This window comes from Mercenaria mercenaria, chromosome 2 (genome assembly GCF_021730395.1).
Source record: "Mercenaria mercenaria strain notata chromosome 2, MADL_Memer_1, whole genome shotgun sequence".
In the NCBI taxonomy this organism is placed as follows: Eukaryota; Metazoa; Mollusca; class Bivalvia; order Venerida; family Veneridae; genus Mercenaria; species Mercenaria mercenaria.
In genome coordinates this window covers 97,799,202-97,943,380 of record NC_069362.1, presented here as the reverse complement: position 1 = coordinate 97,943,380, position 144,179 = coordinate 97,799,202, and the positions used below count along the sequence as shown (strand labels likewise).

The window sequence follows — 144,179 nt, the reverse complement described above, 5'->3', positions numbered from 1 at the left end:
ACCAGTTTGCAGTTCGCAATTCGAAATGCGAACTGCGAACTGCAGACCAGTTTGCAGTTCGCAATTGGAAACACAACCTGCGAACTATAGACCAACTGTGAAATGCATTCTTGTCTGCAATGCGCAAAAAAGTGCTGATCAGACTGCACTTTGAAATTTTTATTATAATCAGCAGACAAGATTGCAGTTTGCAATTCGGAACGCGAACTGCGGACCAGTTTGCAGTTCGCAGTTGGAAACGCGAAATGCAAACTGCAGACTAATCATGAAATGCATTCTTGTTTGCAATGCGCTGGACAATGCTGATCAGTCTGCACTTTGAAATTTGAATTGTAAACAGCAGCCCAGTTTACAGTTCGCAATATGAATCTCAAACTGCAGACCAGTTTGCAGTTCGAATTCGAATCGCGAACTGCAGACCAGTTTGCAGTTCGCAATTCGAAACGCGAACTGCAGACCAACTGTAAAATGCATTCTTGTCTGCAATGCACAGGACAGTGTTGATCAGACTGCACGTTGACATTTGAATCGTAAAGCGTAGACCAGTTTACAGTTTGCAATTCGAATCGCGAAGTGCAGACCAGTTTGCAGTTTGCAATTCGAAACGCGAACTGCTAACTTCAGACCAAATGTGAAATGCATTCTTGTCTACAATTTGCCGGGCAGTGCTGATCAGACTGCACACTTTGAAATTTGAATCGTAAACTGCAGACTAGTTTGCAGTTCGCAACACGAATCGCAAACTGCAGACCAGTTTGCAGTTCTCAATTCGAAACGAGAACTGCAGACCAACTGTGAAATGCATTCTTGTCTGCAATGTGCAGGACATTGTTGATCAGACTGCACGTTGACATTTGAATCGTAAAGTGCAGACCAGTTTACAGTTCGCAATTCGAATCGCGAACTGCAGACCAGTTTGCAGTTCGCAATTCGAATCGCGAACTGCGAACTGCGAACTGCAGACCAGTTTGCAGTTCGCAATTCGAAACGCGAACTGCGAACTGCAGACCAACTTAACTAAAATATTATGCTGATCAAACTCTCTTTTTTCTGCTTACTTACTTACGCTTTAGTTCATTTCACATTTACAAAAGCGGCTCTCTATACTTGTTTATTGAGCGTATGTCGGGTAAAAGGAATAACACATTTAAATACTAATGAACAGTATCGTGACGAAACAAAATGATTGATTGTGATGTTGTTGTTGTTGCATGAGGACTTAACGGATGTATGTTCGCACGTCAATTTTAAGTTTAATTTGTAGGTTTTATGCTTGGCTTCAGCCATATTGTTCGAGATTACAAAATGATAAACTGATTACTTTCACTTGTTACTATCTATTTTGCCAAGTAATTGAATATATTTTATTTAGCTATTTCAAGTTCGATTTTGTTTTGACTACTGGTTTATGTCTTAAAACGTATCAAGCTATTTCAAGATCTCTTTTGACTACTGATTTATGTCTTTAAGAATAATGTTATTTCATGATCTGTTTTGACTACTGACCTATGTCTTTTAAGATATTAACTTAATTTAGGGAATTATCCCTCCAGCTTTCTTTTCTACATAGAAATACCGTTGCTGTTGTTCCAAGTGTCTTTCATAGTACGTACTAAAATGATATCTGATAAGATAATAATGCAAAATGTTGGTAAGAAGGAAAAAAAAAACAGTAACACAAGTTGTTGTCTAATTATACAGAAATAACAACGAGATGTATCTAAAGGCAACTCTAAGCTCCTTTCATGGGATTGGTATTGTTGTTTTTTTTTAATTTTTTTCATGATCACACTGACAACAATGCAGTGAAATAATTATTAAAGTGTTAAGTTCATTTAGGTCTGTGTTGATAATATTGGACTGGTGCCATGGGTCTATGACAGATTTAACAAAAAAGCATTTTTTGCACACGATAAATGAAGAACGTCGATAGAATATTGTACTGTGCAGTCGTTCTCTACAAACCAATACCAAAAACAGTGCTTAGGTACGTCAAAAGCCTTACACTTTCCGTCAACAGAATAGACTGAATTTTTTTTTTCAGAAGGATATTTTTACAGATTTGAACCTTATTACATGTTGGCGAAAGAAATAAATACTTTAAGCTATATTTCCACTTTGATGTTTTTACTTTCCTTCTGCGTGTTTGTATATAATTGATTGCTTTAATGACAGTGCTACAATTGTCTTTGTATTATCCATAAATTTACTGTATGATTGTGTGTATGTGTGAATGTATATCAGTTGAAGGCCATACTGGAAATAAGTTGTAAAATATCTGTATTTGTACACTTAGTATGTCACCTTCAGAAAATAAAGTTATTATTATTATTATTATTATTATCCATACTGCACAGTCTGATTAATGCTAATTGTCATAGACGTTTATAGTTCCTTGTATTGTTTGATATAAAAATGATCTAGACGACGTGCCACAGACAGAAATATTAAGATATTTGGAAGATAATGCTAAGAATAAAGCGGAGACTAATTGAGTAATTGACTGCTCGTGCTTTATATGACAAGACAAAAGTTATTATTTGAGCCGCGCCATGAGAAAGTCAACATAGCGGCCTTGCGACCAGCATGGATCCAGACCAGCCTGCGCGGTCATCCGGTTTCTCTAATTGCAATAGGCTTTGAAAGCGAATAGCATGGATCCTGACCAGACTGCGCGGATGCGCAGGCTGGTCTGGATCAATGCTGGTCGCAAAGCCACTATGTTGGTTTTCTCATGGCGCGGCTCATTTGCTGTCTTTAGTTTCTACTTTTAATTATCACACTACGACTATAGGAAAAGACTTACATTGTTTTATGGTCGTGACTGAAAAATGTTACAGTTATAGTAAATATTCATAAAGAAAAACAATGCAAGGTAAACTCAAAACAAGGTCATATCACAATCAGAAAAGGATAAAATGCCCAGCCCGCCAAAGCTGTTTTAAATACACAAGTAGGGTTTGTAAAGTTCATTATCGTATATGGGTGACTCATAGAACCTTAAAAATAAATTATTCTGGTTTGTTTATGAATTTTATCTCAAAAATCATGATTAAATTTGACCATCAAATCATCAGTATCATTACTGAATTTTTAGTAGAATTAATATCTATGTTCACATAAAAATTCTGATATTTGAAATCAGTCTCCATTGGTTCATTTCAAAATTGGGTACAAAATCAGCCACTAGAATTTTGAAAATGTATTAGCTTAAAGTCATGGTTAATCATGTCAACTTGTCTTATCATACAGTTTTTAGTGATTAAAAATTTGATTTTGATAATAAAAGCAAATATTTCAAATCTTAAAAAAGTTTACAATGATACTCGTGGCAGAAGCAACAACTTGATAATTTCAAATTTTGTTACAATTAATGATGTACGAGCACAGATTACTACCGAGATTTCCGTCCTGTATTTGCGCCTTAAATTCTCGATCTTGGAAGGTTCTTCGCAAGAATTAATGTTCGCTCTCTTAATGTTAGAAATTCACACTAAAATGATATCATATAAACAGCTGAAACTCAATAATTTATGAAACATGAATGACCCATTGTCCATTTCTTGTGGCTCAAGATTCTAAATTAAATTGATTATATCCCTTCCCATAAAAATACATGACATGTTAGGTAATCTTTAATTGTTTCTTTATTCATCAGTAGTTTACGGATTTTCTAGAACAAAAAAAATAATATTATTGTCACAGAAATTAAATATATTCGAACCATGTTTGCAGCCTCTCTTCGACAAAATCTCATAGGATCAGATGCAGCGCCAATACTCTCATATTAGGCAATAAAGTTAAAGTCGTATACTTACCACACTAGCGACGGTGCTTCTTCAAAGTTGAAGCGAACCAAATGTGGAGCCAGACTGGTAACTCTATACAGATTGTACTGATAATTTGTGAACAGTTAAAACAAAACGTTCTTTCAACCGCTATTAACTAATTAAGGCAAATTATTTGCCCTTATTTTTATGATGCCAACAGTCAGTGTTGTGTTGGGGAGGGAAAGCGGTCAGAAAAAGCATATGGTGGAGTCCCTCACTTCCATAACTGGGTGACCGCAGCCATGTCCTCCTCTGACTCTTAATCCCCTTGCTCAAACGCATATGAACCGGGGCTTACCTGTAGATTTCTATAGTCGTGGAGTAACATAACCTTTGAACGAACGTTCTGATTTGTTTTCAAGCAAGTCGGATTGCGAAATAACAAAACGTTCAACATATTTTACTCCTAACGTGTCCATGTTAAAATGTTTTGTATTGTTGGAAAGCAACGGATTGTAGTTAACCGAATTTGTCAAATAAAAGTGCCATCTATAAATTAGTTATTTTCATATGTAGGTCACATCTTGATAAATTGTTACTAACGTTAAAACGAAGTCGTTGTTTGATCTACATTTACACGATGTTTTCATAATCTGAAAAATTGTTATATATTGCGAAAACCAATAACATTCTTTTGATGTATGACATGACATATCATGAAAATTCAAAGCATTAAAAGCAGATTGTTATGTAATGGTTGTGTTTGTGACAAATCAACGCTTGATAATTAAATCCTAATCTGTTAAAAAAAATAAGTACGCTGGTATGAATATCAAACTCAACGTCTTTAAAAATTTTCATAAATGTAAATTTCTACAGGGAACAATTTGGATGTATTAGTTGGTGCAATTTATCACTTATGATAACGTGAGCAGATCAATACACGTGAACCAATGATCTTTCATCAAATAACATATAATTTCCAAATATCAAACAACCTCTATACAACAACAACAACAACAACAATAAATTTATTGCATTAAACATTTTACAATGTCTATAGCAAACTGACAACTCCAACACGAACATAGCTTTTCGGAAGATCTTACAATTACTTAGTTTCTGATTTTACTTGCATGGTATAAAAATTTGGACAAATTTATTAACACATTTCTGCCAAAAAAATCCACAAAAACACTTTTAAACTAAAAATTTTATCCAGTCCATAAAACCATGCCGTGTTGGAAAGGGACATAACTACTAAACATCTAATATACAATCTATAGTTATGACAGATGGAAGGCATGGCTGCGACTGAATTGGTATTTCACGTTTGTCACCATCTTTTGCCAACGATTTATTTCAATATTTTCATTCTGATCTATTAGAGGTTCGTCAAAATCCCAACTAGGAAACCATGGTTGACCTCTGGTATGCCAGAATGACTATTTTAGAATCGATCAAGTCTGACACTTGGGTGTAACGTAAAGGTTTTTAGTAAGGAGTTTTATTAGCAAATAATGAATAGGAAAACATATAAAAGTTAAAACCGGCTTAAACAGTTACATTTTGATTTTGTACTTGTTTGTTTCTAATAGTAATAAGATGACACTATATGAAGGCATTTTGTATAAAAATGCGGACTGATATGAAAAGCATTTTCCTTCTTACCGTCACCGTTCGACAATGGATTTTTCTAAAATCAATTGATAAAGTTTGATAAAGATAGCCGAAACTTTTTCTGCATCATTGTGTGTGCATGAAAAACAACAAATTCCATGTAAAATCCGTGATAGAAAGGAATACTGTGAAGGCAGATACCCTAGCAACCTTATTTAACTTGAAAAGAAATGGGAACATTGGTGATATGCTGATTCAAATCAATTAGAAAGTTTTAAGCGTAGTGTGAATTATTTTTAATCATATGCGAATGCCAAAGCCTGTATGGACTAGATGAGCAGAGTATTGTATTTGATATACATATTAGTTTAAAAACACACACACAATCATATTCAACTGAAAATTTAATTCTATGATATCATCTCCCTTTTAAAAATAGGATATACACGCTAAATAAAAACATATATCATAATATGTTTTGATTATTTAAAAAATCATATGATTTAAAATGTACAACATATTGATCGAAGAATGCACCGAAATTCAAATATATATTCTCATTCTTTAAGATAATTACTCAATAGTCAAGTGGTGCGTGCGAAATTTTGATAAGTGTATAACGAAAGTCAATATGATAAAGATTCCCTATGAAATCATCAAAAATGAGTTTCATTTTGTAAATGTTTCAAAAGCACAACCCTTTCCCTGATATTATTAACGAAAATAATAATGAGAATATAATATATCTGTTGGTCTCGCTTAATATCTAGAGAATACCCGATGAAAAGGAAATATGAAATATTACAAACAAACAGCAACATTACTTTCTCTTAATCAATCAGATATAAGCATTGCAATTGTAATGAAATGTCGTTATTGTTTCTATTATCGTTATTGTTTTTGTCGTTTACCCATTGCAATATAAAGGGGTGATCAACATGTAAATTTTATTTTGAGATATGATTGCAAAATACGTGAAATGTGAGATATTCAGTCAGTTTACCTTTTACAATTTGTTTTCTGTAGGCGAGTGGTTTATCAAAATGGTTCCATTATAAAAGACACTGCGTCTTTTCAAATCAGCCCAGCAGAAATCACACTGCATTTAACTCAGAAGAATATAAACACTTAGAATCGGTTATTTAACTGTAAAACGAATGTTTACAAGCTTTACATTAATTACGTGTGCTTCGATATTATTAGTTAAGAGTTTGTTTTCAATCCGCATTTTCAAAATTATACTGTCCCAATGATACCGAATGAGTGATTGTTTGCCACATTTTACAGAACCAAATGAAAGCCTGCGGGTTCATTTAGTGATAGAAAGACTTTCGGCATTGTAGTCAACTTCTGATTATTCTGATTGTTGAGGTCCTTTTGTTGCCGTCGAGATATATTAAGCAGATTCACCTCAACTTCCGTACTCTAACGAGAAGTTTCTTTCATACAGTACAATTAAGTGATGCATTAGTTTATAAAATCAATAGGAAACAGCTCCTCGGAATACTTAAAGCTCGTAACTATTTTCTCCAAACAGGACAATGAAATGACGGTGATTAAAAACTAACAAGCTTTCAACGAAACGAAACGAAACGTAGGGCAAGATCTTATGAGAGTTCAAATTACTTACAAAAAAATCAAAGATATTTGTAATAGTTAATTAACTTTAGATATTCATAGTGTAGTGGTCAAATCATATAGTTAGATTTAAACACTACAATTCAACTGCAATAGAAGGGATTGTACTTGCTTAAAATCTGATGCAAGTTTTTCTACAGAATATGTCAGCTATGAGAGATATCTTTTTAAGTTAATATTTCATCACTATATAGGTCACTGTTTATCAAAATGATGATATGGAATCTTTTTTAAGGCCAACAAATCACTTAAGAAAAATCACGCTGCTTGACCTTTATTTTAATTCAGATTCTACATTGTATCTTACCAAATTCCGCTGTTATGTTTATGCTGCTTACGTTAATGCTTAAATCCAAGAGTTAAGTGCATAACATTACTCGTCATTAAGTATTACTTCTTTTCATTGACTTAACGTTTATTTAAGCCCAAAGATTTCTTAAAATATGCGTATACGCTATTATAGGTGTGTCACATTTAATCTAAATAAAAGATATTCAAAATATTACTAACTTTTATGAAAGGACAGATGAATGGCGTTGTAAAAAGAAGGAAATAATAGAACCGATAGGTGCTTTACTGCAGAAGATGACCCGTTGTACAATACACAATGCATCGTGTACATCGGAAGTCACCGACTCTTTATAATTTAATTCTGCAACATATTTGCCAGTGCAGTGATTATTGTCATTGTAGAAATTCCAATTCTTCATAATTAGAAGTGGCATTCAAGATACGAAGCCGATTCAGAAAATGAAGTCTCCGAGATTGTTGCCTTACGTAATATTTTTCTTTTTATTACAACTGAACACTCCCGACACAGACATATAAGATAAGGATGGGTCTTCAGATAGCACAGAATTTAAGAGGATTTTGAAATAAATAATTAACGTTAGAATGTTCGCAGTGCAGTCATTTACTAATCAGCTATAACGTCTGGTGATGTCTGTAGTTAAAGATAATAAGCTAAGGCCACAAGCATCAGTTCAATGACAAAATCTGTAACACTATTTTTTTTCTCAAAATAGAACCTAATTTCATTTGTAGTCTACTGTAAATTGTTAACGCGACTTTTGGACGCGACTGCCTTTAGCTGTTTATACACGTATCAGCAGCTGAAACAGTGATTACAAGTAAGTTTGTATTGATTTTAATAAACAATACCGTGTTTACTCGACGACTGCATCAAAGACACAACTTATAATTTCACACAGGACGGAAAGCCCTTTACTAATTGCTTGAATGTTTGTCGTAAAGTAACTAAACGTGAACTGTGTAAGGTTTAGCTTTGCAGCATCAGTTGACGTCAGGTAGCCTTGCACATCTGCTTTCCGTTTCCAAGGGGGCCGAAATAGCTGAAATACGACTTCCATGATCGTTGATCTGCTTACAAGAACAAAACGCTGTGTTTTTCAAAGCTTCTCTAAAAGCGCTGTTGAATATGACGTACAGTATGACGTTATAAGCGGTGCTAAATACCATCAGAAACGTTAGAATTAGTGTTGCCTTGCCATCTGCGTATACACTAGCGTCTTTCCCAGCCAGCTTCTGAAGCAAAAATAAGTTAAATGATCAGTAGTCTAAAGGGTATATGCCTGGAAGATAATGTTTTCCATTAGATAATATAAAACGCTTTTAAATCCGCGTGAATTTTATTTCGCGAATTGGCTTTGACTTGTCTTCATATTTTAAATTTATTTGCGAAATGTTAAATAGAATAAATGTCCAGTTGTTCGAAACTATTCCGGCTGCTGAGCTTATCGCCGGTTAAATTATGGCGTTGTGGGGTTTGATTTAAATGTGAAGAGACTTTAGTGTTCATAATCCTTAATTCTTACACATTTTATTTACAAACGTAAAGAAAATATTACCCTAAAATTGCATCGTCCGTTAGCTTAATAACCGCTTAATATTTCTAACAACAGGGTCCCTCATGTATCATGTATACTGGTTGGGAACCATTTTCCGGACACATTTTCATATTTCGGCTATATTATTCCCTAAAAATTGTTTTGACATAAATGAAGCCCATACTGCACAAACTTCAGCTCCTTTCACATCCGATGTTGTAATCAGCATCGCGTTGTGATGTAAAATATGGGTTCCATGGAGCCTCAAATGGGGTCACTAAAATGATTTATTTTTCCCGTCAGGTAAACCAGTTTCCGGACAAATATTTTGACAGTGTTTTGTTGTTAATTTGATATCAAAATAAGTAATTAAACTATTTCTACACATTTCTTTATCATTCATCTCTTCAAAATTGCACATGAAACATAACGCGACTTTCAATAGCAGCTACGAAAGCAAAGCGAGGTTGACTATAAAAAACTCAAATTTCGTCTTATACGAATTCTTGATAATTCCAATAGATATAGAATGAAATTAGTGCAAAAATCGACAGCCCTGCATCTTACGTAACTTTTAGCGTGAAATTAAAAGTAGAACATGTTATCAGCAGACAATCATTATGTAGTTTGATTATTTCTTCCCCACTTGATACCTCGGCATGTGTGAACTACTGCGCATGCGCAATGCTATCTTCATGCCCCGTTAAGACAGAAAGTTGTTTTGTAAACGCAGGTGAGTTATCATCAAAAACCCAAACATTACACAGCCTTATAAAATAGTGGTTTGTTGTAGACATGAAGAACAAACATTTAAATGATCTAGATGAAACAATTACATGAATAACAACGAAATAAAGCGGATATTACACGTGTCCGGAAACTGGTCCTGTCCGGAAAATGAGTCCCAACCAGTACACTTAATTTTTCGCGAAAAGATTTGAATTGGGGAATTGAGAAAATACGGTATTATAGCGGAAATAAATCGTGTGCAAACAAGGCAATTCACGTGCTGTAAATACATGAAATGCTTTGCCATGGACGTATATGTATTTCTGCGAAGATTGAAATCAGGTATCATCGTCTTGTATCTTTCATGTAGCATAAAGATGCAATCTAATCCATAGAATGTTTTGCTGTATCAGTTACCAATGCCAAATGCACTGCCACAACAATGTTCGTAGTCACTTCTCCCCTTGTTTAGAAGTCAGCGTCGATTCAGTTTTTGTAGATAACCGTGAATGTTCAAGAATCGCATGTAACTTGTACGATTGTTTGTTTCTAGGAATCTTATTAATGATTTTGGTAAGTATCAGTCGGTATGTTTTAATCTAATTTCCCGAAGAATTTAAGTGGCACGGGCCAGTTGGCCCGGGTACGTTTTTTAAATAAAATAGATAGATGTACTTTACAGGCATATGTATTCAACTGTTATTTATGATGTTTATAGAACTAAGGATTCCTGCGTACGAGTAATTACTGTGTAAAATAAATATGTGCTTGAATCGATTTTCCTAGCTCCGTGTAGACGGTCGGGTCTAAAATCTTACCTAAGGTAACGGGAGTCAGACGAAATGGAAACGGTCATCCATCCATCCAGATTCAGCTCAAAGCGGAAAAAGTAAACGGTTAAGAGACACTTTTCTTCCCACCATTATTGTCGTCTGGTCACATGCTTTAAAAATATACATGTGTTTTAGGTCAGTCATTTGCAGATAATACGGTACAGGTCGCGCAAGGTGTGCATTTTGAGCCATTTTTACCTCAAAATTTAGTGTCCTGAAACCGGCGTTTTACTCTTTTTTTTTTATCACAAAAGCAACAGAATCGGCAGGCTGAAAATGTCACATAATGAAGTGCTAAGTATATGCAATACATCCGCTCAACACTTGCCTTGAATTAATCAAAATTGGAATTTTTTTTCGCACTGTAACAAGCGCAGATATGTGGAATTTTCAAATCTACTGTCCCTTTCCCCCATAATATAAAAAGCTTGAAAGCTTGTCACTACGTTCGTACTCATCCGTACTCGAAGTGTGTTCGTACACAAAATGACTCGAATGTAAAGTTATTATTCTTGAAATTGTGCTCCTGTTTACCAAATTTTTAAGTAATATGCAAAATTATTGGTAATGACATCTTTCTAATAACGAGAGATAAAAAGATCGTTAAGAAACCTTCATTACGTGTTTTTTGTAGTGTTATTGATTTCTTGGCCCTGGTTATGGATATTTAAAACATGTTTACCGTTTCCAAGATCACCAGAACGGTAATTAAAAATGTACCGAAATCATAAAGTCATCACATATGAAAACAATACATTTAGTCGTCGTGTTATGTTTTTATGCAAGAATAGCGACAATACACGTTATTTTTTTGTTTTGTTTATTAACGTCTGCAGAAAGCCCTTGGGATATGTTTGTGACCTCGGTGGGCTTCTGCAGACGTTAATAAACAAAACAAAATCGTGTGTTATTCCTACAATATAACAGAACCAAGTAAATTACTTACCGTGTACACGTAAAGTAAAAAGAAAGGTAACCAACAGATCACAAAGGTCACTGCCATTACAACCAACATTTTTACAATTTTCACCCTGTTTTTGTTTAAATGGAAACCAACGAAGGGAATGTTTCCAGAGCCAATGCCAGTTGTCATTTGATCGTTTTGGTTTGTTTTGTTTCCTGCAATTGCTGCAACTCTTGAACACCTTCTGTTAACAAACAGTATAAGTTTAATGTAACTGTTGAACATGAGAATCAAAGGTATAACAAAACTAACCATAACAACAAACAAACAGTTTACAACTGTCCACACCGGAGAAACGGATTGGTGTCCACAAACCGCAGTTGAATTCTCCGCCGAGTTTGGAGGAGCTATGTTGTAAACGGAATATTCGAATATTGTGGGAAATGCTACTAAAATGCTGCTGATCCAAATAACCGGAATAAGTTTTAACAGGTGGACCAATTTCATTTGAACTCTGTTGGATTCCATTATGGCACGACGTCGTTCAAAGGAAATAAAAACTAGTGTGTAGCACGAGATGGTGATGACGAATATTGGGAAAGCGTGGATAAATTTACACAACCCAGTTCCTGAAATAATAAGAAGTAAATTTGTTGGAAAAGAATAGATATATAAAATATCATGGAGACAAATATACAACGCTGTACAAACTACCGTTCTTACGCATTTTCAAAAATATGTGGTTAATTATACTTTTTACACATGAAATTAGATCACGAGGAACTGTGGCTATTTGTCCTTTACGTCACATATAAATTATTTTGAGACGGATGCCGATGGTAAAAATAACCTTGAAAATATGATATTAAAAATATGTTTAGATTTTTATTTATTATTTCCTCGATTTATTCAAAATCTAATGTTGTGTATTGAGAAAATTTGACAAATGTATTAATATGTGCTATTAATATTGTCACAATAATTCGGAAAATTACACAAAAAAGTATTTTTTCTTCGTAACTGAATATATTTAACTGAATACTATTTTAACTGTTTTGATTGAAGTTACAGTTAAGTCATAACTGTTGCAAACATTTGGCAATAAAGCGTGTCTCTAAGATAGCGCAAGAAATATAATCGTGTAAAATCGATGTCGATGCAAATCAAACGATGTCAGTTTCAGAATATATATATTATTATATGCAATGGCGGGGTTTGATGAAATTGCATAATATGACTTATCATCTAGTCAGTTGTATTTATCTTGTAATTATTAAATCGTTTTATCATTTCAATGATATGTATACATTTATTCGTTCGAAATGAAAAAAAGGAACTTTAAACTTTACTTTAATGTCCTTTAGTGACAAACATTTACATATCCTCTTCCATATATTCCAAATCAGTATGATTATACGTAATTTGTCTCTTTATTGTAAATCTCATTATTAAAGGCCTAGATTTGGGCAGTGGGCCATGGGATTTCTGTCTTCACCAGCACAGTTGGGGGCTAATGACCATCACAGTATGGTTCCAATAAACAAGGGTCATTGTTTATTGGAAAGTCAGTCTACCTTACAAGTGTATCAATTAGTGAGAAGGGGAAACAAAGTAATTCATTTTAAATTAATGAATAATTAATAACATTTAAAGTTATACTAGGGTGGGGTTTTTCTGGCATTTCTATGTAAAAAAAAATATTGTTGATCAAACACAATAATAAAATAATCAGAAACTTATTTTCACAATAATAAAATAATGAGAAACTTTCTTAAAGAAATATGCAAGTTTATATTTTTTTCAAATTCTGTCTGGAGAATTGTGATATTTCAGAAAAATGTGACTTTCACTCATCGAAAGCTGGCAGAATATACTGTAGATAACATTTGTCTGAAATTGAAAACAGTATCTGCATTTCAAAGTTACAAAGCAAAGCATGAAAAAAGTCACTTTTGGCAACAAACTGAAAATGAAAATTTAAAACACAATTTTATATTAATTTTTTTTTTCTCTTTTATTTTTCAATCATAAATACAAACATACAAATCGTTTATATTTCAAATTACACTCAAACACAATAATACAACTAGATTTACATGTTTATATCTAAGAGATTTAAATAAAAGTTAACGAGTTTAGAAGTGAAAGGACAGTGGGAAAGATAATAATCATTCAGACAAGAATGGAAGGATGTGAAGGGAGAGTGAGAAGAGTAAGAGTTGAGTTATGTCACTTGGAATCATGATCCTAAAAGGCATAAGGAAGGATATTTTTAAAGGATAGTGTTGTTCGTTTCCTGTTTTTCATAATTGATAATTTGGTACTGTATTGTATAGCTGAAAGGCTTGGCTTATTTCAATATTAGTCCACTTCAGTAAAATTTAACCATTTTTCTTCATATTTATGGAGCCTGTCATTAATCATTGCTATTTCTTTTTCAATTCTAATTCTCTGCTTGAAAAATGTAAAAAAGTTATCAAAAGAAGGAACATTTTTTGTATATTTCATTTTAAAGATAAAAAATTTACCAAGAATAATGATAAAGTTTAGGATATCTTCTTTATCTGTGTTACCTATGTAACCAAAACAAACATTCTTTATATTTAGTTTTAACTCATTGTATCCCTTATTTTCCAGAAAGACTTGTAGTCTGTTCCAGAAAATTTGTACCTTTGGACATTCCCAAATTAAATGTTCTATACTCTCATTACTCATGCAACAGAAATCACATAAATAACTTTGAGACAATTTACATTTATAAAGATATTTGTTTGTTGGGAGCAGGCGCATTAACAGTTTATATTGAAAACTTCTAAGATTGTTATCTATTGTGGCTTTGAATGGGTTAACTAAAAACTTTTTCCAATCAATTTCCTTATCATCAAGAATGTTTTCCCATTTGAATATAGCTGTTGGTTTTTCATATGTTTTCTTACTCATTAAAAGGTTATAAAGAAACTTGTTTGGGGTTAATTTTTTTGTCAGCACAAAGAACTCATGAAGTTTTCACTATACTTGTGTTTTATTATCATTATTATTTTCAATATTATTACTGTATCTTTTATCATCCTATATGTAATATAATAATAATAATAATAAAATTATTATTATTATTATTTTTATTATTATTATTATATTATCATTAATATTATTATAACATTAAAGTAATAGTTATTATAATCTATATAATATCAAAAAAATAATAATTTTCTTTGTAGTTCGTCATATCTGCTACAAAATTAGAAACAGTTACGTGATTATGTAGATTACATAAAATTTTGACGAGCACTTACTATACGCAATATAATTGTAACATGCTAAAAACACTTCTTTTTAATAATCAAAGGGATATATCATACATAAACTTACCTTCATTATAAAACTGAGGATGCGTCATGTCATGCAGTTTTTGTGGCATATACACCACTGCCAAAAGTATGTCACTTACGGCTAGATTACATATAAGCACGTGCGTTACCGTGCGCAACTTCCGGTAATAAGCAACAATTCCTATCACTAGAAAGTTGCTAATGACGGCAAACAGTAGAATAAAAGAAACAAATATCAGGTAAATTAATAATCCAGGTGACATTATTTCCAATTATAATGTAAAAAAAAACTTATCAGTAGCATTCACTTCTTTTTTTTTAACTGTTGAAATTAAGAATATTTTATTGAACATTCAAAACAAAATGTAGATTTATATATATCTATCGTTGTGAGAATAAACAAAACATTATTATCAGTAATATTTCCATGCTTTTCTCACGTATACCTTTTAGAATTGTCATTAAATATAAATATAGCTATGTTTCTCGTGTTCACATTATCTTTTATAACACTATATATTAAGAGCGCCATCTTCTGTTCCTATTGTTTCTATTATATTCCTTAAGTCGTGGGCCTTTTATGTGTTTCGCTTAAATATGAAATCCCATTGGAAATGTGATAACGTCTCTCTACCGATGTATCTTCCAGCCTACAGGAAATGCTAATGAAAACGATACATCATTATTGAGTAAGACATTGTATAAAATATACTACCATTGTAATCAGATATTTTCTATAATGTCTAGATTTTTTCGTTTTTAATTATAATCTGTTGATAAATATGACGCTTTCATTTGGAAATTGTTATCCAAGAACGCTATATGTTGAATAATGATCGAATTGCACGGAATATAGAGCATAATTATGAAGTATTTCGCTGAATTAATCGGCATTTACAAATAAAATGTTGATTGTCTAAGACGATGTGCAAAGCGCATGTACAAGGTCGGTATTCAAAGCTCAAGGTCAAAAATGGAGCTCAAAGGTCAGATTTGTACGTCGTATTTCTTGTCCGGAGCATAACTTGATAACCATTCAGGAAATTGACTTAAATCTTGGCAAATAGGTAGGTAGCAATGAGGCGATATGCAGAGTTTATGAATCAGGTATGTAGGTTTCAGGTAAATGTCAACGCAAGGTCAAATCTGTCCATCATTTTGTGCCCAGAGCATAACTTGATAACCATAAAGGTATTGACTTCAAGGCTGATCACTACCAAATAGAATGTAAGCCTCCGCAGGTCTATCACAAGTAGTCCAAATATAAATAGTACTAATCTTTTTTCCTTTCCTAGTGCATTTTCTCGGCAGCAACGTGCTTACTTTTACCCTACCGCGTTTCAGCATGTATCACTTTGCATTCTAATGAAATCGGCATGTTCCTATCGCATGCTAGATAAAAATGGCGGCGTAAGAATTTAATGTCACGAAAAGAGAAATTGAAAGAAGCGAAAAGTAGTAAATTCAGCGGGTTGTATTTAACGAACTGTAGTTTTCTTATATAAAAGTTAACACCCCCTTTCCTTTTTGTTTTTCTAAAGTAGCGATCTAGTTCTTTATGGGAATATAAGTGTCTGAAAATCTGATATGCTAGAAAATGTCGAAACACCGTTATGAAGTGAGTGGATTTTATATGAAATAAAGAACAGCTGGATTTAGTGGTGTTCAGCCTATAAGGGACAATACATGTTATTTTCTGAAACCCCTCGAAAATGAATGGAAATGCCATTAATCTATTCTTTATGATGTAAAACGGTAACAAATGGCTGAAAACGCTTAAATTTCTTGTGTTTTTGGAATTTAGATCGAATTTTCGACCAGGTGGCACTATTTTGGTTCGTTTTAGGACCTAGTAAATGTCTTTTCTCGCATTTTAGCACTTCAGATGTCTAAATAATATTGAAATTAGCATGTTTCTGAATGAAAATGACAAACATCGTAACAATTAAATGGATGTTAAATGTAAATTCCACGAATAAGGTAAAATTAATTGAAATATTGCTTGCACAGGGCTAAATTTTGCATATTTTTGGGGATGAGGGTGACCTGTAATGAATTGTCATTTCTCTATATTTTCTCAATATTTTGCACTAAAACAAAGCAGAATCATTGTGAAATAGGTGTACCTTGAGAATGAACGCAAATTCATGGAAAAATCAAACAAAAATTTTCTCTTATAGGCTGATCACTACCAAATAGAATGTAAGCCTCCGCAGGTCTAGTCACAAGTAGTCCAAATATAAATAGTACTAATCTTTTTTCCTTTCCTAGTGCATTTTCTCGGCAGCAACGTGCTTACTTTTACCCTACCGCGTTTCAGTATGTATCACTTTGCATTCTAATGAAATCGGCATGTTCCTATCGCATGCTAGATAAAAATGGCGGCGTAAGAATTTAATGTCACGAAAAGAGAAATTGAAAGAAGCGAAAAGTAGTAAATTCAGCGGGTTGTATTTAACGAACTGTAGTTTTCTTATATAAAAGTTAACACCCCCTTTCCTTTTTGTTTTTCTAAAGTAGCGATCTAGTTCTTTATCGGAATATAAGTGTCTGAAAATCTGATATGCTAGAAAATGTCGAAACACCGTTATGAAGTGAGTGGATTTTATATAAAATAAAGAACAGCTGGATTTAGTGGTGTTCAGCCTTCAAACATGGCTTATAGGTAGGTGGCGACGAGACGATGTGATTGGTCTGTAGGCCACAGGTCAAGGTCACAAATTAAGTTCAGATTCTGCCCTTTGTATTTTGTGTACAGCGCACGACTTCACTTTCAGTTTCTTCTGCCTTAGTTTTCCATTACAGCTACCGCACGAAATCCAACCACTGCCGCATTACCATTTTACATTCCTCCACTGGCAAACACACCCCCAAATGGCGTATATTACCCCGCTTTGCGGAGCTCTTGTTTTATTCAGCTCGTTTAATAAATTATATTTTCGATTAATTCTGCCACTATGAATTTGTCAAACGAATATCTACTTCCGTATAAACTTCAGGTTTACACGGCACTAGAAGTTCATCCAGTCAACACAACTGACGAGCTATTTTTGAAGTACTTGCACATTAGGTAGTGTAAACTTAGTCAAAAATTTGAAATGATTTGATGATCGTTCAATCATTTTATCAATTTATGAAAACAGTCACAGTAAAAATTAAAAAGTATTCTACCATTTTCTGTTCTACCCTAGTGTGGAATAGTACTGTTTAAGTACTTGAAAAAAGCAGTGCGTTAGTTGTATTAACTGGATAAATCTCTAGACCATGTAAACCTAACCATATTGGCCTCATAAATGAATCAGTAGTGGAAGAATAAAATTATATCTCTTACGGCAGTTAGTTCCAAATATGTGTTTGTTGTAGATCTACATTTCTTCATGTAAATTTTATAATATTTACGATTCTTCCGAAGGATTCCTTCATAGAATGTATTAACTATCACACCAATAGTCTTTAAAGGTCCATTGCTAAGGGAAAGTGAGTTGGCAATTTTTTTCATAGCCAGTGCATAGACTTCTGCAAGACACTAAATAATGAAGATTGGCAGGTCAAAATTTACAGAAGGTCTTTTGAACTCAAAGAAATGTATGTGTATTATGTTGAAATTTCAATGAATCGACAGAATGACCCCCCAGGTCTTTTTAACTTTCTTAATACTTCATAGAAAAATAATTGTACATATACTGCGATTTATTTCGAATTTCTACATACCAACTTTCATTTTCCAATAAAATGAAATAGTTTCTGTGCTTTTTAAAAGAAATTAAAATGTTCACTTTCCTTATTATTGGACCTTTAAGTGCCGTGTGGTGGCTGTGGAATATATCCCCGTACTTTGGCTCTGTGTTGTTTTATTTTTGGTCCTTTGGGATCATGGAAAACATTTTTAATGTAATAGAAAACCGCTTAAGCAGGTGCTAGGTGACGTGAGGGGTGTTGCACATTTCATTACATCTCATGGACAGACTCAGTCAGAGGCTGCTATCGTGTTGCTCGGTTGCGTTCTATGCTTCCAAATGATCTTTTTCCTAGATGTTATTATTAGCATACCACGATTTGGTACAGCTGAAAGGCATATATAGAAACATGGACAGTTTTTTTAACCGTAACTTTTCAGTTAATAGTACATTATGATATGTATCGCGATACGGTGTTGCAGTATCATAATATACCGCAATACAAAATTTCTGATAAAACTCATCTATAAATTCAATATGAAAAGACATTTTATGTAACATTGAAGTGATGTGCACTTTCTTGTCAAAGAGAAGTACTGTCAACTTTAGCCTTAGGGCTAAAATTAGAAAACTCTTAACCACATTTTTCATGAACAGCTTAATGTATCTTCACCAAACACAGCCACATTGTATCACTTGCTCTCAAGTGTGTCAAAGGGTTCTATTTTCCCTTTCTAGGGGCCGATAGAGATAAAAATAGAAAAAAAAACTGTAAATGACTTTCTCATAATCTACTTGATGTATCTTTGTCAGAGAAAGTCTCATACTTGTTTATGCCACTGGTTTAAACTGGGTGTTATGCAGTGACATCTGTCCATCAGACTTTCTTCTATACTCAGTTCCTACAGTTTCTTTCTTATTGAACATGAAATGGAGATGTGGATTTTTTTTGTACTTTCATGTGTGATTATTTTTTTCTGGAGTTATAGCCCTTTTTTGGACTTCAAAATATTACAGTTACATTAAAACATTTTATACTCAACTACTATTGTTTTCATCCAGCTGAAAAGAAACTTGATATGTCATGATCAGCTTGAAGTGAACAGGAGAATATTATTGGGAGTTTCAGGCCTGTAATTATGGTGCTGTTGAGAATTTTATTTTTCTGTGCTGGCCATAATCTCAAGAAGAATGAAATTACTCATAGGCTTTTTGAATAATTGAAAAATTGTTTTACCATAGCAACATACGTTTTCATTGACTGTTAAAATACACACATTTTAAATGACACCACAACATGTGATAAAGCAACTTCATAACCCTTGAGATGCTTCTGTCTTAATGGCCCAAAGAGCTCATAGCATTGATGCTGACTGGTATAAAAGGAAATTAAGTTGCAATGTAAATAATGCTTTATATTCTTTGTATTTATATACTAATCTTTATGTACCACATTATATATTATAATAAGTGCTTCTTTTTTGTAGAGCCCCTTTTAGGGGATGTAGAGCTTTAAATAGAAAATCCTTTTTAGGATTTTGTCTCATGAACCGCTTGATGGATCCTCATCAAACTTGGTCTGTACCATCATTAATTATTAGGTCCTTTCCCAAATGTGTTCAAATGGGGGTGGTGGGGGGGGGGGGGGGGGGGCTTGCCCTCTTTAAGGGCCACTAGAGCTAAAATTATATTAAAACATTTTAACAACTCCTTCTCATTACCTGTTAGATGGATCTTCATCAAACTTGATCTGTAGCATCATTGTAAGGTTCTTTGCAAGTGTATTCAAATAAGGATCTTTGTCCCTTTTTAGGCCCCGCTATGAGTTTAAAATAGAAAAAAATTAAACCACTGCCTGATAGGTCTTCATCAAACTTGTTCTTTAGCATCATTATTTATAAGTTCCTATCCTGAATTTGTTAAAATGGGACTTTTTACTCCTTTTAGTGGCCACTAGAGCTAAAAGTAAAGAAATCTCTTCAATGACTTCTTTTCATGAACCTCTTGATGGATCTACATCAAACTTAGTCTGTAATATCATTGTAAGGCCCTCTCTGAAGTTTGTTCAAATGAGGGTGTTTGGGGCTACAACTCAAAACAGAAAACCTTTTAATGACGCCTTACGAATTGCTTGATGGATCTTCATCAAAATTGGTTAACGCATCATTAAAGAGTCCTCTCCTAAATTTGTTGAAATGGGGGCGCTTGGTGCCTTTTAGGGGCCACTTTAGCTAAAAATAGAAACACTTCAGAACAACTTCCCACGAACGTCTTGATGGATCTGTAGATTAGATAACTAGAAATCATCGGTAGTTTCATTCCAATACATGCATTGGTTTCTTAGATATGAACTTGCACGCGAAACTTTAACAACGATGTTTCACCCAACACATGGGTGTGTAGAATAGCTCTCACTTTTATTTCGAATAATTAAGCTAAACTACAGACAAAAATGTGAAAGTCTATTTGTTGCTGAACAAGTTACATTTGAATATGATAGAAATAAATGTATATATTTTGTTGTAACGCATTTATTTTAACACCCGTTAAAGCACTCTTGTGAAGGGTGCAGACGGAAAAGACTGTTAAGACAGCCAGTTTATTTCGTCAGCTAGTGACAGATTCTTTTTCTTGCATACGGTATTCTTCTGTTAATAAGAAGAAATAAAATAAAACGAATGATTACTAAGGACGTGAATATCTACGTCCTTGAATTGCTACCCTCGCGCCGGATATTTTTTCATCTGCGCCTTGAACCAGTGAAAGATTCTTTTTCTTGCATGCCATATTTTTTTTCTTTTAGGCACTATTCTACTATAGTAGCGTATGAATTTACGCATTCATTCATAAATTACAGCACGTGAATCATCTTACACCCAGGGTCGAGATTTTAACAAGTGAAAATCCTGTCCGGCATGCAATAATAAGTCATCTTACAACCCTGGGTGAAAGACATGTATTTTTTTTTCAGTACCGACAAAAACACGGGAAAATCATGTATGGTATGCAAGAAAAGTCTGATATGTCATCGTGGTTTAGTGCATATTATTGTCATATTTAAGATATCGGGTAGACTCATTCATTCGGCTTCTGGGGATGGCTTTTTATTACCATTCCTCTAAGAACTGCGACCAGTAAAAATGTCACACTGTTCTAAACACCCTATAGTTTGGACAAAACGAACCAAGACTGTATAGAATTCTCACAGAATATCAAATTTCCTCCATAAAATACTCCATACAGTCGGGACGATTTGTTTCTAAACGTTTTAAAACATTAGACTTCAAAAAAGTGATTGACTAAACAATATACCTGCTCGATTGTTGAAGGATACTGTTCATTATCTTAAAAGACATAACACTTTAAAGAAAAATAGCAGGTAACATGTGTGCAGTTACATGCCTGTTTGTATTTTGACCATTGTATTCCCTTTGTAAATTAATAACAAAGTTTCATTGGAGAGAAACACACAGTTGAAATGAAATGAAGGTTGATATTTTTCACTACAACTCACAAAGTTCTTATATACAGATTAGTAAAATTATCACTTAGAAACGTAACTTGTAGAATATATTTCGTTCTCTTATTTCTTAAATTCATAGTAGCTCTTCCCTTCTTTAAATTCTTTGGTCCTCAATAAGTGCTACACAGCATGAACACATGCAAACAACTGAGCTGTATAAGAGAATTTCCAATATTCACACAGTTTGATATAATCTCAATGTTCCGTTATAACATGTATTTCATAAACTTTTTTTTTGCAATATTCACGTTATTTCATGAAAAATTGACAGAATAGTTTGTTGAGAAATATCGGATCTCTCTTTTTGAATTCTGGAATATGTTTTCTACTTTTTTAAACTTTGTCGTGGAGTGCTTTATTAGAATTTTCCAATTGGATACTTCTTCACACAGTGTTTTCATGGTCGCAGTTATTTGAGAGATCCTTTAGCTTCGTTACCTCGTTCTTCAAAACATCTATAGCGGCTAGAACTTCGTTGTTTTCCTGTTGTAGAACGTTTAATATAGGTTTGAACTTGTGTGCGTTGTCTAAAGCAGTTTTGCGAGGACCTATTTTGAAATGTTTGTCATTACTTAGACTGCCAAACTGCAGTAAATTACACGCGGATGTTTTACCTTCACAGTGATGGTCCTTTGAGTCAGATGATTTCTCTGATTCGTTTTTCTGTATTTTTCACTGAATTATTAACAAGCTTTGTGTCACATATGTATTGTTTAGAGGAAGATCTTATCTTTTATCGGTTGTTATCCTGGTGTCCTTGGAGTAAGTGACCATATCGTCTGCAGATGTTACATAGCCTGGTGATTGGTTTGTATGACTTATAGGGGCCTTCAATATCGGCGCACCGTCGGCATTTAAGTGGAGTATGTTGAATGTATGATGTACTGTAGTAATGTCCGATGATCGGTTTCTAGAAACGGAGAATAAATCACTTCATGCTTTTCTTTGGGAGTTCCGTAGGTCGTTACCACTGAGTTCTCCTCCAGTTTAAAGGTTAGTAGAGGACTTCATTGTCACCTGTTATGATCATACTATGAAGGCACAAATTCATTAGATACCTTGGGTATGTTCTTGATCATTTGTAATATTGTGAACAGTTAATTCTAGAGACACATTCTTGTACATGCAAAGATCTTCAAAGCTTCCTGAATAAATCAATGCATGCAACACTGCAAACCATTTGTTCAATGCAATTTTGATTATGCTTGTTCATTATAGTACAGCGGCCTACCTAGCAGCTTTAATGCATTGGCCTCCCGAGAACACACGACAACGAAAAAGAGAAACTTTTTGGATATCAGGATATTAATGCTATATTTCTTAAGAAAGTTTTGAAACATAATTACTGACAGACTATATGTTATGGAAGTACGTATTCCTCAGTGGTGTACTGGTAAAGGCCGCTGGATAATAGTTACTGGCGCGGCGACCCGGGTTCGATTCCTGACTCGGGCATGTTTTAAATTGTGTTCTTGATTTGGCATTTCTAAGATAGTTTAGAAACAAAAACTCATGTTCTAATGTTCATAATATCACAAGACTTCAATTTTAAAGAAAGATCATTTTTAGCAAAATTCTGGAGGTCAATGCTTGTAAAAATTTCTTCATTATTGGAAGATCTAGGACCAGTTATCCTGTGCTAACATATGATATGTATATGTTTAAACTATAAGCATAATATTATAAATTCATTGATCTCTTAGCTTCAGTACTCAGTCTACCACTATTGATTTTGTTGTTTTTCTTTCACAAAGTATTATGTGAGTGCTCATGACTTATAATTTGTTGATATATTGCACGAATAAAATCTTATCTTATCTTATCTTATCTCTTATCTTAATCTATTATCTTATGTACAGACACGAACCGGACATGACGGACAATAGACATTCAGTTGTCCGAAACGTTGCGAATGGACGATTATTTTGTAAAGGTTTCAAGCGATATTTATCTAATTTTAGTAACTTTGCTGGGGGCACGTATATAAATCAAACTGCACCTCCATTTTGAACCAGTTATAAATACATGTTGCTATCTAAATTTACCTCATAAACACTCTTGTAATCGTTCAGAACACTTCACAATTATTCAGGGATTTAATTTAAACAATAAACATGCAAGCGATCAAGTGTGTGGTAGTTGGAGATGGGTAAGAAACGTTCAACGTTTTACTTTTTTACCGAGGCACAAGTTCCTGAAGTTTTTTTCGTTCTGCTTCACTGATTTATATCAATTTTGTATTTTTTAAAGTCATATATTCATTTATTTAATGATGTTATTTCAAATCTACTTGTATTATTTGATTTTTGTAACCCTGCATTATGAAATATTCTGTTCATTTGTGCTGTTGTGTATCCTGATGGTCAACATACCAGGAAATGATGTGACTAAGAAGGTGATCTCATCTAAGCCCCCATCTAAGTAGCCTTGCAAAGATATCCCGCATTAATGTGGCCTGTTGAAAAGACATGTTGGCATGACTTTAGGTAGTCCAAATAATTGTACTCGAGAGTTGAATATTGTTATATTTTTTTGACTTGTCGGTATCCGCCTCTGAGTACAAACCAGAAAAGGTAAAGAATGTGATAGCACTGTCCTCTTCTTTGCGTAAGTAACACCCAATTGAATTCGTTGGGTGGGAATTATGTTATAATAATACAACGGATAAAAAAAAGAAATACATACATAGAAAGCCTGTAATTTTTCCTTTTCAATGATGTATATATTACTGAGATTTCTTGAGAAAAATTCAAACTATGGCAGTTAAAAAATGCCAAGGTTTAACACGAGTGTACTACATATTGGAAAACGGCCAATCACCGGTAAACACAGTACTACACGAAGCATTTCCATTGGTCACGCCTCCGACCGCCATTACATGAAGACGATTGAAACGTTAGAGGTTTAAATTTTTTACAACAGAAATTCTTGATAAATAATTAAATATGTCCTGTTTTTATGTTTTTTATTTACTATTTATGATTTAAAACAACAGGCAAGTTGTTAGGGCTAAAGAAAAATCGTGACTTCTGATAAATCGTAATTTCAGTCGACCACAGTCTACCCGAGGTCTCATTATTTAGACTAGACTTTAGGTATAATTCGATGTCGGAACTGATTCTGAGTTATTTTCGTGATTGAGCAGAATCCGTAAATAGATTGAGCAGAATCCATCTATTTACGTCAAATTTTCAAAACCAGTAAGGCCAGTATTTTTTAATTATTAGTTTTACCGATTTTTTCGGAAAAAAGATAGGGTCGGCGGCGGGAAAAAAATTTTAAAAAAAATCCTCGATTGTAAAGTATTTTTGCAAAATCTCGACCTAAACTGAAACTACTAATAAGACAACACTCTTACCAAATTATTTGACGATTATTGAATCAAACTTGTGAAACAAGTTGGCGGATAAAAGTTAAAGACAGTCGTTATAGTTTTATTTTTCTCACTTTTAATTTTCTTTGATTTACAGTACGTCCAAAATGAAAAGTCACAATGGACACCCAGCGTGTCCAGACACGGTGCTCGCCAACCACGCTGTTTCGCCGTGAAATCGCGGTGAATCGCAGTTTTCAAGATTGTTTTAAAATATGCTATTTTCCATTTTATTTTATCCAAAAATGAAAGGAAATATATATATGTATGATAACATTAAATAACATCGTAATTTTTCAGTTTCAATGTTCGTCTGCTAGTTGATTTTGGAGACTTTTCGTATTTTGCAGGTAGAGCACTTGACAAGAAGCGTACACGATGAGACTGTGCTTAATAAACAATAAAACCTGTGAATTCAGTTGTTTTATTTAGAGTTCACTTTTCAGTTTTGTATGTTCGTTGCAAACTTCTTTTGTTATACTAACAAAAATTTTAATACGATAACGTTATTTAACACTCTAACAATTAATCTTCGTTCACAGTTTGCATGGAATTTGATAATTATTTAAGAGGTAAGTTACCAGTTAAAATCAATAATTTTTAAATAACTTGTTAATTTGTTACGAATTTATTTGCTAATGTAACTATCAAAAAGAATTTTGAAATATAATTTTAGTACAATATAGAATATCAGAATTAAAAGTTTTTGCTCAGGAAACAGTGGTATACACTTTTATATCAACAAAGCAATCATCCATTTAAACATTTTGATGCATGTCTACATGTCTGAAATATTCATTAATAAACATTAATCGAATTCTATCACATGACATGTCGAATTTCAAGAAACTATTAATGTGTAACATACATCTGTATTAAAAATATAAATTTTATCTTTTTTTCAGGGCAAGAAAAAAGCTGTACACGAGCCTTGGAAGCAAGAACTTACAATTTAATGTTTGTTTTGTTAATAACATAATTTTATTAGCATTAAATGTCATAATATATCTATAGCATCATATAATACAAAGACCTGTTTATTGATAGTGCTAACAGATTATTTTGTGTTCATCATATAAATTATATAATTCATATATGGCAAAAATTGTTTATTCTCCATTCTGTATTATTTTCGGCAAAATTAAGATATTTGCATATTTGTAAAAAAAACATATCAAGGGTTCAACGCAACAAGGGCGTATCTACATATAATTATTATATGTAGATACGCCCTTATTGCGTTGAACCCTCGATATGTGATCTTTTTCATAAAGTTTGGTCTGTGTAATAGGCTAAGGGAACAGCAGCAAAATATAAATACAATACACTGTTTTGTTTTAACAACTGAAGGTATATTTGTCACATAATATCTGTGATTATCACATGACGGTTTATAGAATATGTATGCCTGTCTGTCTGTATTTTATATAAATAAACTTCAATTGTTGGTATCGTTTAAATCTATGTACATCTTCTGAATAAGAAATAAAGAAATAAAATTAAATGGAAGCATTATATTTTTTATGAGAACGCAACATAACAAATGTTTTTCTGTCTATTGCAAAGCATTCTTGGCTTTTTTTTGTTTAAATTGTTTGTGCATCCTAATAAATGTTATATTCCGTTAAATTTTGTATAGAATAAAAGGGAAATAAAAAAGATATAGAAGGCCGATTTTTGTTTTCTGCTCCTTCCCTCCTCTGGTGTTCTGCTGTAATTTTCACTCTTGTTGAAAGTTTCTTCCCGTAAGCATAGATAACAACTATTTTACGCTTTCATTATTTATTATACACCATGTGGAAATAATACATATTTATAAGTGGCTTTAAAACATCCTTTAGTGAACGGTCCCGCACGACGGCCAAAAATCTAGAAGTATGTGATTATCACTGTTTGAAAATAAACTTCTTTTTATACAGTTATTTGAAATCAAAAGCATTATCAAAACTACTCATATAGTCCAAACACGACGGTCTAGCTGAACGTGCCTCACGTATGACTAGCTTAAGTACCGTGCGGGACCGTATTACTAGCCACTAACTCGTCATGCTCCGAAACTTTACTTCTTGTTTCTTTCTAATTTTATGTACTAGTAGTTTGTGACTGTACCTGAAATAGAAAACAATAATTGCTTCGTTACATTTCATTTATCCCTTAATTCATTGTAAACATTCCGTTAATAATAATACGGTACCGTAATCGTAGCCACTGCCTTACGATAATAAATCAGTGCAAAATAAAAATAAACGGGGCTACAAGTAAAAATGAAATTGATTTAAATATCGAACAACTTTTACGAGTTGAAGTTAATATTAACTGTTTTGAAACTGCAAATAAGTTTTTGCTCGAAAACAGTCAAAAATTTAATTACTCTTTATTGATAACAAACGTATGGGCCGTATTGAACGGGCACCGACAAATTATTATCTAATTAGCACTTATTAACTAACATGAACTTATTAATTATAAGTAACTTACCAAATAGTTTTGCAACATGTGAAAATGGGCAAACATGCTAAACGAAAGAAAGAATTAGGCAGTTTAATTGCAACGGAGGTGAGTAAAACATTTATTCCAACATGTAATGTTAGTAGTAATTGTTAGTGGACGTTTCAACAATTTTACATAGAATTATAAACATAAACAAAAGGAAACTAAAAGGTTTATAATTACACATCTTATAAGCTTAAATTGGTATTTACCTGAAAACAGAAAACAAAATATGGGAGCAAAAATTATCTTTCTACAATGAAAAACGGGGTTAATTTAATTAGACGTTATATAGACAGAGAATCACCGCGATTGCACACCGCGACACAACGTGTCCGCCGATCGCTGGGCGCGGATAAACGGACACGGTGTTCATATCGATGTGCTTTTTGTTGCATGAAAATTTGACATCTCATTTTGGACGTACTGTTGGTATAAAAGCCGCACGTTTAACGTTCAGGTACCGTTTTAATTATGGTCAGTTGGCGGATCACTCGTGTGTGCATCATATTTTGACACTTCGATTTTTTTCTGAAATCTTTTTTTTTTTTTTTTCACTTTCCCAAATTTTAGGGTCGGCGGGTCGGTAAAACTAAAGATAAAAAAATACTGGCCTAAAGACCTTTTCTGTGGTGAATATAGTTTTAGGTAAAAACACAATTAGGCAATATACTTAAACAGTGAAATTGTAAATTTATGTAAACTTAAGGGTGCGCTGTTTAAAACAGTGAAAACTCGTATTTTGCTGTTTATTCAAATAAAATTATTCACATAAACATCATTTGAATGAAAGGAAAAAATGGATATTCTTTCCAGGTATCTTAAAATTTAACTAATATTTTTGTTTTTTACTAATAAAAATGCGATTTAAAAATCACACGTAGAATCGTCGCGGAAGGTTCACCACAGAAAAGGTCCTATGTTGTACACGGAGGATAGATTGACCTATGCAAAAATTATCACAATATCACGAGTCGTGAACATTTAGTTGGACTAGACTGTAGACTGGTCGTGATGCTCTAGATAACACACAGACCCATTGACTGTCAAAATTTCAAAGGACCAAAATAATGGAGGGTAAATTTTCACAATCATGTAAAGTTACTGGTTTCATCGCTTGGGCATTTTGCTGTGTAGACACGGTTAACGTTAATTGTGTCAAGTACATACATAAGTTTAAATCACCAGAAAACTTGTAATTTTGGAAATTACATGTGTATTTGTTAATTTTTACTTAAAATTAATGAGGAATTAAATCCCCTTTTGTTACATGTAAGTTTTATTTGAATTTATCTAAAAAAATTCATTAGACATTTCATCCACTATTTTGGTCTTTCGAGTGTTTGACGCAAGTGAAGATATTGCCCATTTATAAGAAATATAACTCAATATTTCCAAGGACCGCGTCAAATTAGTTGGACTAGGACAGCGTGATAACTTTTGACTGTCACTGTCCTGTCTGTGTCACGTCTAAGCTTATTCAGTCTGCATATATCTGTTAGGAAACACCCAATGGAATCCGTTGGGAACATTTTCTGGTGCTTGTACAATGTATCTGATGATGAATTTATGTTGACATTAAAGCATACAATTGCCTCGCTGACATTTTGAAAGTCTATTTTGTGTTTTGGCTGGAGTGTCTCAAATTATGAGCAGACACCTAAATGACTGCTAGAGGATATGCTAGGCTTTCTGTTAGTTACCTGATGTCTGGAGTGGCTAAGACATCAGGGTATCAGACAATAGGCCACTGCCTTTCTTCATTATAAATATGATATTTCAAAACATTATGGCACTTGCTTGTTTTTAGTTATTATCCATTTAATACAGGAAATGGTCATACATGTTCAAACTTGACATGGACCTCAATGTGAATGGATTATAGTCTTGGTATAATAATAATAATAATAATAATAATAATAATAATAATAATAATTTCTTTATTTTACGAAGGTAAACTCTTTATGCAATCACATAAGCAGATACAAATGAAATCACATATTTACAATGAGGCCTTCAACAAGGTACAAAGTATTTAAAAAAAAAATGCATATTAAAACAATACAATATAAAAAACAACAAAAGGTAAAAACACATTTGATCTGAGCACCTGTAGCATTATGATTATGCAGTGCAGACTTCATCAAATAAAAGTTTTTTGTAACTGTATTGACAGAGTTCACATTCGCTGCATTATGGATAATAACTGGTATAGAATTCCACACTTTCATCGATAAAAATTTGAAAGATTGTTTCATATAATTTAAATCTGAATTGAGTCTGAAATGAGTAATTAAACCTTGGGAATTAGATCTTAGGTTGTATGACTTGTTGTCGGAAACAATAATCAACTGAGTAATATATTCCGGGGTTGAACCATGTAGAGCTTTAAACGTCATTACAGCTATATGTAATTTATGTCTGTTTTCGACAGGAAGCCATTTCAGTTCTTTAAACATAGCAACAGAAGAAGATAACAAAGGTTTTGTTAATTATCAATCTAGCAATACTTTTCTGAAACACAGATACTCTTGAAAAGTATGTTTTGGGAGCATTACACCAAATTATCGCACCGTAGTCAATAATCGGAATGATGTAGGCATTATAAAACATTTGTTTCATTAATTTTCTAGTGTAAGAAATTTTGAGATCTGTCGTAGAAGTGTAAATTTGTTAGATAATTTTTTGCAGACATTTTCTATGTGAACATCCCACTTTAAATGCTGATCGATATGAATACCTAAAACTTTTTGATTTGTGACAAAATTTATACGACTGTTATTTACTGTTAGATTCAGAGAGGCAGAATGTCTTATTTTATACTGGGAACCTATCAGTATCGAAGTAGTTTTTACAGGATTAAGTACCATATTGTTTGCAGCGCACCATTTATCTATGAAAATTATGTAAGTCAGACTGTAAATTTGTCTCAATAAGGGAAACTGACCGATCAGCCACATATAAAGTTGAATCATCAGCATACATGTCAAGGTTAGAATTTTTCAAATGTAAAGGCAAATCGTTAACGTATAAGAGAAACAATAAGACAGCTATATAAATCTGGTATAATAATAATAAAGGGCCTAAAATTGAACCTTGAGGCACTCCTGTTTTTATGAATGATTCATTAGAAACACTAGTATTTAATTTAACAGACTGCGTTCTTTTTGAAAGATAAGATCGAAACCAGCCAACAGAGGAGGGAGAAAAATGGTACAATTTCAATTTTTGAAGCAAAATTTCGTGATCAACCAAACAAATGCTTTGCGGAAGTCAAGAAAAAGACTGCCGATTACATTGCCCGAATCTATTTCTTTCAAACATTTATTTACAAGGTGAATTAAGGCAGTGTGACACACGTTCAAATTTATTTACCTTCCCTTGGTAGTCAGGTCGGGTTTTAGTCTCTGTCAGTCTGTGTATCAAGCTGCTACTGCTGCATATGGTAAATCTGAATATATGGGTAAATATACTACTTACTAATGCAGACTTAAGTTGTTACCACAGAGGTCATCGATGGGTGAATATGAACTAAATCCAGCGTATATATAATATGTCAGCTGTTGGCATCCTGGCTGACAGTAATTGAGAGTTTCTAGACAGGAAAAAATGTTTTGCTTTTGCTGACATCCTGCTGGATACATAATGCCGCGCACTAACAGAGTTACTTTCAGCAGTGACTACTGCATTGTCAAGGACTGCAAAAGTACTGGTCTGAGCAATAACTTTACAAATTTGGTTAGGGCTGTCATTGATTGGGTCTTAGGCATATCGGCGATACCGATATATCAGAAGACAAATATGGATGATACATCGATATATCGATTATTAAGTTAGATTAACAAACTATTTGTCCGTAGGGGTGACTATTGAGGCCAATTTTGACTATTGCAATACTATTGATATTGCTTAAAAACTATTGCGATACTATTCTATTGCAGGTTACTATTGCGATACTATTGCAATAGTTATCGGCCATCATAATTTATATAGTAAAGCTACCAACTGGCATTGTTACACAGTGTAAGAGACGGCACTGTTTAGAATTGCTGTTAACACACATTGAGATGTTTGTATAAATGAAATGGACAGAAATAATTCTAACATTAAATATTTCTTGCCTTCTTTGGCTTTGGAACAATAAGTAAAACAATAAACCGATGCAAGGTATACTCAAACGAATCGGCCATTTTGTTGCGAATGTCAACATGTTTAATAACCCAAAGCATCGAAAAAGACGAAAATTAACGGATCGGATTAAGGTGTACCAGCACTAAAAGAAGGGCCCTACCGAACAGTTTGCTGTATAATACAAGTAGCCTTCTTTCTAAGAAACTAAATTTATTAATTATCTCCCAGACTTCTCAGTCCTTTATGGTAGTTAAATTCCGTGAGGGTAATTATTGTAATGGAGACGTAAACATTTTCCGAGGCGCAAATGAAAGCTGGCTCTGTTTCTTGGTTTATAAATTATAAATTATTTCTGTATTTACTAAAATTTCAAAACTATCGAAACTATCGATTGTTGAAGGAACTATCGGCGATTGTTATTGGATCGTGACTTTTCTATCGATACATGCTATCGGGACACTTAGTATCGCAATGCATCGATAGTTCGATGTATCGTTACACCCCTATTTGTCCGTATGCATACTATATACCTTCCTGTAAATGCTATTTTTAGTTTTATTGCCTACTTTTCATATTACTGTTTGATTGTGTTGTATTTGTATTTATGAAATAAAAGAAATAAATAAAAATTAATAAAATCTTTCATTTTTATTTTGCCTTCACTTCTCTTTTGGATTTATCCAAATTTACAACTTTGTGAACTTTATAGTTTTTGAGGGTCTGAGTGTTTATCTGGATAGTTTTTTCTCTCTGTAAAATATCGATTTTTGAAAATAGGAATCGATAATCGATCGACAAAAAAATATCGTTGATATATCGATATCGTTTCTATCGATGACAGCCCTAAATTTGGTAGCCTAGAACCTCTTAGCCAGAAGGTCAAGTTAAATGATTGGTACAAGTAGATAAAAATAAATATGCATGTACATGAATTATTAGGATTCAATGCAGAACTCTTCAGTTATATAAATACTGCCCAAAAGCAGCAACAGTCAGTTGTCTCTTCAACAATTTCCTAATTTGAATGTGGTGCTTAAAGTTGAGTCTGCTGAAGTTTAACATTGTCTATTTCAGTGCTGTTGGTAAGACATGCCTGCTGATCAGTTACACAACGAATGCCTTCCCTGGGGAATATATCCCAACTGTGTAAGTATTTTGCTGTAAGTTTTCAGCTAACCTTGTCAGTATAGTATTATAGAGTGCTTTTTCAGATAGAAATTAGAATCTTAACATGCTTAAGTTGAAAGAGATAAGATAGTACCTTTAAAGCTGTGAGAGTACTGAAATGTAAAAAGTGCTTAAAATGACAGTAATTTGAAGCAATTTTGAAGTACTTGCTGCAGTCTGAGAGTGTAATGTACTTTTAACTTGTAATTACATAAATTTATTGGCTGGACTATTCGAAGAATGTGTAGAGCTGTTGCACTCACTGTTGTGTCTGTGGTGGTATATCGATTTGGTTAAAATTTGGACATATGCTGGTTTCTTAAGTATCCACAAATAGGAATGGATCGAAACGTCACACACTTGTTCACTTTGGTGACGGGACATGCAGTGCACAGGTTCCATAACGTTGTTTTGCAAACTGGTATTTACAAAGTTTTCCCTAGGATACAACATCTTATTTGAAACACTGTTGAAAAAACAACAACATGTAACCTAGATGCAGTATATATTATATAAATGAATTTTGTAGGTTTGACAATTACTCAGCAAATGTGATGGTAGATGGAAAACCTATTAATCTAGGATTATGGGATACTGCTGGACAGGAAGATTATGACAGGTTACGACCTCTATCATATCCACAGACGGTAAGGGTTTATTTTTTTAGCTCACTGGAGCAGACATGCTCAAGGTGATTTATTTTGATCATTCACCATCCATCCATCGGCTTCAACAATTTCTTTAGATAACTTCTCTGCTAATTTCTAAAACCTTTTGGTGAAAGTTGGTGGAATTTGGGCTGGATGTTCCTTGTTTAGACCTCTTTCAAAGCTGTTCACAGAAATGTTTCTTGAGAGGCCCTCTACCAAGATTGTTCAAATTATTTTGATTTGAGTACCTTTCCCTGTATGTATATACATGTAATAGGAACTGCAAAAAATCTTCTTTTCAACTGATTGCCAAAATTTAGAATAATTCACGCAATTATTGTTCTTTTGGAGACCCCCTACCAAGATTGTTCAAATTAATCTTATTTATTAAAATAACTTGGCTGCTATAGGGCAGGGTCAGTTTTGCATAAATGTATATAGACGAAACTAAGAATTTTCTTGTCTGAAACTACCTGTCTGGTTTTTAAATACTTTCACACAGAAAAATGACACGTTTCTTGTGCGGCCATTCACATAGATACCTATTTGTCAAAAATGGCAACCAGAGCTAAAATTAGAAAAAAATTCAAGTAACTTATACACTACTGATTCGATTTCGAAATAATTTCACACTAACGTTTGGCCGATGACCATTTACCCAAATTATTCAACTTTTGTTGTTTAGTTTAAGAAAAGATGTTGGCTAGAGGGTGAGGTCAGTTTTCCAGATCTTTGAAACTTGTCAGAAACTGCTACCCCAAATCTGAAATAATTTCACTCATTATACCCCCACCAAACATGTTTGAGGGGGGTATATAGGAGTCAGTTTTGTCGCGTCCCGTCCCGTCCCGTCGCGTCCCGAAATCTATTATCTCAGTTATTACCAAAAGGATTTGATTCAAACTTAAAATACATGTTCCACCTTATCACCCACATCATGTGACACAAGGTGCATAACTCTTGACACCAAGTTTTCATGAATTATGTCCCCTTTTACTTAGAATTTAAGGTTAATTTTGTTGTATTTTCACTATATCTCAGTTATTACTAAATAGATTTGATTCAAACTTAAAATAGATGTTCCACCTCATCACCCACATCATGTGACATAAGGTGCATAACTCTGACACCATTTTTTTTATGAATTATGCCCCTTTTTACTAAGAATTTAAGGTTGATTTTGATGTATTTTCACTTTATCTCAGTTACTACTAAAAGGATTTGATTCAAACTTAAAATAGATGTTCCACCTCATCACCCACATCATGTGCCCACATCATGTGACACAAGGTGCATAACTCTGACACCAAGTTTTCATGAATTATGTCCCCTTTTACTTAGAATTTAAGGTTAATTTTGTTGTATTTTCACTATATCTCAGTTATTATTAAATGGATTTGATTCAAACTTAAAATAGTTGTTCCACCTCATCACCCAGATGATGTGACATAAGGTGCTTAACTCTGACATAAATTTTTTATGAATTATGTCCCCTTTTACTTTAAATTTAAGGTTGATTTTGATGTATTTTCACTATATCTCAATTATTACTAAAAGGATTTGATTCAAACTTAAAATAGATGTTCCATCTCATCAGCCACATCATGTGACACAAGGTGCATAACTCTGACACCAATTTTTCATGAATTATGCCCCTTTTTACTTAGAATTTAAGGTTGATTTTGATGTATTTTCACTATATCTCAATTACTACTGAATGGATTTGATTCAGACTTAAAATAGATGTTCCACCTCATCACCCACATCATGTGACACAAGGTGCATAACTCTGACACTATTTTTCTTGAATTGTGTCCCCTTTTACCTAGAATTTAAGGTTAATTTTGATGTATTTTCACTATATCTCATTCTGATTGGCTTAGAGCCAAAGGGAAGTAACCTTTTTTTAACCTTTGTACTAAGTTTCTTCCCCTTAAATTCCAGGAATTAGTCTATTTTTAGAAATCCTATTTTTAGATTTTCAATATTTCAGGTATTTTTCTAACTTTTTTATTATTCATAATTTTAACATGTCCAAAACATTGTGGAATGATACTTATTTCACTTGGGTATTGATTACATTTTACTCGGACTTTATCATAGACTCCCTGTGTAAAATCTCAAACTTTTAACTAAAATAAAGCTATTAAATCGATATGATATTTCAATGAAACTTCAAAGTTTTGTCATTTGTAGCATCATCTGGGACATGAGCAGTGAAAAATCTTAATTTGATTTCTAAAATGCTGTGATATTTGTTTCTAAAGTCACTATATGTTCATTGTAAATATACTTTGTTATACCCAAGTGGAAACTGGCAGGTACTTGAAAATGCAGCTCTCTGATTGGTCAGTTAGAACCCCTAATGTACTGTGATGTCATGATAAAGTTATGAATAAGTCCTATGTAAAAAGTAAAAACATTTTTCCGTGGTAACATGGGTCGGTAAGACACTTTTTAGCTCATCTGATTTTTTGAAAAAAAATGATGAGTTATTGTCATCACTTGAGCGGTTGTCGGCGTCGGCGTCGGTGTCGGTGTCGGCGTCGGCGTCGGCGTCTGCGTCGGCGTTGCCTGGTTAAGTTTTATGTTTAGGTCAGCTTTTCTCCTAAACTATCAAAGCTATTGCTTTGAAACTTGGAATACTTGTTCACCATCATAAGCTGACCCTGTATAGCAAGAAACATAACTCTATCTTGCTTTTTGCAAGATTTATGGCCCCTTTTGTACTTAGAAAATATCAGATTTCTTGGTTAAGTTTTATGTTTAGGTCAACTTTTCTCCTAAACTATCAAAGCTATTGCTTTGAAACTTGGAATACTTATTCACCATCATAAGCTGACCCTGTACAGCAAGAAACATAACTCCATCCTGCTTTTTGCAAGATTTATGGCCCCTTTTGGACTTAGAAAATATCAGATTTCTTGGTTAAGTTTTATGTTTAGGTCAACTTTTTCTCTTAAACTATCAAAGCTATTGCTTTGAAACTTGCAACACTTGTTCACCATCATAAGCTGACCCTGTATAGCAAGCAACATAACTCCATCCTGCTTTTTGCAATAATTATTGCCCCTTTTGGACTTAGAAAATCATTTTCTTGGTTGAGTATTATGTTTAAGTCGACTTTTCTCATAAACTATCAAAGCTATTGCTTTAAAACTTGCAACAGTTTTTCACCATCATAAGTGGACACTGTACATCAAGAAACAATTCTATCCTGCTTTTTGCAAGAATGATGGCCCTTTTTAGACTTAGAAAATCGTGGGTAGGACAATATTTCTATTACACAAAAAAAATCAGATGAGCGTCAGCACCCGCAAGGCGGTGCTCTTGTTTGTATTCACTTTTAGTGTATCTCTAATATTAGAGATTATATATATTTACTAGTATTACTATACTAGTATTATACTAGTATTACTTATATGTGGAAGCCCAGGATGAAGTACTCCAAAGTATTTTTAAGATTCCTTATGGTTGCCCTTCTTCTGTGACAAGACCGTATGGTGGGGGTATGAGTCACTCCTGTGACAGTTCTAGTTTTCTTAGGTGACCACGTTTCAAAATTAATTCGATTAATCTGATTCATTAAAAATCTAGGGAGCATGATCGCATTTACATAATATTTACTAATTAGTTAAAGATATATTAGAAATATTAGATAGTTTCCACTGTAACAGAATCATTATCTTTTTTTTTTGTTGCAGGATGTGTTTTTGATATGTTTCTCGCTGATAAGTCCAGCCAGTTTTGAAAATGTGAGAGCCAAGGTGAGTTGGAATGAATTTGATTTATTTCTTCGTTGTTTAGGATTTGTGTTTTTTGTTCTGCCTTGAATACTACAAGTTGTGGGATATTTTTTGTGGCATTTTGAGCGGGTTTTTTATGCCCCCGGCATCTACTGATGCTGGAGGCATATAGTGATTGTCCTGTCCGTTCGTTCGTCCGAGCACATGATTGGTACCTTAGGTGGTAGGAGGTGTGGCCTAGGACAATAGAAATCCTTTGTATTCATTCTGTAACCACTTAATTCTTTTGTTCCTTAAGTGTTCATTCTATTGTTTTCAAACAATGGAATGACCACCAAATACATGAATCGTATGGGCATCCGTCCGTCCGTACAAGGTTAACCAAATGGGACCGTTTCGTCTAGCATCAATACCGCTTACAAGAATGAATTGATACTAATACAGATGTAACCTGTGACCATTCCTCATCTTCAAACGTCACCTGACCTCAGTTTGACCTTGACCTCATTTTGGACTTAAGTTGCTTTGTATGGGCCACCTCTTGGTTAACCAAATAGAACCATTTCGTCTAGAATCAATACCCCTTACTAGAATGAATTGATACTAATGCAGATGTAACCTGTGACCATTTCTCATCTTCAATCATCACCTGACCTCAGTTTGACCTTGACCTCATTTTAGCCTTAGAGTTACCTGAACCATAAGGTGCAAAATCTTATCGACAAGGATGCCACTGGGGGCATCAAGTGTTTATTGAACGCAGCTCCTTTTTTTTGCTTTTATTTGTACTTGTTTGGTCTATTTTATCCACGTTTTTTCTAATTTTCACTTTCTTTTCTATCTTCTTCTTGTATTGTGAAATTATTTCTATTTACATGGGACTAGTTTGTGCGGATTTGATGTTGGAGAAAATCCACGAAAATTAATCTGAATATAGAAGCAAAATTTGATTTTTTTTATATACCATGAATTTATGTCTCTTGGAGACAGCAAAAATTTAGTGGTATAGGCCAAAATGGCTATTTCGAGGTAAAATATGAATTCATGGATTTAAGATTTTGAATGTAAAATGAGTGGGCATTATACTTGTGCTTTGGGATTTAATTTTCTTGGGTTTCCTCGGCCACGAAAAATTCATTTGATGGATGATATTCATTGAATTTGGCCCTGAACAGCTATTTACAGACATTTCTCAGTTTTATTCAGAGCTGAAATTAAAACATTGGTTAAAACTTGCAATGCTCATTGACAAATATATAAAATTTTGATTCACTTGATAGCTCTCTAGTTTTAGAAGTTATGGCACATTTTATTTTTAAGTTTTAACGTCTTTGTTTGTGAAAACAAACAAGAAAATTCAAATGCTTAGTGTAATCTTTTCTTGTTCAGTTCAATAGATGGCTGATACATTGTAGGAAGTTATTGTTATGAATGTTATTTAACAGATAAAAAGAGGCCTATCACCTGAATGTAATGCTGTATTTTAATTGCTGACCTAATGGCTAACTGTGAAATAATATGTACATGTATGTAAATTTTCAAACAAATATTGATTCAGTATATCTGTTATCCTTTCATCCAAATTTATGGTATTTCAAGCACTTCCTGGTTTTAGTGGTATTCTGAAATTACCCGTGGTAGTCAAGATTTTAAAGCCGAATCCCTTCAGATGTAGGTCAGGATATTTAAAACAAAATAGATATTGATTCAATACATACACTTGATACTTTGGTGCAGATATATTTAAAACACTTCCTGGTTTTAATGGTACAAGATTTTAAAGCTGCATGCCTACATGGATATGACCAATTAACATTATTTATAGTTATACAGCAGTGACTGTGTAATACAGTCTATATCGAATGAGGTAATATTTTGATGCTTTGTAAATTACAGCAGAAATTTTGACTATTTCACATTAATAATATTTTTACCTTGTTTACCAATTAGGTAAACACATTTTCCTATAGATTACTGTACAATCATGGGCATAACATTTCTTGGTTTTGGAAGATATGGTAAATGGAAATTGTGTTTGTTCTTTGGGATAAAATTTCATGGATATACACAACCGCAAAATCCACAAAAATAACGCCACCCCTACCCCCTCCATTCTCTAACAAATATCAGTGATTTAGCAGTATATGCTGGTTAAACAGTAAATACTAACTGGAACTCTCGCATCTCATTTTTGTGGGGGTGGGGTGGTGGGGGCACTTATTTCATGTTTTATTTAAAAGATACTGACACACTTTTGAAACCAGGTTGGCTTTCCTTTGGATAATAATATTGCTTCAACTGTGTTGTTTCAGTGGTACCCAGAAGTAAGTCATCATTGTCCAAACACGCCTATCATCCTCGTCGGAACCAAGCTAGATTTAAGAGAAGACAAAGAAACTGTCGAAAAACTACGGGAAAAGAAGTTATCTCCCATTACCTACCCTCAGAGCTTGGCAATGGCAAAGGAAATAGGGGCGGTGAAGTATCTGGAATGTTCGGCTCTGACACAGAAAGGACTTAAGACGGTGTTTGACGAAGCTATTAGAGCAGTTCTTTGTCCGAAACCCAAACCTAAGAAAAAGAAGTGCAAGCTGTTATGAGGACTTCCAAATTTAGATGTAGAAAAGTATGAACTCATTGTGCATAGTACTTGTTAGACATGCGTTGTTTTTCGATTTCTTTACATCTCTGACTCTGAATCTTATCGTTTTATTCATTCAAAATCATAGGAAAAATAATACATGTGTGGTTGTTGATTCACATCATACAAATTTATCATGACGGCATATTCAGTACTACAACATATTTCCTGGCAACAAACGTTGAATCGAGAATTATTTCTATTGTATTGAATTTGATACCTTTTTAAAGTAAAAATTCTGATAGCAGTTTAATTTATTTATTTCTGTGTTAGATAGACATGGAAATAGTGAATATATTATATGTACTGTTGAATGGAGAAAAAAGTCAAAAATGCAAAGAAATGGATGCACAAGGTTTTTTTCTTTAGTGAACAAAGTTCTGTTAAGTGTTCTATAAGCTTCAGTGTATGTTGACTGAATCTTGTTATAGCGTTATTGTTAACGTGTAAAACATGTATATTGCTGTTTGTATAAACAAATTATTGGTAATAACAAACCATTTGCTAATAATTTGATGGATATATGTAAACTAAGTTCAGCTTTGGAAGTTGCAAGTATATTTTGTTGTATGGATTTGTAGTAAACTCCATTCTTTCTTTTCCCCCAGTCATACTTGCAACCTTGGCCTAAATTTTAACTATCAAGAAAGCTTACCTTCAATATTGCTTTTATTTATTTATTCTTCTGTAAAACTCGGGCTCTGTGATTGGCTATCAGAGTTTGACACAGTTCCATCCAGTGATACCACATAATGACATTTCTTTTGATACAGCAAACCATCTGATCGGACAAAGACAGGTAGCCTTTTTTTCAGCTGTCAATTTTCCACCAATAAGATTTATTATTTGCAGTTTTAAGGGTACATGTAGACTTTAATGTATATTTCAATAAGCATATTTTCAAAATTCAGAACACTGAAAGAAGATTTACACATTCACATTCATAACTCTTAATCTTGCAGTTTAAAACTGTTTATATTTGAGAGTAACAAGCCATTTGATTTGATTTGAAAACAAGACATTATAAACTGGATATCAGAAAATCTTGTAAACAGGCTTTTTTTATAAACATAAACTTTATTTTATCCAAAAAGGTGGTGCAAGGTTTCTTATCCAAAGACTAGTGCTGATGGTGCCTCTAGAAAACTTCTTTGGGTATCTTCAGCTAGCTCTTACATTCTAGATCTGCTGTACAGACTTGTTAGTATGTACTACAGGAATGTCCTGTATATTTCCAAAATGTACATAATAATTGTATTTTCTAGAAAGTTTTATACCTTCATGTTTATAGAGTTAACTTCATAGCATTCATAGTTATGCACATAGATAAAGATTTTATTTTATTTCTTTTCAGTTTCACATGTCAGCCTAATTAAGTCTACATATTACTTTACTTAGAATCTTTTGGTGTTGGTGTAACTATGGCTAAATGATTTATAATATATAAGTACATTTAGCTAACTTTATTAAAGGGAAATTGTGGGTGCCTGGCAATATTGAGTAGATTTTTTTAGACATTTTGGAAACTGATTTTATTGGGGGTAAAATTGCTTTTAGTAGAGAACGTGCATATTATTTCATTAACCCTTATCATGCTGGACACGACTGATTCTTCCTTTGTGACCAGATTAGATCATGATCAGCCTGCACATCCATGCAGTCTGATCATGATCTGCACTGTTCACCATTCAGTTGGTATCTTTTTGGAGAGCACCACTTTTAACAGTTAATGGTGCTGACCAAATTGAATGATGGACCGGTCCATTTTAGAAATTTAGCAGGCTAAAGGTTAATATTTCATGCAGTCCTGTAAGTTTGTGCTTTTATTTTATTTTAAGTGTAACCTTGATTGCTCATTCATTCCTTAATAGCTGTGCATAGAAGCATTATAGCTTTAGCTCAGAATTGGGCATTTTTGTGGTAAAATATGGTTGATTTTCTTGTAACTAATTTGTTTGGAGTTTTCTGTGATTATGTTTCAGTGGTGTGTATGCAGATGTTTATTTGGATGATAAGCTATTGATTTAGTCTGCTTAGAACTTTTCTTATTTGAAGTGCTTATACACCATTCATTCCTTTTTGTCAGTAGTTTATCTGAGCTAAAGGCTCAGTTTAAACTATTAGTGTAGGTGGATTTTTTGGTTGTTTTGCTTTGATATGTCCAAACTGAATGGTTTAAGTGGGTGACTTTGGATCAGTTACCTCACAGCTAGCTCTATGTCTGTATGAACTTGTGCAAGGAATGTAGAATTCTTTCATTTATTAAGGAAGTCAAACAGCTGGCTTATTGACAGCCAATAGTCCTACCCAGGTGCCTAACAGTGGCAGAAATAATGCTTGTAGTGGCCCCTGGGAAAGTTAGAAAGTCACCATATGAGCCGTGCCTTTCTGTATTCCAAAGCAGTCTTTCAGTCAGTGACATCCTTGGGCAGTTTATGAAAACTGTTGAAATGATGACAGATTTCTTATAAATCTCCTTATCATCACACTAGATTTACCGGTATAGTGTTAATCAATTTCTGTGTATTTGTTATTTAACTTACTAACTTAGGTGAGCGACATTTTGCTAGATTGACCCTCTTGTCTGTATATTTCATACAACAGTTTTATGTATATTTGAAATTTATGATTTGTATAGATAACATACATATATAACAGATGCACTATTATTTTTTAAACTGTATTTCACCAAACATACATTAAATTTTACTCCTGAAGTTGAACATCTCTATATACTGAATATTTTGAACAAGCATAATTTTGTAAAATCTTAGTTGGAAAGACTAGACATTGATTGAATGATTGTCAAAAGGTTTAAGAAAAAAGACTAGACATTGATTGAATGATTGTCAAAAGCTTTAAGAAAACTTTCGTGTTGATACCCACCAGGAAAACTTATAATTTGCATTTAGGTTAGCAACTTTTCATTTTAGTGTAATGAATTCATTAAATAGGAATTAAAATGAAGTGCCTCAATTTATGCTTGAAATGACATATTGATGCATTTCATACAAAAAAAAATGTAGCAAAAATTAAAATAAGTATAAACCAGAAAGACTTGCTTATATTCGTGTTTGGTTGAACAGACCAGTTGTTTTCCTGTTAGTGTAAATTTGAGTGTTGATCATCTTAGGGTCGCATATTAATGACAAATATTGACCAATTTGAGGTTGTGTTCAAGGGCATTGGTTGAAAATAATACAAATATTAACAAAGATCTTTTATAAACTTAGAGAGAATAGAACTGTCTTAGTTTTGGGTTATAGCCCTTTATACAGGCATCGGTAATTATTGTATATTGTCGCCAAATTTTAGTATCATCGACCAAACATTTACATGCATGACCAGCCTCAGTATTTACCAATGTGTGCGACTGGGTTTAATACGTGTATGCAAGTCAGATGCTGAGTGGCACTGCCTTACTGAAGATGTTATACGACAGCTAGTTTGGTTATAATGTCGTATACTAGTTGAGATGTTAAGTGTTGTGGACAGTTATTTCAGAGTTGTTGTTTATATACAGGTAGCGAGTTTTCATTAGCAGCATGTATTTCATTAAGGCGCTGTAGAGATGCTTAGTGCATTCTCATGTACTTTGTATATTTTTCAGATTTGTTAACTGTATTCTTTTTTTAATGCTATATCTTTATATATAATTAAAATCATACTTAATAAAGACATCACAATAAATTGCATTTTTTTTAATTCGTTTTTTTTTTTTTCTTTTTTTTTTTTTTTTTTTTTTTTTTTTTTGTAAGATTTCATTAAGGCACAGCCTTCAGAAGAAAGTTACGATACAGTAATCACACCCAGGCCTGCTGTATAAGTGCATAATAATATCACATGTCGAATGTTTGCAAATACATTTGACAGATGTTTCATGTCCAGAAATGTTCCCAAGTAGACAAGTAGTTCTATTGTAATATGTACAAGTTGTAAGACTTGTGTATAAAAGTCCATTAATATTGTTTCTAAAAGTAAACTTTGGAATCACCTCGGATCTAGAGGATTGGCCCCACATTATAAAAGGTTGTGACTATAGTATTATCATTTTCATATGTTTTACTATTTAAATTGAAGACTCGAGTTATATGAAACATCGTTAAACAGTAGACAATATAAAAGATTTATCTATTTATCACCTGTAGTGCTTGGGGATATATGGCAGTTTATTTCTTTGTTCAGTAATGTAATTATCTTATTAAATCCTGGAGGTATTGTATAACTTGATACATCCCTATTTTTACCCATTGTTCACCCAAGTATGTGTGAAAATTCCCAATGCATTATCAGTCTGTGTTTTTAAGGACTTGGTGCACTTACAATTTTTGTAATGTATTTAAGACGCATCATAGACCTAAAAATAGAAAAAAAATAAAATGCCATCTCCTAAATCACTGGTCAGATTTTAAAATAATTCCACAGAGATGTTCCTTGGATGACATCTACTAAATTTGTTAATAGCCATCTTGATTTGTCAAAAAAATCACTGGCTGCAAGGTTTGGTTACTGTTAAAGTGTATTCATCATGGACCACTCCCGGTCAGATGGATGTATTGTGTAATAAAGCTAGTCTTACATCTGTTGGCAATTTAGGTTCTGCTCAATAAGTTACTCGAGAACATGTTTATCAATGATGCTCAAATTTAACTGGCACTTTGGGCATATTTTGCTCTGCACAGCAGCGCTTTTGTCCTATTTATCACATATCACAACACCAGTATGAAATTAAAGTGTCCACAACTCCCCCCTCCCCACCTTCATGGTTAAGGTTAGGGGAGGTCAAAATGTAGTAATATACATGTAGATTTTCCTTGTCCAAGACAAACGTTTTTATAAGGGTTTCAGAATTTAAGACTTTGTTCAAGTATTGTCACAACTTTGTTTTGTGCCATGCAGTCCTATATGCAACATAGGATTAAGAGCAGTGTCTCAAAATCATACTTCCTTGTCCAGGCCAGAAATTATCTTCTATACCCAAATTTTGTTGAAACCAGTAACAAGTTGTACTTTGTATAGATTCACGAAATATCTCAAGAGGGTAAAAATGTTATAAAAGGAGTCGTTGCACTTTCACAGTAAACATTTGGATTTCAATTGAACTTTGTCAAAGTGTTTCAAGTGTCAAAGTTTTGTAAGCATTGATAGATAAGATTTCAAGATTCAACCTTTGTCTTTGACTTCTGAGCAGGACAAAAGTTGTCAGTACTTCATGTCCTTTGGTTTTGAAGGCCTAAGGTCAATAGAATGGTAAGGTTTAGACCAGATACGCATGCGCATCTCTACCTATAGTTACGATGAATATCGGGTTGCTGAGAAATACTCCGAACAATGGATGGAGCCATAGTTCTGAATGTTGAATAATCAAAGAGGATTTACTTAGTGAAAAACTGACTGGAACATGAAGATAATATATGCACATTTTCCTTTTTGATCAAGCTGTGTCCGGCATCTGTCGTCAACAATTGTGTTTAAATGACATCTCCTCCAAAACCACTGAATGGATTTTGATGAAACTTGGCCTGGATGTTCCTTGGGTGGTTCTCTACCAAAATTGTTCAAATGGTTCCGCTTTGTTGCACATAGGGGCCACCAGAGCTATAAATAGAAAAATCTTCAAACGACATCTTTTCCTAAAGCACTGGTCCGATTTTGAAGTAACTTCACACAAATGGTCCTTATGTCACCCTCTACCAAGATTATTAAAATTTTACCGATTTGTCAAAAAACATGGCCGCCAGGGGGCGTGGTCACTCTTCCCTTTATGTATATAGTGGAAACTTTAAAAATCTTCTTGTGTGAAACTACTGGACCTATTTTAAAATAATTTAACACAAATGGTCCTTGTGTGACCCTCTACCAAGATGGTTCAAATTTTTCCGATTCGTCAAAAAACATGTCTGCCAGAGGGTGTGGTTACTTTTTCTTATATGTATATAGTGGAAACTTTAAAAATCTTCTTGTGTGAAACTGCTTGCCTGATTTTAAAATGATTTTACACAAATGGTCCTTGTGTGACCCTCTACCAAGATTATTCAAGTTATTCTGATTCGTCAAAAAACATGGCTGCCAGGTGTGGTCACTTTTCCCTATATGTATATGGTGGAAATTTAAAAAATCTTCTTTTGTGAAACATCTGCCTTGATTTTAAAATAATTTTATACAAATGGTCCTTCTGTGACCCTCTGATTATTTTGATTTGTCAAAAAACATGGCCACCAGAGAGCGTGGTTACTTTCCCTGTATGTATATAGTGGAAAGTTTAAAAATCGTGTGACGTATATAATATAGGCTAACATAGAAGAAACCTAACTCTGTATTTGTACCATTACATAAATACAAATGCACTTGAAGCCTTGTACAGGTGAGCACTTTAGGGTCAATGACCCTCTTGTTGGAGAGAAGCTCTCCATGAATATTCATTAAAATCCAGCTGGTGTTTGCTAAGAACTACTGTAGAAAAGGATCGCATTAGTTTATTAATGCTGAATAATTGATAACAAAGGGCTATAACTAAAAATTATCCGACTGGAATAAAAAGTGATATGCCTATCTCCTCTTGGGAGTGAAGCTACCAATGAAGTTTCACTGAATTCCTGCCAGTGGATGCAGAGGAATAATCCAGACAAGAAATGGTGCTTTAGTATACTAATGCTGAAAAATCAAAGGGCGATAACTCAGTTGAAAATCGTCTGACCAGAACAAGAAGACAATATGCACATCTCCTTTTGGGGATGAAGCTCCCTATAAAGTTTTGCTGATTTCCAGCAAGGTTGCAGAGGAATACTATACACAAGAAATGATGCTGTAGTGTACTATTAAATGTTGGATAATCAAAATGCAATTCAGTGAGTTGGGTTTTATGGCGAATCAACACAAAAAGGTATATATATCGCTGAGCAATAATTCAGTGGAAAAACATCAGCTGGGAACATGACAATAACAAGCACATCTCTTGGGAGTGAAGCTTCCTATAAGTTTTGCTGGTTTCTAAGCAATAATCCAGACAAGAAATGGTGCTTGTATAGTGTACTTATGTTGAATAACCAAAAGGCATCAACTGAGTGAAAAATTATATGACCAGAACATGAAGACAATATGTTCATCTTTTCTTGGGTGTAAAGTTTCCTATGAAGCTTTGCTAAATTCCAGCCAGTGGTTGCTGAGAAATAATCCAGGCAGACAGACAAAGCTGTGACACATGACTTTTACGGGGAGCATAATAATTCTTACCATTCTGATGGATTTATACTCGCCTAGACAAAGTCTTAAGACCTTTAACTTTGGCAAGCAGAAACAAGAGGACCATGATGGTCCTGAATCGCTCACCTCTTCCCACATGACCCAGTTTTGAGTATGACATCGTTTTTTCTATTATTTGACATAGTGACCTAGTTTTTGAGCTCATGTGACCCAGTTTTGGACTTGACCTAGATATTATCAAGATAAAAATTCTGACCAATTTTCATGAAGATCTATTGAAAAATATGGTCTCTAGAGAGGTCACAAGGTTTTTCTATTATTTGACCTATTGACCTAGTTTTCGAATGTACGTGACCCTGTTTTGAACTTGACCTAGATATCATCAAGGTGAACATTCTCCCTAATTTTCATTAAGATCTTATGAAAAAAATGGCCTCTAGAGAGGTCACAAGGTTTTTCTATTTTTATACCTACTGGCCTAGTTTTTGACCGCATGTGACCCAGTTTCAAAACTGACCTAGATATCATCAAGGTGAACATTCAGATCAATTTTCATGAAGATCCATTGAAAAATATAGCCTCTAGAGAGGTCAAAAGATTTTGATAATTTTAGACCTACTGACCTAGTTTTTGACTGCAGTTGACCCAGTTTCGAATTTGACCTAGATATCATCAAGATGAATATTCTGACCCATTTTCATACAGATCCCATGAAAAGTGTGGCCTCTAGAGAGGTCACAAAGTTTTTTCATTATTTGACCTACTGACCTAGTTTTTTAAGGCACGTGACCCAGTTTCAAACTTGACCTAGATATCATCAAGGTGAACATTCTGACCAATTTTATGGAGATCCATTCATAAGTATGGCCTCTAGAGAGGTCACAAGGTTTTTCTATTTTTAGACCTACTGACCTAGTTTTTGACCGCACATGACCCTGTTTCGAACTTGACCTAGATATCATCAAGATGAACATTCAGACCAATTTTCATACAGATCCCATGAAAAATATGGCCTCTAGAGAGGTCACAAGGTTTTTCTATTATTTGACCTACTGACCTAGTTTTTGAAGGCACGTGACCCACTTTTGAACCTGACCTAGATATCATCAAGATGAACATTCAAACCAATTTTCATACAGATCCCATGAAAAATATGGCCTCTAGAGAGGTCACAAGGTTTTTCTATTATTTGACCTACTGACCTAGTTTTTGATGGGACGTGACCCACTTTCAAACTTGACCTAGATATCATCAAGGTGAACATTCTGACCAATTTTCATGAAGATCTCATGAAATATATGGCCTCTAGAGAGGTCACAAGGTTTTTCTATTTTTAGACCTACTGCCCTAGTTTTTGACCGCAGGTGACCCACTTTCGAACTTGACCTAGATATCATCAAGATGAACATTCAGACCAACTATCATACAGATCCCATGAAAAATATGGCCTTTAGAGAGGTCACAAGGTTTTTCTATTATTTGACCTACTGACCTAGTTTTTGAAGGAAAGTGACCCACTTTCGAACTTGACCTAGATATCATCAAGGTGAACATTCTGACCAATTTCCATGAGGATATTGTGAAATATATGGTCTCTATAGAGGTCACAAGGTTTTTCTATTTTTAGATCTACTGACAAAGTTTTTGATGGCACGTGACCCAGTTTCGAACTTGACCTAGATATCATCAAGGTGAACATTCTGACCAATTTTCATGAAGATCTTGTGAAATATATGGCCTCTAGAGAGGTCACAAGGTTTTTTATTTTTAGACCTACTGACCTAGTTTTTGATGCATGTGACCCAGTTTCGAACTTGACCTAGATATCATCAAGATGAACATTCTGACCAACTTTCATAAAGATCCCATGAAAAATGTGACCTCTAGAGTGGTCACAAGCAAAAGTTTACGGACTGACGCACGCACGGACGACGGACACCGCGCGATCACAAAAGCTCACCTTGTCACTTTGTGACAGGTGAGCTAAAAACATTCAAACCTCGCAGACAACCCTTGGCAAAATTTCCTACATCTTACTTGGGAAAAGAAAAATGACAAATGTAGAGGTCACATCGATAATGAAAGGGTTGATGGTATTGGGTGGATGCATTGACGTGAAGTATATTTTATAGTCCATGTACGACGACATCAATGAATTTGGAAATGCTTTAAGGGGTTTAGGAGATACAGAGCGGACACAAAATGGCTCAAACCAAGACTGACCTTGAGCCTACATGGCTGATTCATGAGTTCTGCACATTGTCTTGATGAGGTGATCATTTGACCAAAGTTTCATGAAAATCCTTCAAGGGGTTTAGTAGATACAGAGCGGACACAATATGGAAGGCTCAAACCTTGACCTTGAGCTGACTTATGAGTTGTTCACATCATCTTGATGAGGTGATCATTTGACCCAAGTTCCATGAAAACCCTTCAAGGGGTTTAGGAGATACAGAGCTGACAGTGTTACGGACAGACAGAAGGAGACCATTCCTTTAACCCCCCCACCACTTGTGGCGTGGGATTAATAAAATTGAGAGACAACCTTATAATAAAGCTACAGACCAAGTTTGAGGAAGATCCATCTAGAGGTTCATGGAAAGAAGTTGTTTAAAGGCATTTCAATCTTAAGCTCTAGAGGCCAAGACATAAAGCACCTTTTATGAACAAAATTTGGAGAGGACCTCATGATGATCCTACAAACCAAGTTTGATGAATCCATCAAGTGGTTCTTGAGTTGTTTAAAGGTATTTCTATTTTTAGGTCTACTGGCCCATAAAAGGACCCCCTCCCCCATTCTAGTACCCCACTTGTATAAAGTTGGGAGTGGCTTGTAATAATGCTTCTGATAATGCATGAGAAAAACTCACTTGAAAGTATTTCTGTTTTTAGCTTCAGCCATCACTTGAGTTGAATTTGGACAGGACATTATAATAATGCTAAAAACAATTTGATGAAGGTCTATCCAAGTGACAAGGTGAGCTTTTGTGATCGCGCAGCGTCTGTCGTCCGTGCGTCCGTCCGTGCGTAAACTTTTGCTTGTGACCACTCTAGAGGTCACATTTTTCATGGGATCTTTATGAAAATTGGTCAGAATGTTCACCTTGATGATATCTAGGTCAAGTTCGAACTGGGTCATGTACGGTCAAAAACTAGGTCAGTAGGTCTAAAAATAGAAAAACCTTGTGATCTCTCTAGAGGCCATATATTTCATAAGATCTTCATGAAAATTGGTCAGAATGTTCATCTTGATGATATCTAGGTCAGGCTCGAAACTGGGTCACGTGGCCTCAAAAACTAGGTCCGTACGTCAAATAATAGAAAAACCTTGTGACCTCTCTAAAGGCCATATTTTTCATGGGATCTGTATGAAAGTTGGTCTGAATGTTCATCTTGATGATATCTAGTTCAAGTTCGAAACTGGGTCACGTACGTTTAAAAAACTAGGTCAGTAGGTCTAAAAATAGAAAAACCTTGTGACCTCTCTAGAGGCCGTACTTTTCAATGGATCTTTATGAAAATTGGTCAGAATGTTCAACTTGATGATATCTAGGTCAAGTTTGAAACTGGGTCACGTGCCATCAAAAACTAGGTCAGTAGGTCAAATAATAGAAAAACCTTGTGACCTCTCTAGAGGCCATATTTTTCATGGGATCTGTATGAAAGTTGGTTTGAATGTTCATCTTGATGATATCTAGGTCAAGTTTGAAACTGGGTCAACTGCGGTCAAAAACTAGGTCAGTAGGTCTAAAAATAGAAAAACCTTGTGACCTCTCTAGAGGCCATACTTTTCAATGGATCTTCATGAAAATTGGTCAGAATGTTCATCTTAATGATATCTAGGTCAGGTTTGAAACTGGGTCACGTGCCTTCAAAAACTAGGTCAGTAGGTCAAATGATAGAAAAACCTTGTGACCTCTCTAGAAGCCATATTTTTCAATGGATCTTCATGAAAATTGGGTCATGTGGAGACAGGTGTGCGATTCAGGAGCATCATGGTCCTCTTAACTCTAGTGGCCACAAAAAGGGTCAAGCGGAACCATTTGAAAATAACTTTATAGAGATGATCTTGCCAGGATGCTACCAAGTTTAGTGAAATTCTGACCAGTGGTTTAAGAGGTGAATTTTTTTATGTAAAACCATGAACGACAACAATGCACCATCCACCTATACCAATAGCTCACCCTGAACCTTCAGTTCAGGCGAGCTAAAAATGTAACAAAATGTTCAACATTGATTTTTGTGCTAGGGGTTAACAAGTGGTCTAAATAAGGTTTATATTGAATATCTAACAAGTTAGATTCAACAGGAAAAAAACAAGAGCACCGCCTATGTGTGCCATTGCTCGTCTGCAAGTACTGGACATATGTAAGAAAAGAGTTCTAGATCAGATTTTCTAAGTATAAAACGGGCCATAAAATGATAAGTCTGACAAAATGCATGTTAGAGCTATAATTCTTGACCTACATTGTCCCCTAATGATGATGAACAAGTGTGCAATGTTTTAAAGCTGTAGCTCTTATAGTTTTTGAGAAAAGATGACCTAAACAAAAATTTAATCAATAAACTCATATTTTCCAAGTACAAGGACCATAATTCTGATAAAATGGAAAACAGAATTATGGGTCTTGGCCTACATAGTCCCATGATGATAAACAAGTATGCAAAGTTTCAAAGCTGTAGCTCTTATAGTTTTTTAGAAAAGGTGGACTTAAACAAATAATTTAACAAAGAAACTCAATTTTTCTTAGTAAATGAGAGGGCCATGATGGCCCTATATCGCTCACCAGTTGATCTGGCCTACTGACCAAGTTTTGATCCCACATAATACCAAGTTTCAAACTTGACCTAGAGATCAAGACAAACATTCTGACCAAGTTTCATAAAGATAGGATCACAACTTTGGCCTCTACTAGAGTTTAAGTTTTTCCTTTTTGAACAGGTGACCTAGTTTTTGACCCCACATGACCCAGATTTGAACTTGACCTAGAAATAATCAAGACATTCTGACCAAGTTTCATATAGACTGAGTCACAACTGTGGCCTCCAGAGTGTTCACAAGCTTTTCCTTTGATCTGGCCTACTGACCTAGTTTTTAACCCCACATGACCCAGTTTCAAACTTGACATAGAGATCATCAAGACAACATTCTGACCAAGTTTCATAAATATTGGGTCACAACTGTGGCCCTAGAGTGTTCACAAGCAAATGTTGATGGACAATGACTGGTCACAATAGCCCACCTTGAGCACTTTGTGCTCTGGTGAGCTAAAAAAGGGCCATAATTCTGACAAAATGCGTATCAGAGTTATGGGTCTTGGCCTACATAGTTCCCTAATGATGATAAACAAGTGTGCAAAGTTTCAAAGCTGTAGCTCTACAGTGTTTGAGAAAAGGTGGACCTAAACAAAAATTTTAACCAACGCCGCCAATCAAGTTAAAAGACAATACCTCATAGATTTTTTTTAAAAATCAGATGAGCTAGAAAAAGTAAAATTACTGAACTCCCAGGTACAACCATGACGTTCGAGCTAGGGGTCCAATTTCAGTTAGCAATTTTATTACGATGACTTTTTATGCCAAGGTACTAGTAAGGATATTTTTTAATATAGCCATCCTTGCAGAGAAGGAAAATTACATTAAATCTTTAGCCTTCAGTCCATCATCAGCAACATGTGCGAATACTATAATCCTTTGATGAATGGCAGTTATGTATTCGACACTAAACTGACCTGGTCAATCTTTTTTACCTCAAGTATGACCCTGATGTTGGAGTTTGGGTTTTACAGGCAATGTTTTTGCATAGTACTATCGCATTTCCTCGCGAGATGGCAGTCATGTACTAGACCACAGTTTCTGACATACTACAAGTGGGTCATAATGGCCCTATATCGCTCACCTGTTATCATTGCACTTAAGGACAAGGTCAAACAACAAAGGGAAGAAATTTAACCAAAAAGAAAAAAACAAGAGCTGTCACTAACGGTGACAAATGCCCCCGCAGCACCTTGACCTTTGACCTGGTGACCCAAAAGTCAGTAGGGGTGGTGTACTCAATAAGTACTATGTGAAGTTTGAAGGTCCTGGGTGAAGTGGTTCGCATGTAAAGTGCCTTCATGCAAAAAGTTAACATTGGCCCCTGTGACCTTGACCTTTGACGTGGTGACCCCAAAGTCAGTAGGGTTGGTGGACTCATAAAGTACTATCAGCATGTAAAAGGTCCTTGGTGAAGTGGTTCGCGAGTAAAGTGCCTTCATGCAAAAAGTCAACGTTGGCCCCTGTGACCTTGACCTTTGACCCCAAAGTCAGTAGGAGTGGTGTACTCAATAAGTACTATCAGCATGTGAATTTGAAGGTCCTGGGTGCAGTGGTTCACGAGTAAAGTGCCTTCATGCAAAAAGTTAACGTTGGCCCCTGTGACCTTGACCTTTGACCTGGTGACCCCAAAGTCATTAGGGGTGGTGTACTCAATAAGTACTATCAGCATGTGAAGTTTGAAGGTCCTGGGTGCAGTGGTTCACGAGTAAAGTGCCTTCATGCAAAAAGTTAACATTGGCCCCTGTGACCTTGACCTTTGACCTGGTTACCCCAAAGTCATTAGAGGTGGTGTACTCAATAAGTACTATCAGCATGTGAAGTTTGAAGTTCCTGGGTGCAATGGTTCGCGAGTAAAGTGCCTTTATACAAAAAGTTAACGTGACTAACGAACGAACGAACGAACTAACAAACGAACGGACAGTTGAAAACTAATATGCCTCCCTTTGGGGGCATAAAAATTCTTACAAGGTACAGATATGTCAAAAAACACCTAAAAATTGGAGATACCATCCATGTTGTACCACAGAAAAGTGGTCTCATTTTTTTCCTACAGCCAATAATAAAAAGGTTACTAAATAAGCTATTTATAGTACCATAAAAGGGAAATTATTGTAAGTGAACAAAAGAAGGATCTGCAAAATAAAAACGAGAGCACTGCAATGCAACACAAATGCAGAGCAATATACACACAAAACGAAGTCATATGACCTTTGACCCCCAAGTGTGACCTTGACCTTGAAGTGAGCCATCCGAAACATGCGCTCTGCACGTCGTTTCGATGAGGTGAACATTTGTGTCAGATTTCTTTGAAATCCTTCAAGGGGTTCAAGAGTTACAGAGCGGAAGGGAAATTGCTAACCAATAGACAGACAGACACCGAGGTGATAACATAATACGTCCCTTCGGGCGTATAAAAAGGAATTGAGATCTTATGGTGATACAAGTTGTGTGCAAGTTTGATTAAAATCAAATCATAAATGAAGCTGCTATTGTGCAGACAAGGTCAAAATAACTAATAAAGGCCCTTTCAGGGGCCATAACTCTGGAACCCATTATGGGATCTGGCCAGTTCAAGAAAGGAATCAATATCTTATGGTGAAACAAGTTTTGTGCAAGGTTGATTAAATTCAAATTATAAATGAAGCTGCTGTTGTGCAGACAAGGTCAAAATAACTAATTCTGGCCCTATCAGGGGCCATAACTCTGGAACCCACAAAAGAATCTGGCTAGTTCAAGAAAGGAACCAAGATCTGGTGGTGATACAAGTTTTGTGCAAGTTTGGTTACAATCAAATCATAAATGAAGCTGCTTTTGTACAGACAAGGTCAAAATAGCTAATTTTGGCCCTTTCAGGGGCCATAACTCTGGAACCCATTAAGGGATCTGGCCGGTTCAAGAAAGGAATCGAGATCTTATGGTGACACAAGTTTTGTGCACGTTTGATTAAATTCAAATTATAAATGAAGCTGCTATTGTGCAGACAAGGTCAAAATAGCTAATTCTGGCCCTTTCAGGGGCCATAACTCTGGAACCCATAAAGGAATCTGACCAGTTCAAGAAAGGAACCAAGATCTTATGGTGATACAAGTTGTGTCCAAGTTTGGTAAAAATCAAATCATAAATGAAGCTGCTGTTGTGCAGACAAGGTCAAAATAGCTAATTTTGGCAATTTCACGGGCCATAACTCTGGAACCCATAACGGGATCTGGCCAGTTCAAGAAAGGAACCAAGATCTTATGGTGATACAAGTTGTGTCCAAGTTTGGTAAAAGTCAAATCATAAATGAAACCACTATCGTGCAGACAAGAAATTGTTGACGGACGCACAGACGACGGACGAGGGGTGATCACAAAAGCTCACCTTGTCACTATGCGACAGGTGAGCTAATAAAGTTTGTTAAGTGCAGGGGCTGAATGTCTCAAGTTACTGATTGCAAAATGAATGGTCTTTTGACGGACGTCAACAACCGACATGAACAAATCAATATGCACCCCTCTTCAAAAGGCAAGCATAAATCTAACACCAACAAAATAGTATTTTCTATTTTTTTCTCTTTGCAGTAAATGTAGCTACAGAACAATGACAAATTTACAATCTGCGACCACGACGACCACCCTTCCTTCTTGTGCTGTCTGAGGGAATTGGGGTAACATCCTCTGAAAAGTAGAATTGAACATTTGAGAAATTCAGTACAAGGCCAGATAAATATGATCAAGACTTCAATTTTTTTTGTGGACATTCTTCAAACTAGAAAATGCTTTTGTAAAAAAGCGCATGTCTCCCCCAATGCAAAGTCCTATAGGCAAGAAGTCAATAGGGGTCAGGAGCGAAAGTCAAAGAGACACTGATGGTTGGCTGCAATAGGGATCATCTACTTGGCATGTCCAGTCATCCCACTAAATTTCAACACTCTTGGCCTAGTGGTTCTCAAGTCACTGTTCAGGCTCCTGTGACCTTGACCTTTGATCAAGTGACCTCAAAGTAAATAGGGGTCATCTACTCTGCATGTCCAATCATCCTATTAAGTTTCAACATTGTAGGTCAAGTGGTTCTCAAGTTATTTCCAAAAAATGATTTTACATGAACAGGCCACTGTTCAGGCTCCTGTGACCTTGACCTTTGATCAAGTGACCCCAAAATCAATAGGGGTCATCTACTCTGAATGTTCAATCATCCTATGAAGTTTCAACATTCTGGGTCAAGTGGTTCTTAAGTTATTGATCGGAACTGGTTATCAATGTTCAGGCCCCTGTGACCTTGACCTTTAACGGAGTGATCTCAAAAACATTAGGGGTCATTTACTCTGCATGAACAATCATCCTATGAAGTTTCAACATTCTGGGTTGAGAGGTTTTCAAGTTATTGATTGGAAATGGTTTTCCATGTTCAGGCCCCTGTGGCCTTGACCTTTAACAGAGTGACCCTAAAATCGTTAGGGGTCATCTACTCTGCATGACCAATCATCCTATTAAGTTTCAACATTCTGGGTCAAGTGGTTCTCAAGTTACTGACCGGAAATGGTTTTGAATGGTCAGGCCCCTGTGACCTTGACCTTTAATGGAGTGACCCCAAAATCTTCAACATTCTGGGTCAAGTGGTTCTCTAGCTATTGATCGGAAATGGTTTTCAATGTTCAAGCCCCTGTGACCTTGACCTTTGACGGTGTGACCCCAAAAACAATAGGGGTCGTCTACTCCAGCAGCCCTACAACCCTATGAAGTTTGAAGGTTCTAGGTCAAATGGTTCTCCAGTTATTGCTCGGAAATGAAGTGTGACGTACGGACGGACAGGGCAAAAACAATATGTCTCCTGGGGGAGACATAATTTTGTGATGTCAATAATAATGAGAAATAAATAGGAAGTGCAGTGCCATTATCTGTGACCATAACAGTACAGAGTCAGTGACTGGGAAAGAAATTTTGTCCATGGGACAATGGCTCGTCATACACAATAAATTATGTGACATTTAAAAATTTTATGTGACATTCAGAAATTTCTATGGGACAATTGCGACTTGTAAACTAGGAACTGGCATTGTAGTATGTACACATTTCAGATTAAAGAAGCTCTCAGTAAAAAACAAATATAGTAACTAAAACTGTAACGGCTTCACAACTTGTCAATAAAGAAAATTATTGAAAACTGACAAAAAATGAAAGTCTAGAATAAAATACGATGTTAAAACATGTTTTTAAACACTGGAAGCACTTTGAATCTGCGCACTGAATACATTCCTTTGTGTAAGATTTGCACTATTAAATAGTTTCATCCTTTTGCATTCAATACAATTTAGCCATGTGACACAGGCCTCATCAGCACTTAAAACTTATGAGACATTTTTCATTTTTTATGTGACTATGGCTCATGTCTCATGGGTTTCCCAGTCACTGCAGAGTTCACTTCTGTGCATAACATACCTTACCATCATGCTTTGCATTTTTGTAAAGTTTCATTGGAATCCTTCACATTTTTTTAAATAAAGGATATTAAACTGACTAAATCAAACTAAAGATCCATATTCCTAAAATGGGAGCATAGACAGGACAAGAATTTTATTGTTTGAATTCTGTTCCTAGATTTATTTTCCTGGATTGACATGAAAAACACAAAATTAGTCCTTTGCAGTTAAGAATAATTTCACAGTAAGCAGGCTGCTTTACCAGTTGGTAAGTGACTGAAAAACTTCTGCACTTCAAAGGAATCAAAACCTTAGAAATTAAGCAAACCAGTTGGAAGTAATTTAAGTCATACTACTGGAACGACCGTTAATAGTGGAAGATGAAGATATACTTCTATGCATTATTTCAAAGGTGGGCCAATATATTCTGAAAGCCTCCTAAATGACTTCCTTAAATTCAATAATATTAAAACTAGTAAGGATTTGAATTCAAAGTGCAGCACTCAGAGGCTTGTGTTTCAAAACCTTCACTTTATACCTAAGCAAATGAGACCCTGTTATATCTTACCGATTCTGCCAATCTTCATTCCGGATCTGGCCAAAGCCCTCAAAGCAGACTGTGCTCCTGGTCCTGGGGTCTTTGTCCTGAAAAACAACATCAGACAAGATAAATTATACAGAACACAAGTGAAAAAGTTTTTCTGTTTGTTTGATACAAGTGTAATGCCATGTTTCAGTTATGTAAACAGCTGTAACGTCAACTAACCAGTTTTCCTTGACTCTGTATAACAGTACTAAGTTGTTCTCCACAAAGTAACTGGCAAGTTCCCTAAATGAATCAGAGCCAGAGGACAATTTCACAAATGGTTTCAGATTAACTAATTTTTGCCTAAATGTCAGAGAACATTTTGTTTGCCAACAAACTGATTTGTAACTCTCTTTGATTCTCAAGATTTTTTTTTTTCAAATATGAAGTGAAGAGACCGCCATTTACTTTTGATAAAGGTTGCAGTATAATGTTGAACCATCTTGCTTCCTTAGTCTGTTTGGAAAAGCAGTATACGCAGTCGTCAATGATTACCATTTCATCCAAATGCTGAGCCTCAGTTTAATACTATGAAGTATGTAGGGCTGCAAGGTCCAGTAATACTATTCTGTTTCCTACCAGTTGAAAGGCCACAATACTTTTCATAATTCTGTGAAAGCTATGATAGCAGCAACAACTAATGAACTGACCTGTTTCCTCCAGTAGCCCTCAATTTAATGTGAAGGGCTGTAATTCCAAGGTTTTTGCATTTTTCAGCTACATCTTGGGCTGCCAACATAGCAGCATATGGTGAAGCTTCATCTCTGTCAGCCTTCACTTTCATACCACCAGTCACACGAGCAATAGTTTCCCTACAAGAAAGTAATTTTTATTTATTTCAACTTTTACAATGGTTTTCAAAATTCACTGACAGTTCTCACATGGGATTTGGGCAAGTAATTGATTTAACAAGTAATACAATGGCAATGCTGTCCATATACAGGGCTTGAAACATCTCATCCACTCATAAATACAAGTAGAAATCGGCTCCAGGTGAGTGTAACCTGCTATAGTACTCGTCAAGCAGGAAAAGTGTGTTTTTTTTTTTATCAAAAGTGTAATATCCAATTAAAACGGAGCCGTGCAGAAACCAGATAGCTAAAAGACCTAAAACAGAATTTGATATTTGTTGATAACACTAACAAGAGGGTCATGATGACCCTGGATCACTCACTTGAGTAATATGAGCTACATGTTTCAAATGTCAAACGGATGATAAAATATTAAGAAAGTCAGTAGGTCATATTCATGGTCAATGAAATTCAGTTTTACGATTGGTGTGCAAAACTGTGTATGTCATCAAAACTTCAAGGCTGTATCTTAAAGAACAGGAAAGTAGGTCAGTAGGTCAAGGTCACAGTTAAGTGACATCATATTACGTGGGGTCATCAGGTAATTATATTTAATTATATATTAAGTGACCCCAGGGCAGGGCCTCTTTTAACCCCAGGGTTATAATTTGAACAATTTTGGTAGACGACTACTAGACATTGCATCATACCAAATACCAAAAGCCTAGGTCATATGGTTTCAGACAAGAGGATTTTTAAAGTTTTTACCTATTTAAGTCTATATAAAACTTTGGACCCCCAGGGCAGGGCCTCTTTTTACCCCAGGGGTACAATTTGAACAATTTTGGTTGAGGACCATAAGACAATGCTACAAACCAAATATCAAAGGTCTAAGTGTTGTGGTTTCAGAGAAGATTTTTAAACTTTTTTTTTCCTATATAAGTCTATGTAAAAGTTGGGACCCCTGGGGCAGGGCCATATTTGACCCTAGGGGAATAATTTGAACAATCTTGGTAGAGGACCACTAGATGATGCTACATACCAAATATCAAAGCCCTAGACTGTGTGGTTTTGTACATGAAGATTTTTTAAAGTTTTCCCTATATAAGTCTATATAAACCATGCGACCCACGGGGCGGGGGCCATATTTGACCCCAGGGGGATAATTTGAATAATTTTGGTAGAGGACCACTAGATGATGCTACACACCAGGTATCAAAGCCCTAGGCCCTGTGGTTTTGGACAAGAAGATTTTCAAAGTTTTCCCTATATAAGTCTATATAAACCATGTGACCCTAGGGGCGGGGCCATATTTGACCCTAGGGGGATAATTTGAACAATTTTGGTAGAGGACCAATAGATAATGCTACAAACCAGATATCAAAGCCCTAGGCCCTGTGGTTTTGGACAAGAAGATTTTTAAAGTTTTTCCTTTTGGTTGCCACGACAGACATTGAGCGGTCACAAATGCTCACCATGAGCCTTTGGCTCAGGTGAGCTAAAAATGATTAATCCATCCCTCTCCAATCCATTACCGCATTATAATAATATCACCAGTATAATATTACCAGTATCTAGACAATGTCAAAAACAAGATTCAAGTAGGCCTATGCATGGTGTTTAACAGACTTTAAAATAGGCACTGTCTTCTTTTAATAGAGAATTGCAGTACCAGTACAAATTATAGACAGAGTGAAAATTCTTGGCAGTTCCTCTTGTAGGATGAGTTGCTTTAAGAACGAACCCTGGTATAATTTTTAATCAATTTCCTGTATTTTCGAAAGGTAGTCCGACCAAATGTTATAAGGATTTTTACAATGGCTGTCGTCAGCAAAAACTGTGAAATCAGTAATATCCGACTGTGAGGAATTCATTTCCATGGATTTTGTAATTGTGTAAATCAACAAGAATTCAATCCTACAAAGAAAATTCTCATTTACAGTTGAAACTTAAAATTTACTGCCAACAAAATTAAATGATTTTACAGTTCCCTCATCGAGCTCATCAGTATTTACATTGATCGAAATTTTGCAGCCACAGAACCTATGCATTCTACAATTACTTAACACTGTTGTCAGTTTCAGTGTAACAGTGACCACTACCTTTTATACCAACCTAATTTTGCCCAAATCAAACAAGTCAAAGTATTCTACAACATGATGCAAAATAATATACTCCATCTTCTTCAAAGTTGGGTGTAAAACAGAGGATTACATATAGATCTAGTACAAACTTCCCACTATTTTATTTTTGACATTCCACTTAAATGTTGATTCAAATTGTTTCAACATACATGACATATGGACAAGTACTGCCTTGTTGAGAACTTTTAATTCTAACGCTTCAAATTCTATGATATCAAAAAAAATCAGTGTTCAATCACTTTCTAAGTAACAATGCAACATATACTTGTAAGAACTTACTTTCCCGATAGATCTGTAACATGGACAAAAGTGTCGTTGAAACTGGCAAATATGTGAGCCACACCAAACACATTTTCCCCATCTTTAACTTGGGGTCCCAAAGTGACCTGCTCTTCTTGCTTTTGGGTCTTTCCCTTTCTGGGTGCCATCCTGAAAAAGAACAAGTATGTCTTCATTGCACTGATTCATTAATCTCTAATAGGGTTTTGAGCGTGACACTTCATTTTCTTATGGCAAAAATACAACAAATTGGTCACATTCGACCATATTTGACAACTGATGCCACCAAAACCCTTATAAACTCGCTTGTGACCTCACAATTAGACAACTGCAATGCTCTTTTGTATGGCGTGCCAAAATCAACAATGAGCAAACCGCAAAATGTTCAAAACACAGCTGCATGTCTTATTACGAAAACAACCCATTTTGAACATATAACACCAATCCTTAAAGATCTTCACTGGCTTCAAATATTATACAAGATAGAATCAAATACAAAATTCTCATTCAAACATTCAAGGCCTTGTATGGACAGTCGCCGGTGTATATGAGAGACTTGCTGGAGGTTTACGTGTCAACTAGAAATTAGGGCTGTCATTGATTGGGTCTTAGGCGTATCGACGATACCGATATATCAGAAGACAAATATCGACGATACATCGATATATTGATTATTAAGTTAGATTAACGACCTATTTGTTCATATGCATACAATATACCTTCCTGTAAATGCTATTTTAAGTTTTATTGCCTACTTATCATATTTCTGTTTGATTGTGTTGTATTTGTATTTATGAAATAAAAGAAATACATAAAAATTAATAACATCTTTCATTTTTATTTTGCCTTCACTCCTTTTTTGCATTTATCCAAATTTACAACTTTTTGAACTTTAGTTGTTTTTTAGGGTCTGAGTGTTTATTTGGGTAGTTTTTTTCTCTCTGTAAAATATCGATTTTTGAAAATGGGAATCGATAATCGATCGACAAAAAAATATCGTTGATACATCGATATCGTTTCTATCGATGACAGCCCTACTAGAAATCTGAGATCAGCAAGTGCAGCAACAACCCTTGTGCCACAAAAAAGTCGACTGGTTTCCTACGGTGATAGAAGTTTCAGAGTTGCTGTCGCAAAACTATGGAATTCTCTCCCCGACAATCTCAGAAAAGATTCATCACTAAATTCAGAGTTCTTGGAAACGCCGACATCGGCGTCCCTGTACGCATAATTGGTCCCAGAATACGCGCGTTTATTGCAGCTTGGGAGTCCCCAGATGCACGTTTCTGCAGTGGGACGCAAGCATTAAAACCTTGAAAATTAATTATTACATAAACCTACGAATACACAAGGTATGACTCGAGAGCAAAATATGTGGTCGAAGTTACTCGCTTGCCATCGATAGCTGCGTATATCCAATCAGCATTGCCCATTTCCACTACACCGCGCGACAGGCAGCATAATTATGTATGATGAACTCAATTACAAGTGATTGTCAGCGTGATTGCATATGCATAGGTGACAACCTTTGATTGTAAACAACGGATTACGAAGCGTTTGAAGTAACTCCGATTGTTTTCTCATGTTATAATTACCAGGCAGAATTAAAGAAATATTCAGAAAAAGTGATAGGCTTAATTATGAATGTCCGAGTAATTTTAAGATGCTGTCGATGTGGTCTTAACGTGATTATTTTTTCTGCAAAATTGCTGATGTTATGCATTATGTTGATCATAGACATACTGTACATTCTTGTATTTAAGACCAAATGTTTTAATGCTTTGCTCTTAATAAGTATTAAAATAAAAGCAGGGGGATTATGTCCAGGTAGATCAGAAACAGCAGGTTGGGGTGTGGTGGGGGGCGAGTTTGTCCAGAGGAGATTTTGTCTTACATTCATTTTTGATTGCATTTTTCACCTATTTAGTCTCACCTTAACAATATCTGGGTAAAGAATTGTGATTACAAAATGTCTGTTGGTCTACACTTAATTTGACAGTACAATAGAAGCCTGTGTTTTGACGAAACATTAAAGTCTGTCCGTCAGTCTAGTTGGGACTGCAACTTTTTCAGCTTTGGGAGTCCCAGGACTGCAACTAGAAATTGCTAGTGAGAACCCCTGCTAAATTCATTCAAAAGAGCTCTCAAAACACACCTTTTCAAAATTTCCTACAACACATAATAAATATGCTATTGTTATTTTTGTGATACAGAACTACGGTAAGTCATTCAACACTGACGAAGATCTCTTTGCTGTACAATTCATCATGTAATAAACTAAATTGGCAATTCATCCTTTACTTCATCATGTCACATTTTAAGGGTTATGACATTTTATGTGTGTGTTTTGCAAGACTTGAGTTTCACTTGAAGTTGTTCTTATGATTGCATGTCATGTTTCAGGGCCCTCGTTTGCCGATTTTTTGGGCCGAAATTCGGCCCCGTTCCCCCCTCGAAATAGTATGCTTTTTTCCCCCCGAAGTATAGAAAAATTCCCCCTTGAAAGAAAAAAAAATCAAGAAAAAAATCGATACCCGATAGTCTTAGGAGCGTCTCGTAACTTAATGAGCCTGATAAAGTTTTACTCCTTCCTCTTATCAGTCATTTTCTACAGTAAAACTATATCCACGATAAACACGTGTATTCAAAATAAACACACGCGGTCATGCCCTCCTGCCTTTGATCTTCTGCTAAATTCCCGCTCTTTATCATGTGGACATGCCACGCTGATTTTTCTTTATCAGCAAGTTACGTCACGGCGAGTGAACATAGGTAATGAGAATCAATGAAGTGTTAACATTAATTGATTAAGCGGTACCCGTATTGAGTCTGCATACTGTCAAAAAAGGCGCCAATTATTAAATTATCGTAATTAAGCGACCAGCTGATTACCGAGATTTCTTCATGTAAACTCTAAATTAGCTCATTGTTTAATGATTGTACCTTAATATCAACCAGAAAATCCACAAATTTAAATGGATTTGGAAAGTAAAAATAAGTTTAGAATGTCCGTTCACGATTCTAATTACACCCGATGACATATGCAATTTTTCCAAAATTCACTAAAAAAACTTGACTTTCAATGCAATTTTTAATGAAAAGTAGCATCATTATTTGAGGAACTATCTCTGGTTTACCTTAGTGGACCAAGTTTTCTGGCAAAAACAACATTTCAGAGGACATTCCAAAAGTGTACCAGTATCCGGATAGTACGTTTTTGGATACATTTTTACAGTGTTTTAGCACTTTTCTGCTAACAAAAAAAAATATGGAAGAAAAACCTCATCAAATTAAATTGAATTTTGATAAAAATTTATTTACAATATCAGATTATATGACCTGAAACCGAAATTATTATTATGTTATTATGATGTAACATGTTCTTGGTTTTAGTAGCTATTAATTACTTAGTATTACTTTATAAGAAAATATAGTCAATTGTATTGATGTGTTGGGGCAGGACTCTTGTATTTTGAAAAAGGACCCTTCAAAATTTGGACCCAAGGGTCCTGGGACTCTTGGGTTTCCAGGTCTAGTGGAACCCCTGGTTTTACTGATCCGTATAATACACGCGTTTTTCAGTTCCCGGGATGCGTTTATGCAAAGTTACTTCCCTTTGAAAAAAAAATGTCGCATAATGCACATCATACCGTAAAAAGATCACGGATGCAACAGGGGCGAAATGCGCAAAAAAGATTTGCTTTTTAAGCAGCATGCTCTCAAAAAAACAAACTACTGTCACGGACACCACTGTTTCATCAGGGCCAGACATGCACAATCAGGTAGATACGATGAAGGGAAGCCCTGCTCCGGCTGCTGCTGAGACAATGTCCGTGGATACTGCTAGTGCTACTGATAATGACGACATGTGAACCTCGCTTGGATATCACATAACTGATTTAATAAAAGAAAATAAAAGTTGCCTGTTTTTAATAGATTATGTTCTGTACAATACTTCAGATATATTCACATTAGTTTGATATCTGTAATACTCAACTGACCTTAATTTAAGGGGTTATGATCAGATGTCATATCTCCAGAGTGAATTCCCCCTCCCTTGAAAACAACGCGAAATTCCCCCCTCCAAGGGCCCCGGCCCCAATCCCCCAAAATGTAGAGAGGGCCCTGTGTTTTTGTGACTGAGTTTCCTACATAAATGTCACATGTTTAATTGTAAAGCGCCCCTGAACATATATTTCATATGAAAAGGGCGCTCAACAAATCTGGTATGATAATAATAATAATAAATGTTTAGGCCAAGGTATTTAAAAGTGCATGTATGCACAAGATAGCTAGCAGGCAAAAAATTACCATAAATCTTTGAACTCTCCAGTGTGACCTTGACCTTCAAGGTAGGGATATGGGTTTTGAACAGGACAAATTGCCTTGTAATGGTGTATATGCCAGGATATTTGAATATCGATAAATGCATGAAGAAGTTACAGAGCAGACAAGAACTAGATGTGTGCGTCTATACAATCTGACTAAAGTACTTCATCTAATCGAAGATCTGAGAATGACACATTCAAATTCGTCTTATGTATATTTTGGGTTTCCGATACTGCTATTTTTATTTTCGCAAATCTATTTTTATTTGAACCAATCAGACAACTTCTTTCAACAAGCATTCGGCTGAACCATCAAAATAGAGTCGAATGTCAAACAGCGAGAAAAATGTGCAGTCAGTCCAGGGCTCGAACCCGAGACCCCTCGCTTACAGGGCGAGTGCCCTACCGACTGAGCTAACCGGCTGTCTGACACCTTACGTGACCAAGTCCATACCATGACATATATCTCTCAAAACATGAGGGAATAGTCGCGTTGTGGTCGTCATAAGAATTGTAAATATGAAAAGGCAGTGGCTACTATTACGGTACCGTAATCCTAGCCTCTGGATCTAGGATTACGGAAGTTCCGTATTCCTAGACAACCCTATCAGGATAGGCTGGGATTACGGAAGTATTTTAAGAGGCATAAAGTATATGTTAGGACATGCATAAATGATGTTGTAAACTTACTTATTTCACTTAATTTTTCATGCCTGCCTTATTATTTCGTGTTTTCTATCCGCCGTTTTGGGTTAGTATAAACTTAATGGCGGCGCGCGGAAATATATTAGAAATATGAGTGCAGGGTTCGACACTAACGGTGTCCCGGGGGCCCGAGGATCCCAAATTTTGAGGAGGAACACCAACTTCTAAAAGCTGGGATTCCGGCTGGATACCTATTTGTTTGGTCAATGATATCCAAAAAGTAAAAGATAAAAACCTGTTTGAAAAATAGTTTAACCCTTTCCCACATCAAAACGTTTATCACCGTATCTATCGATTACCAAACAGAAATGTATTGACCCATGTCTATCGGTTACCCGATAGAAACGTATAATACCGATTAACGGCCATTTGAACAGAATCGTTTTATCCCGTATCTCATAATCAATCGCTTTATTTTCGTTCTTTTCCTAAAGAAACAAATTCCGGATGTTTACTAACTCAAAATATGGGATTTCGTCATCATTATTTACGTACAAGATCATGTGGTTACTATTTAAATATATCGGGTACTTTTCAAAGAAAGACACCGGGGTTTTTTCCTACATGTGCACCACGCTACGTCATGGAAAATTACTGAGAAAACTGCTTGCAACTGGCCGGTTCGCGGGACTTTCCTCGTTCTAAAAGTAACAACCATTTAACATCTAAGTATTTTTAAATGTGTTAAGTCATGAAGGTCACGCGTGATACATGCAAATTTCCCCTGAACAATAATTTGTGTTTACGATGGCTTGGAATTTATGGCCTTACACAAAGAAGTATAAAATATATTTATTTTTATAGCTCTTTGCCTTACGTAACGGGAAGTGTTAATCAAAACAGAAGGACCGCGGCTTCCAAATATTCTATGACACCCCAAGAGTTAATTGCAGCGGAAGTCAACCGTGATGTACCGACGTTTGATCATCAAAATATTACTTAATATTATCTAAAAATATTTTAATTTTTAGCACAAGAATACTGTAGTCGGTTACGAGTCTCGATCTCGGCGATCTTTTTGCACTTTCAGAAATTTTACGATCCGTTATTTTTGTAGTGTTATTCAGTTTGATGGTTGTTTTTTTTTATATAAATACTTAATGATTCCGATTCGGAAGATAAGTCTATTAACTATAAATCAAACTTTCAACATCAAAATGAAATTGTATATGAATTTCAATGTGAAAGTAATCCAAAACAGAATTTTATGCCTAAAAATATAATTCCCTTACTTTAACACTTTATATCTTCAAACCTCAAAGAGAAACTACAATAAATTTTGTATCATCGGAAATATAAATGCCAGGTTATATTAAGATTTTATATTTTAAAATATATGAAGAGAAGTCAAGAATTTCAAGATTTTTTTTTTTTGATATTATAATTTTTAGTGGTTGTCACAATAGACTTGACAATGATTATATCTATAAAATACAAGTGTCTCCAAAGTCGAGAACTTGTCTTGACATTGGCAAACATGTAAATTGATATCAGTTTGGATACATTCTAAATTAATCTTCTGTAGGAGTTAAGGTGTCAGCCACTCAATACAGAGGTTGCGGGTTCGAATCCCACTGGGGTCACGACCGTTACTTCTCATAAGACACCTGTTGTGATTGTTTTTATATATCATATTATGAGGGATCCCAAAGCCTGAGGAGGACCCCCAGATTTAAAAGTAGAGATTCCTTTGGGAACCTTGTTCAAATAAGTTAGTGTCTAACCCTGGAGTGTCAAAGTTAGATTAAAAAAATAAATTCTATACTTTGAATTTTATGATTTATAACCATATTGTATGTTATTAAAGACCATTTGTGGTGACTTGATGAAAACAAGAGGACCATGATGGTCCTGAATCGCTCACCTATCCCCACATGACCCAGTGTTGAACTGAGTATGACGTCGTTATTTCTATTATTTGACATAGTGACCTAGTTTTTGAGCACATGTGACCTAGATATCATCAAGATAAAAAATTCTGACCAATTTTCATGAAGATCCATTGAAAAATATGGCCTCTAGAGAGGCCACAAGCTTTTTCTATTAATTGACCTAATGACCTAGTTTTTGAAGGCACGTGACCCACTTTTAAACTTGACCAAGATATCATCAAGGTGAACATTCTCACCAATTTTCATGAAGATCTCGTGAAAAATATGGCCTCTAGAGAGGTCACAAGGTTTTTCTATTTTTAGACCTACTGACCTAGTTTTTGACCGCACATGACCAAGTTACGAGCCTGACCTAGATATCATCAAGCTGAACATTCTCACCAGTTTTCATGAAGATCCATTGAGAAATATGGCCTCTAGAGAGGTCACAAAGTTTTTCTATTTTTAGACCTACTGACCTAGTTTTTGACCCCACGTGACCCAGTTTCGAACCTGACCTAGATATCATCAAGGTGAACATTCTGACCAATATTCATGAAGATCTGATGAAAAATATGGCCTCTAGAGAGGTCACAAGGTTTTTCTATTTTTAGATCTACTGACCTAGTTTTTAACCCCACGTGACCCAGTTTCGAACTTGATCTAGATATCAAGGTAAACATTCTGACCAATTTTCCTGAAGATCCATTAAAAAATATGGCCTCTAGAGAGGTCACAAGGTTTTTCTATTTTTAGACCTACCAGGGCCCTCTCTACATTTTGGGGGATTGGGGCCGGGGCCCTTGGAGGGGGGAATTTCGCGTCGTTTTCAAGGGAGGGGGGAATTCATTCTGGAGATATGACATCTGATCATAACCCCTTAAATTAAGGTCAATTGAGTATTACAGATATCAAACTAATGTGAATATATCTGAGTATTGTACAGAACATAATCTATTGAAAACAGGCAACTTTTATTTTCTTTTATTAAATCAGTTGTTATGTGACATCCAATCGAGGTTCACATGTCGTCATTATCGGTAGCACTAGCAGTATCCACGGACATTGTCTCAGCAGCAGCCGAAGCAGGGCTTCCCTTCATCGTATCTACCTGATTGTGCATGTCTGGCCCTGATGAATCAGCAATGTCTGTGACAGCAGTTTTTTTTTTTTTTCGAGAGCATGCTGCTTAAAAAGCAAATTTATTTTTGTGCATTTCGCCCCTGTTGCATCCGTGATCTTTTTACGGTATGATGTGCATTATGCGACATTTTTTTTAAAGGGAAGTAACTTTGCATACACGCATCCAGGGAACTGAAAAACGCGCGTATTATACGGATCAGTAAAACCAGGGGTTCCACTAGACCTGAAAACCCAAGAGACCCGGGACCCTTGGGTCCAAATTTTGAAGGGTCCTTTTTCAAAATACAAGAGTCCTGCCCCAACACATCGATACAATTGACTATATTTTCTTATAAAGTAATACTAGGTAATTAATAGCTACTACAACCAAGAACATGTTACAGCATAATAACAATTTCTGTTTAAGGTCATATAATCTCATATTGTAAATAAATTTTTATCAAAATTCATTTTAATTTGATGAGGTTTTTCTTTAATATTTTGTTTGTTAGCAGAAAAGTGCTAAAACTCTGTAAAAATGTATCCAAAAACGTACTATCCGGATACTGGTACACTTTTGGAATGTCGTCTGAAATGTTATTTTTGCCAGTTAACTTGGTCAACTAAGGTAAACCAGAGATAGTTCCTCAAATAATGATGCTACTTTTCATTAAAAATTGCATTGAAAGTCAAGTTTTTGTAGTGAATTTTGGAAAAATTGCTATGTCACCGGGTGTAATTAGAATCATGAACGGACATTCTAAACTTCTTTTTACTTTCCAAATTCATTTAAATTTGTGGATTTTCTCGTTGATATTAAGGTACAATCATTAAACAATGATCTAATTTAAAGTTTGCATGAAGAAATCATGCAGGACACTTTTCATATGCTCGGTAATCAGCTGGTGGCTTAATTACGATAATAATTGGCGCCTTTTTTGACAGTATGCAGGCTCAATAGGAGAGATCGTGTTTGTAAACAAATCCATTGTATTTTCTATTTTTAGAACTGATAAGACAAAGACCGGGTGGCAGACGCCGAGCGTCCATGTTTTTTTGTAAACAGTGATGTTTTTCTAACGGCTTAAACTTTCTTAAAACACAAATAATATCAATAATTTTTTGATCAATGGAAAGTGTATAAAACAAGCAATTTATTGATTACTTTTGATTATAATTTCGAAATTAAATGGATTAATTATGAACGCTTAACTTACAGTGTTTTTTCAAAAAGTTTGGAGGATCGCTACGCCGCTATTAAAATCTTATGTCATTTAAAACGGTTATTCATTTTAAAAAGATATTTAAATGGGAAAATATGAAAATCGTAAGCATTTCAAAACTTTTTGAATTTTTAAAATCCATAAATGAGCGAAAAAGTTATTAAAAATTAAAAATTCAGATCCCATACACAAACGATGTAAAAACATTTGTTTTACCCACCACCAGATAAACAGGTATTTATGCGTGACGTCATGGCGATCTCTCCTATACGGGTAACGCTTTATCAATTAATGTTAACACTTCATTGATTCTCATTACCTATGTTCACTCGTCGTGACGTAACTTGCTGATAAAAAAAAATCAGCGTGGCATGTCCACAAGATAAAGGGCGGGAATTTAGCAGAAGATCAAAGGCAGGAGGGCATGACCGCGAGTGTTTATTTTGAATACACGTGTTTATCGTGGACATAGTTTTACTGTAGGAAATGACTGATAAGAGGAAGGATTATCAAAGGTAAATGTCTCCGGGTCCCGAGTAATGCACAGGCAATTATCATGCCGGATCCTTTGAGCGTCTTTTAAAAATCTCCCGGACCTGGGTTCCCGGGTCAAATGGAACCCCTGAGTAAAACTTTATCAGGCCCATTAAGTTATGAGATGCTCCTAAGACTATCGGGTGTCGATTTTTTTCTTGATTTTTTTTTCTTTCGAGGGGGAATTTTTCTACACTTTGGGGGAATAAAACATATTATTTCGAGGGGGGAACGGGGCCGAATTTCGGCCCCAAAAATCGGCAAACGAGGGCCCTGCCTACTGACCTAGTTTTTGACCGCTGGTGACCCAGTTTCGAAACTGACCTAGATATCATCAAGGTGAACATTCTGACTAATTTTCATGAAGATCCATTGAGAAATATGCCCTCTAGAGAGGTCACAAGGTTTTTCTATTTTTAGACCTAATGACCTAGTTTTTCATCCAACATGACCCAGTATCGAACTTGACCTAGATATCATCAAGGTGAACATTCTGACCAATATTCATGAAGATCTCATGAAAAATATGGCCTCTAGAGAGATCACAAGGTTTTTCTATTTTTAGATCTACTGACCTAGTTTTTACCCCCACGTGCCCCAGTTTCGAACTTGACCTAGATATCATCAAGCTGAACATTCTCACAAATTTTCATGAAGATCCATTGAGAAATATGGCCTCTAGAGAGGTCACAAGGTTTTTCTATTTTTAGACCTAATGACCTAGTTTTTGACCCCACGTGACCCAGTTTCGAACTTGACCTAGATATTATCAAGGTGAACATTCTGACCAATATTCATGAAGATCTCATGAAAAATATGGCCTCTAGAGAGGTCACAAGGTTTTTCTATTTTTAGACCTACTGACCTAATTTTTGACCCCACGTAACCCAGTTTCGAACTTGACCTAGATATCATCAAGGTGAACATTCTGACCAATTTTCATGAAGATCTTGTGAAATATATGGCCTCTAGAGAGGTCACAAGGTTTTTCTATTTTTAGACCTACTGACCTAGTTTTTGATGGCACGTGACCCAGTTTCGAACTTGACCTAGATATCATCAAGGTGAACATTCTGACCAACTTTCATAAAGATCCCATGAAAAATGTGACCTCTAGAGTGGTCACAAGCAAAAGTTTACGCACGCACGCACGCACGGACGACGCGCAATCACAAAAGCTCACCTTGTCACTTTGTGACAGGTGAGCTAAAAATGCAGGTATATATGAAACATAGATAATTCTATATTTCCGCCCACCGCCATTAAGATTATACTAACCCAAAACGGCCGATCGATAGCACGAAATATTTAGTGAAATTAAGTGAAATGAGTAAGTTTACAATGTCATTTATGCATGTCCTAACATAAATTTGATGCCTCTTAAATACTTCCATAATCCTAGCCTATTCTCATAGGGCTGTCTAGGAATACGGAACTCCTGTTATCCTAGAACCGGAGGCTAGGATTACGGTACCGTAATAGTAGCCACTGCCATATGAAAAACCCAGGCTAAATATAGATTTTTTAAACTTCTACTTTCACATAAAAAATGTTGTAAGTAAGGCTCTGATTGGCTAGTGGAAGGGTCATCAGAACCAATAGCACGTCTTCAGATCCAATGTGCGTAGCGTTAATTGGAGCTATAGGACATGTGTGCCTCCACTTCCTGCCACTGTACATGGTTTCATGACCATAACAGTATCAATGAGTTTTTGTAAGATACAATCATAAATGCAATGTCACAAACTTTCAAACATTGACGTAAGACAAGGACCTCTGGTCTAGCAGAATGAAATCCCAAAGAGAACACAAGGTACACAATTTCTCTGGTCAAGAACTAAATACATGGTTCACAAACTTCAATGCCCTTCATGGATGTTAGACTAAGTCATGGGTCACAACTCATTCGGACTGAAAATGAAATAAAAACACTAAGGGTGCTCACATGTTGAATAATATTCCTACATGGTTTCACGACTCCGTGATATATTTTTTAGGATGATACAAGGCCCTTAAGACATTGACAGCTATGTGGGTTATACCTTAAATGTACAGCTTCACATACTGAAGTTTCGCTGATCAATTTCCAGCGACAGACACTGGATAAGAAATGGTGCTAGGACCGATTTTACATTCAAATACGCTTACAAATGTCAACATGAATTTAAGAAATTGCAGTACAGTTGTAGGGTTTATACAGAATAATTTTATTCTAAACGATAAAAATACCAATTTATTGTTTATACTAAGCAGATTGGTTCGATTTCAAAATGTAATTTACAGCACCTCTGAAATTTCGGATGTTTTTGGTTAAAAGGAAGTAGTAAAAAGGAAGTAGCAAACTGGTACAAAAAGCGCATCGAAGGAAATAACCGGAACGAGCTCTAAAACCGCTTTTCCTTGATTTACCGAGTACTTTATTCAACGAGTGTAAGAAAATCAATGTGAAACCCAAATATAATATTCTTTAGTCGCATGTTAGCTAGTTTTCCTGTAATTCATAATTTAACATACCCAAAACATTGCGGAATGATATTAATTTAACTTGGGTAATGATTTCATTTTACTAGCACTTTTAAACTCCCTGTGTAAAATCTTTAACTTTAACTAAGGTTAAAGTGTTAAATCCATAAAACTGTAACAGTCTAAGGAAAAATGTGCAGCCTCGGCTTGGACTCGAACCTCGGACCTTTGGCTTACCGTGCCAACGCTCTACCAATAGAGCTACCGAGACCACCCAATACGAGAACCACTACAGAATATTTCAATGAAACTTCAAATCTTTGTTGTTTGCAGCATCGTCTAGGGCATGTGCAGTCAAAAATCTAATTTGATTTCTTAAACAGTGTTAAAATAATTTGTAAATTCACTATATGTTCATTGTAAAAATAGTTTGTTTTACCGAAGTGGTAACTGGCAGGTACTTGAAAATGCAGCTCTCTGAGTGGTCAGTTAAAACCCCTGATGTCATGATAAAGTTATGAATATCAGAATTGCCTCTTTTTTAAACATTTTGAAATCAAAATAGAACAAGAGTGTCAGACTGTCACAAAATACGCCCGTCTAAATATTCAGTTATGTATCATAAAGGTAATAATGTTGATGTTGTATGCCTTGTTAACCCCCCAAAAGAGTAAGAAGGAATCAAGGTATTTGCGAGGTTCCATGTGGGATGAAATTGAAAATCGGATCAAAACTGTTTGAATGGACAAGGCTAATTTCGCAGATTTCGAGTAATTCAACGGCCATAATCCAAGAGTGTTTGGGGCGATTTGGGTGGTTATCGAACTTGGCCGAGATATTATGCCCACAAACATTGCCACCAAGTTTGGTGAAGATCGGATGAAAACTGTCCGACTTAAAGCGGACAAGGCTGAATTCGCACTTTTTCGAGTAATTCAAGGGCCATAATCCAAGAGTGCCTGGGGCGATTTGGGTGGTTATCGAACTTGGCCGAGATATTATGCCCACAAACATTATCAGCAAGTTTGATGAAGATCGGATGAAAACTGTTCGACTAAAAGAGCGGACAAGGCTAAATTCGCAGTTTATCGAGTCATTCAAGGACCCTAATCCAAGGGTGCCTGGAGCGATTTGGTTGGTTATCGAACTTGGCCGAGATATTATGCCCACAAACATTGTCAGCAAGTTTGTCTTACAATATGTAGGTTCCTGGCAAACTGGACAGAAAATGGTTCATATATGACTTAGAGAGTGGACATGCTTTTGGACGCCGACCGCTGCCCGCCCGTCCGCCGTCACCTAACTCGACATAAACGTAAATGTTGAAGGCTCGGTTTGATTGAGCCTGTTTATGGACGGTAGTGGAAATGCAAGCTACCGTTCACACCCTCTAGCCCGGGGTTGAGCAGAACTCAACATTTACACATGTTATAAGTACAAGAATAAAATTTCGAGACATCTGCAGATGTATTCATACGGCGGTGCACGTGGAACTTTCAATGCTGCACAGGATGCAGTTCCATGAAAAGTGGCGTATGATCCCCAGTTAAAATAATAGCTTAGCCATAAACGAGAAAACAATGAGCAGAACTAAACAAACTGTAATTTAGAGGGGATCTGTGGTTATGGAGCCTACATATCACAGAAACTGCCAAAAGACAAAAAGAACAAGCAAATTCGATGAATTGGTATTCCCCGCCGTATGGGTTTGTGTTGAGGAATGGCAAAGAAATATATCCGGCAAAAAGTTAAGGATGTTACTAAGAAGAAAATAATTTCATTATATTTCAACTTAAAAGAGCAGAAGTCCTTAAGAGAACACAATCAAGAAAGAAATCTGGAACATGGGTGGTGACGGAGTGGGGATAGGGGTGGGGGCGGCGGGTGGTGGTGGGGGGGGGGGGAGAGGGTTACAACTTCACATGTTGATAAATATTCATGGAAGGTTTGAAAAATTAAAATAAGGAATAAAAAGAAAATTTTGGGTGGGGTGAGTGGCATGACCGGGGTGGAGGGGGTGACTGGATGGAGTAGCGAGGTGGTGGAAGGGTACAACTTTGCATGTTGATAAATATTCATGGGACGTTTAAGATTTAATGAGAAAAAAAAGAAAAAAAATGTATGGGGGTGGGGATGGGTGTGATCAGGGCGGTAGGGTGACCGGGTGTGGGTACACAACTTCACATGTGGATAATAAATGTTCATGGAAAAAAATTAAAGAAGTTTAATGAAATTCTACCAATTGGTTAGTTTGTTATGTACAAATATGTGGATTTTTTAACAATCAAAGGGCAATAACTTTGAAGTTACTATAGAGATCCTCACATCCTGACGAAATTTAGTGTGTACTACCACATTATGGTGATCTAAATTTAATTCAACTTTGATATTTCTAGGTTAAATATGTCACAAGCTATGAAGCAAAAATTGCCATTTTTACAGTACCCTATATAGTTAACACAAGAAATTACTAAGGACCATAACTATGGTGTTTTTTTTTTTGGGGGGGGGGGGGGGGGCAATTTGACTGAAACTTGACAGGCCGCATTTACCTATAGTGGTGAACATGTAGGTGAAGTTTTATTTAAATATTCCAAACGGACGGACGGACGGAAGACCCCAAACTATATCCCTCCACCTTCGGTGGGGGATACAAAGCAGGTACCATATCCAAGGGGTGATTAAACAATACCCAAAGCTATCAAAGCGGGAGTATTGGAACTACCCAAGCCAAAATGGTCAAGCTGAAAAAAAAATAACTGTACACTAACAGAAAATAAATTTCGTGCTGAACGATCTGCAGAGATCAAAATATAACAACTCTGATAATTCGACGGATCTGCTCTATTCTAAGTCCACCCGCCCATCTCAGTTTGGAGAGCGCAAATCTATGGATTGTGGTGTCGGAAGTCCGATCCCTGGGTGAAGTATGCGTTATCAGTGATAATTGAAATGAGTCTGAAAGTATTGTTCTCCCCCATTTTTTCTTCTGGAGAAGTTGGCATTTACTTGGGGAGGATAGATTAGTACTGAATAGAATCCAGGAACATTGGTTAGGTTAACAGCCCGACATTACATAATAGAAATACTTATGAAACTAAGAACAAACAAATCTTCTATGCTAAGGTAGATTTTCACATTTACATAAAAATCTACAATGTAGAAGTTATTTAAGCTCTGATCTTTGAAAACTTAAGAATGTACTTTTTAAAAAATGGACAAATAAAACAGATAGGATCGTGTATTTGATTTCTTTGATAGACTGGTTGGAGAAAAAAAATGAATCTAAGAAAACGTTTTCGTAAAGGCTTGGAATCTGCAGGACAAATCTCTGTTTTGATGATTCATTCGTGAATAGAAGTTTTCTATGTTGGAGGCTTCAATTAACTTTTTTAAATCAACATATTGTGTATTATACAGTGAAATAAAACATACAGGTCAAAATGCCTGTTTTTGAGACATTTGCTCTTGATTTAAGAAAACCACAAACTTCAAACGGATTTAAAAAGCACATGAATTATTCACATGCGCAACATAAATTGGGGCCGGGAAATCCTATATAGTTGGTCACAGTGGAAGACAAGCAATTTAAAACCATTACTGTATCAGCACAAATCATGCTGTCTCTCAGTTGGTTCCAGTCAACAATTTATGTGTGACCATGTACTACTAATAACGATAGAGGTCTCACTCGACGCTCCTTCTTGTGGGGGAGGCGGGGGTGGGGGGTGGGGATGCACATAGTTATTAATAAAGTTATACTTATTGAGTAATTTTTAAAAGCTATTTTGTCAGTGTCTTTTAAAAATTAAGGCACATAAGTGATGGGCTCAAATAAGCTAAATGATAAGATAAGGAGAATTTCATCATAATAAGCTGAAGTCTACGGATTAGTTTACTTGATATTTGATAATATTTGTTTAAATGGTTCACAAAACGGGACGACTGGAAATTAAAATAATATGTTAGTGCTGACTCGGGAGGTGGAACCAACCTTCTTGATCTTCATCTCCCTTGTATCACCTGAATTGGACAGAGGGGATAACGGCCATTCCTTATCCTCCTATGCGAACCGGTTCAAATTAAGAGGGAGCCGGTTACTAGTATGGGTTTGTATGGGATAATCAGATCCCTTACCAAAAAAAAATCAGTCTGCAAATAGTTTTGTTAAGGTCGTGTAATTCAATGTATTGGTGTAGTTCAATATCAGAAAAAATGTATTTGTTATGATCAGATCCGGTGGTAGCACAATCGCCACTTAATTGAAAGATCTTCAGTCCGGTCACTTCGTCACTGATTATTTTTTAAACACCGTGTAATGATTACTGTTTTCGGCATCTATCTAAAGCCAGAAAAGAAATAAAAACAAGCAAACAAATTAATATTGGGTGCACACAAATCAAAGTTTTGGGCATCATCAAGGGTGTTTAACGTAAAACATCACGAAATTCTGTCATTATATATATTCTCTAAGGTATAGGCTAGAAGGTATAAATGTCTCCGCTACTACTTTCTACGTTAAAATAACAATTTGTAAGACCTTTTATCAGCATCTCCAGCCTTTAACTTCCTGCGAGACGACCCTTCTTTTGAAGGCATGTCTTTAGGAAATCAGAAAATACCAACTAAATATGGGATTGACTATATTGCAAGGAAACCATAGTCAAGTGTCTGAGACACGTGATAAAAACACTAACATTACATAGGCAGACATCAAGAAATACCCACTTTCACTTTCATTTTACCCAGCACTTTCGACATAAACTTGGAAGCATATAACTTAGCTTAAAATCGTACCAAGACATTCCTCTTTACAATCAAGCATCATTTAGCTAATATCCGACATGAATATGGCCTTTACTATGCTGCAAAACGAGTAGATGATCATATTAAACAACAAGAGCTGTCGGAGGACAGCAACGCTCGACTATTTAACAGCCTTGTCGCTTGAATGAATAAGAAAGTCGAAAAAGGGGCATAATTTAGTAAAAAAGTGAAATAGGGTTATGGAACCTGCATAGTGCTTATCAGCTCATGACAGTGGACAAGTGTATGAAGTTTCAATCCATTCCCATTAGTGGGCACTGAGATACCAGCTTACTGAAAGAATTTAACCAAAAAACTCCTAAGTTGAAAAAGGGGCATAATTTTGTAAAATGCAAAGTTGAGTTATTGACCCTTTGCACTGCATGTCATATCATGACAGTGAACTAGTGTGTGAAGTTTCAATCCTTTCCCATTAGTGGATACTGAGATACCAGCTTACATACAAAAACTTAACCAAAAATTTCTATGTTGAAAAAGGGGCATAATTTTGTAAAAAAGCAAAATAAAGTTATGGGACCTGCTTTGTGCATGTCAGATCATGACAGTGAACAAGTGTGTGAAGTTTCAATCCATTCCCATTAGTGAGTACTGAGATACCAGCTTACATACAAAACCTTAACCAAAAAATTCTAAGTCCAAAAAGGGGCATAATTTTGTAAAAAAGCAAAATAGAGTTATGGAACCTGTGCAATGTAAGTCAGTTTACCACAGTAAATAAGTGTGTGAAGTTTCAATCCATTCCCACAAGTGGTTACTGAGATACCAGCTTACATACAAAACCTTAACCAAAAATTTCTAAGTCAAAAAAGGGGCATAATTTTGTAAAAAAGCAAAACAGAGTTATGGAACCTGTGCAATGTAAGTCAGTTTATCACAGTAAATAAGTGTGTGAAGTTTCAATCCATTCCCACAAGTGGTTGCTGAGATACCAGCTTACATACAAAAACTTAACCAAATCGGGACGCGGACGCCGACGCGGACGCGGACGCAGACGCCGACGCGGACGCCGACGCATGGGCGAGTCCAATAGCTCTACTATTCTATGAATAGTCGAGCTAAAAACTATTATACAAGCTTTAAGAACATGTTTCTGATCAAATGGTGTCTTGGATACGATCATTCCTGTAATGTAGATCCAATGGCAGTAGTAGGTAATTATGTCTCCCACCACACAGTGGTGTGGGAGACAATTTTGATTTATTCCTCTGTGTGTGTGTGTGTGTGTGTGTGTGTGTGTGTGTGTGTGTGTGTGTGTGTGTGTGTGTCTGTCTGTCACAAATCTTGTCCGCACTCTAAGTCAAAGATTTCTCATCCGATCTTCACCAAACTTGAAAAAAAATGTGTTTGACCATAAGTCCTCGGCCTAATTCGATAACTAGCCAAATCCGCCCAGGCACTTTGGAATTATGGCCCTTGAATTACAGAAAATCGGCCTTTTTACTCTTGTCCGCGCTCTAAGTCGAACATTTCTCATCCGATGTTAACCAAACTTGAACCAACTTTTTTTTACCATAACTCCTCGGCCAAGTTTATTAACTAGCCAAATCGCCCGAGGCACTTCAGAATTATGGCCCTTGAATTACCCAAAATCAGCCTTTTTACTCTTTAAAGGTATATTTGTAACGAGTAAACAGTATATAAAGACTGACTTGCTATTTAGATGATTAGGCAGTTGTGGGAGACATGCGCTTTTCTCAAAAGCAGCTCTAGTTGTATATCATTTGACCAAGTCCCTGACAAATCCTGTGTTGCCCATGGATCTGTTTTTAGCTCACCTGTCACGTAGTTACAACTTACAGGGTGAGCTTTTGTGATCGCCCTTCGTCCGTCGTACGTCCGTCCGCCCACAATTTCTTGTGAACACGATAGATACCACATTTTGCAAGCAATTTTGATCAAACTTGTCAAAAACTTGTATTGGCATGATATCTCAGTTCCTTTCGAAAACTGGCCAGATCCCATGATGGGTTCTAGAGTTATTGCCCCTTAAAGGGCCATAAATTGCTATTTTTGTGCATCAACAATTTCTTGTCTGCACGATATTGGTTTCATTTATGATTTTATTTTAACCAAACTTGCACACAACTTGTATCACCAAAAGATCTTGGTTCATTTCTTGAACTGACCAGATCCTATGATAGGTTTCAGAGTTATGCCCCCTGAAAGGGCCAAAAATAGCTATTTTGACCTTTTCTGCACAATAGCAGCTTTATTTATGACTTGATTTTACCAAACTTGCACTCATCTTGTATCACCATAAGATCTTGGTTCCGTTTTTGAGCTGGCCAGATTATGGGTTCAGGAGTTATGGCCCTTGAAAAGGCCAAAATTAGCTATTTTGACCTTGTCTGCACAATAGCAGCTTCATTTATGATTTTATTTTTACCACTCTTGCACACAATTTGTATCACCATAAGAATTTGATTCCTTTCTTGAACTTGCCAGATTCCATTATGGGTTCCATAGTTATGGCCCCTGAAAGGGCCAGAATTAGCTATTTTGACCTTGTCTGCACAATTGCAGCTTCATTTATGATTTGATTTTAACCAAACTTGCACACAACTTGTATCACCACAAGGTCTTGGTTCCTTCCTTGAACTTGCCAGATTCCCTTATGGGTTCCAGAGTGATGGCCCCTGACAGGGCCAGAATTAGCTATTTTAACATTGTCTGCAGAATTGCAGTTTCATTTATGACTTGAATTTAATCAAACTTGCACAAAACTTGTGTCACCATAAGACCTTAGTTCCTTTCTTGAACCGGCCAGATTCCATAATAGGTTCCGGGGTTATGGCCCCTGAAAGGGCCAAGATTAGCTATATTGACCTTGTCTGCACAACAGCAGCTTCATTTATGATTTGATTTTCACCAAACTTGCACACAACTTGTATCACCATAAGATATCGATTCCTTTTTATACGGCCGAAGGGACGTATTATTTTATCGCCTCGGTGTCAGTCTGTCTGTCTGTCTGTTGGTTAGCAATTTCCCTTCCGCTCTGTAACTCTTGGACCCCTTGAAGGATTTTAAAGAAAATAGAAAAAGTGGAAACTCCACAGATAAAACCTGACACAAATGTTCACCTCATCGAAACGACGTGCAGATCGCATGTTTCGGCTGGCTCACTTCAAGGTCAAGGTCACACTTAGGGGTCAAAGGTCATATGACTTTGTTTTGTGTGTATATTGCTCTGCATTTGCGTTGCATTGCATTGCTCTTATTTTTATTTGGCAGATCCTTCTTTTGTTCACTTACAATAAAAAAAATTTTAATTACTTTCCTTTTATGTTACTATAAATAGCTTATCTAGTTACTTTTTTATTACTGGCCGTAGGGAAAAACCGAGACCACTTTTCTGTGGTACAACATGGATGGTACTTCCAATTTTTAGGTGTATTTTGACATATCTGTACCTTGTAAGAATTTTTTTGTTAAATTTCTTCCATTTGTTGTTCCTGTCGTTTGGACTTAGATATTTTTTCCTGAGGACTTAGATTTATTTTCAATTTCTTCCTTTTCTTGTTCCTGTCCTTTGGGCTTCATCAGTCAAAATTTTGCTCCTATCCTCCTCTAATGTAATCCTTCGGGCATGAAACTACTGGCCTGATTTGAAAATAATTTTATTTGAACTAACTTTAAGAAAATTTCAACTATATTTTCTCATAATTCTTTTTATTGATCTTGATTATGACTTTTTGACCTTCTTGTCCTTAAGTGCAATGATAACTGGTGAGCGATATAGGGCCATTATGGCCCTCATGTTTATTGGTCACCTCCTCTTTTTATTTCATATAAAATAACCTCACTTACTCGGTCACGTCCCAGGTGCGCCTATTTGCAGATGACACAACCATATACACTACAGTAACTTTCCACTCAAACTGCACAATGTTACAAAACGATTTCATTAGGTTAGAAAAAGCTGTGGAAAATGGAATCCAAGTAAATGCCCGGTGAATCACATCACTCACTGAGTTCCCATAAAAACTTCATGGTAAAACAATAGTCTGAGAATACCTTGGCGTCGGCATCAGTCATGACTTTAACTAGAATACGAATATATCAAGAATGATAATTGCAAACCGAACACTAGCTAGGCTGTCTCGAACATCATTTTTTTTTATAAGAAGTTCAAATCACCGTCTTCCAGAACATCAGTCGGACCTCAACTAGAACATGCCTCATCTATATGGTCACTACACAAACAGCCCAACATGCACAAGCTGAAAAAAATCCATTAGCGTACAACCAGATGGGTAAAATGACCACTCCTGTAAAAAACACAAGGATAAATATCCAACAGGGAAAGCCACTTTCCAAAAACGCAGCCTCCCCAAACGTTAACCCAGCACGCGGACGCGCACACGACCAATCCACCCACACACATATGCACACACAAAGTAAACACACAAGGACAAAGCAAACAAATAAAGGAGCATAGTGGGGCACCGCCTTTGAACGGTCAGTAGCAAAATCACCACTGGGGAGCTTAAACCGGTTTATGGTGCTAACCTCACTCCTACCCCCACCATGTTCCAAAGACACGGGACAGTGTAAATAAAAGTAATCCCCGCCAGATGAATCTCTAACAACAAGTAATGGAAACAAAAAGGCATGGCATGTAAAACACAAAAATGCTTCTGTATAATTATATAAAAAGCAAACCTTAAAAACCAAAAACGTATGTACTCAGTGCCTTTGTAGAAGACAGAGCATTAAGAGAAATTCTCTTAAGGGTCCGACAAAACAGGCCAGAAGACAGATATCAAAACAGTTCAGTCCTGGTGGGATGTAAAAACTGCTTATCACCGAGTCCTCCCCCTCTTCCGTCAGACAAATCAAAGATGGAAGCGTAACGGACACTGTCTTGTAACATAATTGCAAAACACTCTTGACTGGCGTACTCTTGAGAACACACGTTTAGATTACTAACTCGTCATGTTCTACATGTCATACCATCACCTTGTAGCTTTCTCCCTCCCAGAATACTAAGAAGGTAGGACCAAGTTAGCCAGACATATGCATCCCCTTATTCGCCGTCAAGTCCTTGTCAGTTGAAAACATTTGAAGTACTCTTTTTCCCCACGCAACAGTTTTCTGGTAGAGGTTACCCAAATATTGCAATAATGTCTGATCTTGAGCTCTTTACGAAGGCAGTGTCACAGTTCAGTTACTAAGTCTTTTTCAGGTTCTCATTGTAGCTGAAAGAACTGTCACGTCTTTCGGAATTTGTTCTTTTATTCTCAATAAAAGCAGACGTGCACCATAAGTTAGTTCAATGTTCCTTTTAACTGGTGTCATACAGGTACATATATATAATACTAGGTAGGATTATTATTTGTGCCATTGATTGACCTCTGCTATTATATCAATGTCATCAAACTTCTCTAATTTCATTTAACAAAATCAATAATAACCAAGTCAATGTAGACCGCCATCACCTCTTGGCATCACCGTCTCAATAACTCAGTGGTAGAGTGTCCGCTTTGAGAACGGGAGGTCAGGGGTTCGATTTCTGTCCATGACATAGAAAGGAATGGAATGGAATGGAATGGATGAATTGGAATGGAATAGGGTAGAATAGAATAGAATAGAATAGAATAGAATAGAATGGAATAGGAATAGGAATAGGAATAGGAATAGGAATAGAATAGAATAGGGCTTATTTCCTATCAAAGGACCCTTTCGGGTACATAACCATCATTATCATACCAGATACTTGAAAAATGGTACCGATATATAGCTCCTTTGCTTCGCACTCAGTATTAAAAGGGTTGTATCAGGAACTGAAATGAGCCCAGGTAAGTATCTGTTACATGTTTGTCGCATATGATAAGAGCTTTGTGGCTTATGTTTTCTGATGATCATATGCGACGTTAAATAAAACTTAGCTTTATCTGTATCTCTACCTAGTTTCACATTCACGTACACAATATTATTCCAACTCCTCCCCCATCCCTCCAAGAACTGTGGTACCTTCCAAGTAATGTACAGTTCAGCCGCAGTTTTGTTCTGTTGGCTGAACAGCTGTCTAATGTATCCTTATTTGAGGTTTTTCTTTTGCTTTTAACCATAGCACCTTAGGTTTATTCTTTTACCCTTGCATTTCGCAAGACCTTTCTCGCACTTTTAACAATTGTCACAGGACTTCTAGCTATGCATTATAATCACTACTGACTGTGAGGATCACCATGTTGCATAGATAGATGCTTTTGCTAGTCTGTTACACTGATCTGTATTAGCGAATACAGAGTCAGTAACAAACCGATTACGAACGTACAGATTTCTGTACAAATACCATAATCCACCGCGCGAATGCTAAAAAAGTAAGGCTTTCCCAAAGAGAAATGTAGCTCAGTTTAAACCTTGGTATTGAATGCATATAGTAAATTGTCTTATTAATTCTGAAAGGATCGTTCAATTAACTAACATAACATGTTAAACCTACAACTATGAAGGTTTAAACAATACACAACTGATAAGCTATATTGTCCATGTTGTAGAATACGTATAAAAATCTAGATCTACAGCATGGTAACTTACTAGAAATTGTTATTCTCCGCAGGTATCTAGTATTGATAATAGCATTGTAATGAAGTATAACTAATTGAAATCGTCTGAAAAACTTCATAAATTAATGACTTTCCATATCCAGTGGGTAAAATTACTAATGTATCTCTATCAATTATTTTTTCTAACACATTCAACTTGTTTGGGTTTAAAGATACTGAATTGTGTGTTACTTTCTTTATTAATGCAAAACTATGCATATTTGTTTTTTTACAGAAATATCGATCTAATGTTTTTGTAAATTCCATCTAGCAGCCGACAAAAAAAAAGATCTAAAATAAAAGGAAGCACTGCGTGACGTTTACATCGATACAGCCAATCAGCGATTGCTATCTTTCACTAATTTTATACCTGGCGATAATATGTAGTATAAACGCGTGGAAGAGTCTAATGCTTTTGCGTGACCAGTTCGTTTCATTTACTAACCAGTTCGTTCATTAACTAACGGACACCTACGGGGGTTATACGGAATTTTACGGACATTGACGAGTGCTTCCGAGTAGGTTTGTTATTGTTGTGACGATCAACATGAATTTTCAACAAAGAGACTAGTTTAACCTCAAAATACCCTTTATTTTGCAAAATTCCACTCCTTAAAAACGCGAGCATGAAAGATTAGAAGTTTATCAAGATGTTTGCAATAATAAAATCTGAAAATGAACTTAATATTTGAAGATTTGAGAATAAAGTTTGGACGTCTGCTGCTTCGATTTTTGACTGATTTTTAGTCGATTTTTGTTCTTGAATATTTTACGCGTTCTAAATGATGGATTTCATGTTTGATTGGGACAATGATGTGGATAGGTTCTCCTTTGATGATAGTGAGCGTTTTGAGGAAGAGTCCATGTGCTCTTGGCTGAGTGAAACTGAAAGTTTGAATAACAACTGGAGGGGATGGAAACGTCAAAATGGTGGACAGACAAGTCCATCATTTTCTAAATCACAAGGTTTGTATATTGTACAAGGAATGCTGAACCGTTTCTGTTAATTTCTGCAGAAAATTGAGATCACTTTGTTTTTGAAAGTAATTTTTATGATCTTGATCTGAAACAGTTCTGTATTTAAAAGTCTGGTTCATAATTCTTGAAGTGTTCTGCTTGGGCAAGCCACATGTGCTACAGCCTAAGGTGATAAACTGACTATACATTGTATGACAAGGTTTTGATAAACGATTGTTTCTGATCAAGAGCATTGTTTGACCTGTTTGAGGGTTTATCCTTAGTCGATTCAGCGCCATTATTGTAGCAGTTATAGGAAGTCATCCTTTAATTCTGAGTAGGTAATACATATTTCACTGATAAAGGGCTATATTAATTACCAGTGTTGACAAGGTAAACTGATCAGAGTCCAGAGAAGCATTTGTACAGGGAGTTGTAACAGGCTATACTATACATAAAGCAAGTTGATTTAAGGCTCAAACTGTATGAACAACTATTTTTTCACCCTTATGCAAACTTAGGGGTTTATTATCATCGAAGTCCTTCAAATTACGGAGTAGGCTACCTTGATTCACAACCATTTGCTTTGTTTACATTTTATCAATGGAGGTCATGTGGCCCAAGTTGTGATGCATAATGGCTACGTTAAAAAAGTGTTTTTCATGTACCTTTAAAGGTGGATAATCAGATTTTGGCCATGTAACGAATTTGTTCGAAACTTTAGCATCTGATCATTTACACTCATTTATGTTCACTTAACACTTAATACAAATTAGATTTTCACTGGAGGTATTTTTAAAATTTCATTTTCCTATCCTGGTTGCCCAACCAAGATAGAGTTATTTTATCATAAGTATAAATTTGATAAACATACTTTGCCTAAGGAAATGTATAAATATTAGACATATTGTAATATAATTGTAAAATATTTGCACTAAAAATTATGTATTTAGATGGAATTCATTAGAAACACAAGTTTGAAAAATTATTATTACAGCCCTTTGCCTATCTTGGTTGCGCAACCAAGATAGATTGGAAATAAATGAATTCAGAAGCTGCACACAGCTTTAAAACTTGCATTTTGGTTCAGATTGTTCAATAGTTGATATGTCTATCAAATGCAAATGTAAAACTAGACATTGTATCGAAATAAAAAGAAATACCCAGCTTTTTATATACTTTCATATTAAAGGGGAGTAATTACAAAATTTTATAAAAATAATAAAATATACATTTCAAATAGGAATCTAACTCTATGCAATCGGTCTTTTTGTTCCTTAAATAATTCTCTACCAGAATATACAAAAAGTAAAAAATGTCATTAAATGTTGATTAAATGTGATTGACCACCTTTAACCCTTAGCAATTTTTTCCCTGGTTTTTCGAACTTTCTGAATAATTCTTAGCCTATCAGAAATAAATATAGGCTATTCCAGTCTCTATCACGTTCGCAGAGTAAGCCCATTGTAATGGGACGGTAAAAGAAAAACCCATGTAAACATAGGAATCGATTAGATCACTGCACTGACGTAAGAGTAACTGAAAGAGGGAAATCTTTCCTATGCCCTCACTGGGTAAGGCTGGAAGAATAGAAACTATTTTGTTAGAGATTTGAAATGTTAATGATTTAATTTTTTGTTACTGTACTGGTAGTGAAACATTTTAAAAGCAAAAACATTGAAAATCATGAAAACCAGATTAATGACTATATTTGACCTTTGGTTTTGCTGTAACTCTGTGATTCCAGCTGGTATGCAAATTTTGATTCCATACCTCATGTTTTTATTTCGATGTAAATGAGATGTGAAATCAAAATTTGTAGTCCTGTTTGGCGCAATATAACCTATAATGTGTTGGTGCGCTGTAAAACCCAAATAAATAAATTAAGTCACGTGATTCAAGTCTCAGGATGCTGTGGTGTCATATCCGTGAAACCAAGGTTTGCAGACATAATTGTTTTGACATGACTGTTTCGGACTAATCCCAGTAGATAACTAAATCGAATAAAATTAATTGGAATAATGATGATATAGCCTTCTTGAGGGCAAATGATACCTTTCCCAGCCATCTGTGGAAAATGACTGTGTGAAATTTTGTTATTTATAATATTGAAACAAATATTTTTGCAAATCCAGTGGAATTTATTATAAATCACTCCTGCCATTTTGTAAACAAGGCTGGATACTTGGAGTGAAATGACTAGTTGAGTGTGGTAATTTTTGCAAAATTAAGCAAGAAGTCAAATAATGATGATCAAAGATAACAATATTAAATGTGTGTGCATATTTTTTTCAGAAATATATTGTAAACTGCAATGGAATTTTTAATAGAAATGCCACTACTTTATAGCAGAACCTGCAGTTTTACCTAAATCTTGCAATGAATGTGAAGTTCCAGGGATAATTAGTAATTTAGTTTATCTGAACTGTAATACAGTATGATAAATATGATATCTGATATGATAAAACAAAACTGCACATCACAATACTGATAATGATATGATATCAGTGAATAAAATATTTAGAAGAAAATTAGATTTCATCTATGAAATTGAATTAAAATCTGTAGGATTTCAGTATCTTTGTCATGATTACAGTATATAAACTTAAAAGAAATAAATTATATCATTCTGTGCTAACTAGAAATTTTTGACAGATATTTGACAGTAAAGTTTCGGCACTATAAACTTTCATCAATGTCAGGTATATATAGTGCAGTCAGTTGGTTTTAGTAGGTGCATGTAGAGCACAAGACAATAATTCTAAGGTTGTGAGTAAGTAAAAATCTTCACAAGGTTCTGACATAAGACAGTAATTATGTCTGAAATCATTTTTCCACAACCACTGGATCATTTTGGAAAATTGATTTACTGGTAGTTACTTGTAGAAAACAAGTTGCAGGGGTGTAAAATTCTTTTTCACACCACTCGCCCTGCAGGACTAGTAGCTAGTAAAATCTACTCGCCCTTAGTGGACAGTCACTCGCCCTAATAATTGACATGTTTAATACTGTCACGTTTTATGAAAGGAGAATTATGTACAAGCAAATTTCAAACTTAACACATAGCTCGAACGCTACATTTCCTTTTTGATTATCCGTTTTTGTTACTCTTTAAATTTCCTTTTCACACCAGACATTCATTTTTCTTTCACTAATTTGTCATCTCCACCACCAAGTTGCTTTCCATAATAACTGCATCGATAGTAAAAATAAACAGTCTAACCCCTGCCGTAGTTTCCCAAAGTGTCAGGAAAGTATTAAACATCAGTTATTTTCATTTTCTCGAGACTTATTTCCTGAAAAAAAAATATTTTGAAGTGTCCTAAAAATATGGACACAATAATCATATTCCACCTACCCGTCTTGAAACGAAAAAAAAAAGTTGATGATCATCGGTAATTATTCTGTTGATAAACTAAGTAATTGGCCTGTTTTCATCATCAATTAACATCCTCTCAAAGAGCTTAAAGAAGTGTGTCGGTATCATGACATCTGAAGTGGAGATCAAAGCGGTATTGTCGCACGAGATTGTCATGGCATTACGTCATATTACAGTTTTCGCGCCATGTGACTATTTGCCCTCAAGGAATATTTTATATATAAAATAAAAAAATACATGTACTAAGATTCATTTAAAACTATTAAAAACCGCAACAACATCATTTCGTTTTATTTTAAAACCACATTTCTATTTACGTCCACAAGACCTTTTTACCCAAAAAAAAAAAAAAAAAATCGTTTTACTCAATGTATTTAAATTACTGCCGCTTTTTCATTGTTTAAGATTTTTAGCTCGACTATTCATAGAATAGTGAGCTATTGCACTCGCCCATGCGTCGGCGTCGGCGTCTGCGTCCGCGTCCGCGTCCCGATTTTGGTTAAGGTTTTGTATGTAAGCTGGTATCTCAGTAACCACTTGTGGGAATGGATTGAAACTTCACACACTTATTGACTGTGACAAACTGACTTACATTGCACAGGTTCCATAACTCTATTTTGCTTTTTTACAAAATTATGCCCCTTTTTCGACTTAGAAATTTTTGGTTAAGGTTTTGTATGTAAGCTGGTAACTCAGTAACCGCTTGTGGGAATGGATTGAAACTTCACACACTTATTCACTGTGATGAACTGATCTACATTGCACAGGTTCCATAACTCTATTTTGCTTTTTTACAAAATTATGCCCCTTTTTCGACTTAGAAATTTTTGGTTAAGGTTTTGTATGTAAGCTGGTATCTCAGTAGTTACTAATGGGAATGGATTGAAACTTCACATACTTGTTCACTATCATGATTTGACATGCACTAAGCAATTCCCATAACTCTACTCTCTTTTTTTCAAAATTATGCCCCTTTTTCGACTGAGCAGTTTTTGGTTAAATTTTTGTATGTAATCTGATATCTCAGTATCCACTAATTGGAATGGATTGAAACTTCACACACTTGTTCACTGTCATGATCTAACATGCACTGTGAAGGTCCCATAACTCTACTTGGCATTTTTACAAAATTATGCCCCTTTGACTTAGCACTTTTTTGTTAAGTTTTTGTATGTAAGCTGGTATCTCAGTATCCACAAATTGGAAAGGATTGAAACTTCACACACTTGTTCACTGTCATGATATGACATGCAGTACAGAGGTTCAATACCTCTACTTTGCATTTTACAAAATTATGCCCCTTTTTCAACTTGTATTCATTCAATTGACAAGGCTGTTGAATAGTCGAGCGTTGCTGTCCTCCGACAGCTCTTGTTTAATTCTGTTTTTTGTTCTTTCTGGTCAAAAGTCCGAATTTTATGCCCATAATATGTATCACGTATTTTCTCTCAGGAAGAAATCAGTAATTAAGATCGCGCTGTTTGAAATTTAACAAATGATTATCAGGAGTGTAAAATTCTTTTTCACACCACTCGCCCTGCAGGACTAGTAGCTAGTAAAATCTACTCGCCCTTAGTGGACAGTCACTCGCCCTAATAATTGACATGTTTAATACTGTCGGTATCATGACATCTGAAGTGGAGATCAAAGCGGTATTGTCGCACGGGATTGTCATGGCATTACGTCATATTACAGTTTTCGCGCCATGTGACTATTTGCCCTCAAGGAATATTTTATATATAAAAAAAAAATACATGTACAAAGATTCATTTAAAACTATTAAAAACTGCAACAACATCATTTCGTTTTATTTTAAAACCACATTTCTATTTACGTCCACGAGACCTTTTTACCAAAAAAAAAAAAAAAAAAAAAAAAAAATCGTTTTACTCAATGTATTTAAATTACTGCCGCTTTTTCATTATTTAAGATTTTTTAATTCTGTTTTTTGTTCTTTCTGGTCAAAAGTCCGAATTTTATGCCCATAGTATGTATCACGTATTTTCTCTTAGAAAGAAATCAGTAATTAAGATTGCGCTGTTTGAAATTTAACAAATGATTATATGAAAATTCCACCGTTTTCATACAAATTTGCTTATATTTCCGTTGATATTTTATTGAAATCTTATTACTTCTCAAGCGATGTTGAAAAACTGAAGCGATAATGTTAAAAAATGAATGCACTACGCCCGTTTTTTGTGTACGTGTCGATAAACAAAAGTAACGGAGATGTGAATTTGATACTACGATAGGTCGCACGTGCTCTCGGAATGGAAAATTACTGGCATGACGTTTTGATATCTTTACGATTCGCGGGTAAATTCCAGTCAAAGTAGCAACTGAACTATCTCAAAGTTTGTTGAGGTTTTTCAAGATGTAATTTCTAAATTTCATTAAAGCTACGACGTAAAAACCACTCGCCTGATCGGTCGAGAACAGCGAGATCCACTCGTCCTATCCATACTTTAACTCGCCAATGCGAGCAGGCGAGTGGAATTTTACACCCCTGATTATATGAAAATTCCACCGTTTTCATACAAATTTGCTTATATTTCCGTCGATATTTTATTGAAAATCTTAGTAGATTTCAAATCGTACTACTTCTCAAGCGATGTTGAAAAACTGAAGCGATAATGTTAAAAAATGAATGCACTACACACGTTTTTTGTGTACGTGTCGATAAACAAAAGTAACTGAGATGTGAATTTGATACTACGATAGGTCGCACGTGCTCTCGGAATGGAAAATTACTGGCATGACGTTTTGATATCTTTACGATTCGCGGGTAAATTCCAGTCAAAGTAGCAACTGAACTATCTCAAAGTTTGTTGAGGTTTTTCAAGATGTAATTTCTAAATTTCATTAAAGCTACGACGTAAAAACCACTCGCCCGATCGGTCGAGTATACAGCGAGATTCACTCGTCCTATCCATACTTTAACTCGCCAGTGCGAGCGGACGAGTGGAATTTTACACCCCTGAGTTGGTATTGGAGTGAAAGCCTAACCAACTGTAGACTTCAAGGAACATAAATAAAATGTTTATTGATTTGAGTCCAAGATCATGGTGTGTTGAATATTTTAGTAACCTTTGAATATAGGCTTCTACATGTACTTGTTTAAAAACTCCTAACACAGAATGCAACCAAGCATTAAGAAATAGCAGACTGAATGAGTCTGTTAATGAGAGGTGATGAAATATGCCATATCCTTCACATCCCCTGGCACTGGCTTTAGTGGAAAATGGAGAAGTATTAATCCATTGCCGACAGTTTTATTCTGAAATAATTTAAGGTACAGTTAAGTCATAAATTGTCTTGACAAAATTACATATTTTGTCTTCTTAAGCCCTGAAATTTTTTCACATGGTCTTTGATATTTTTGGTAAAAACTTGAAGAATGGCTCCAGCTTCTCTTAAATAAAAATGCTGCTAGATAAAATATGAGAGTGATGAGCATTTGTAGTGGTAAATTTTTGTAGACTTATTTCTGAGCCTTTTCATGTCAGAACTATGCAAAGGGTATAGTTGTACAAGTTTTAAATATCTTTTTGACAAAAATGACCTACTAATTTGTTTATTTGTCAACTCAAAGAAAGAAGAATGAACTTTACAGAGCGTTGAGTGGCCAAAGTATTGCACCTATAACACATATATTGAGACTTGAATTATGATATAATGGGACTTAATCATCCACAGATCATAAGCTCATTATATTAGCCTCATATGTCAACATAGTCATTATTGTCAGATTACACCAAGTAATCAGACACTAAGTCAGCACCCACTGGGTTATTGACCTATATTAGTACAGGCCATTCACATTTATTGACAATATTATGGACATAAAAAAATCCTTTGTGCTTTAAAAATATCGAGTTGTTTCGGTTTTGTAAAGTACAGATATAAATTTTGTATATATATGTAGCAGGGTTCGCCACTAACTTATTTGAGCAGGGTGCCCAAAGGAATCTTTACTTCTTAAATCTGGGGGTCCTCCCCCTCTTAATGTGATATATAAAAACAATGGCGACAGGTTTTTAAGACAATTTATTGAGAGTTTTATCTTTATTTTTATTTATCTTTGGCCAAGATAAATAGGAATGCAGGAGGAATCCCCAGCTTTTAGAAGTTGGTGTTCCTCCTCAAAATTTGGGATCCTTGGGCCCCTGGGACACTGTTAGTGTCGAACCCTGTGTAGTGTAGAAAATCAGAAAATAACTTAACACAACCTAAGTTTCTATTTTGGAGTTGGTAACAGGTTTTATTAGGAACTATTTTTGCATGGCCCAGTTTTATCTTGTGTAGATAGCAAATAAATATAAGATTGTTTTTCCCCCAAGTTTTTCTATAAGTTCATACCCTGAGCAAGTTCAAAACCATTAAGTCCCTGGGACAGTCAGCTTGTTTTATTGGTTGACTTGACATTTGTGCATGTTCAATTGAAACTGCTGTAATAAATCTAATGGTATTGATTCATTGATCTTTCACTGTATTCAGGCATTGTTGTCAGACGCATTCATTATAGGTTCAAAGCCGAGCTGTATAGAATTTAAACCAAAATTTGAGCTAAGAAACTGTCACTTTCAGTTGATGCATAGCACAATTAATGTATGTTTTAGGAAATTTGAATTTCAAATGAAACTTTTAAATCATTCTTCTATTTATGCATAACTGTTACACAAAATGCATTTATAAGTAGTGTATAACATCCTGTACTTTAAACTCAGAACAAGGTTAAAGAATTGTTTTGTAAGTAGTTATTATGGACTTGAGTTCATTGCCTTAGTTACAAAATTGATGATTAGTGGTGCATTTGAGTGAAAAACATACAGTAGTACAATATATTGCCATTTAAGAGAAGAACAAGATATCAAGGATAGCACATAGATCTGACCTTTTCACTATTTATCAGTCCCTGAAGGATATGTCATTGAACAGTTTTCAATGCTGTCCTGGAATCAAATGCTAACAAGGGCCAGTTTCTGTTTATTTAGGTATTCTCCTTAACCTTGACCCTGCTAAATTTCTACAATGGACTGGTCCATCATTCAATTTGGGCAATACCATTACCATTTAACTTTTGAAGGGGTGTTCAATGAAAATTTACTGACTGAATAGCAAACAGTGCAGACCATGATCAGCCTGCAAGGAGGTGCAAGTTGATCTTGATTTGCACTGGTCGTAAGGGCAGAATCAGGCTAAAGATTAAATGCAATTTGGACACGATTCCCTAGTTGATACAGATATTAACAGTTTTAGGTTGCTACAATTTCAAGAAAGCGGCTCAAACTTCTAAGCTCACCTGAGCTCAAAGTGGTCGGGGTGAGCTATTGTAAACACTCACTGTCTTTCATACAATATTAGTCTGTTGTCTGTCCACACTTCTCTTCAAACAATATCTTTCCTTCAAAACCATTTGGTGGAAGTTAATGAATCTTGGCTTGGATGTTCCTTGTAAGGTCCTCTCACAATTTTATTTATATGGGGGCACTTGGTCTTTTTTGGGGGCTGTTATAGGAAAAAAAATAGGAACACATTTAAACAGCTTCTTTTTATGATTTGCTTGAGGGATCTTCATCAAACTTTGTCTGTAAATAGCATCTTTATAAGGTCCTCTTTCATTTTGTTCAAATGGGGGCCACTTAACCCAAAAAAAATCTCTAAACAAGTTCTTTTCCTGAACCGCTGGATGGATCTTCATCAAACTTGGTCTGTAGCATTTTTAGCTCACCTGAGCCAAAGGCTCATGGTGAGCTTTTGTGACCGCTCAATGTCCGTTGTGCGTCGTCTGTCCGTCAACATTTTCTAAAAAAATCTTCTTCTTGAAAACCACTGGGTAGAATTACACTAAACTTCATGGGAATGATCCTTATGTGGCCCCCTTTCAAAATTGTTCAAAGAATTGAATTCCATGCAGAACTCTGGTTGCCATGGCAAGCTAAAGGAAAAACTTTAAAAAATCTTCTTGTCCAAAACCGCAAGGCATAGAGCCTTGATATTTGGCATGTGACATCATGTAATGGTCCTCTATGAAAATTGTTCGAATTGTGCCCCTGGGGTGAAGAGAGGCCCCGCCCCGGGGGTCACAAGTTTTACATAGACTTATATAGGAATAAACTTTAAAAATCTTCTTGTCTAAAACCACAAGACATAGGCCTTTGATATTTGGTATGTAGCATTGCCTTGTGGTCCTCTACCAAAATTGTTCAAATTATAACGCTGTGGTGAAAATAGGCCCTGCCCTGGGGGTACCAGTTTTATATATACTTGTATAGGAAAAAACTTTAAAAATCTTCTTGTCTGAAACTGCAAGACCTAGGCTTTTCATATTTGATATGTTGCATTGCCTTGTAGTCCTCTACCAGAATTGTTCAAATTATGCCCCTGGGGTGAAAAGAGGCCCAGCCCTGGGGGTCACTTGTTATATGAGTTATATAGGAATAAATACTTCAAATATTATCAGATCATATTTCCTAGACTGCTTAATTATAATTACCCGATGACCCCAAGTGATTAGGGGTCACTTGACTGTGACCTTGACCTACTGGCCTACTTTCTTGTTTTTTTAGATACAGCCTTGAAATTTGGATGACATGGACAGGTTTGCACACCGCTTTAAATCTGACTTTTAGTGACCATGAATGTGACCTACTGACCAACTTTCTAATATTTTAGCATCAGTTTGCCATTTTAAACATGTGGCTCTTATTACTCAGGGGAGCGATTCAGGGTCATCATGACCCTCTTGTTATTAAGTTCTAAAGCCCTCTACAGATGGTAGGTTTTTGTTGTACAACACTAATTATCTCAAAGATGTACAATTTTGAAATTGTACATTTTTCACATACAGACAGTATTCCATTCCCATATAAATCACAGAGATTTACCTAGTAAACATAGTGCATCAGGTACTGAAAAGAATGTACCGTAACTATTAATAATAAAAATAATATTCACCTTTTTATGTCCCACGAATTTGATAACGCATGACACAAATGAGCCACGCCATGAGAAAACCAACATAATGGCTTTGCGACCAGCATGGATGCAGACCAGCCTGTGCATCCGCGCAGTCTGGTCAGGATCAATGATGTTTGCTTTCAAAGTCTATTGCAATTAGAGAAACCGTTAGCGAACAGCACGGACCAGACTGCGCGGATGCTAGTCGGAAACGCACTATGTTGGTTTTCTCATGGCACGGCTCAAATCATTTAACTTTTCAGTGTCATCCTTTTTCCATTATGCATTAGAAGCCATTTTATATTCAGATTCGTGTTTATTTTTTGGGCAATTTTAGCCCTCAACAGACGGTAGGTTTTTGTTGTACAACACCAATTAAATTTAAGATGTACAGCCAAATATTATCGTGTGTAGGATGCTATTCCTTGATTTCGTAAATCTTAAGTCTTGACTTACAGATTAGGACATGTTCTGTTGTGTAAGTTTTGCCTTACGTGCCACCCACGTTGACAAGCAACAAATTGGTAAATAATTAGTTGATAAGAGGCAAGTGAATGAAATTCCAGAAACAATTGCTCAAAAAATAAACACAAATCTGAATATAAAATGGCTTCCAATGCATAATGGAAAAAGGATGACACTAAAAAGTTAAATGATTTGAGCCGCGCCATGAGAAAACCAACATAGTGCGTTTCCGACTAGCATCCACGCAGTCTGGTCCATGCTGTTCGCTAACGGTTTCTCTAATTGCAATAGGCTTTGAAAGCAAACATTATTTATTCTGACCAGACTGTGCAGATGCACAGGCTGGTCTGGATCCATGCTGGTCGCAAAGCCACTATGTTGGTTTTCTCATGGCGTGGCTCATTTATGTCATGCCTAGTCAAATTCATGGGACATAAATATATTTTATACATAAATATTATTTTTTATTATTAATGGTTACATTCTTTCCAGTACCTGATGCACTATTTTTACTAGGTAAATCTCTGTGATTTATATGGGAGTGGAATACTGTCTGAATGTGAAAGATGTACAATTTTAAAATTGTACATCTTTGAGATAATTAGTGTTGTACAACTAGAACCTACTGTCTGTTGAGGCCTTTAGATTTATGAAATCAAGGAATAGCATCATACACACGATAATATTTGGCTGTACATCTTGAATTTAATTGGTGTTGTACAACAAAAACCTACCGTCTGTAGAGGGCTTTACATTCTACATTGGGTGACTTAGGCCCATTTTAGCCACTTGTATTTTTTTTTTCACTTTTACTATTGTCTTAGTAAAAATCTGTCCTGGCTTTATCTATCATATGTTTTGAGAAGAAAAGGACTATAATTATGCAGAGCTGCATTAACAGCTGAAATATGCAGAAATAGTTTTCTTTTAACTTTTAATTTAATGTTTCAGAAGGCCATCCTGTTTTATCTCTGGTAGAGCTAGCCTCTCAGACAGTGGCTTGTAACATCCCATATGGTGTGGTAGAGAAATACCCCCAGCCTATCCCAGAACCACTTCAGCTTAGAATCACATACTGGAGCTTCCCAGACTGCGAGGAAGATATCAGGTCAGTTCTTTTTATCATGTGAAGACACAATTTTATAGGTTGACTTCACTAACAATGTAGAAAATTTCAGGTCTTTTACTTGATTAAGCAGTCCAACATGTTACAGAATGGTGTTTGGGTCAGAGAAGGTTAGTCTCTTGATTGCAGACAGATCAAGTAAGTCTTACTTCAAAGTTAAAATGGAGATAAAAAGGTCAAAGATAGAGTCTATCAGGTTAGTATTTTGCTTCAAAGGCAGTTTTGAAAATTGCTTCAGGGATGGTATGGATGATACCAAGTTTGTCATTAGCTTCATGATTCTGAGGTAAAACTTTCTATGTTAAGAATGACTGGCATATTCAAAGTGAGTTGATGGGTTCACACAGACTTATGATTACCCTGAAGGCTGTGCAGACTTGGCTAGCTGCCAGATATTTGAGAACCATTAAAAGCACCATTCTTTGGTTTAATAGTATTTTCCTTGAATTGTTTACAGGGTTTAGATTGAGTTCTTTATGGATGTCTTATATTGAGATGTTTTTATTTTTGTATACAGATATTGTTCTAGTATCAATTTTTTTCTGTGAATTGATACTCTGGAACTAGAATATTTAAGTAATTCTTTTGTCATGAAAATTCCAAAAGAAATTAATGATCCTAGAAAACCTGCATTTTCATTAGATCTTTGCAAAAGTCATTATCAGCTCAAATTATACATTGTTCGCCTTTAATAGGGTTATTATCATATGAGAAAACAGTATTGTAAAGGTTATTTAGAAATATGAAATGTGTTCTAATTAAATGGATGTACAAATAAGATAGATGATCAATGTATTCTTGAATATCACATCCGTTCTATTAACCAATAAGCTAAAGTAATGAAATATATTGCAGGCTTTATTCCTGTCTTGCCAATGGCAGTGCAGAAGAGTTTCAGAAAGGAGACCACTTGTACAAAGGGAAAGCTGTCAAAAAAGCCCTGCAAATTGGTAATATATACTCTAACAAAACCTCTAAGTAGACTCTTTGTTTTGCGATATTCTGTTTTATTTATAAGCCATACAACTTTGATATTTACAGTTTGCACCCTTGACCATTTGTTGTGTAATTATTGGGAGACGAACCTGTTCTACCACCTTTTTTGGCCTTGAATTTGCAACTGAATTTTGTAATAAATTGTGCTACATGTTTTTTGCAAGACTAATTAAAAAATTTGTAGTTAGTCAATGTCTGGAAATGGGGAAAAAAAGCAATTTAATACTGCAGAACCATATGTGTAACTTCTGTCATCCTCTCCCTGAGACCCCACAATTTGCCATAAATTAATGTTGAAAATAATTGCAACAATGTCATACTGAATAACAAGAGCTGTGTGAGGACAGCAAAAGCATTGCCGCAAAACAATATTATACAAAAGCTTTAAAATCAAAAAGTGCTAAGTTGAAAAAAGGGGCATAACTTTATGGAAGGGCAAACCTATCATGTCATATTCTTTACACTTTATACATCAGTACTGTAATATTTTGGTTAAGTAAGCAGAGACAGTTTTTTGCTCACCTGTCACATAGTGACAAGGTGAGCTTTTGTGATCACCCTTCGTCTGTCGTCAAGTCAGTCCGTCCGTGCGTCAACAATTTCTTGTCTGCACGATAGTGGTTTTATTTATGATTTTATTTTAACCAAACTTGCACACAACTTGTATCACCATAAGATCTCGGTTCCTTTCTTGAACTGGCCAGATCCCATTATGGGTTCCAGAGTTATGGACCCTGAAGGACCAAAATTAGCTATTTTGACCTTGTCTGCACAATAGCAGCTTTATTTGTAATTTGATTTTTACCAAACTGGCACACAACTTGTAAAACCATAAGATCTCGGTTCCTTTCTTGAACTGGCCAGATTCCATTATGGGTTCCAGAGTTATGGCCCCTGAAAGGGCCAGAATTAGCTATTTTGACCTTGTCTGCACAACAGCAGCTTCATTTATGATTTTATTTTAACCAAACTTGCACACAAATTGTATCACCATAAGATCTTGGTTCCTTTCTTCAACTGGCGAGATTCTATTATGGGTTCCAGAGTTATGGCCCCTGAAAGGGCCAGAATTAGCTATTTTGACCTTGTCTGCACAATAGCAGCTTCATTTATGATTTGAATTTAATCAAACTTGCACAAAACTTGTATCACCATAAGATCTCGGTTCCTTTTTTAAACCGGCCTGATCCCTTAATGGGTTCCAGAGTTATGGCCCCTGAAAGGGCCAAATTTAGCTATTTTGACCTTGTCTGCACAATAGCAGCTTCATTTATGATTTGATTTTAACCAAACTTGCACACAACTTGTATTACCACAAGATCTTGGTTCCTTTCTTGAACTGGCCAGATTCCATCATGGGTTCCACAGTTATGGCCCCTGAAAGGTCCAAAATTGGCTATTTTGACTTTTGCAGCCATATAGAGACTTCATTTATGGTTTTATTTGATACAAACTTCCTAAATATCTTCAACAACAATAAATCTTGGATTCCATGACAAATCAGATCCATCGTAGGTTCCAGAGTTATTTTATATCTGATTACCTCCTCTGATTGTAATCAAAATGGATTTATATCAGTAAGTACTTATAGGACTTATTAAAAAATTTCATTATTGTCATTAGTTGGACTGAGCCAATCAGGGTAGATAACTATGGACTGATTTTATGTCAAATTACCTCCCTTTATTTCAAATTAAACGGTATATCTCCATAACTAATGAAGATACTGATCTGAAATTTCATTTATGTCAACAGATTTATTTGGCAGATCCTTCTTTTGTTCGCTTACAATGATTTTTTTTTAATTACTTCCCTTTTACGTTACTATAAATAGCTTATTTTTAGTAACTTTTTTATTATTGGCCGTAGGGAAAAACCGAGACCACTTTTCTGTGGTACAACATGGATGGTACCTCCAGTTTTTTGCCATATCTGTACCTTGTAAGAATTTTTTTTCTTTTTTTGGTTAAATTTCTTCCCTTTGTTGTTCCTGTCCTTTGGACTTAGATTTTTTTTTCTGAGGACCTTCTTGTCTCAAGTGCAATGATAACAGGTGAGCGATCATGGCCCTCGTGTCTTAATTGTTGTAAATGTAAGCAAAAATATGCATTTGGCTAATGAGCTTAGTTACTCACAGCATTCCGTTTGTCTTTTTATGGCAGGATTTCACCTCAGTGCAACAGTTGATCCGCCACATAACTTGCCCCAACAGAAGGGCGGTTATAAGGTGGCAATATTGTTTGATAGACGGAGGATAACACAGTGCACATGCACTTGCAACAGCAATGCATTATGGTGTTCTCATGTTGTAGCTGTCTGTCTCTTTAGGATACATCAGGTGAGTTCAGGTGTTCTTGCAAAGTAAAGTTTCCAGTGTTTTCACAGGTGCTTGCTAAACTGGTCTTACACATACACATACAGCTGAAGTGGAGAAACCATTCTACTTGACTTTTGGAGAATCACCAAAACATGAACAAAGGACAAACTTGATCTGTTGCATCCTTGTATGGCCCTCTTAAAATTGTTCAAATGTTTCCCCTTTTAGATGGTACAAGAGCGAAAAAAAAGAGAAACCTATTAGTGACTTGTTCTCATGAACTGCTTTAAGGATCAAGATAAAACTTGACCTATAGTTTCTAACAGTCTTTTTTATGGTCTTCTCTCATATTTCATGGCCACTTTAAAGGACTGCCACAGTAAAAAGATAGAATAAGATGTTGTGTCATACAGACCAGTATGCAGGTCTCCTCAAAACAATTTGAGAGTAATTTATAATTTAATGGAATGTTTAATGTATGTTCACCAAACTTTATCATAAGTGAAGTCTAAAGTATTGCCAAGTGGGGGACTAAGGCCCATTTAGGCTTCTTGTTATTATTTCAGAGGCACTTAGCTTATTTTTTTTTGAAGTGACTGAGATAATGTAATTAAATCATTCTCATTTTATTTGTATTTTTGAGTAACTTTGAGGCAGCATTTCACATGAATCTGCAAGAGAATGATAAATTTGTTAATGTTACACATAAATAAAGCAGTACTTTTTATACATATGAAAATAAGCCATAGAAAAAACAACACTTTTTCTTGTTCATTATATTAGTTTTTTTATCTATTTAGTGGTAATACATTCTCTCACTCTTTGTATTTCCTTGCAAAATATGTAAGAAATATCTTTTAATAGGTTTCAAATACTGTTATCATTGTAATTATTAAACTTACATCTTTAGCCCTAGGAAGCATAAAGTTAAGTATTTAAATTAGTATTTTTCAGTTATCAGCAATTTTTCAATTTTCCAAATTGTGTAGGCCAATTATTAGGCTTACTATGACATTGATTTTGTTATTATGTCTCCCCCCCCCCCTCTCGGGGAGACATATTGTTTTTGCCCTGTACGTCACACTTCATTTCCGAGCAATAACTGGAGAACCATTTGACCTAGAACCTTCAAACTTCATAGGGTTGTAGGGCTGCTGGAGTAGACGACCCCTATTGTTTTTGGGGTCACTACCTCAAAGATCAAGGTCACAGGGGCCTGAACATTGAAAACCATTTCCGATCAATAACTAGTGAACCACTTGACCCAGAATGTTGAAACTTCACAGGATGATTGGTCATGAAGAGTAGATGACCCCTATTGATTTTGGGGTCACTCCGTCAAAGGTCAAGGTCACAGGGGCCTGAACATTGAAAACCATTTCCGATCAATATCTAGTGAACCACTTGACCCAGAATATTGAAACTTCACAGGATGAATGGTCATGAAGAGTAGATGACCCCTATTGATTTTGGGGTCACTCCGTCAAAGGTCAAGGTCACAGGGGCCTGAACATTGAAAACCATTTCTGACATTACAGTGAACCACTTGACCCAGAATGTTGAAACTTCATAGGATGATTGGTCATGAAGAGTAGATGACCCCTATGATTTTGGGGTCACTCCGTCAAAGGTCAAGGTCACAGGGGCCTGAACATTGAAAACACATTTACGATCAGAACTTCGACCCAGAATGTTGAAACTTCATAGGATGATTGGTCATGAAGAGTAGATGACCCCTATAATTTTGGGGTCACTTCGTCAAAGGTCAAGGTCACAGGGGCCTGAACATTGAAAACAGTTTCTGATTAATAACTAGAGAACCACTCGACCCAGAATGTTGAAACTTCATAGGATGATTGTACATGCAAAGAAGATGACCCTATCGATTTTGGGGTCATTCCGTTAAAGGTCAAGGTCACAGGGGCCTGAACATTGTAAACCATTTCCGATCAATAACTTGAGTACCACTTGACCCAGAATGTTTAAACTTCATAGGATGATTGTAAATGCAAAGTAGATGACCCCTATCGATTTTGGGGTCACTCAGTTAAATGTCAAGGTCACAGGGACCTGAACATTTAAAACCATTTCTGATCAATAACTAGTGAACCACTTGACCCAGAATGTTGAAACTTCATAGGATGATTGGTCATGCAGAGTAGATGACCCCTAACGATTTTGGGGTCACTCTGTTAAAGGTCAAGGTCACAAGGGCCTGAACATGAAAAACCGTTTCCAGTCAATAACTTAAAAACCTCTCGACCCAGAATGTTGAAACTTCATAGGATGATTGTTCATGCAGAGTAAATGACCCCTATTGTTTTTCGGGTCATTCCATTAAAAGTCACAGGGGCCTGAACATTGATAACCATTTCCGATCAATAACTTGAGAACCTCTTGATCCAGAACGTTGAAACTTCATAGGATGATTGAACATGCAGAGTAGATGACCCCTATTGATTTTGGGGTCACTCTGTTAAAGGTCAAGGTCTCAGGAGCCTGAACATGGAAAACAATTTCCGATCAATAACTTGAGAACCACTTGACCCAGAATGTTGAAACTTCATAGGATGATTGAACATGCAGAGTAGATGACCCCTATCGATTTTGGAGTCAGTCTATTAAAGGTCAAGGTCACAGGGGCCTGGTCATGTAAAATCATTTCTGGAAAATAACTTGAGAACCACTTGACCTAGAATGTTGAAACTTAATAGGATGATTGGACATGCAGAGTAGATGACCCCTGATCAAAGGTCAAGGTCACAGGAGCCTGAACAGTGACTAGGCTAAGAGTGTTGAAATTTAGCGATAGATGATCCCTATTGCAGCCAACAATCAGTGTCTCTTTGACTTTCGCTCCTGACCCCTATTGACTTCTTGCCTATCGGACTTTGCATTGGGGGAGACATATGCTTTTTTACAAAAGCAGTTTCTAGTTTAAAGGTTATTTGCCACTAAGACATTCCCCATGAAGCTTGAAAATGACTAGGGCCTCTTTCCTGAATTCAGAAAAAAGCCTTGTTGTAGGCAAAATTATGTACTTCTTTTTCTCAGTGTGTATTTTTTATGATGTATATGCAAATTGATTGATTGGTTCACACTGAATGGCACTGTTTTTGATTTGAGCTGGTAATTTGACAGAATTTGACACTATGGTATTTGTATTGATTTTAGTGTGCCTCAGTAACACAGCGGGTACCAGTGTCGGAAAGTCTAGCCCAATTACAGAGGGATCAGTTACAGAAATTTGCCCAGTATCTTATTGTTGAAATGCCAAAGGAGGTAATGTTCCATTATGATATTATGTTGTGATATGAGTAAATCAGTAATATAACTTATTAGAAGTTAAGAAAAAATTGGTAAAATTCTGTTTAAAGTTAAACTCCTGAATGAGGCTTATACTGTATTGCAAACTGTCTTGCCAGCTAAAGACAGTCTTCATATACTCCATATAAGTAGGGACTTGGTCTGTCAGCTTCATACAAAGCCTTTACATTAGTCTTGTTAAAAAGAGGTAATCTCTCATAGAGGCATTTAATCATGCATGGTTATGCCACTGAGGCCGTCTTGCTAATAAAATAATAAATTGACTGTCTCCTCAACAAGGACAATGCTATTTCATAAGATTACTGAACTGCTAATGAACTCACAGAAATACTCTTAATACGCTATGCTGAATTACTTGTTCACAATCATTTCTTCTAAAATTAATAAGAAAATTAATAAGAAAAAATTGTGCTTTAAGACGATTCCTAATCATTAGGAAATGCTGGGATTTAAAACAGAACCAAAATTGATATATGTTGTTGCCTTCATAAGATATGACTCCATTTCAGATTCTTCCAATTGCACAAGGATTGCTGGACAAATTGATATCTGCCAAGGAGTGTGAGATGAACACAATAAGTGGGGCTCCAGATCCAACAGCTGGGGCGGAGGCCAATGAGGAAACTTCATGGTGCCTTGATGAGAAACAGCTCCATGAAAATGTGAAGAAGACTTTGGTGAAATTTTGTGTACCTTCTCCAGTGGTTTTCAGGTATAATATTGCGAAAAGATTACTGTATAATATTACTTCAAAGTATACATGCTTAAATGAGTTTAGATCGTGTTTGACTGGAAAATGTTTACAAAATTTCTACCCGTGTACAGAAATGATCACCAAACGAAACAGTGTTTTCTGCCCAACGGTATGAGATGTCTCTTCTTCGGTAAACAGTAAGCCACCATTTTTGCAGCTTGTTGAATAAGTGATAAATTCCATTATGGGGACAGAACTATAAGTGTAAAAAGGTTGTATACAGTGCGAAATTTGCTTTGAGTAAAATAAATTGTTCTGTTTTGCAATGGAATTGCATCAAACAGTGCCAAAAATAGTGTGGAAAACAGCCTGAACTTACGAAAATGTTAAAATACTAAAAATTACCTCAAAGAATTTGTGACTTATTTCCTGATAAATTATAATAATGCATTAATGATAGTGGGCCCCCATTATAGAAGGGGAAAAGCCAGCCAGAGTCATGACTGAAGACAATAATAGATTACCATTTTGTGTTTGAAAGATGGTGTAAGCATTTACAAAGTCTGTAGACATGGGAGCCTTACTACATATAAACATGCATTGATCAGTGAATAAGATGAAGTGTAGTTTCTAGCAGATCATAGTAAGTTTGTGTACATGAGCCTCCTTTTCATTTTCTTGTTAACTAGCCATTTTGAAGTAGATTTATACAATATCTCATTTAAGTTTTATTGATAGGTAGAAACTTCTTTGATCTATTAAGCATCTGCTGAAAGTTGTTTAAAAAGAAAATAACACTTAAAAATTAAAGTTTTAAACTCGAGTAATATGTGTTGCAAGTGCTTTATCAAATTGCCTATGAAAAAATGCTTTGCTATCTAAGTTGAAATCTCAGCGTCTCTGTTCAGTCACAAAATAGAAATAAAATGTTATTGAATTTTTTTCTCGATTTCAGTGATGTGAATTTCTTGACACAGACAGCACCCCCAGCTGCAGCAGAATGGCAGAGTTTGTTACGCCCACTGCGGGGTCGTGAACCAGAGGGCATGTGGAATCTGCTGTCTATAGCTCGAGAAATGTTCAGACGGAGTGACCATAATGCCTTGCCACTCCTGGAAATAATCACAGATGAGGTTCTTCAGTGCGAGCAGGTAAACAGACAGTGGTTAACTTTATATTGTTCTTGTTGCAGGCCACTGGTTTGGACTTGATGGCCAGCGGTTGAAAGTTGCAGACTTGCCTTTCACCTGTTGGTTCAAGCACTGCTTGGGTGGTAATTTTGAGGAAGCTTTCTAGCTGGCTTTTTGGTGGTTCTACTAGTGCTAGGAACAATCTCTTGGGAGTCACGTAGTGTCTTCCGCCATTAAAGCTGAAATGTCACTACTAGTATATGAGACAGTTATGTTGGATGACTTAAAACCAAAGGTAGCACTGACCTCTGATCTCTTGCCCCTCTGCTTTTGGTGTGAGCCTTACCAGGGGCTGAATGGATGTCATTCAGCTGGTTTAAAGTTCTTTGGTTCTGTCCGTCACCTTTACTTGAAATATTTTCTAGATGAGCGCTGTGGGTTTCCCTTCAAAATTCAAGCTGAGAAGATTTCATATAGCAATTGTGTTTGACTTCAAACCTACAAACAGGGACAGTACCCTCTGGTAGCTAAGTAAGGCAGGTTTAATAAGGAAATCGGTAGTTTAATCTGATACAAAATGGAAATTGCATCGTTACACAACCTCATTGAGATGCCTTCTGAATATTTTATATTGTTTTATTAAGTCAGTATGATGACAGGAAACTGTGTCTGCTGTAGGATAAAAAATTAAAATAGAACTTGTTTTTTTTTTGGGTCACAGAATTTTTCAAAACTCTTGCATAAAGAGAATGTCTTATAAGTTAAGATTGAACTGTAACATATTTACAAACCAGTGTTTTTTCTGAGTCAGTTTGAGTAGGAAGTTCAACCTCAATTCCTTTGGCAAATAGTGTGCTTTTTTCCCCAATTTTTAGACTATAATTTCTATACTTTTTTAGCCAAGACTACCTGAACACCCGGAAATATGCTAAGTAAAATTGTTACTGAACCAATCCCTTCTTAAGTATATGTAAAATTTTATTCTATCTTGGCTCGATTGATTGCCAGTTTAACATAGAAGATCAAGTTATGTATATTTTTCTGCGATAAACAAAGGGTGATGCATAGACTGGTAAGAAGGAGGTATGATGTCAAAATGCAGCATAAGGTCTAGTTTATTGGATAATTGAAGTCTAGCATATTTTTAATCAAAATTGTTCAATGAGCATGTAAGAACGAAAGCAATGAAGGCCTTGTGGTTTATTGTCTAATTTACTGTGGTTCATTCCTTAGATATTTAACCTCTTTGTCTAACACACTTGTGGTTCAATTCCTGCACATCTGATCTCAGAACTTTAATAAATCGGACAACAAACCTCTCAAAGGGCTTGATTATATGATGAATATTTTAAAGATACCACTTCTTAACAATTCCTAATTTGGATCTGTTATATTTCCTAACTGTTAATCAGTAGTAAAAAGCAATGCACTACTGAAGTAAACACTAAAACTGTACACATTCAAACAGTTTCACCTGAATATGAAAATAAGAAAAAAAGTTACTATATATTTATAAAAAGATTTGAAATTAATGGAAGATTCAGGATAATAATTGGTTCTTATCTCAGTTTCCAAAAATTTATATTTAAGTGTTACAGAAGCTAAGTACCCATGTTTCTTTTGATTCAGATTTTGATATGGTGGTTTATGACAAAGATTTCCAACAATAACAACAACCAGATCAGTTCACGATCAAGCAGTAACAGTAGTGCCAGTATAACACAGCATGCCGCTTCTAGTCTCTGCGATGAAATTGTCAATCTCTGGAAACTGGCCGCTCTTAATCCTAAACTCAGTCCCTCGCAGAAAGATGATATGTGTGCAAAATTCAAAGAATGGCATATATCTACCATTGATAAAGTGAAACGAGCACGTAACAGTAATTCTGGAAGTAGTGGTGGTACATTGAAAAAATCTGAGATAGAGAATTTTACTGGGTTTAAACCAGGAATAGAAGCTTGTATATTACAATGGAATGATTACCACATACCTGGTGTTACATATTCGGATTCTCAGATGTTCTCATTTTTACGCTATAGGTTTAATAGGAACTTGGATCCTGATGCTAAAAAGCCTTCAAGGGTCCAGCCAATGGCTGTTTGCTCTGAAAATCTAATAAGCACAGATGACATGACAACATTAGCTCAGGCAACGAATATGTTAAATGAACATCATTCCCCGCAAGAAATGAAGAACAAGCGACACAGACACCCCAGTAGACAAGGTCAAGGTCATAATAATGATGGAGCCATGAGCTCGGGATCTGAAGGGTTCTGTGAGCCTGAGAGGGGAAGCTCTCTCTTCAGAGACTCTGATTCGGGTTCAGAAATGAAAGAACACACATCGCGTAGCAATTCTCTAGAAGATGCAGAATCTTTCGGATTATTTAATCTCGGTAGTAGGGAATTGAAACAGAACACTAGTAATAAGATTGATAATCAAAACAATGATGTTGATAGTTTTATGGAATTAGGTATGCAGGGAAGAAATGACGAGGTACGACCATCAACATCTGGCCTTTCAGTAGCCAGTGCTGGAGCCAGTGTGAATGCTGAACAGTCTTCCGAATCACAGGTGTCAGGTGATGAATATTCAATGTACTTCTATGACAGAGCCAAAGCAACGGAATTAGAAAAAAAAAGAAAAGAGAAAAGCACGGAAGAACCAAATTTCTTTGCTGGAGTAAAATGTTTAGAGAATAGACAGGATGTAAGTATACTAAATAATAACTTTAGAAAAAATATTTGGTATTTATGTGCTAGTAAACAATATAGTTAAGTGTTTATCAGTACTGTATATTTTACACTTACTTGAAATAAGAATTTAGCAAAGCAGCAGTAATTGCAAGAAAAAAGCTATATTTAGGGGTAAAAGGTTCAAAGTTGTCTAATAATGTGACAAAAGACTATAAAAACTAGTAGTCTTTTGAATAGAAACTTTTGGTATTTGGATACAATTTAGTTAGAAAGCTGGAAGATGTATAAATTTACTCCTATGATCTTTGCTGCAGTAATTTAAACCTTGGAAAATTCTTTAAACAGTTGAAACATTACTTTAGTAACTAAAGTATCAAAATGAGATATATGTAAGTTTGACCTTAAAATACTGTTACTAATTCTTTTCATGAATACATTTTCAGATATTGTTTGCAAGAGCTGAAGCATTACATGCCCATGGTCATACCAAAGAAGCATGTAAACTGGCACAGCAGCTAGCAGAGGAACTGCTTGCCAATCCTCCAGACCTACTTGCTGAGAGTGCAGCTGTACCAAATGTAAAAGGTACTCTAGGCATTTCATTTGTAAATAAGATCATTTCAGTGAGCATTGCCAATTGAAATTCACAATTTGTGACTGTTCAGATTAAAGTTTCTCTCATTAAGAAAATGTTCAGCAGCAGTGTTCTATTTCTAGAAGTTACAGCTTGAGTATGAGTCTATGATACAGTCAGTACTACATTAAGATTGTTAATGAGAGTTTTGGAGACGCTGAATAATGCAACCTTAATTAGTGGTCCTTGATCAGTTTTTATTAATGGTATAACTTTAAATAGCATAATTAGCAGAGAACAGTGTAGTTGTTACTTTCAAATTCATGATACATTCAACCACACTTAAGTGAGTGAGTTTGGTTTTACGGCGAATCGATACAAAATGGTCATATATCGCCAAACTTAAGATAGATAAAAAGAAACAAATGGCTGTAGGATTGAAGGACATGCCAAGTTGATTTGTTGTATTTTGGATTCATCGAAAATTCCATCTGAGAAAAAGAATAAAGTTCACCTGCTCACATGTACAGAAGAAAATGAAAAAAAGAAATTTCTTTTATTTGTGAAGTTGATTAGTAACAGCAAAATGAGCAGTAAACAGATTTTAAACATTAGCTCTTTTGGGGTTGGGGCTACTTCTGTTCATTAAAATGTTAATACTTAGATTCGAAGAATCAGGAAGTCCTAATATATACTTTCACATTCTTTTAGATCATACTGTTCAACCATGTTATAATAAGTATGAAATGCATGCAGTCTGCTTACATAATTGGAACTCTCTTTAGACAAATTCTGAAAAACACATTTCTGAAGTAACAAAAAATGTAATGAAAATATTTATTAGGAAGGATAACATGCACCTGAATATTCAGTCAAAAATAAGAGCAGAATTATTGGTTTAAATTTGGCGAAATGGGCTGTCGGAATTTTGTCTTGTATGTATCCAAGACAGAATACATTACAAAGTTTTCTGAAACATTTGTGCACCCTACAGATTTGACATTGGATGTTATTAGTAAATGTAGAACCGTTGCTCTTGTATTTTACAAAATGGCAATTTTAGGTGCAAAATACATTTTGTAATAGAATAGTCTCCATATTTTAACAATAACAAAGAGCTCCATGAGTTTGTATTTTAGGTTTTCAAAAAAAATAATTATCCTGCTTCCTTTAAGAAAAATGAGCCCCCTCTCAAAAAGTAAAAAAAAAACAGAAATTTTCCTTTGTTGCTCCCTCTTTTTGTTGATCTTTTTTCAGAGAACTATTAATCGGTTTGAAGTGTGATAAAACAAATTTGAAGGTCCAAGTTCTGCACACGAATGAAACTTATCAATATCTATTTCTTATTCAGGAAAGAGAAAGAAGGCACTAACAAGTATCACCATGTTAGCTAGCACGACACTGTCAAAGGCTGCATTTCTGTGTAGTGTGTTACTAGAGGAACAAGAAACTTGGCATCTTGCTTTCCAGATGGGAATGTTTGTCTTAGAGATGCCACGCCCACCTGCATCCTGTAAAAGTATGGAGGTAGGAACTGATCTATTTAATATTCTTATGATATTTCTTTATAAACATATGATAATGGAGTCTAGTCTTGAACATTGAATACAGATAAAAAAAAACATGAAAAGTTATTCTTGAGTGAAGGGATCTGAATATGTTTGGTTCATGGTAGGTGATTTGATAAGAAAGCCTGAACTATCGGTTTAAGTTAATGATTATATTTATATACAAACAGTGAGCATACATAAATACAAAAGGGTTGGGCTAGAAGCTATAACAATATAATTTGGAGCTCTCTGCTGTATCAGGTCAAGGATTTGAAAGTGCTTTATTTCTATTCACAGAGCTACTTGCTTATTGCTATAATGTGACCGAATATATAATAACAAAGATCCTTATATACAACGTCTGTATTCCAAGTGGAGCAGTTTTCAGTTCTTTTTTGTGTTTTACCAGTTTAAATTGATTGAAAACTTACGGATTCAGTCAGATTAATTGAATGAAGAAAATATGCTTATATTTATAGATCAGAAATATATCACAAATTATATATTCCAGTATTATACTATAATTACTACTAAACAGGTGAAACTGGCCTATCAGGAGACGGAGCTTCTTACATTGTTGAAGAAAATTCCACTTGGACCATTAGAGATGGCAATATTACGACAGAGAGCAGACCAATTGAAGGATGGAACAATTAAGTCACGCGGAGAGGCATTGTTGCCTCTGACACTAGCAAGCTTTATATTTGATGCTCTTTGTCTTGGAGGTAAACTTTTAACATGTAAAAGACATGAGATTCTGTCAATGCAATTGTTATGCCCCCGGCATCTACTGATGCGGGAGGCATATAGTGATTGTCCTGTCCGTCTGTTTGTTCGTTTGTCCGTCCGTCCGTACGAGGTTAACCAAGTGGGACTGTTTCGTCTAGCATCAATATCCCTTACTAGAATGACTTGATGCTAATGCAGATGTAACCTGTGACCATTCCTCATCTTCAGACATTACCTTACCTCAGTTTGACCTTGACCTTGAACTTGACCTCGTTTTGGACTTTGGTTGCTTTGTATCAACAACCAGGGGCATCAAGCGTTTATTGAACGCAGCTTCTTGTTTTATTTTGAACTAAGTATATAAGAATAATTCTTCAGCATATAGTAATAAACCATGACAAAAGTTACATTAAAATTGTAAAGATATCATTACTTAGTTACCAGTATATCTCACTTCAAGTTTTCACAATGTTGTACAGCTGGCAAACAAGAGAACAAGAGATATTTTTGGAATTGAAGAATCGACTATCCACCAATATATTTTCACACAGTTGCTCATAATGCTCATAACCAGTGGTTACTTTGTATCAATTTCTAAAGATGGTTTGAATTTACAAGTTGAATCTACTAGGGTTCAGACTGTACCATATAGGATATCAGATGTTTTTTCTTACAAGGAAAACAAGAAGCTTAAAACTTTCATTATAATTGAATTAAAGAATTAGAAAATGATATTCTTTACTCTGTTTTATGATTAGCTCACCTGTCACATAGTGACAAGGTGAGCTTTTGTGATCACCCTTCGTCCGTCGTCAGTCCGTCCGTGCGTCCGTCAACAATTTCTTGTCTGCACGATAGTGGTTTCATTCATGATTTTATTTTAACCAAACTTGCACACAACTTGTATCACCATAAGATCTCGGTTCCTTTCTTGAACTGGCCAGATCCCATTATGGGTTCCAGAGTTATGGCCCCTGAAAGGGCCAGAATCAGCTATTTTGACCTTGTCTGCACAATAGTAGCTTTATTTATGATTTGATTTTTACCAAACTTGCACACAACTTGTATCACCATAAGATCTCGGTTTATTTCTTGAACTGGCCAGATCCCGTTATGGGTTCCAGAGTTACGGCCCCTGAAAGGGCCAAAATCAGCTATTTTGACCTTGTCTGCACAATAGCAGCTTCATTTATGATTTTATTTTAACCAAATTTACACACAACTTGTATCACTATAAGATCTTGGTTCCTTTCTTGAACTGGCTCACTAGATTCCATTGTGGGTTCCAGAGTTATGGCCCCTGAACAGGCCAGAATTAGCTATTTTGACCTTGTCTGCACAATTGCAGCTTCATTTATGATTTGAATGTAATCAAACTTGCACATAACTTGTGTTGTCATAAGATCTCAGTTCCTTTGATGAACCGGCCAGATCCCATAATGGGTTCCAGAGTTACGGCCCCTGAAAGGGCAAAAATGAGCTATTTTGACCTTATCTGCACAATAGCAACTTCATTTATGATTTGATTTTAACCAAACTTGTACACAACTTGTATCACCACAAGATCTTGGTTCATTTCTTAAACTGGCCAGATTCCATCATGGGTTCCAGAGTTATGACCCCTTAAAGGTCCAAAATTGGCTATTTTGGCTTTTGCAGCCATATAGAGACTTCATTTATGGTTTTATTTGATACAAATTTCCAAAATATCTTCAACAACAATAAATCTTGGATTCCATGACAAATCAGATCCAATCGTAGGTTCCAGAGTTATTTTATATCTGATTACCTCCCCTGATTGTAGTCAAAATGGATTTATATCAGTAAGTACTTATAGGACTTATTTGTAGTGTTATTTCTAGAGCTCAAAAAGGGCAGGGTGCTGCCAAAAAGGGGAGGGTGCTGTCCGAAAGGGGCAGGGTGCCCTTTTAGATGTGAAAGTTACCATAGCAGTAGTTGCATTTCTAGATGTCTATAGTTAATATGTATTCCATTTATCTTTATTGCACACTTAAAAGAAATGTCCCAGAATAAAGTGCTAAATCTTCCCAAAACTAGTTACAAAGTTTACAAAGGCTTTTTACTTACTTTATAGTTTAGGTTAAACCATTCAAGCCTTTCTCTTAAAAAAGTCACCAAGAATGTCAACTTATTCATATGAATGTGAAATAGTGGAAAGCCTTAATATAAGCTTAATCTTGAAACCAAGATCATGTTGTAAACAACATAGTTAAAAGCCTGTTTCAGGTCACATTGTAAACTGATAATTATCAAAAGTCCTAATGTATTTATCAGGTCTTTCATCAATATTTCATTAACAGAAAAGTGCTATTACAGTAAGGTTAAAGTTTACTAAATCGCATATCCAAAATATACTATCCGGATACTGGTACACTTTCGGAATGTTGTCTGAAAGTAGTTTTTACTCAGTTTAAATGACCCACTTGGGTAAACCAGAGATAGTTCCACATATTTTGATGTTTCTCATCATAAAAAATACACCGAATGTCTGCTTTTTTGAAGGAAATATGGAAAAATTGCATACGACATCGGGAGTAATAAGACTCGTGAACAGACATTCTAAACTTTCTTTTACTTTCGATAATCATTAAAATGTGTGCATTTTCTAGTTTAAATTACAGTAATCAAACGGCATTGATATATACTTGTTATACTAAACGACGGTCTAATTTAATTTTTGCCCAAAGAAATCTAGGGCACTTTTCACGTGCTCGGTAATCAGCTGGCCATTTACGCACGCTTTTTTGACATTTCACAGGATCCATACTCTTTATCAATTTGTTTTAACACTTTCGGAATGTTGTCTGAAAGAAGTTTTTACTCAGTTTAAATGACCCACTTGGGTAAACCAGAGATAGTTCCACATATTTTGATGTTTCTCATCATAAAAAATACACCGACTGTCTGCTTTTTTGAAGGAAATATGGAAAAATTGCATACGACATCGGGAGTAATAAGACTCGTGAACAGACATTCTAAACTTTCTTTTACTTTCGATAATCATTAAAATGTGTGCATTTTCTAGTTTAAATTACAGTAGAATCAAACGGCATTGATATAATATACTTGTTATACTAAACGACGGTCTAATTTAATTTTTGCCCAAAGAAATCTAGGGCACTTTTCACGTGTTCGGTAATCAGCTGGCCATTTACGCACGCTTTTTTGACATTTCACAGGATCCATGCTCTTTATCAATTTGTTTTAACACTTCATTGATTCTCATTACCTGTGTGCACTCGCCGTGACGTAATTTGCTGATCAAAAAATCGTCGAGGCATGTCAACAGGGAATTTGGCGGGATTTAGCATAAGATCAAAGGCAACAGGGCACATTTTACGGGCAGCGTGGCGGCAGTAAAAAAGGGCAGGGCGGGGCGCCCCGCTGCGTCGCTCTAGAAATAACACTATATTTGAAATTTCATTATTGTCATTAGTTGGACTGAGCCATTAGGGTAGATAACTACGGACTGATTTTATGTCAAATTACCTCCCTTTATTTCAAACTAAAATGGGTATATCTCGGTAACTAATGAAGATACTGATCTGAAATTTCATTTATGTCAACAGATTTATTTGGCAGATCCTTCTTTTGTTCACTTACAATAATTTTCTTTTTAATTACTTCCCTTTAACGTTACTATAAATAGCTTAGTTTTAGTAACTTTTTTATTATTGGCTGTAGGGAAAAACCGAGACCACTTTTCTGTGGTACAAAATGGATGGTACCTCCAATTTTTAGGTGTATTTTGACATATCTGTACCCTGTAAGAATTTTTTTTCTTTTTGGTTAAATTTCTTCGCTTTGTTGTTACTGTCCTTTGGACTTAGATATTTTTTCTGAGGACCTTCTTGTCCTCAAGTGCAATGATAACAGGTGAGCGATATAGGGCCATCATGGCCCTCTTGTTTGTATTATATTTCTTATCTTTATATAGTCAGGTATTGTATGTCAGGTATTATATGCCTTTTCTTGTCTATTTACAGCATGTCCCATGACATCATCTTTACCATGTATGTCCCGTCAAGGAGCAGCAGCAGTATGTAGACAGCCAGGAGATGAGAAACTTGGCTTTGATGGATGTGTTGCATCTCTTGGTAAATGTTTCATTTTTGTATAAAACACAGCTGTACTTTATTTTCTATTTTGATGAATTTTTGTTAGCTTGACTATTCAAAGAATAGTCTAGCTATTACACTCATCCTGGCATTGGTGTCCCAGTCACACCTTGGTTAAAGTTTTGCATGCAGGTACATATAGCTATCATTTAAAGACATATAGCTTTGAAACTTATTTTTTCCTTTCCTAGATCAATTACCAACCTCACAGGGTCAAGTCCCATAACTCTGACAAGTTGTTTGGCCAAATTATGCCCCTTTTGGACTTAAAAAAATCCTGGTTAAAGTTTTGCATGCAAGTTATTATCTCCAAAACTAATGCAGATATCGATTTGCAACTTCACTTGTGTCTTCATAGTTATAAAACTAGGTGATAGCATCCAGTCCCATAACTGACATGTATTTTGGCCAAATTATGCCCCCTTTTGGACTTACAAAATCTTGGTTAAAGTTTTGAATGCAAGTTACTATCTCCAAAACTAATGCAAATACTGGATTGAAACTATATAGATATTTTAACATTTAGGTTAATACTCCTGCTTCTGGGACAACAACTCTAATAGTCGAGCATTGGCTGTCTTACGGACAGATCTTGTTTGTATGTAAGCTAGTATTTTTGTAAGCTCGTGGAAATGGACTGAAACATCATACACCAGATCCCTTTGATTTTATGACATGCAATACATAACTCTGTTAGCTTGAGTTATGATCCTTCCTTGTCTTTTAATTTATTTTTTTTATGGATCTGTTTCTGGGCATCTTAAGATTGGAAAGTTCTATGATTTAGAATTGTTACCCATTTTCTACTTTTTAAGTCTTCGTTTTCATTATATTAACCTTTAGTGACAAGGCTTTCAAATATTTGTGTAGCTGTCCTCTAAAAGCTGCTGTTAATGTACTTTTCCAAGTTTAAATTAGAAAGAAAACAGATATCTATAATGCAAAAGATAATTGGTTAGTGCATATAATTTGCAATAAATTCGAAAACAGTAAATAAAGAAAATATGTAGTAATTTATTGAACTACATTTGATTGTTCCTTGTGTAATTCAGGTATGAAAGCAAATGTGTCGGAGGCTGAGCATCCATTGTTGTGTGAGAGTACAAGGAAACAGAGAGGAGAATTGGCCTTGGCCATGCTAATACATTACAAGGATGATGTTATTAAGCTGAGCAAAGTAAGATTTTATGTGCTAGATGGTCTTTACTGTTATTCTTGAAATGAGGTATAATAATAATAATAAATTAATCGAGGGGTGAATGCGAAAGAGTTCTAAGTGCATATAAATAAAGAAGCACTTAGAACTTTTTCGCATTCACCCCTCATATTGTACTTGTTTGTTAATTAAAAAAAAAAGAATAACATTAATGGATTAATTTTATGTAACAAATATTATTGTACATACATATTTGTTTTGTTATTGAATATGTAGATAAGTAATGTTTACATGGATTTTTAGCTTGACAATTCAAAGAATTTGTAGAGCTATTGCTGCACTAATTTGTTCTTAAGCGGACATGTACTTGAATTTTTGTCGAGCGCGCTTGTGGAAGTGAAGACAGTGGTCCAAATGGCTGTTGGATGTATGTACGTGCGTCTCCATTCGACCTTCTTTACAAACTTTACCCATTGTACTCGAATGGTAAAGACAGACTACTAATTCAGAACTTATGATTATACTTAAATTCTTTTCTTGTAGATAATGGACAAGTTGTTAGACAAAGAGGTTCATCCCTCATACAAGGCTCCCAGTCTGGTCACATATCTTACACCTAGACACACAGCAAACGCAACCCCACCTACCTCAGCTCCAGTCGTTGCTAGTGGGGAGTCGAGAGATCATTCCAACAGAGATGCCGGCAGACCTTCTGTGTCTGGTGGAACAAGAGCTTCTGAGCTGGATGAGTTCCCACCAACTGATGACTTTACTGACCCACGACCTGGACCATCTGGAGCAACTTCAAGTTCAGGGGCTACAAGTTCTGGAGCAAGGCCCAAAACTACATACACTTTGACTTATGGCCAGAGGTACATTGTATACTTTAGTGCCATCATGTTATGTCATGGTATAGCCTCATTCTGATAATAGGAAAAAATAAGCAGACACTATTTATCAGATGCATTTCATGTAGACATTCATCTGTCATATGAAGTGTGTTTTGTCTACATATGATGGTATTAATCTAGCCTTATCAGGATGGTATCCAGTCTGTTGATATTTTATTGTTCTACCAGCACATGTACCAGAGACTCATAGCCAGCTAGTTGCCCTGGATACATTGAATTATTAGCTCACCTGTCACAAAGTGACAAGGTGAGCTTTTGTGATCGCGCAGTGTCCGTCGTCCGTCCGTGCGTGCGTGCGTCCGTAAACTTTTGCTTGTGACCTCTGTAGAGGTCACATTTTTCGTGGGATCTTTATGAAAGTTGGTCAGAATGTTCATCTTGATGATATCTAGGACAAGTTTGAAACTGGGTCACGTGCCGTCAAAAACTAGGTCAGTAGGTCTAAAAATAGAAAAACCTTGTGACCTCTCTAGAGGCCATAATTTTCAATGGATCTTCACGAAAATTGGTCAGAATGTTCACCTTGATGATATCTAGGTCAAGTTCGAAACTGGGTCACGTGCTTTCAAAAACTAGGTCAGTAGGTCTAAAAATAGAAAAACCTTGTGACCTCTCTAGAGGCCATATATTTCACAAGATCTTCATGAAAGTTGGTCAGAATGTTCTCCTTGATGATATCTAGGTCAAGTTCGAAAACTGGGTCACGTGCCGTTAAAAACTAGGTCAGTAGGTCAAATAATAGAAAAACCTTGTGACCTTTCTAAAGGCCATATTTTTCATGGGATCTGTATGAAAGTTGCTCTGAATGTTCATCTTGATGATATCTAGGTCAAGTTCGAAACTGGGTCACGTGCGGTCAAAAACTAGGTCATTAGGTCTAAAAATAGAAAAACCTTGTGACCTTTCTAGAGGCCATATATTTCACAAGATCTTCTTGAAAATTGGTCAGAACTTTCACCTTGATGATATCTAGGTCAAGTTCGAAACTGGGTCACGTGCCAGCAAAAACTAGGTCAATAGGTCAAATAATAGAAAAACCTTGTGACCTCTTTAAAGGCCAATTTTTTCATGGGATCTGTATGAAAGTTGGCCTGAATGTTCATCTTGATGATATCTAGGTCAAGTTCGAAACTTGGTCAACTGCGGTCAAAAACTAGGTCAGTAGGTCTAAAAATAGAAAAACCTTGTGACCTCTCTAGAGGCCATATATTTCATGAAATCTTCATGAAAATTGGTCAGAATGTTCACCTTGATGATATCTAGGTCAAGTTCGAAAGTGGGTCACATGCCATCAAAAAGTAGGTCAGTAGGTCAAATAATAAAAAAACCTAGTGACCTCTCTAGAGGCCATATTTTCCATGGGATCTGTATGAAAGTTGGTCTGAATGTTCATCTTGTTGACATCTAGGTCAAGTTTGAAAGTGGGTCACGTGCCATCAAAAACTAGGTCAGTAGGTCAAATAATAGAAAAACCTTGTGACCTCTCTAAAGGCCATATTTTTCAACGGATCTTCATGAAAGTTGGTCTGAATCTTCATCTTGATGATATCTAGGCCAAGTTCGAAACAGGGTCATGTGCGGTCAAAATCTAGGTCAGTAGGTCTAAAAATAGAAAAACCTTGTGACATCTCTAGAGGCCATACTTGTGAATAGATCTCTATAAAAATTGGTCTGAATGTTTATCTTGATAATATCTAGGTCAAGTTCGAAACTTGGTCAACTGTGATCAAAAACTAGGTCAGTAGGTCTTGAAATAGAAAAACCTTGTGACCTCTCTAGAGGCCATACCCTTGAATGGATCTTCATGAAAATTGGTCAGAATGTTCACCTTGATGATGTCTAGGTCAAGTTTGAAACTGGGTCACGTGCCTTAAAAGACTAGGTCAATAGGTCAAATAATAGAAAAACCTTGTGACCTCTCTAGAGACCATATTTTTCAATGGATCTTCATGAAAATTGGTCAGAATTTTTATCTTGATAATATCTAGGTCAAGTTCAAAACTGGGTCACATGAGCTCAAAAACTAGGTCACTATGTCAAATAATAGAAAAAACGACGTCATACTCAAAACTGGATCATGTGGGAAGAGGTGAGCGATTCAGGACCATCATGGTCCTCTTGTTTTACCCTTGGCAAAGCTCAAACCCACAGCAACAAGTGGCAAATTATTTGAAATCTGTGCAGCCAGGTCCTCAGATATGTTTGCAGATTCAGAAGGAAATTTGTCTATTTGATAAAAATGGAACTATATATAAATTAGTTAGGACAATAAAGTAATGCAAACTTCTGTTTATCATTTGTAGTAGAGACACAGATAGTTCAGCTGTTGAAGAAGAAGGAGATAACTACAAAGCTTTGGAGGCTAAACTCAGATGTATGGCTTTAAAGAAGAAACCATCACAGGGTGAGCTAGATACTATAACCTGTTTATTTGTGTGTACCATATTATTAATCCGGACAAGAATCTGAATTGCCTCCTTTTCACTTCATTTAAATAAACATTCAGTTCCTGGCAGGTAACATTACTGATTATAACTTGAAAGATATGCAGTTGTCTGTGACATGCTTTTCAAAGCTCTTTCTTTTTGTGTGTACCCCAAAATCTTTTGGGCCTATTTAATTAGATTTGCCCTTGTCTGTAAAAATTACTAAACCTAGAGTAATCATACCTCACAGGATTATTTTCAGCATGTCAAATTGTGCACCTGATATTTTGAATAGGATTTCACACAATCAGACAAGAGTTATGGCTCTTGACTTAGAAAAAAATGTGCATAAAAAGGGCCTTGAAGTTTGTGTTGCATGAATGTTAAAAAGTTTTTGACCTAGGATTATGAAGCATTACAGAAATAGTACTCAGCATTTGAAGTTGTGCATCTGTGGTTTTGTTTGAGATTATGGCCCTTGACTCGGTCAAAAAAGGCCTAAAAGGGCATAAAAAGTTGTGTTGCAGATATCTTAAAACATATTTGACCTGGGGTCATGTAAGTTATAATATTGAATATTATTCGACATGTTAAGTTGTGCACCTTGTATTCTGTTTTGGACTTCACTCACCCAGACCAGAGATATGGTCCTTTGAAATAAATGAAAAATACGCATAAAGTGCTTAAAAGTTTATGAAACAATGTACAATGACAGGAAGTGGGGGCACACACATATCTAGTTTTTCAAAAGAATAAGAGAGCAGGCTATGCATCAGAAAATTATAATGTCAAGCAAAATCTTCGGATTACCAGACCATTGGATATGAGTTTGATTTCCTGGGCATACATTCCATGTACCAGGGTGATGAAAAACAATACAAGATTTTATAATATACCTATGAATTTTCAGTTTGAAGCAAATACAATATCCTGTATTCAACTCCCATGAGCTATGAAAAAATATGTAGTGGTAGGACTACTTGTTAGAAATGAGATTATAAAGCCTGCCCGCTTAGCTCAATAGGGAGAGCAAAGATCTATGGATCTCAGGGTCGTGAGTTCGATCCCCGGGTAGGGGGGAATATTCTCCGTGACGACTTGATAAATGACATTGTCCAGGAACACTGGTTAGGTTAACTGCCTGCAAATACATAACTGAAATACTGTTGAAAATGACTTTAAACCCCAAAAAACTCGAAGATTATAAATCTAAAACTTGTGAATTTTATTAAACATGGTTATGTAACTATCAGTTATAATTATTTAAAGTAAAAAACATTGAACTCAGCACAGAGGAAATTGTTTGGAAGCTTTACATTGAAATATTTTATGAATGTAGGCATTCCATGTATACTTACAGGTATGGCTGCTATTGACAGTAGTGCTCCTGAAACCACATCCAGCGATAATTCTCCAACACTGGTGCGGAGGGCTTGGAGCAAACATCAGGGTCCAGGCAGTGATAGTGGATCCAGTGGGGATAGTGACTCTTTAGGCTCAAGTAGTTCTGGGGACAAGGGAGATTTAAGGGCCAAAATAAGGGATGAAAGGTAAGAATGAACTTAAATTTACACAGTTTTACAGTTTGTGATTGAGAATTTAAGAGTTTTTGTTTGCTTTAACCTTTAGCCTGCTGGTTGCAAGTGATTTTGCCTTTGCAACCAGTACAGACCAAGATCAGTCTGCATGTTCATGTCTGCACTGTTCGCTATTCAGTCAGTAAATTTTCAGTGAACTTCCCTTCAAATAATAAATGGTACTGCCCAAATTGAATGATGGACCAGTCCATTTTCAAAATTTAGCAGGGTAAAGGTTAGATTACTTTATGTACAAAGTTTTGAAATATAACATTTCTCTTTACAAAATGGTTAAAAGTTTAGGATAAGAATTGAGCACAAAAGCTCCAAGAAATATTTTTTAACAAGTATCTGGTTAAGGAATTAGGAAGTACTAACATCTATCAACTATCGATATGCATTGCTACGAAGTCGAGAAAACAGTAATAATTTATTAAAAATATTTTAATTGTAATTAAACTTCTTTTATAGTCCTGTCGGTCAAATGAATCAAAGAATTGCTGCAACATCACAGTTTATCTTGGATTCTCGCAGCTCTACACCAAACCTGAAAGGAATAAGGTGAAATATACATTGATATTCAGGCAAAACTCTCAACCCTTTACCAAATCCATATATTCACAGTTCTTTGATTTTTGTCAGTAATTAAGTCAACAATGTTTAATGTTTTAAATACTGGAAAAATTAGAACACTTAGCAGCTGGAGTAAAAACAAATTTGGAAAAGTTTTTACCTATTCACTATGTTTGATATTTTAAATACTGGAAAAATTAGAACACTTAGCAGCTGGAGTAACAACAAATTTGGAAAAAAATTTTACCGATTCACTATTCATGGTAGAAAAATATTTTGTTTCATAGAGAATTTTGTTTTATTTTTATATTAAACAGGTTCAAAGGTAAAAGTAGGATCATGCCTACAGTGCCAAATCAACCTAGTGAGGCTTCAGCACACTGGATGTGGGAGGTGGCAAAGACTATATTGAACAAGGCTGGCGGAAGTAGCTCCACCTCCCAATTTATACAGCCATCCAATACAAACCAGCCCACAGGTCCACATCGTAATCTTCAGCTGTGTTCCTTCCAGATTGGTCTGTATGCTCTGGGGTTGCAGAATTGTGTGGCTCCTAATTGGCTGTCAAGGACGTACTCTTCTCATGTTTCTTGGATTGCAGGTATGAAAATAACTTCTAAATGTTTCCATAACCACTAGCATTACTACAATGTTAAATAAGATATCTTATAGCATTTCATCACATTTGTGACATTGTTGAAGTAAAATAAAGCCATTACATAATTTTAGTGTTACACTTCGTGTAATAAAGCTTTGACATTGATGTTGTGTAAAGTATAGAAGACATTAGTTGAAATGACAAATTTCTATTATAGGTAAAGAGATTTGATGTTTCAGCATGAAAAACTAACATGTGATAGAAAGAACATTAAAAGAACAAAACATTTGTGCCTTTCCCGATTGAATTTATTAAAATTGTTTAATAAATATCCCAACTTATTTGATAAAATCAATATAAAAAGACACTCATGTACTGTCCTGTATGTGTACGACAACACTTTATTCAAAGCTACGGCTTCAAAGTGCACAACTACAGGCAGTGCCTATTTACTAAAACCATTACAGTAGTTTGACATGACAAATAAGATGGATTGTATAGAACTCAGATAATATTTCCATCATCTGTCCCCCTGTATCTTTTGAAACTGAAACATTTTTCATTGTTTATCATTTCAGGACAAGCAATGGAAATAGGCAGTGCAGCCATCCACATTTTGATTGACACCTGGGAAGGTCATCTAACTCCTCCAGAAGTTGCTTCATTGGCTGACAGAGCATCAAGGGGACGGGACCACAATATAGTCAAAGCTGCTGCGGAACTTGCATTATCATGTTTACCACAGGCTCATGCTCTGAATCCATCAGAAGTTCAGAGAGCTTTATTCCAGTGTAAAGAACAGAGCAGGGAAATGTTGGAAAAAGCTTGTTTAGCTGTGGAGAGTGCTGCTAAAGGTGGAGGGGTTTACCCAGAAGTGTTATTTCACGTTGCCAAACGATGGTATGAATTATCAGAAGAGGCTGCTAATCAGCCTGGTTCTGACAGTCAGCAGAGGAATGGAAGGGAAAGCAGACCACAGTCAGCTCCAACAGTGCCAGTAGCAGCCTCTCGTTCTCCTGTACAAGCTGGAAGCTCAAGCCCAGCCAATGCACAGGCTCCTCCGTTCAGTAACACTCCACCTAATGCTAATCAAATGAATCAAGTGACTGTATCATCAGCTCAGATATTCTCACACAATGGACAGTTAGCTACACAAGCTGTAGTGTTACCTTTTGCCATTCCACCGGTCCCACAACCTAGTCCCCACCATCATCCCATACCACATCAGCAAACATTTGTACAGCCCACGTATAATATTGTTCAACAGATCCAGCCATTTCCGCCATATTCACAATCCATTCCCATGCATGCCCAAAACATTCATCCATATGTAGCAACATTTACATACAACAGTCCCATGCAGTTTAACAACATCCCACAGACGGCATACTCATCTGCCACTCACTATCGCCAACTTGCTCCGGGACAACAAGTTCAAGTCTTACCTAGTCAGAACTGTCAGGTTGCTTCTATTCAGGGAATTCTTGCGCAACAGGCTCCTTTGCAGTTGCCACAGCAACCAAATGAGGATGTTAATCATCTACACACTTCAGGGACTAATCCTATATTGAATCCTACTCAAGCGCACTATCTACATGCAGCATTCAGAGTTGGAATTCTGGCCGTGGAGACTCTAGCAAGAAGAGTACATGATGATAGGCCACAGACAAAATATGCCAGAAACCCACCAATGGGAGATGATGTCAAGTGGCTTCTCAATATCTCAATGAAACTTGGTATGCTTTGCTTTATTAGTCATTTAATAGTGGATGAAACTTACTAAATCATAGAAACCTCTTACAGATTTAGAATACGTTTCTTAAACATAAGGAATTTCAGTGTAAAAACAATGGGTTTAGATTTAGATACTGATTAAGGTATCAGTTTAAGTTTCAAATTTATGTGGAAAAAATCACCTATAAATACTATGATTACTAGAGTTGAGGTTGCTTATGAGATTATATGTATTTATAGAAATAAACGTGTATACATATAATTAAACGGTGTTATATTTAAGCAAAAACGTCTTTATGGAGAAAAATGTTGAGGTTTCATTATACCTCATTCAGTAAATAAAACTGATTACAACGTTTTTATATGCCCTTCAAATGGGGCGTACTACTGGAACACTCACGGTAGCATGCACACAGTATTCACAGAAGTTTTCAGCTCTCTAGAGAAGTTCTTATCCAGCATTCACCAAATTTGGTTACAATGTTTATAGGCATATTACCTTGGCTAAGTGCGATAACCAGAGAGAGTCTTTGTTGTTTTAGAGCTATGGACCTTGAATTAATGGAAATTAAGAAAATAGACAAGAAGTCCGCTCAATAAGTAAAATAATTTATTAATAAGTAAAAAAAAAAACTGCTGTGGAGAGCACATATTGTGGCTCCTTTTAAATCTTGTTCATGTTATTCTTATCATTGGAATGTTAGATTATTTAAGCTTGAAATAGCCGTATCTGATATTTGATTTTGCTCTGTAGTTAAATTACTGTGGATGCATTTACTCATTTTCAACATTACTTTAGGTACAAGTTACCTTCAGCAGTTTACTGCCAGTGTTGTGAATGCAGTGGTGAGTCCGTTCCTACTGTATGACATTGCTATAGAAGCTGCTCAGGTGCTGGCCAGGAACAACCCAGTAGCCGTACAGAGTCATCTCAGATCTGGTATACTCAACCCACTTGTACAAAAATGTCTTCAAATGTAAGTAAATCAGTTTGCACTGGTACAGTTCCTATTTCGTTTTATTAATTTCATTGTGAAACTTATCAACTTTGAATATTTCTTGTAGCAGTTAAGCATTTTCACATTTATTTAAGTCCATATAATCTCATGCATTACTGTTTTCATAGTAAAGTTAAACATTTATCTCATTTCTTAAGCCTGTCACTTACTGTTGAATATAGATAGAATGACTTTTTCAACATGAGGGCTGTTTGTAAAACATGTATGCCCCTCAGGTTGTTGTATCTTGGTCTGTGGGTCTTATTGACCAAAGGGTTAGGGCCGCATACCTCAAATCACTTGATTCAAAAGCTGGAACATCACCATATAACCAGTAATTGTGTTGGTTGTTTTTGTTCAGACAGTTGCAGGAATTCCTCACAAATTTCTGAGGAAGTTGAAAGGTCATTCCTAAATTTTGTGGCCTGTGAGCATGTGTCTCCTTATTAACATATGGAAAAATACCATCTACTATGTTATTTATTTTTATTATACCCCCACAAAACATGTTTGTGGCGGGTATATAGGAGTCAGTTTTGTCCTGTCACGTCGCGTCGCGAAATCTATTATCTCAGTTATTACTAAATGGATTTGATTCAAACTTAAAATAGGTGTTCCACCTTATCACCCACATCATGTTGTATTTTCACTATAGCTCAGTTATTACTAAATCGATTTGATTCAAACTTAAAAGAGTTGTTCCACATCATCTCCCACATCATGTGATATAAGGTGCTTAACTCTGACATCAATTTTTAGCTCACATGTCACTTTGTGACAAGGTGAGCTTTTTCGATCGTGCAGCGTCCGTCGTCCGTCAGTCCGTCCGTGCGTCCGTAAACTTTTGCTTGTGACCACTCTAGAGGTCACATTTTTCATGGGATCTTTATGAAAGTTGGTCTGAATGTTCATCTTGATGATATGTAGGTCAAGTTCGAAACTGGGTCATGTGCGGCCCAAAACTTGGTCAGTAGGTCTAAAAATAGAAAAACCTAGTGACCTCTCTAGAGGCCATACTTTTCAATGGATCTTCATGAAAGTTGTTCAGTGTGTTCACCTTGATGATATCTAGGTCAAGTTCGAAACTGGGTCATGTGCCATCAAAATCTAGGTCAGTAGGTCAAATAATAAAAAACCTTGTGACCACTCTAGAGGTCACATTTTTCATGGGATCTTTATGAAAGTTGGTCTGAATGTTCATCTTGATGATATCTAGGTCAAGTTCGAAACTGGGTCATCTGCGGTCAAAAACTAGGTCAGTAGGTCTAAAAATAGAAAAACCTTGTGACCTCTCTAGAAGCCATACTTATGAATGGATCTTCATGATAATTGGTCAGAATGTTCACCTTGATGATATGTACGTCAAGTTTAAAACTGGGTCACATGCCTTCAATAACTAGGTCAGTAGGTCAAATAATAGAAAAACCGTGTGACCCCTCTAGAGGCCATATTTTTCATGGGATCTGTATGAAAGTTGGTCTGAATGTTCATCTTGATGATATCTAGGTCAGGTTTGAAACTGGGTCAACTGCGGTCAAAAACTAGGTCAGTAGGTCTAAAAATAGAAAAACCTTGTGACCTCTCTAGAGGCCATACTTTTGAATGGATCTTCATGAAATTTGGTCAGAATGTTCACATGAATGATATCTAGGTCAGATTCGAAATTGGGTCACATGCCATCATCTAGGTCAGTAGGTCAAATAATAAAAAACCTTGTGACCTCTCTAGAGGCCATATTTTTCAATGGATCTTCATGAAAATTGGTCAGAATTTTTATCTTGATGATATCTAGGTCAGGTTCAAAACTGGGCCACATGAGCTCAAAAACTAGGTCACTATGTCAAATAATAGAAAAAATGACGTCATACTCAGTTCAAAACTGGGTCATGTGGGGACAGGTGAGCGATTCAGGACCATCATGTTTATGAATTATGTCCCCTTTAAATTTAAGGTTGATTTTGATGTAATTTCACTATATCTCAGTTATTACAAAATGGATTTGATTCAAACTTAAAATAGATGTTCCACCTCATCACCCACATCATGTGACACAAGTTGCATAACTCTGACACCAATTTTTCATGAATTATGGCCCTTTGTTTTAGAATTTAAGGTTAATTTTGATGTATTTTCACTATATCTCAGTTACTACTGAATGGATTTGATTCAAACTTAAAATAGATGTTCCACCTCATCACCCACATCATGTGACACAAGGTGCATAACTCTGACACCAATTTTTCTTGAATTATGTCCCCTTTTACTTAGAATTTAAGGTTAATTTTGATGTATTTTCACTAGATCTCATTCTGATTGGCTTAGAGCCAAAGGGAAGTAACCTTTTTTTAACTTTTGTACAGAGTTTCTTCCTCTTAAATTCCAGGAATTAAGTCTATTTTTTAGAAATCCTATTTTTAGATTTTCAATATTTTAGGTATTTTTCTAACTTTTTTATTATAAGTCCTATGTAAAAAGTAAATACATTTTTCTGTGGTAACATGTGTCGGCAAGACACTAAGTCACACTTTTTTGTATTCACTTTCAGTGTATCTCTAATAGAGATTTTTTATATTTACTAGTATTACTATACTAGTATTATACTAGTATTACTTATACGTGGAAGCCCAGGATGAAATACTCCAAAGACCAGTAAAATTCTTTTTAAGTATTAAGCTTTTTTGACATTTTTATATTATTCTAAGTATTTTTAAGATTTCTTATGGTTGCCATCCTTCTGTGACATGACCTTATGGTGGGGGTACGAGTCACTCCTGTGACAGTTCTAGTTTCACTTGGTGATTTGATAAGCAATATTTCATTGTCAATTATTAAGGCAGTAAGACAAAAAGTGATTGGTTTTAATTTGTGCATGCAGACTTTTTAATAATGGTATCCTAAAAGAGAGGCTGCATATTATGTTGGCTGCACAATTCAGATTCTGATGTTTTGATTGTAAAAGATATAGAATGTTGCAGTCAGAATTCATTGTGATTGAGATGATACATAATTTTTATATTTAAAAGCATATGAAAAATGTTAAAAGCATATGAAAAATGTTAAAAGCATATGAAAAATGTTACGCAGTGAAAAATACTTCTAAATATGAAAATTTCATATGATATGTTGAGTATTAATACATATACATCGCATAGGTCATTCCAACCAATATTTGCCAATAGTTTTCAGTCCTATATTTTGTATTATTATTATCCCTCGACGAAAGTCGGAGGGATATAGTTTTGGCGTTGTCCGCCCGGAGCCATATCTAGGAAGTGGTTGGGAATATTTTTATATGAGGCCTGTCAAGTTTCAGTCAGATTGCCCAAGTAACACCAGAGTTATGGCCCTTAGAAGTTTCTAGTGTTAACTATATAGGGTACTATAAATATGGCAATTTCTTCATCATAACTTTTGATTTATTTGACCTAGAACTGTGAAACTTAAATAGAATTTAGATAACCATAATGTGGTTGTGCACATACAATTTCGTTCAGATTTATTTTGTAACTTCAGAGTTATTGCCCTTTAATTGTGTAAAAATCCACATATTTGTACATAACAGACTTACATTATGTAGAGTTTTATTAATTTTCTTTCATTCTTTTCCATGAACATTTATTATAAACATGTGAAGTTGTGCACCCACACCTGGTCACCCCCTTGCCTTGGTCACACCCCCTCCCCCTACCTAGCCAGAACACCTATCAAAGAGATTTGATTTTCACTTTGGTAGCAGAATTTTCACAAGTTTGCATTAAAGAGAAATAAATGCAAATGGACAATTGTCTGTGCAGTATCTGTCATTTTCTTTTTATTGAGTTGCACGCTTCCATGTCTACATTCTGACCAATGAAACATTAACATTCCTGATATCCTCTCAAAAAGATCTTCTAAAGAAAAATAGACTTACCTGCCCTTCTAACAAATTTTGGAGATATTAGCCAAAACATTGTTTTAAACCTTGGTAAAAGATTAAAGAACATTTTGTTGGACAACTTGAATGTTTGAAAAAAAAATGTTTACTGAAATATACTGAAGTAGATTGACTGTGATCAAAAAAAATATTTTTTTCAGGTTTATACAATGTGCTCATCAGAGAATTCATCACATTAACACATCAGAATACGATGACTTTGTTAGTATCATTTGTAGTGCTAGAAATGTGTTCTACATTACACCCGGAGGTATGGTCCAGTTTCAAGAACTGTTACAGAGCTTGAGGAGAACAAAGTCATGCCGTAAAGAGCTCTGGCAGAGGATCATGAATGGGTTAGCGACGCCTGTAAGCTTATGACGGATGTGTGCAGTAGAACAGTGTTAGGATTTTGTAAATGCTTTGTAAACATGCTGCTAGATGTATTTATTGGGTAATATGTTGGCCATGTAGGATTATAATTGTGAGATTTGGCAATCACAAAAGGTTGCTTGTATTACAAGTAGAATTATGGGGTATGATTGTTTGAAATTGGTTGATTACTTTTAAGGAACCAACGAAATATTGTTAATTAGCTAGAATGATGAATAATGTTTGATGTAAAGAGGTCAAAAATGTGTTTTATGAAATGTAGAGAGAAGTGATGTAGGCTTCCCTCAAGAATGAATAGTTTCAGAAAGCAGGTGTTCCTCGTATGCATAAATTCTTAACAAGACTAAATGTTTTTGGGAAACAAAATTACTTTGTATTTTGTTTAATGTTCCTGTCAACATCATTATGGTATAATTGCTTATTCAAAGATAAAAAATAAATTGAGTGGGAATAAATTTTTAAGTATAAATGTAACTTGCTAGATGAGGCATTCATATAAGCTCAAACAAGTTCAGTTGCTGCAGGGAATATGCCATTTATTTGTTCTGTGGACTTGGCATAGGTACTATACTATCAGATTTTTTTTAACCAGATTGTCACAAAATTAAGTTACAGTGTAATGAATTGAGATTAAATCTTTGTGTTAGTAGTAACTAAACATCCACTGAAGTAATTAAAATCTGAGTTTTAGTGAAAATTATTTTCCCAAAATATTCAAAAATGCTGAATAAGGGGGAATTAATCCTTAATGATTAATTCTGATGTTACTGTAATAATTGCATTTCACAGTTCTGTAACTATGTTTACTTTTTTGGTTTGCCAGTTGTAAGTAGAGATGTCCCAGTTTGTCAAGTATAATTAACAGTCTTTCCTCCAAAGTGGAATGGATACATCTGTTTGGGGCAATCTAAAGATACTATTTTTGGTGACAGTGTGTCAGACTAAGTTCAAGGTTATTTTCTTAGCAAATACAATATCATATATTTGCTTTATTCCCAGTAATATCCATAAAAGAGATTCAAGAGAGAAATGTATTGAAGCATGCCATTGGATAATTTATGATGGTAGACCTTGAAAAGTGAAGGTCATGTATTGCCTTGCAATACTCGGGTTCTTTCCTCTTATACAGTGAAACACTGCTTGCTGAAGTGTTGAGGACTCCAGCAGTTAATATTCTTGCATGCCAGTCAGGATTTTCCCTTGTTTTTGCGGGTGCTGGAAAAATTCATCACACATCCCATGGAAATTTAGGAAAAGTTAGGCATGAATATGTAAATTCATATGCTACTGTAATAAAATGTTGCTTGAAAGAAAAGCATCTGGTTTGTTTTATTTCTTCTGTCAATTGAAGACTAATGTATGAAAGAAAAAGAATCTATCACTTGTTGAAGGGGCAGATGGAAATATCTGGCTCTAGGGTAACAGTTTTGTGGTAACTCAGCATTGCCTCGTTGTCACTGAAACAGTTACTGTCCAGCTATTTCCATCCGCAACTTCAACCAGTGAGATTCTTATATGGTCCTTGTATTTCTGAAGCTCATTTGTAACCTGGGAAAACTAAAGTGATATGCGCACATCTAGCAAGCTGGAATGTTCAGTGTTTAACTGTATTTACATTCCTGAATGAAATTATTTCAACATATATGATTTAAACAATATGACTGACATGTTATTGATGAATGCCAGTTACATGTCTTTGAAAACCTATGTATCGTCACCACATGATATGCAGGCCTATAATATTGCCAAAAGTTATCCAGTCAATGATTTTCTATCAGATATATATATTACATATATTCTTTATGACTGTGCCATTGATTTCACATTTTTCCAAAAGTATATCTTTATATTTGGTTGTCATGACTAAGTATTTATATATGTGCGAAGTTGTTTTCCACTAGATAATAGTTATTATACAGAGGGTTTGTGTATGTATAATAACTGTGTATAAATGGACCCCTTGAATATGCATGTATGTAATATTTTTTGCATTCCCAATGACAAGCATATTATGATAATGTCATAATTCTATGTGTAGTAATGTGACACTTCTATGAATGTATTATTAATGTCATATTATAATTGAGTTTATTTCTGATTGAAATGTCATTATTCTTTGAACATGAAGTCTTTTTACTGCAGACCTTGACTTTTAATGAGTATCTGTTTTTAATATCTAATGAATGGGTGTTAAACTAGCAATAAGTTAATTTGAAGTTTTGAGTGGATTTTTTTTATACTTTTTTTTAAAAAAAATTCAAAATTCTAGCAGTTTTTATTTAGAGTTAAGATTTTTATCATTTTAGTATGTAGTTATTGAAATGTTTTTTCAGGGATACGTTTTTCATAGAGGTTGAGATTTTATCACTGTTTTTTCTTCCTCTTCATATTTAAAGAGGCCATTTTGACAACGAAACTAAATTTTCTGTTGTATTTCTTTGTCAAATGGCTTGTTCATGTTTGCATATAACTTGCCTTGGTACATGCATATTTGGGGAAATATGTTGTAAAAATACTGCATTCACTCTCATTAGTACACAGATATTATGATTGAGTTCATTTGTCTACCACTTCTTGTTTTTGTGGGGAGGGGTGGGGGAAGTTGGCTTGCACTAATACAAAGCTGAGTTTTTGTGAGACAGAAAACCTTGGCTAACAGCTATTACATACCACAGATGTTAAATGTAATACATTGGAGATAATTAAAGCATGTTATTATTGAAAACTGATAAAAGTTGTAAAGTTCTGTTTTAAATGTTGATGATTATAAAAAAAATATTATGCTAACATTAGGAATGCTTTCTAAAATTAGCCTGGTACCCTAAAAAATTATTGTATTCTTTTATACCATATATCAGTGTTTTTTGTGCTTATCTAATTTTTGCAATTAAAATTGCCAAAATTTGATCTGTGAAAAATTAGTACAATAAATAAAAATGTTCAGTTATCACGTAATTTCACTTTATCTGTTGATGTTCGCAGTGATAGAGACAATGATTATACTGTAGGCATTATTCTTCTCTTTTCCCCTTGTCTTTCTTTTACATTGTCATAAATCACAAGACCGTTACCTTTAGCCTGCTGGCAGCAAGTGATTCTGCCTTTGCAACCAGTGTAGATCATGGTCAGCCTGCACATCCATGCAGTCCGATCATGATCTGTACTGTTTGCTATTCAGTCAGTAAATTTTCAGTGAACACCCCTTCGAAAAATAAATGGTATTGCGCAAATTGAATGATGGACCAGTCCATTTTAGAAAAATAGCAGGGTAAGAGGTAATAACTGAGAATAAACTCGGAAAGTAAATTTTACTGGAAATTATTAATGATAAATAATCCTACCAAGCATGGGTATGATGGGATATCTGGAACAATTTTGACTATTGCTCATACATATAGCCTGTAAACATACATGTGTACGTCAACATTGTGTATGGTAAATTTGTCTCTCTATAAATAGTTTCGGAAATAGCAACATGGCAATGATATGCTACATCAATTTTTATTAAACAGTAATGCGAAGAAAATTCAGGTATTGCAATTTCATTTACATTAAATTCATTGAAATTACATTGGGATCCAAATTATAAAATGTGATAAACATGCAAAAATACTGATGTATGTTATTTCTAAAGGAATTGACCTGTTGTTATAGGTATTGTGTGACTGTGTAAATCATTCCGCTGTGTAGACTTTATTGAATGTTATTGTGGTATAAATGCCAGTAATATAGTTACGAAATATGTGTGTCATTTCTTGATACATTTAATTCTCTCTTTTTTTCATTTTTGCATTTAGATACATGTATAATATAAAATTGCAAATCAAAACTAATGAAGTATATATGTATAGATGTACATTACAATTATTTTCGAAGTATTGTAAATACACAAGCATAAGTCGATTTTGTAATTACAAAGAAGGCAACTGTAATATCACATACCTTCTTGCAGCCAAAGTTTCCCGAAATTTAATAACTGTAAAATAATGCAATGTTTATTCCTCACCTAAGCCATAAATTTAACCAAGGACTTGGGTTTGCAAAAGTAACAAAAACATGAAATTAGCAGAATCTAGTCACTCCCATTTATTTGTCATTTTACAGTTCTTAGAATTTATAGCATAGTCTTAATGATGACATTGACAAAAAGTGTGGTAAAAAAAGTCATATGACTGGATGGCCCAATGACCTCAGTGGCTTTAAAACAGCTACATAGCGGTCATGAGCTCCACCCTAATGTGATGGGAATATTCCTGTTTGACATAAGGCAGCAGACCTGTGGACATTTGTTCTTGAATTTTCATTGGTGTTGGGAATGTGCCACTAATAGCTGGTACAAAATTCAGAAACTTTTGAAATGGACTTTAGGTATATAACTGTAATAATTACCACCTTTGACAAAGCTTGCAGTCATTTGGTTGTCAAAATACTATTATTAAGAAGAGTTAGGTTTAGAAAACTCCAAAATTTTGGTAAATTCTAAACAGGCATCAATTCACAATGGCGTTAAACTAAAAAAATAAACTGTACACTATGACCAGTTGTCAAGGTCAGCTTGTGCCTGAGTATTTATAGTATTTGAATAGTATTTTCCAAATATTTTGTCTTGTATTATTTTTTCGGTTTGTAAACAGGAACTGAACATGCATTGGATATGAAGGAGAGATTTATTCAGTCGAATTGTACAAGTTAGCTGATCTAATTAAGTTGTAACATGTCTTTAACCTTTAGCCTGCTGGTGGCAAGTGATTATGCCTTTGCGCCCAGTGCAGACCAAGATCAGCTTGCACAGGTCTGCACTGTTCGCTATTCAGTCAGTAAATGTTTAGTGAACACCCCTTTGAATAACAAATGGTACTGCCCAGATTGAGTCACAGACCAGTCCATTCTAGAAATTTAGCAGGGTAAAGGTTAAGCTTTTACAACAAAATGCAGCATATTTATTAGATGAAAACAATGAATGAAGGGATCAGTCTGAAGGAAATATTAATTGAAGATATTGTTTAGCACTTGTAAATTACTGATACTTATTTCTTTTACATTCACTAGTGATGCAATACTTTAAAATTGATTTATTTCACATTGCTGATCTTCAAATCAAATCAAATGATTATGCATCTTGTGAGTCATTACTGCTTGACATGGAGTGACCAGTACAACAGAAATCAGAATTCTAGAATTATGTATGAAAAGTATTGTGTAATAATAAATAAAACTAGAATTACACAGGATGACGACAGATTATACAGGGAATGATAATGTACTCTATGAATGTAATATATGCAAGTGATACTGCTCTTAAATTGCAATATACAACATTTTCTATTGTGCATTCGTAAGTTAACAGCCACTATTTACCAGTAATACATGGTTTCTGATTTTTGGTAAGTAATGATTGGATATTTTACATTGCTTGTATTTATAAGTGCTGTGTAATATTGTACAGAAAAAGTGGCTTGCTGAATAGAACCTAAAAAAAATTGAGATGTTCCTTAAATTAGAGCTTTCTGTGTTACCATCATACAGTTGGCTGTCTCTTTGTTATGAATTTGTTATTTCTGTGTTATCACAGTAGCACTGTAAAGTTGAAAGAAGAATATACAAATAGACATTATTGTGGGATAAATGTTCCTTGTTTAACATTTGAGTATTTGTCAGAATCCTTGTTTTGTATCATTTTCTTATTGCCCATGCACTAACTGTATTAGTATGCACTTTAGAATTTGTAGATCTCAATGTGTACATGGGAAAGCCCTCATTGGACTTCATACAGGAGGTCAAGTTTCTGTGTTTAGGGAATAGTTGAGGACATTCAAGGAATGAAATTTTTGTGTGATTTGTTTAATTTAGTCTTCTTTAAAAACAGCTGTGAAATGATATAGTAATGAAAAACATCTACATTGTAATTCAGGATTGATGTTATTTAAAACAGATTTTGTTTTCCATTCATTTTCTTTTGAAGCATATGTTGGTTTTGTTAAAAGTCTAACAATATAGCAATTTAAAGCTATGTGCAGGCATTTTATGAAATAACTCAAGGAAAATACTTATTCTCTTCTACTCAGTCAGTTAAGGGAAACAGATGTTGTTTTATCAAATTAGATGTTGATATAATTATTGCTCTACATGAAATGAAAAGTATCTGTTCAAGAAAAAAAAAAGAGAAAAAGTAAAAAAAAAATGGAAGCTGTATGACTTTGTGAAGTCCTGAAAATGTAACAGATAATCCAGTGAAGAAACTGACTGTGAAATTCTATTTGTCTCATTTTGTGGTAGAGCTAAGTAAAGTTTAAAAAGGAAAGTGGAATATGGTATTTTATAGCCATTTTCAGGCTTTTTTTCCTTCCGGGGCTTGTGTAGGTCAGGTTAGCAAAATCATGAACATTGGGCATGCACAATGTTAAAGTTAGTAATAATCTTTTTTTAAGGACTGTGTCAAAAAATCTGAGAAATATCATAACAATGAATTTAGGAAAATTTAAATATTTGTCCACTATTTCACCTTTGTAACCTTGTAGAAATTTATTTTTAACCAGATATTTTACTCAAACTGAATGTTTTTGTAAGTTGGTGAAAACGTTGCTACATATTGAGAATTCCAGACTACTTATTATTTTCTCTTTTTATACGCCCGAAGGGACATATTATGTTATACCCCCGGTGTCCGTCCGTCTGTCAGTCCGTCCGTTAGCAATTTCGTGTCTGCTCTGTAACTCTTGAACCCCTTGAAGGATTTTAAAGAAATTTGACAAAAATGTTCACCACATCGAGACGACGCGCAGAGCACATGTTTTAGATGTCTCGCTTCAAGGTCAAGATAACACTTAGGGGTCAAAGGTCATATCAGTTTGTTCTGTGTCCGCTCTTGAACGGCTTGAAGGATTTCAGAGAAACTTGGCACAAATGTTCACCACACCGAGACTACGTGCAGAGCGCATATTTTGGATGACTGTCTTCAAGATCAAGGTCACACTTAGGGGTCAAAGGTCATATCATTTTTTTTCGTGTCTGCACTGTAACTCTTGAACTGCTTGAAGGATTTCAAAGAAACTTGGCACAAATGTTCACCACACCGAGACGACGTGCAGAGCACATGTTTTGGATGACTCGTTCAAGGTCAAGGTCACACTTAGGGGTCAAAGGTCATTATATGACTGCTTTGTGTATATTGCTCTGCATTGCAGTGCTCTTGTTTTTATTTGGCAGATCCCTTTTTTGTTCACTCACAATAATTTTTTTTAAAATATTTTGAATTACTTCCCTTTTATGTTACTATAAATAGCTTATTTTGAAACTTTTTTATTTTTGGCCGTAGGGAAAAAGCGAGACCACTTTTCTGTAGTACAACATGCATGGTACCTCCAATTTTAGGTGTATTTTGACAGATCTGTACCTGGTGAGGATTTTTTTATGGACTTAGAATTTTTTTTGGAATTTCTTCCCTTAAATTTGTTGTTCCTGTGCTTTGGGCTTCAACAGTCAAGTTCTTTAAATTTCACTCCCATCCTCTGATGTAACCCTTCGGGCGTATATTGCCCTGCTTGGCCGAGCTCTTGTCTTTTTTATCTGATGTGACACTTCACAGGGAATTACTTCTTTTAACTAAGACAACTTTGTGTTAAATGTCTTCAGATATTTCGACTCCTGAGAAATCTGATCTTTCCATTGAAAGGTTACTGGTATTGCTTAATAGTAGTTAGTAACAAGTACTTACTGAGACATCTGTCTGACAGACTTCTAAAGTAAATAGTAAAAAGAAAAGCGGCCTGATAAGTACAGAAAACTTAGCTCTATGTCTTTAATATATTTGTCTCTGCAATTAAGATTTACTTTTGTTGAAATAATATTATTTGGGAAAAGTTCATTTTTGTTTTAATTACATTCACTGTTTAAGTGAAAACTTCCACTGTTTGGTAATACACTTCACTCCATTCATATCATATGAAATGTGTACATGTTATAAAATACAAAAATGTATGTACTTTCAAAAATACATATTTACATTTAGAAACAAGATTAGTATCTTACTATTCATCTTTTTTGCATAATTTCATTAGATAACACAGCAGTGATTGAATATTATTACATGTGTTTTCTATTTTCTAATCAGGAATCAGATGTTTCATTTTTTCAATGAATTTAAATGTATATTTGAACTGGAGTTGACTGTTAATAAATAAGGATGGAAACAGTTTTTGTTTGCCTAGGAATATATATTCGTACTCCCATATAGGGAAATATTTGGAATTTTAGAAAAATACAGAAATTTTATTTTGAAAGAAAGAAGTTTTTAAATCTGTTTTTGAAATCTATAAAAACAGTTGTTGTTTTTTATTTGAAAAAAGAATATGTGTGGTCAGATTTCATTTGCATTTTATACCCTTTTGATTGTTTTATAGAAACTGACACAGATGAAAGGTACTTTACAAGAAAGTTTCTACATAGTAATATCCAGTTACGGCATGTGGTTATGTAGAATGCGCCACAATATCCAGTTACGGCATGTGGTTATGTAGAATGTGCCACAAAATATTTGACATTTGCTCCTTGGTCTTTTAATTCTTCAGTTGTTAATTTAAACATGTATGCAGTTTTTCCGTGTAGTACATGCACACAGATATACATCTTGTTAAGCCATAAAGTTGTATGTCAGAAATTCAAGTCATTTTTCACTCAGGATTAAAATTGAGAATTTTACTAAAACCTATATAATTAGGCATTGTGTATATACCTGCATTAATTCATTTTAATTAGAAGAAAATTCATGTTGATCATGCTAAACGTCCACAACATAACAAAAAAAGAGGTTTAGTTGATATGAATGATTGTCAGTACCTTATATAACCTGAATATCTGCCCTCGACCAAAGTTTGAAATCTATTTAACGATGTCCTTTATGCGTCTTTCACTAAAATAGTTTCTAGAAAAATCCTTGTCAGTGAATGTAAATTGATATAATATATAAACTGTTTGTAGAGTTACATTCACAATTAAGTATCATGTATAGTGGTCATTTGTGAAAAAATCTTCCAGGTTTTTTTAGTGATAGTACACGTTCGTACTGTGCTTAGCTATACATGTATTAGGTGTGTACTATTTCAAGCCACACAAACATAAATTTATTTTTACAAAGAAACAGTGAACTAATTGTTCCTATTCTCTAATATGAGTTTGTGTCTAATAAATCTTTGTCCTTTTCATTCAGGATTTCTTCAGTGTCAGTCTGTTCCCAGTAATGTTTTGGTTTTAAAAACAAATATTATAAAAAAAATTCAAATGTTCAGACTTGTGGCAAAATTGAATTGATCTGGAGTACTTGTGGCTTTTTTAGTTCTGTTTAAACCTTTTTTTCTTATTTTCAAACAGATATGAGTTAGAAATTGTTGTTTAAAGTCACAGAAAAATCATATGAACCATATCAGTGACTGTAAATATATATGTTTTTAAACTCAGTAACTTAATTTTGTTTTTGTTCGGATAATAAATTCTATGTACGTGTAATAAAGTTTCATTAAATAATAGCTGTATTTTCATTCTGCTAAGCTCCACAAGTAAGTTTTCGTTTTCTCTGTCAAAACATTTTGCTTTAAACAGTTTAGAAAGGAATAAAGTCAAAACTTGAACAAAAAATGGAATCTTTTCTTGATGTTTTTTTTTCCATTGGCTGATCATTCAAAGTTGGATGATTTTAATTTTTAGCTCGACTATTCAAAGAATAGTCTAGCTATTCTACTCACCCTGGCGTTGGCGTTGGCGTCACACCTTGGTTAAGTTTTTGCATGCAAGTACATACAGCCATCAATTAAAGGCATATAGCTTTGAAACTTACTTTTTCGTTTTCTAGGTCAATTACCAACCTCTCTGGGTCAAGTCCCATAACTCTGACATGTATTTTGAGCAAATTATGCCCCCTTTTGGACTTTGAAAATTTTGGTTAAAGTTTTACATGCAAGTTACTATCTCCAAAACTAATGCAGATATTGATTTGAAACTTCACATGTGTCTTCGGGGTTATAAAACTAGTTGATAACAACAAGTCCCATAACTCTGACCTTCATTTTGGCCAAATTATGCCCCCTTTTGGACTTAGAAAATTCTGGTTAAAGTTTTGCGTGCAAGTACATACAGCTATTTTTAAAAGGCATATAGATTTGAAACTTATTTTTTCGTTTTCTAGATCAATTACCAACCTTACTGGGTCAAGTCCCATAACTCTGACATGTATTTTGAGCAAATTATGCCCCCTTTTGGACTTAGAAAATTTTGGTTAAAGTTTTACATGCAAGTTACTATCTCCAAAACTAATGCAGATATTGATTTGAAACTTCACATGTGTCTTCGGGGTTATAAAACTAGTTGATAGCAGCAAGTCCCATAACTCTGACCTTCATTTTGGCCAAATTATGCCCCCTTTTGGGCTTAGCAAATTCTGGTTGAAATTTTGCGTGCAAGTACATACAGCTATTTTTAAAAGGCATATAGATTTGAAACTTATTTTTTATGCCCCCGAAGGGAGGCATATAGTTTTTGAACCGTCTGTCGGTTTGTCAGTCTGTCCGCAATTTTCGTGTCCGGTCCATATCTTTGTCATCGATGGATGGATTTTCAAATAACTTGGCATGAATGTGTACCACAGTAAGACGAAGTGTCGCACGCAAGACCCAGGTCCGTAGTTCAAAGGTCAAGGTCACAGACGTTAAAGGTCATTTTTCATATAGTGCATTCGTGTCCGGTCCATATCTTTGTCATCCATGGATGGATTTTCAAATAACTTGGCATGAATGTGTACCACAGTAAGACGACGTGTCGCGCGCAAGACCCAGGTCCGTAGCTCAAAGGTCAAGGTCACACTTAGACGTTAAAGGTCATTTTTCATGATAGTGCATTCGTGTCCGGTCCATATCTTTGTCATCCATGGATGGATTTTCAAATAACTTGGCATGAATGTGTACCACAGTAAGACGACGTGTCGCACACAAGACCCAGGTCCGTAGCTCAAAGGTCAAGGTCACACTTAGACGTTAAAGGTCATATTTCATGATAGTGCATTGATGGGCGTGTCCGGTCCATATCTTTGTCATTCATGCATGGATTTTAAAATTATTGGGCATGAATGTGTACCACAGTAAGACGACGTGTCGCGCGCAAGACCCAGGTCCGTAGGTCAAAGGTCCTAAACTCTAACATCGGCCATAACTATTCATTCAAAGTGCCATTGGGGGCATGTGTCATCCTATGGAGACAGCTCTTGTTCTTTTTCTAGATCAATTACTAACCTCACTGGATCAAGTCCCATAACTCTTACATGTATTTTGAGCAAATTATTCCCCTTTTTGGACTTAGAAAATCCTGGTTAAAGTTTTGCGTGCAAGTACGTACAGCAATTACAAAAAGGCATATAGATTTGAAACTTTTTTTTTTCTAGATCAATAACCAACCTCACTGGGTCAAGTCCCATAACTCTGGCATGTATTTTGGGCAAATTATGCCCCCTTTTGGACTTTGAAAATTCTGGTTAAAGTTTTACATGCGAGTTTCTATCTCCAAAACTAATGCAGATATTGAATTGAAACTTCACGTGCCTTGGGGGTTATAAAACTAGTTGATAGCAGCAAGTCCCATAACTGATATGCATTTTGGTCAAATTATGCCTCGTTTTGAACTTAAAATTCTTTTGATATTTAACCTTTTTGGGTAATATTTTCCCGCTTCCGGGACAATATTTCAAATAGTCGAGCTTGGCTGTCTTACGGACAGCTCTTGTTTATGAACAGTTTTGTAATTCATAGGCTTTTGTGGCATTTGAGCTGGGTTTAATGCAGCACAGGCTTAATATTTTACTTACCCATTTCAAAATTTAATGTTTTACCATAAGACACCTTGAATGGTGTTTTTGTTTCTTTCATTCTGCTACTTTTATACATATCATACAAGTTAGATGTCATTTTCAGTACATGTTAATTTAACTTGTACAAAATTAGACAAGCTGACATGAAAATCTAGCTATTTATTTACATGTTGCTGTTTCTGTATCTGTATTTAATAACAAATTGCATTCAGTTATGCAAAGCAAAAAAAAGAATAAACAGTGGAAAAAAATCTGTTAGAAAATATGCAAAATAACTAACTTAAAGATATTTATGATTTATGTAATTATGTATTTTCGCAGTTTCTTTGGTTATCGTACATGTGTCCAATGTTTCCAAGAACAGGTATCTTCAGACCTATTTGGTATTGATGGATTATTTTTGTCAAACTATTGAAATAAACCTTGTCAAAACTCTGAGTGCTGGTATTTCTTTCTGTATATTGCAGTTTTATCTTGTATGGTGCAGAATTACAGGTACAAATACCATCTACCCTACAGAACGTAAATGAGATGTGGAACCAAAATTTGTAGTTCTGTTTGGCGCAATATAACCTATACTGTGTTGGTGCCCCGTAAAATCCAATAAATAAAACAGTTTACTACAGAACGATGATGTAACCATTAGTGGATTTGTACTTTACATACTTGCTCATGTCAAATAACCCATATCAAGGGCTTGGCGCAAAACTATTGTATCTTGTTCTTTATTTATATACACTAACAATAGTTTTGCACCAAGACCTCGATATGCTATTTTTAAAAAAGTTGTACTCTTGTTTGACCTTTTTAGCTCACCTGAGCACAAAGTGCTCATGGTAAGCTATTGTGATCACGCTTTGTCCGTGGTCAATTGTGTTTAAACAACATCTCCTCCAAAACCACTGAATGGATTTTAAACTTGGCCTGGATGTACATTGGATGGTCCTCTATCAATTTTGTTCAAACGGTTCCACTTGGTTGCACATAAGGTCCACCAGAGCTTAAAATAGCAAAAACCCTCAAACAGCATCTCCTAAACCGCTGGTCCGATCACACAAATTTGTTACAATTGTACTGATTTGTCACAAATACGTGCCCTCCAGGGGGCGTTGTCACTTTTTTGACCATATCAACGGAGAGTCACGTGGTCTGTTCCAGGTAAACAGATAAACTGCAGTTTAACTCTAGGCAGTATTTACAATAGCAATACACTGGCTAGTAAGAGAGTGGTGTTGATAGTTAGCTGTTAAACCTTAGATAAATCCCTGATAAGCCCATAATAGATAAACAATTAGCATCATCAAGCAATTTACAAAATATGTATACATATAGTGGAAACTTTAAAAATCTTCTTGTGTGAAACTGCTGGCCCGATTTTAAAATAATTTTACACAAATGGTCCTTGTGTGACCCTCTTCAAAGATTGTTCAAATTATTCTGATTCATCAAAAAAAAATAGCTGCCAGACTGTCATCAACAATTTCTTCAAATGACATCTCCATCAAAACCACTGAATTGATTCTGATGAAATTTTACACAAATGATCTCTGGGTAGTTCTCTTTCAAAGTTGTTCATATGGTTCTAGTTCATTGAACATATGGGTCACATTGGTTGAAATTAGGTTTTCAGCTATCGTACTTTAAAAATGTTCTTCTCCAAAGCCATAGTAGCTAGAGCGACATGTGGCATGTGTGACATGTACTTACAATAGGCTTATATATAAGAAACTTTGAAACTCCATAATAGCTAGAGCCTTGATATTTGGCTTGTGATATCGGGGTTTTGCTGTCTACCGTAATTGTTCTGATTATTGCCCAAGGTTCAAAAATGTGTGTGACATGTATATTATATAAGCTAACATAGAAGAAACCTAACTCTGTACTTGTACCATTACCTGATACAATCACACTTGAAGCCTTGTACACAGGTGAGCGCTTAAGGGTCAATGACCCTCTTTGGTGTAATGTTTTTTTCTCTCATTTAGCATCATTGGAGAGAAAAGTTCTATGGCTGAAGATGACTGTCCCTTTTGGACTACCTTAAAAGTTTCGTTGGCATCAACGTCGCAAGATGTTTGCATGAAAGCAGGTGTTCTCAGAAA

At 35.3% G+C, this 144,179-nt stretch overlaps 3 protein-coding genes across 4 annotated transcripts; 2 read left to right on the top strand and 1 right to left on the bottom strand.

Annotated features, from left to right (window-relative positions):
- Positions 1-23,836: 23,836 nt before the first annotated feature.
- LOC123564665 (ras-related C3 botulinum toxin substrate 1) lies at positions 23,837-43,763 on the top strand. 2 transcript variants are annotated; one of them, XR_008369954.1, is made up of 6 exons: positions 23,837-24,019; positions 32,939-33,010; positions 33,561-33,678; positions 37,386-37,448; positions 39,740-42,880; positions 42,925-43,763. XR_008369954.1 is itself a non-coding variant. In XM_045358400.2 (5 exons), the coding sequence occupies exons 1-5, from the start codon at positions 23,985-23,987 to the stop codon at positions 40,025-40,027; spliced, it is 576 nt and encodes a 191-aa protein (XP_045214335.2). In that variant the 5' UTR covers positions 23,837-23,984; the 3' UTR covers positions 40,028-43,763. The 2 variants fall into 2 exon arrangements, 1 of the variants encoding a protein (XP_045214335.2); XM_045358400.2 differs by having other exon boundaries at positions 39,740-43,763.
- An 11,859-nt stretch (positions 43,764-55,622) lies between these two features.
- Positions 55,623-73,429, bottom strand: LOC123564664 (40S ribosomal protein S14). Its single transcript, XM_045358399.2, has 5 exons — positions 73,357-73,429; positions 61,288-61,437; positions 58,724-58,885; positions 58,056-58,132; positions 55,623-55,745 (listed from the first exon to the last, which is right to left on the bottom strand). The coding sequence occupies exons 2-5, from the start codon at positions 61,434-61,436 to the stop codon at positions 55,678-55,680; spliced, it is 456 nt and encodes a 151-aa protein (XP_045214334.1). The 5' UTR covers position 61,437; positions 73,357-73,429; the 3' UTR covers positions 55,623-55,677.
- Positions 73,430-85,429: 12,000 nt separating this feature from the next.
- Positions 85,430-142,515, top strand: LOC123562398 (zinc finger SWIM domain-containing protein 8-like). The gene is made up of 21 exons (XM_053537327.1): positions 85,430-85,877; positions 97,624-97,780; positions 98,654-98,748; positions 100,957-101,132; positions 104,286-104,393; positions 104,948-105,150; positions 106,088-106,283; positions 107,892-108,971; positions 109,402-109,543; positions 110,884-111,059; positions 111,621-111,807; positions 115,819-115,929; positions 117,003-117,127; positions 117,650-117,978; positions 120,321-120,421; positions 121,804-121,993; positions 122,492-122,581; positions 122,911-123,194; positions 123,770-124,927; positions 125,725-125,902; positions 129,998-142,515. Exons 1-21 carry the CDS (start codon positions 85,694-85,696, stop codon positions 130,215-130,217), a joined length of 5,490 nt encoding a protein of 1,829 aa, XP_053393302.1. The 5' UTR covers positions 85,430-85,693; the 3' UTR covers positions 130,218-142,515.
- The last annotated feature ends 1,664 nt before the right edge of the window (positions 142,516-144,179 follow it).

Bases quoted from the DNA above. Each gene is read 5' to 3' on its own strand.
- LOC123564664 (XM_045358399.2), bottom strand. From the start codon at position 61,436: ATGGCACCCAGAAAGGGAAAGACCCAAAAGCAAGAAGAGCAGGTCACT. The intron at 58,886-61,287 runs GTAAGTTCTTAC...ACTTTCTTGTAG, and splicing joins GTTACAGATCTATCGGGAAA to GGAAACTATTGCTCGTGTGA. The intron at 55,746-58,055 runs GTAAGATATAAC...TCTACTTTTCAG, and splicing joins AATGAAGATTGGCAGAATCG to AGGATGTTACCCCAATTCCC.
- LOC123564665 (XM_045358400.2), top strand. From the start codon at position 23,985: ATGCAAGCGATCAAGTGTGTGGTAGTTGGAGATGG. The intron at 24,020-32,938 runs GTAAGAAACGTT...TGTCTATTTCAG, and splicing joins TGTGTGGTAGTTGGAGATGG to TGCTGTTGGTAAGACATGCC. The intron at 37,449-39,739 runs GTGAGTTGGAAT...GTGTTGTTTCAG, and splicing joins TTGAAAATGTGAGAGCCAAG to TGGTACCCAGAAGTAAGTCA.
- LOC123562398 (XM_053537327.1), top strand. From the start codon at position 85,694: ATGATGGATTTCATGTTTGATTGGGACAATGATGTGGATAGGTTCTCC. The intron at 111,808-115,818 runs GTAAACTTTTAA...GTCTATTTACAG, and splicing joins TGATGCTCTTTGTCTTGGAG to CATGTCCCATGACATCATCT. The intron at 115,930-117,002 runs GTAAATGTTTCA...TGTGTAATTCAG, and splicing joins TGGATGTGTTGCATCTCTTG to GTATGAAAGCAAATGTGTCG.